The sequence below is a fragment of the Ambystoma mexicanum genome, chromosome 6p, assembly GCF_040938575.1.
Source record: "Ambystoma mexicanum isolate Mex_15411 chromosome 6p, UKY_AmexF1_1, whole genome shotgun sequence".
Taxonomy (NCBI): domain Eukaryota; kingdom Metazoa; phylum Chordata; class Amphibia; order Caudata; family Ambystomatidae; genus Ambystoma; species Ambystoma mexicanum.
Genome location: NC_090935.1, coordinates 864,369,133 through 864,513,311, shown reverse-complemented (window position 1 = coordinate 864,513,311; position 144,179 = coordinate 864,369,133).

The following is a 144,179-nucleotide window of genomic DNA, read 5'->3' as shown; positions in this document are numbered from 1 at the left end:
ATCGCAAGAAGAGATAATTCTTATTGCTAACTCCAGTCTTCCGGAACAAAATGATATTTTAAAAAAACGCCCTATTCCACCCGTGGCGAGTAGACCGCCACCAACGCCTGCTTTACCTCAAATTGGAAACACTATTAAAACATTACAACAGAATAATTTAGACTTAAGCCCTGCGGCCTCTGCGGCTTCGATGCCCGTCGGCAAACACTTAACCTCAATAGGAGACAGCTCAATAGAATCGTCTTCTAAACTGAAATCCCAGTTTCCTTTGTTTGAAACACCTGCGTCGGTGCATCGCAGGAGCAGCCCTAATGACGAAACTGAAGACCTTTCCCAGTCGGCATTAATGTTTCAACGTTCTCCACAGAATCTATCCATGTCACCCATCTCTTATTCCAACCCAACCCCCCCACAGACGGGGGCTTCTGAGAAACTCTTTCGGCAGCAAACCAGCTACGGCACAAATAACGCTGCCATCCCCCTTGTTAGAACTGACTTTAAATCCTATCAACATCACGCTCTCCTCATTATTTAAACTATTCAGGGTGCTAGATGACAAAATAAATCGCCAATCCGACCTGCTGAAAATATTATCCAATCAACAACTCAACAGATTATTAAACTCGGATTCCAAGGTGCACATGCCGGCAGAAGGGACGAAACCGTGTCACTGCACCTTTGAAAATCATTCAGAAGGCAATGAACCCATCCCAAGCTTGAAAGATCGCAGGAGCATGGCTAGCTTTGATGTTCTTCCTACATTTCCTGACATTATCAAACCACAGGAACCACCAGTGCTCCCCCCTCTCTCCTTGCCTCACCATTCAGAGAAGAAACAATTAACAAACCTCAAGCCAAACTCCATTACAAAGAAGGCATATAACATCATTTGACCAGTGTTACCAACAAAACAGCTTACAAAATCGAATAATCTTCCTATTTGGCTGCAAAAGAAACCTAAAAATATTGTTTGAGTTCAAACTGTGAGCTCTTCAGCCACTAAACGTTTTGTAAAAGCTATATCACTAAAAAGCTCTCGGAATGTAGTCACGAATACTGTGAGCCGGAAAGAACAAGCAAAAGCAATAAAACAGAACCCAGAAACTAAAGACTCAGCTTGTCAAAGTGTACTCACCTATGAACCTTTAGACAACCTTGTTGAAGTGGTCAAACAAGATGCCACTTACGGTAAGCCAAACTGCACAGACTAAAGATATCCATAGTGCACCTCGTGCCGTATTAAATGATTCAACAAAACCGTGCCTTCAACCATCAACCTAGACCAATGGCAAATAGAGATTCAAACCTCACTGCAAGAAATTTTTGGCAAACAAAACATGGCGGCAAATGAGCAATCACACGGCACATTTGCATTGTCTATTACTAAAATGCAGACCAGCACCTTCTCCATTATTTGACTTAAACAGAGGCAGCGTTTAAAATATTTTTGACGAAATCCCAAGCTTACAGGATATCTGCTCAGTGGACATAACCCAAGTGGAATTTAAACCCCCAACTGACTTATCTGTTGTCAGATTATTCATGCAATCAGGTGTGGTTTTCAATACCTTCTGGCAAGCTAGAAAAGATGTATAGGACCTTGGCTTTGAACTTTTACAAGATCCTTTGCCTAAGTTCCACAACCTAGAAACTCGATACCCCATTGGGCCGTTACCTCAGATTTCTGCTAATTGACATCACTTGACGCTCTCCAATCGTTTCTCAGTATTGGCTATGAACCTAAGATCATCTAACTCGCCGTCAACAAGAGCTGAGCTGCCTTTTCGGTCGTAACAACTCAACTTAAAAGCACATACTTTGACCACCTTAGCAAGCTGGGACACCAGAGAACATGTGCACTTGATGAACAATTTACAACATGGCCTAAACAATGATCACATTATAGCACATCAAGAAACGTGGCTAGTATGGGATGGGTATCAGATATCCAACATAAATGCCACAGCATCTGGCAAGGGCCATCCGTCTGCTGGATTATTAGTTGCAGTCCAAATTGCATCTGGATACAAGTGTGAAGCCTGGGCTGCTCCAAACAAGTATGTACAGCTAGCTAAAATCACACAGGGGTCCCACACTGTAGCACTTATCAATTTATATTGGAATCACTTAAAAGATTCCTGATGTATGCTTCATGGAGGACCTAAACACTCTGATGACTTTGATAACATCTACAGCAAACATATCAGCAACCATTTTAACTGGTGACCTAAATCTTCACTTATTTGATGACACAGGGATCCAGGACAGTCAAATTATCCTTCAATGGAGGACTTTTGTTAAAGCCCACTCCTTGTACTTAGCAAATGGTACGCTTCCTGGAGATTGCCCGTCACAAAGCACATGGACAAGAGGAAGTCAATCTTCCATAATTGACTTTATATACATAGACAAGTGCACTTTTGCAAATGGTGAACATTTGGAAGTGATCAAAAAGTCTCACAGCGACCACAATATGATAACTCTAACCTGGTGACATGAAGTTCTTGACATGCAAAAATTGAATCACAATATCCTAACCAGCTAAACATTAATCCTGGAAGAAATCGCTTCCACTGGTCCAGCGAAAAACTGGGACAGCTTCAATGCATAATTGATAACCAGCAAGCCCTCAACTTACACCAAGGACAGATCCAAGTAGACCATTATGTCATGGCATTGCAGTTTTTCGTAGCTCATTCTGCCAAAACAATGAGACCAACATATAGACCGAAACATTCCTAGACCAGGACTTAGACATGATGACAAAAGAACATCGTAGAAAGAAACGAGCTACTGAGCATCTCGACCCCATGGACAGGGCTAGGGTGATGAAAGCTCTCAAAACATAGTACCAGAATTGGGTCAGAAGTAGATGAGCATGTTTGTACCAGCAAGACAGATCTTTTATGCTACAAGTGATAGCAGCAAAATCATTAGTAGCAATCTGGACTCTTCTAAATACCGCAATCAACTCACCTCAAATAAATGGTGTCACGTCAAAGGAGTGGTATGAGCATTTTCTTCATCTATATGCAATGCCGAAACCATCTGACTGCCAGCCTTTGTTGGTTGGAATACGAACTACAGAGCCGAACCACTCCAACTATGATCTGATCATTACTAAGGAAGATATTACGTATTACATTCAAAAGTCCAGTCAGTCGCAGGCCCTTGGACCAGACGTCCTTAGTAATAGTATGTTTAAAGAACATCCAATAGAATGGACATCTATATTATATGACATATTCCAACAAGTCATAACTTCGAAAACAGTGCTGAGTTCATGGCTTAAATCAGCTGTGATACCAATATACGAAAAAGGAAATAGACAATTGCCAACAAACTACCGACCGATAGCCCTGTTAGATGCTCCAAGTAAAATATTCACACGTTTTATTCTAGGAAAATTCAATCAGTGGACCTTGAACTCTGGAAATCAAGATATCTACCAAACAGGATTTGTAGCTGGTTTGGGGACATCAATTAATCTGACTCTCATCTCTGCCATTCAAGCACGGGCTCACTCGCAGAAGAAGCACTATACGTCAGCTTCATTTACTTTCGAACCGCCTTTGATTCTGTTGTAAGACACCTTTTGCACAGAAAACTCTAAGAAGCAAATTGTCAACAGTCAGTACTGTTTTGGATCATGCTTTTTCATACAAACACCACTATACAAGTACGACTTTCCTTGGATGGTTTATTAACGCAACAAATTCCCACCTTTAGAGGTCTGAAGCAAGGTTGTATCCTTGCTTCAACCCTATTCAATTTCTTCATATTGGACTTGGCAAAGGATTTGATGCTCGTGTTAATTGATGTACCGAAGCTGGGCCCCCACTGCATACCATGTTTATTTTATGCCGATGATCTGGTGCTGATCTCTAAGATGCTAAAATGTTTACAGAGGATGCTTGATGCTCTGGATACATATGCCACTAAAAATCTGCTCAGTATCAACTTAGAGAAAACCAAGGTTGATATGTTCAGGAAGTAGACAAAAGAAAACCATCACTAGAACTTGGGTCCTTTCTAGAACATCTATTGAAAATGTGCACCAGTATATTTATTTAGGGGTAAATACAAACGACAGCCCCTCGGATTCACCCTGATTCACTTCAATTGCAATTAAAATGCGTGTAGCTATCTTACAAGCTAAGATTATACACGCAAAGTATGGAATGTTCTCATGTCTTCCAATTCGTTCCTTCTATGAACAAAAAGCAGTCCCTCAAGTATTGTATGGAGCAGAAACAAAACAAATTACATTAGAACAATTTTGGACTAGATTGGAGGGCCGTTATTGGAAAGATCTTCTGTGTTTACCAAAAGACACTCCCGTGGCTTTGATTCGATACGAATTAGGTGCCTCTTCCTTGTACTGCTCTTACATATGGAAACTATGCTTACTTTACAGGAATTACGCGTTGTGCACAAACAAAAACGATTTAATATCTGTCATAGCAAACTATTTTAGTGCATCAAAACCTAGTTTCTGTACTGAATGGAAAGAACTGTAACTAAAGCTTTAGGGGCAGCAGACATTACAGAGGAGGTTGTGCTGAATGACCCAACCCGTGCCAAATGCAAACTATTGTTATCTGATTGGATAAAGACATGTAACTCCTATTCAAACTGCAAAGACTTCAATCAGAATCCGTTTTCACCAGAAGCTTTGGGTATGGTTGAGGGATATATGACCAAATGTCCATCCCCCAAGCTTAGAAGTACTTAGTTGCAACTTAAGCTAAAACTATGGCCTACCAGACATGTATTGGCTCGTCGCAACATAATATTGTCCAACCAAAATGAATGTCGATATTGTTATAAAGCAAGTCAGGTTGAGACATTAAAGCATTCAACAGCAGAATGCGCCAAATTGAGTGCACAGCCTATCTTGCACTTTAAACCTCTGTTCTCACATAACAGAGATCTAGATATAGACACTTTTTGGTCTCTAATATTTACAACTGACAAAATATGTGTGAGGATCACTGTAAGGAATTTTTTGGAAGCACTGAATTGGAACTATGAGTTCCAGTTAGTTTGTAATTGGCTCTTATATTGGGAGTACAAATTGGTAGAGGAAAAACAAACTCCTTGACTCCTCTTGCTCACAGTTCGAGGGGTGGCAGATCCGCAAGCTCTTTTAGGGGGAGATAAACATAACAGTCAGCTCTTTCGTTGAGAGATAAACATTACTGAGAGAAAGTAATGAAAGAATCAAATCATGGAAGTGTCTCATTCTATGTGTTTGATTTTTAAATATGTGTACTCAAAATAACTTAGCTGATCTCGACTGAGATTTTTAGTTTAAGTAATAGATTGAGATTTTACCAGATTGAAATAGTAACATTGTAATTAGGCCAAACATACTTAACAGTTGAAACATCTGGTTGCCGACGTGCATTGGTGTGTTGTTAGATAATGTAATTTTGTAATTTTGGTTTTCTTCTTTACTTTCTTTTATGTTTGGGATAAATTACAAATCTTTAATTTGTGTGATTTTGTAAAATGTTTTCAAAAAGTATTGAAAAGTTGATATTCTCAGCTATGTCAATAAAAAAAGAAGTAATGCTGTAAACAGCGATCTGACTGAATCTCGCGTGAAATGGTGAAAGCTGCGTGCTGTTGGGGGGTAACACTCTGTCTCTGTGGAAGACAGAGAGACAGAATGGGGTCTAGCAGAGCCTGGGATAACAACTACTGTTGCCTGTGGTCTATGTTCCCATTCTCTTCTGTCACCTGCAGTAACAAACAGGTCTATCCCTTCATTTTTTGTTAACGGGGGGTGTGTATTGCACAGGGAACAGCAATACCAAAATCAACCAACACACACTACCCACTACTCCTTTTTTGTTATAATTTTAAATAGTTACTTTGTGAACCTTTTAGCTTTTAGAGCCTTTATCACTACACATGGGAATCAACATAGTTGTAAGAAAATATATAAATCAAAATGTTATTATTTTTTCTGGAACATATAAATAGCTTTGTTTTACTTCGAACAATTTATCATGAAACCACAATACATTTAATAAAAATTTCTATTTTTGTGCAAAATGTACATTTGCATTTTCAGCTTGTAGCCACAAGTCAACAGGGAGTCTGATATTTTTCAATTCTTGACAATTCAAAAAATGAAGTGTGCTTATTTGTTTTTAGTCAGACTTTTAAGGACTGCTCTCAAGTTTTAGTTTTTGTTTATATAATATCATCTTTTCCAACTTCCCTAGAGATAGGTTATTTCACCATAACTCTCTGTTTTATTAAAATTGATAAAACATGGATTGGATAAAAAATGATGTCTACACCAAAATGTTTCGGCCCTTTACAGCAAACTCTGTTCATCCACCACGGTCTTATAGTGACTGGTATCTTGGCCTTCGTCAGGACAAAAGTTGATTGTGTGTCTCATGAGCAAATCTTTCAAATGCCCCTCGGTTACTTCATTTGGTCTTATTTTCTCATAAGGAGAACAAAACCTTTTGTTTATAGCAGCATATTCTGTTTAGATTTCAATTGCAGTCTCTTTCTTTTCCTTTTCATTTAGATCAATTGTAGCAGCCATCTGTTTACCAGGGCATCAATCTCACTGTTTCACCTTGTGGCAGAGGATCGCTTGGCTTGGCTGCCACGGTACCGTACTCTCTGCTCTATTTCCTGTGCCTTTTTGCCGGTGAATGGGAGCTGCTATTTTACTCAAAGGCAGAGAATGGAATGGAATGCAAAGCTCCAACTCCAGACAGTCTAAAGTCAGAGGAAAAGGCATTCTAGTTGAACAAGTGCCAAAAGATCCCCGTCAACAAATAGAAAGTCCCCCCCGACATATGTATCCAGGGGCAGAATCGCCTTTTTTTCCTTTTTTCTCATGTTTGTTGCTCCCTTTCAGATCCCTTGTCATTCGGGTCATCTCTCCTGTGTTTCACCCTGCACTAGTGATGAATCCACAAAACAGACACCTGAGAGCCAGGCCTCCTCAAAGATGGGGAAGGACAAGATCATAAACGCACAACAGAACAAAATTGAAAAAATATCGGCCCAGAGAGGAAAAAAACATAGAAACCCTTGACCAGACTACAGCACTTGCTGGAATCACAACAACAGAGGCCTTTCAATGAACCCTACATGGTAACTGTCCTGAAAGCAGAATAGGATTCAAGAACAAATTGGAGGAGAAATTTGGGCAGGTGGGCTCTAAAGTGATCATTTGGTTGGTTACCTCAAGAGTTGTAGAAGCAAGGGACGTATCGAGCAACTGGAAGAGACAGTGCACATCCTGAAAGCATGAGTGAAAGAGTTACTTGTTACTATTCAGCACTAGAGGAATGACCCGAAGATGCAGAGGGTCGCTCCAGGAGATAAAATATCAGAGTAGTGGGCTTACTGAAATGAGAAGAGGGCAAAGTAGCAAATTTGTTTTTTTCGGAGATGGATTCAGGTTTTGCACCCGAAAGGCCTCACTCGTTTTTTTCAATTGAGCAGGCACAGAGAGTCCCTGAGAGCTCACCCACCCCAACTGGAGCACTGCCTAGAGCAATAGTAGCCAAAATGTTTAATTACAAGGATTAGGGTGAAATACTCCAGGTGGGCAGGCCTGCAGTAATAATCAAGCATCGGAGTGTGTCTATCACTATTTTCCGATATTTTACGCTTCAGGTGCATAAGGCCAGGAGATCTTTTGAAGAAGTGAAATGCCATTTAAGATCTAACAATATTAAATACATGCAAAGGTTCTCACCAACGCTGAGAATGATCTATCAGGGTCACTCATGGATATTTAGAGAACTGCAGGAGGCCTGGGATTGGCTGGAATAAAAGGTCATCAGCAATTCTACGGAACTAGGAAGGAAAAATCTAAAAAGAGGGATGACTGAATTGTTGAAGAGGGTCAGGATGGGATGATTACGAGATTGAACAATGCACAATTTAACACGAAAGCTACATGAGGATTATTTGGCTCACAGCTGGGGAAGGACCCCAGGGAACCTGATATTGGAGGTTTGAGCGGGAGGGAACCGGCAGTCGACCCACTGGGTCAACTGCATCATATGGGGAGGGGAGGAGTGAAACGATTGACATTTGCAGGTGGAATGGAACGAGATATGCCTGAAGGGGAAGTGGATGCCTCTACTAGATGCAACTACCTAAGTTGAACAGTTGTTAAGAAGGGGGAGAGATGAAGGCATGTTGCCGAATACCTTGTGAATTTCTGCTAAAGAGGCCAATAAATCTGTGAGGCGAGGGAAGAGCACAAATCGTTGATATACTACAATATAATATTGTAAAGGAATTTGATAAAGCAAAATGGATGGCTGCTTCACAAGGGCAAGATCCCAGATTTGTGCCCTATTGTTAGAGATCACTGGCATTGTTCAATGATGATGGGAACCCCAGAGCATCTCTTGGCTAAAAGGGGAGTAGAGGGTGGGGGAGAGCTATATGTAAAAATAGTTGGTAGAGTGTTATTAAGAAACGGGTGACAGATGCTTCTATATTGAGGGATGTGTAGGGTAAGGGAGTGCGATGGTGGGGAACTGGGATGGGGATTGTATTTATTCAGGTTGGTGTGGGTGCTTTACCCTTGCAGAAGCGAGCAACCTCCCTTCAGCTAACCAATAGCAAGGAAGGTTCAAAGATGTGGCAGGATAGTAAAGGTTTTCTTTCTGGTTAATCACTTAAATGGCAGTAAATAACTTCATTAGATGGTTCTATGTGAAATGTCCCCCGGATGTAAGCAGTTCAATGTGGGAAAATTATGCTAGTAATAAGGTTGCCTAAAAAGCTATTTCAAATAAACAAATGTACAAGGCTGTAACCCTAACAATGACCCACACCTCTGATAAAACCTCCACAATCACCCTAACTCCATTCCTGAACCCTTACCTAATAGTAACCCGTTGGCGCGCTAAAGCTTTTTATATAAATGTGACTCATTACAAAACGCCAACTAAATTGAAAATTAATAGTGAACCTCACTCCAACCCCATCATCAGCTTGCCACAAATTCCATAGCTCTTGCCTTAATCTCAACCCTAATTGCAACTCTAACAGTTACCCTAATGCCTACTCTAAGCTAACCCCTATGTTTATCCTAACACCCATCCTTCACTAACATCACCAGCACTCCCCAACTTCCCTGTCTCTTTCTTTAACACTTACCCAAACCATTCATCTATTATCCATAGCCTTACCATAACCCCTATCCTAACACTAAGGCCCTGATTCATGGAATTATTTGCGTGCAAAACAGGGGTTTTTGTGTGCCATTCTGCCTGCAAATCCCCATTCGTCAAACAGGGATTGGCATGCAGAATGTCACGCAAAGCCCTGTTTTACACACACATAATTCCATGAATCAGGGCCTTAATCTCCCATAACCACTAACCAAACTCCAACATTTCTCCGACTACATTTTTGTTGGCAACATTTTCACTGAATACCGTTTAGATGTATGTCCTGGAATGTTCATTGATTAAACGACAAAGTACAACTAGGTATGGTTATGCAATTCGTGAAGCTACACAAGCCCTCTGTGATTCTCTTTCAAGAGCTGCACCTCATGGGGGTCTCATGTACTTTCTTAGGCAGAGTGCCTTACACATGCATGGGACATGCAGGCTTCACGAGAGACTCACAGGGAATGGGTATTCTGAGTAAAAGATTGTTACCACTAAATACCACAAAAGTGTGCTTAGACCTAAGAGGCAGATTCATTTGTTTATCAGGAACAATTGGCAGAGAATCTTAGACCTTTATTAATGTATATGTTGCCCCTACGTTACTCATGAATACACTGGCTGGGGTGAAGACATTAATGTTGATGGCCCTACAGCCATTGTTAGTGATGACTGGTGATTTCAACACTGTGGTAGATACAAAACTTGACAGGTAAAAAATGGGAGGTCGATAGGTCAACAAGAAAACAGAATTGAATGTGTTCCTGGACTTTTAAGGGAATCATTGAGTGCATCCTATCGGAACAGGGAAGAGTTCTCATTTGTTTCGGTAGCTCATTAATCACTGTTTAGGATAGGCTATGTTTTCCATCACCGATCAGACCTCAATAGGTTTGCTGAGGTGAACTAACTGGCCAGGAGTACTTCAGATCACTATCCATTAATGTTCTTCGCGAGACAAAGGGTTCCGACCAAGAGCGGGATTTGGTGATGTAATGCATTTCATCTGCAAGACAAGAAGGTAGTTGCCGACTTAATGAAAGAGTGAGTGGAATACTTCCTGATTAATCTAACTTCTATAAACTCTAAACAAACACCATGAGAAGCATACAAAGTGGTACTAAGAAGCAAAGCGATAGAGATAATAAGTGAAAGGGAGAGAGAGGAAGATGTCAGAGAGTGAGGCGAAGGCAAGGAGAGTGGAGGAGCAATGGACGGCAAACCCATCAGAGGAATTGCTAATGGAATTGAAGAGGGTTAGGGAAGAAAGTAGTATCTGAGCGCTAGATAAGGCTAGGATCACCTTGTAGCATAAGAGTGAGAGAATCTAGAAGCTACTCACATGTCTGGTGCATAGGGACTAGCAGCGTAAGGTGATCAGCAAAGTAATGGATAATAAAAATGGAAGAGGAGTATGAGAACCTATAGAACATGGACACGTCTTTGCCTCGTTTATAAGGAACTTTATAGGGCACAAAGGGTAAACGCATAGGAGAAATTTCATAGGCGTATGGATGGCTTCTCTCTCAGAAGAATTACAAAGAGTCAATGGAATGTTTGGAGGGGGAACTTTCGGAAGGGAATTTAGAAGTCACATTTGAGCAATTGGGCCGAGGCAAAACCCTGAACCTAATGGCCTGCCATCGGATTTATGGAAAATAATAAAAGAAGAGGCCTTAAAAACAATGAAGGACATGCCAGATCTACAAGAAGCCACAATTGTAGTGATTCCGAAAGAGCGTAAACCATTAGATAGTTGTGAGTCTTCTAGTCCAATCTCCCTTGTTAATACTGAAGCAAAGGTACTGGCCAAGGTACTAGCAGATACACTTCTAAAAATGAGAGAAAAAAAGACTTTGTGAAGACCAATTCGAGTTTATTCCAAAGAGTTCAACTAGAAAAGTATAGAGGGATTCAGATATCTCTCCGTTATGATAGGGTGAAGGTTACCTTCATACATATGGTATGGAACTGTTGCAAGCTGCAAATGTACTGGGGGAAATCATAAAGGAGATGGTTAACATAATCAGCCGTCTGTTGCATTTGGACTCCAAATTGTTGTTGCTGGGATTTGGTTGATCACTGTCATTCCGACAACATTGAAACACTCTTGAATATAGCTTTCTAAGCAGCCAAAAGTGACATGTGATACAAGGAATAAAAGAGGCACCTCCAATAGTGGTGAAACGGAGATCCGAAATACAAAGAGGTGGGGTTGTGTTAGTGGGTTAAGAGGGCGTAGGAAAGTGAGAGTTGGTGTCCTGTTGGCAGCTTCAGTTCGGTTTTCACTGTGCGCTGAACTTGGGTGAGAACATAGGATCTAAGCGAGTCCTTGTGTGCTGTTGTTGCGATCTATGTGTTGATTTTTTGTTGTTGCGGTGTGGTGAAGTGCGTGTGGTTTGCTGTGAGAGAAGTGGTTGTGTGGGTTTTTGTGTGAGTTAAGTATGCAGAAATGTGATGTTTTGGTTAGTGGGTTGTACATCTCTTACTCCTTGTAGTTCTGTTTTGTGTATCCGGTGGTCATGCTAGGTAGGTATATTCTTCCTCTTTCTTTCTAGACTGTCTAGTTTCTAGGGCGATGGCATTGCTGGTTACCAGTGAATTTATTTGAGCTTAGTACACCCAGAAGGGTGAGCATTATCCCCTAGTTCGACATTGGTGTTATACTGTCATACCCCGCTCCTTCCTATCTATCTACTGTTGGTGGTCCATAGTGTAGGTGTATTCTTTCTCTTCCCTTTCCTGGCTGTCTAATTTCTTGGGAAGTTGCAAGGTTGGTCCTTAGCTATGTTATTGAGCTTAGTATACACAGTGGGCGAGCAATATCCCTACTTAGGTAGTGGTGTTATATTATCAGTCCCCGCTCCTTCCTATCTAGTTACAGTCAGTGGTCCATTACTGCCTGTGATTACAAAGTGGGTCAAGATATTGATGCTCGGTCATTCCTTGCCTTACTTTCCGATTCTTCCTCTTTCTTTCTAAACTGTCTAGTTTCCAGGGCTATGGCGTGGCTGGTTCCCAGCTAATTTATTTGAGCTTCGTACACCCGGATGGGAGAGCATTATCCTTTAGTTCTAAATTGTTGTTATATTGTGGTACCACACTCCTTCCTATCTATCTACTGTTGGTGGTCCATAGGGTATGTATTTCTTACTCTCCCCTTTCCTGACTGTCTAGTTTCTAGTGCAATTGCTAGTGTACAAGAGTAGAGGCGGCCCCAGAAAATTTTGAAAAATATGGCCCGGGCAGGATTGACTTACCGACACACTGCTTTAGTTGCGATGCTGGTGGGTAGTGGCGTGATGGATCATCTGAATTCGTTTAAACTGAGCAAGCCTGTTAACTTCTGAGAGGTGGGTCTGTAGGGGCCTGTAGGGGCCGAATGGGGAGGGGAGAATGGGGTCCTGACCACAATGCAAGGTGAAAGTTATTTTCGGTTGCCACTTGTAAATGATACTATGTTTCCTTTGTTGCTTTTCAGAAACACCAATAACTTTAAAAAAAAAAAAAAAAAAAAAGAACACCCCATGCTGGGCAATGCCCCTTAAATCAAGAGTGCCAGCATCACTCATAAACAGTGTTTGTGCGTCGTTGGGTGTCATCGGTGAGGTGAAGATGTGTCTATCTAAGACCAGAGCTCAGGGGGTGCATGTCTGGATTACCCCTAAAACATAGTGAAACCACATGTTTTTCAAAATTAGCCAATAATGTGCGTGCCCCTCTACTGAGGAAGAGCACATTCATACAATGTGCTCTGTGGCATGGTGCCCACCTTGGGTGGGGGGTCTACTATCAAGTTGTAGCCCACTGTGCCTTTCCAAAGGAGAAATAACCATTCACATATCACTCTGTTCCCACCCATAAGGACGAAATACCAGGCAATTCTGCTTTGAACAAGAGCGCCATCAGCAACTCCAGACTTGGACTTCAGCCCTGCTGTTTGTGCGTCATCAGTGAGGGGCAGAATCTCTCTAGGCCTAGAGAGCAAGGGGGCTCCTCTCAGTTACCCATACTAACTAAGCACTATGCCACAGAACAGATTATTTGGTCTTGTGTGCTGTCAGTGGAGGCCCTCTCACCCTTTTTGGCAGGTGTACCGCAGCACGTCTGAACTTCCAAAATATGTTACCAATGCCTACATTAATTACCACAGAGCAGTGTGTACAATGCTTCGGCTCTCGCTGCATGAAGGACAGCCGCTGTTAAGCTGGAAAACGCTCCTACTAGTGGCATCAGTAGAACGAGTTCGCCGTATTTCACCATTCTGCCAACTTCTCTCCGCTTTGTTGACAGTGAAGACGCGAGAGCAATAACCGTCCCTTTATGTTTGAAAGAATTCTCATTACAGATATTATGTCTCGATTGCTGGATGTTGCGTGGAGACATTTTTATGAATATGTCTGCTCTGAGGCGCAGACGAGGCGTCATTACGCGTGTCTAAAAATATGGCCGGGAATAGCTCCATCAACGAGCAGACAGCCAACCTCATCGCGATAAAAGATTTGCTTAGGAAATCGAGCAAGATGCCACTCCTGGGACGCTTACAGCAGGGTACTACTGCAGAGGAGGAAATTGCCTCGCTCGCCTCTGTTCTCACACAAACTCATTACTCCGCTGTTTGGAAACGTACATGTTCTCAAGGTGAATTTAAATTACATGAGGGGGTGGGTGTGCATATTCAAAATGTGAGCAGGAAATGGGGACTAGAGAATTTGGTGGAACATGCTGACAAGAGAAAAATAATTTTTACCACTATGGGTAAATATGCAAGAGTTTAAACGGAAAAGCGGTTATTCACAAATTAAACATGGAGAAGCCCTTTCTGATCAGGCTTTCTATCTTGCTATGACTGCTGGTGTTCAGAAAGGCTTTTAGTCAAAAGCATGGCGAGGAAGGAAGGGTACTCAATGCGCTGTGGCCTAGCACTGTGCATGATTCTCCACACGAATATGACCAGTGCTGTAGGCATGGGCGGCGCCAGGCATGGGCTTGGGAGGGCTAAAGCCCCTCCCACGCCCCCACTTTGAGGCAGAGGCCACCTCTCTGATGTGATGCCCAGCCCAGGCTCAGAGGGCAAGAACCTGTCACATTTCTCACCTAATAGAGCAGTATATTTACTTAAGCAAATACACAGCACTCCCAGGTGAGAAAACAGTCATTGAAGTGAACATTGAGGCAGAGGACAAAAGCCTGCCCAGGGCATATCAGTATATGCCCCGCCTCCCCCCAGGCCCCATGTTGTAGCTAAAGGCTTATCTGCTGGCCCAGCTTTTAATGGCCCATGACTCCAGTAATTATCATTAACTAAAAAAGGCGTGTGTGTGTGTGTGCATGCAGGGATTGTATGCATGCATGCTTGTGTGCATGCCTGCGAGGGACTGTGTAAGTGGGTGTATGTTTATATGTGAGGAGGTGTCTGCAAGTGCCCACATATGAATTAATGCAGTGTGAATGGTATACATGGGTGTGACTGCGCGTGTTAATGAGAGCGCAGTGTCAATGTTCTGCCTGCTCGTGTGAATGACAGATCAGCTGTGTGGGTGCGTGTCTGATGGGTGTGTGTACAAATGTGTCTATGTGTGTGTGTTGTGTTTGCAGGCTGGGGCCTGGGGAGGGGCATTGGAGCATGAACATTTTTTGACAAGAGCATGGCAAGTTTTACTCTCGTTTTGGGCAAAGGAAAGCCAATGTCAGTGTTATTATGTGATGGTGGGGTTGGAGGGTGGTGGAGTACTACAGTGGGGCTAGCCTGGCTGGGTCTTACTGTGGCATGGAATGTTGTTCTCACATTAAGGGCAATGCCAACATGAGTGCTCGTACATGGGGGAGGGCATGTTTCCTTATTTTGACTTTACTTTTTCTTTTAAACAGGTGTTAAGGTCAAAGGCAATACAAATATTCTTACATAGAGGAATATAACATGATGAGTGCAGCATAAGTGTTCTTACATGGGGGATTTGTGTAACGATAGTATGTTATTTATATAGCGCTTTCACCAAAGCACTTTACAGACAACATATTTACATAATATGAACCACCCAAACTAAGTTTGTACTCATTTATCAAGCTTTGAAGAATGAAAGGCTAAATTGGCCTTGCCAGGATTTGAACGTGTGAATCACACTCAGATTGCAACAGCGAGGGCTCAGCCCGCTGAGCTATCTTACCGGCTAGCTAGCAAGAGCTTGCTCACGTTGGCATTGCAATTAAAGGCCAAAGGCAACATAAGTGTTCTTACATTGTGGTGGGGGCATTCGTGCAACCTGCAAGTCAATGCTTTTTTCACTGTGGCATATTTTTTTTACTGCTGTTAGGGACTAAATATAACATGACAAGAGTTCTTATATGGGGAGTGGGGGATTTGTGTAACCAGCAATGATATATTTTCTTACTGTGGCATTTCTTTTTTTTTACTGGCATTAAGGCAAAGCCAACAGGAGTATGTTCTTTCATGGGGATAATGGCAAGTATTGGCAGAGCCAGCATAAACATGTTTTGTCATAGTCTCATTACTGGCATTATGGACAAAGCAAAAGCGTATTTTTTTATGTGGGAATAGTGCCATATATAGGTGCACCAGAATGGACATGTGCGGGCACAATCGATATGAAAATGCTTTTTTCACCTGCAGAGTACTGGCATATAGTGGGCAAAGGCATAATAAAATGTGCATTGTTGGTGACTTGGCATCTATTGGACTTTCTATGTCTTCCCCATAAAACCGATTGTAAACTGTGTGGAATTTTACCTAATTTAGCACAGAAAGTGTACTGTAAAATGCACCATTTTAACCCATTATTTAAAAACATTTCCCAAGGGGATAACCTCCCTTGATGGGTCCTCCTTCCCTCGCTCTGCTTTGTCACTCCTGTGCATTTGGTTGGGGGCAGGACAAGCCCCCTTCCTTATGCAGGCTCTTCTTAGTCTAGGCCCTACTACATGACCTCCAGGCCCCACTGGTTACACAATTGTGGCTATGTCTCGGGTGAGTTGGGATGAAAGATGCATCTAAGGGGCAAAAGGAAAGTGTAATATATACTCAACCTCCTGGGCTTGGGGAGTGGGATAAGGGGGATGCATCAATAGCACAAAAGGTTTAATCTCCCATCTCACTAACAGATGCAAAACATTGCACCGAATAAAGGCTTGCTGCCTTTCACTAAGCAATCTACAGCACAGAGGACCAGCCTATGATTATGAATAAATTAGCTCGTGTTTACACTGGGTTGTGACAACTACACAGGGCCACAGGGTCTCATTGTGGGTTGTGACAACTGCACGGGGCCACAGGGTCTCAGTGTCCCTGGTAGACATACCTGCTGGTGCAAGAAGGTGAGTGGTGTTCGACAGTGGACTCCGCCGCAACCTTTGCGCTAACGTAAAAAGGAATGTGCGTTGGGCAATTGCTAAGCAAACAATGCTCGGCGTCGTCATGAGCTGTAGACAGATCTTTCGGGGAATTCTGAAGAGCGGTCCCTGAGGACTCAGAAGGTCAGACTAAGTTCTATCCATGCTCTGCTATTGGCTTCTTTGCTTGTGTGTATCTAGCCAGCCTAGAGCCAAGTCGTTAATCTTTCCTTAAATGTTAAACTTGGAGGCCCCCAGCACGCGCGAGGGCGGGGTAATATCACCTAGTAGCTGAACACTGGCGCAAGCCTCCGAGCTCTCCTCCCTTAGACTTTGGCACTGTACTTGAGAGCGACATTTGAACAAATCACTCTTTATTTCTTACCTGACACAGCCATGTAATCAACACATATCACCAATAATATGGCTCCAAAATGTTCCCGAGATGCGTCCGATAGAGCGGTGTGGCTCTCTGCCTATTGTTTCCGGGGTCAAATCACTTGCCCATGCACACCCTTTTCACAATGCACACAGGCATTGCATTGCCAGGTGCATAGGCCCTCAGTGGCACCTCATAGACAGAGCACTGGGGCGGGGGGCTGGGGGGATTAACGAGTAGCCACGGGTGCTGGCTTGGATCCTCAATACTAATGCTCTCTTTGAATATTTGTATATTTTTATTTACTTCACCAACTAAGCAAAGTCCATTAGGCAGAGGTCTCCTCTGCAGTCACAGCCATTGGCAGGTGCTCTCTTCATCTTTGCTTTCACCTGTGTGTCGCCAGTCATTTCTGGTGGGGTTATGGGGGAGCATTAAGCATAGCCCTATGCTGAGAGAAGGGAGTTTCTACTGGAAATTCAGCCCCCGCCCCCCCCCGTGCCACACACTGAACTGCAACTGAGGTATTGCACTCGATTAGGCTTCCATTTCTTTATTAAATGTATGACGGGACTCGCAGACTTGGGCCACTTTAAATGAATACTGTAACCAATCAGTTCACTGGTTCAGCTCACAGAAAGCCACCATGAATACACACATTCTTTGAAGCTACTTAAAACCTGCTTCGCATCTTCGCTGGCCTAAGGAAACTGATTGAAGCCGTGGAAGGCATCATTAACATGAATTCAAACATTGTCTTTCATCTCCGCCCCCAGACAACTAAGGCTCATGGGGGACTTGCACTCTAGAAGGACATTGTGAAATGGTATTTGGAGAGACTCCTCAGTTAGAACCCTTCTCATCTGCCAATTTTGTTTTACCAGATATTTATCTCGGGGAAGAGATCAGCTGAAAACAGGATTTCATAGGAGTCAGTTGAGTCCATATAAACAAACGACTTTTCCAAACAGACACAGTCAGCAGATGTTGACTTTATTTTTATGTTTCACTCAACTGCAATTTTTTCTATCATTAACTCGCTCCATAAGTGGAATTCATTCTTGTTCACCTACACAAACTACTCACCCGAAATAGTATTTGTTCTCGCACAAGTCTACAAATGACTATTGCACACCTGGTACATTACAGAGTCTTTGGCAGTGTCATGGTGCGCCTAGCCACTGATCATTAGCCCCTCCTCCAAGTGTGGGCAAGTATTAACAGCAGCCTACGCAGCCTCAGTTAACATTCCCTCTCATCAGCCATGAAGGTCTCTTTGGATTTCTGGTGAAGAGTTTGAGTAGGATATTTGGTTGCCAATTTCAAGTGGTGACTTCTTTCGATTGGTCCTGTGGGCGAGACAGAAAATCAAATCAGCTAACGCAAAGCTTGCAAGAAACATATTTTCATTGACTAAACCAGCGGATTACACCAGTTGTTTCTCAAGATATTGACGTTGCAGAGGCAGAACCGCTTCTTGTAACAGTGATAATAGGCAATATATGACGATGGCTCTGAAGCCACTGAAGAGTCTTTAAGGAGCAGATGGTGTAGGGCCTCTGCTCAGATTAAGAAGATCTGAGAGGAACCTGGCATGCTGGAGGTTAAGAAGGGTGTAGGTTCCTTTGATCATCTCTGTCCCAGGTGGGCCTTACAGAGGTAAAATTAGGCAACTTTAGTTTCTGCATGTGTAAGAACCCACCATTTTTGGTCAGAGGTCTCAGCAGTCCAACACTGAGATTTTTCTTCAAACACTTCAGTCATTTGCCAAAAGACCCCAGACCAATGCTTGGCCAGTGCCATCCGGGTGTTACCAAGACTGTAGAGACATTTCTAAGGACTCCAGTTCGTGCCAATCAAGATATTCTGGGATATTTGATCAATGTATAGATTGATAGATAAAACAGTGCATTCAAACTGGTATACTCATAAAGATCCTTGCTGAAATGATAAAGTGAAAGGGTCCTTGTTGACACATGCTTTCCACCAGACTATGTGCCTTTTCAAGGCTTCCTGTCAATCAGTTTTGTATCAATTCATATTAATTTTATCATTTGATACTAATAACGACTAGCCTGATGCCCGGGAGAGTGTCAGCATATCCTGGGACACCGTGACCATGATTTCAAACATTATAAATATTCATACTCTACGGTTAACTGGGGCACGGGTATATTACCCTCTTTCTAATTAGCGGGCTCAGTATCCTATTTATTTCAAAACAAACACATTTCTTTTACGACTTATCATCACACCAGTGTGGAAAGACAGATCTAGCTCCCAGTATCCATTCAAGATTTTGCCAATATAACATTCTCAAGACCTACAAGGCACATCACTTTACTGCTGCAACAGTTCACCAGTGGAAGGAAATCGACACAACTAAATAGTGGAGGGCAACCGTCAAGATTAGCAACAAGCCAATCTATGCCTTATGACCAAAATCTTTTTGACACAGAGAAAAAAGAAACATTTATATGAAGGGAAACTCACTATTAACAAAAAAGAGATTTTTGGAAAGAAATTAAAGAGGGTAACATACGTGCCATGATCAAATATGCTTGAATATTGTTGGTCAAAGAGACGGTCCTAATAAGACGATTCCTGTAAAACAAAATTTACATTGAAAGGATACCAACAGAGAATTGGTTCTAATTTGTAACAATTGGGAGTCATGAACTTGGGAGAAACACCAAATATTAAGAGAAAATCAGTATTCGTCCCTGAGGAAGCACACGTGTTAGACTTTATGGTACACCCTAAGAAATGTGAAACATGTTGTGGGAGTTTGGCAGACCATTTCCTTCATTGAACAAAGTATTTCATTAAAACCCTGTGATTGAATAATCCCCAGAAGTAGATGAAAACATCTTGTGTGTATAGGCACACTGTAAAAACAATTATTTGGGCAACAATGTAGAGATTCAATAATTGCATTCTGTTTCCTTGTTGGGGCAACAATGGGTGTGTTCTAATGACTGCCTTGTGATTTGAATTTGGAACAAATCTACGTGGAATATTCAGTGGTGTAGTGCAAGGGGTACTTGAATGCATTAGTGCAGATGTAACCAACATTCAGTTTGTTTTGAACCCGCTGGCCACAGACTTTTAATTCACATTGGTAGGCTCCAAGGAGATGCCCTGATGGTCTGGCACAGAAATTAATGTTTGTTCTAGATGTCTCTATCTGTCCCCTGGATTAATCAACATGGGTGAGTTGATGCTTGAGCAATGCACACGATGATGCACATCGCACGCCAACCATCAATGGTAAGAATGTGCAAATTGAAAATAACAAAATCAAACACAATATGGACCTGCTCTGAAGGCCAGACTCTAGACTGAATGTGTATTGATCAGATATGGTTGAATTATGGTTGCGTGAAAAGATCCCCATTAGGAGTCAAGCAAGGTAACTTGGATTGACGGGAGATGCTCTCAATGTACATTCATCTGTAACCCATTTGACTATTTTGATAATAACCTGAAGGCAGAAAGTGAAATACTGTAATCTAAACCATCGTATTCTTAACCTTGAAATAACCTTGATATAAAGGGGCATGTCTTCAGGGTAGCTCTCAGGAAATGTGTGGGGACTGTGAAGAATCCTACGGATCCCTTATTAAACCCCTGCCTGAAGTCTCCTTCCCGGTGGCCAGGAAAAGGCAGATGATTCCGGACCTTGGGTGTTGTGTACTGTAGAGGAGCAGCTGCATGCCTCTGCAGGAAATCTTGCCCCCTACTTCCTATATGTTCGAAGCCTGAGATTGTGCCGTGTTTGACACCAGCAGTTGTGCCAATACCGCAGTGTATATTTGAAAGAAGATACCTATTGAGACAGCCCTATCAATTGTGTCCCTGAAGAGATGGCAATCTGAGGGAGGAACTCCGTGAAGGAACATAAAAAGAGCAAGGACTGAAGTCTATGGGCCTCATTACAACTGTGCTGGTCTGCAAACACTGTTGCTGGTAGGCCTACCGGCACCAGTGTTTCTGGACCGGCACAGTATGACTCTGCGGGCGAGTGCCGTACTGCCTGCCAGGGTCAGACCTGGCGGGCAGAACAGCACCCGTCTGCAGAGTTTCACGGAAGCACTGGCACGTTGTTAACGGTGCCAGTGCTTCCGTGGTCCCCAATCCCATGGAATCCTATGGGACTCCATGGGAATGGGGATTTACAAAATTACCGGCGCCTGACATCCCGGCAGCCAGGGTCGGAATACCCCGGTGTTACCAGGAAGTCAGGCCTGGCAATTCAATACCGGTCTGGCGGCAACCTGCCAGTTTTACCGACACGGTTACCGCCAGACCCGTAATGAGGCCCTATGATATCATAAGAGAGTATGAACAACGTTTCAGAATATTGGCTGAAGAGGATGTATGAATCTTACAGAAACTAATGACATAGTAAAGAATCAAGTGAACTCTTCAATATGAAAAAAAAGACTGCACGTGCACAAAGTGTTGCAGAGAATCAACCGTTCAATAATTGTACAGACGCCGAAACGTAAGGTAGAGTAAGTCATCATAGAACCTGGCTATATGTAGTGAATAAAATTCAGGTGAAGCCGCCACTGTATAGGAGCTGGCCATCGGTATCATGAATTTAGTAAGCCAAGACCAATGAAGAGGAAAGGCAGAAATATGTTGCAGCAAGAATAGGCTGAAATGTTGGGGCTTTATGGCGAGGTTGTCTGGCCTGGAGTCAAGACTGAAGCAGCCATGGTTGTCTATCTATTCTGGAAAGGAGCGAACGTGCAAAGGATGAATCATCCCTTGTTAAGGTGCATGGAAAGAACACAAAGAGTGCCAAGTTTTATTCATTGCAGACAGTTAAAAACCTGCACAATTGACCAAATTGTGGTCTCCCGTCACGTGAACCTAGGATGAAAATAGAGTCGAACTTGGAGTCCTAGAACACGATAGTGAGTGCCCGCACTCCCATGTATTTCTAGATACAAGTATACTTTGCAACGCCAAGTTCGAAGACAATCTTCATGGCAGAAGGCCTGGGTGATGAGATATGCTGGGCTAATTGGGTGGGGAGGTAAAGTCAGGCCCATCTCCTTGCACCTGAGTCTGGGCTTGCGTGCTGCTAAATGAACCAAATGTTCCAGACATGGCACACGTATGCCAACCAATTGTAGTGGTCCATATAACGAAGGACCTTATAGTTTTAAGACCAATCAGAAGCCATGTACCAGACAGTGGGCAGCCAATCACAATCCTAGTTCCTATACAATGTGCACTTAGATGTTCCTCTTAAACCTATCCCGATCCCCAGTAAGTTTTTTATTATTTGCCATGTAGAATGACATCACCTCTGACGTGTTTTTAGTATAAAGTCTATGTTGTGTGAAAAAGTTGTTGAGAGAAATCGAGCGCATGTACACTGATGTTCATTGTAACTTCCTGTTTTAGATAATTGTTAATAAAACAGTACTTTGCCATCTTCCTGAGTTGGTTCAGTTATTTTGTGAACCCACCCATTGAATGCACGTTCCTAAATGGCCATAAGCTCAGTACTGCAGGAACATCACCTGGGCGGAGACAGGGCCCAGGGTGGGGAGGATATGATATAATATTTTATTTGTATCGCGCTCATAGACAAGTGTTTCAGAGCACGACTAGGCAAGGGAGGGGAACAGGGGAGAACGCAACACAACAACAGCGATCTTACTAGGCCCAGCGACATTGAGAACGTGCAAGTGCATGGGAAAGTGAAAAGGGAAAAAGTGCATGGAAGGGGGAGAGTGGAAAGTGCGGAGCAGAGGAGAGTAGATAAATAATAATAAATACAAATAAGTAGAAAATGGAGGCAATAAACAGTGGTAGTGCAGCCAGCAAGTGGCAAGTGCTGTGTTTAAGGCAGCAGACTGTGTAAGTCTGATAAGTGCAGAAAAAGAAGAAAAATGGGGTGGGGGCTGTATGGGTACAAATACAGTCCCCAGTGCAAGGAGTGGTCAGGAGGCAGTGCAGGAGGGTGGCAGGGTGAGCAGGTACCTGGGCCCAGGGGACAGAGAGTGGCAAGGTGCACAGTGCCAAGAGAGAGCAGATCAGCAGGGGAGAGTGGGAGCGAAGGCAGAAGCAAAGAGGAGTTCTTGAGGTTCTTCCAGAACCAGAGATGGTTTTCCTCAAGTTTTAGATTGGCAGGGAGGCTGTTCCAGAAAGAGAACCCAGCCGAAGATAGAGATCTACCTCCAGCTCGTTTCTTTGAAAAATGATTGACCCGGAGGGAGTTAGAGGTAGAGGAGCAAAGAGCTTGAGAGGGGAGGGATAGCTGAAGGTATTTTGGACCCAGGCCCCAGAAAGCCTTGTGGACAATGCCGAGGGTTTTGAATTTAATCCTTGCATTCACTGCGAGCGAATGGAGAGATTTCAGGGCTGGAGAAATATGATCCCAGGGCTTGAGGCTAAGGACCAGCCTCGCAGTCCTGTTCTGGATAAGTTGCAGAGGGCGGAGAGTAGAGGCAGGTAGATTTAGAAAGAGGCTGTTACAATAGTCCAACCTAGAGAGAACCAGAGCTTGGGAGACAGTGAGCTTCTGAGGGAAGGAGAGGAAAGGCAGAGTACCTCTGAGGAGGTGCAGTAGGAGGTTTGACTTTTTAGAGCCCTCAGAGATATGGGCGGAGAAGGAAAATGTGGAGTCAAAGATTTTTTATAATTGACAGCAGGGCCATCAAGGATATTCAGGCAGCAACAGGTGAGAAACGCCCCAATTTAGGAGAAAGCCTAGAGAGTTTGCCACAGCGAATCACCCGTGACAATAGTGTACATTATGACTCGGTAGGCACTGACAGGGAAGTGAAGGTCACAGAGGAGGGGTGGGTGATGGATGAGGAGCAGCAGGAAGATCAAGGGGCTGGACAGAGGTCTGGCACACAATGTAGCCCAAGTCATAGAATGTGTCAGGGCAGAACGGCGATAGCAAAAGGCAAGAGGGAAGGGAAAATGACAAAGACTGCGAAGAAGGGGCCACAGTTCCCATTGTTCCAGCAGGGATTCTGAAGAGTACACTATGTGCCCTGGCTGCATATGGATAGGAACATCTTGATGAAGGTCCTACCCTCACTCACGGTGGGGGTGGGAAATGGGTTTTATGCACTCAAAAAGCAGACAGCAGGGATCAAATTAGCTGCCAGGGGACATGAAGAGCTTATTTGCCGCACTGTTGGGGGAACAGGCGGAGGAAATATGGAGGAAGGCGGGGTATCCAGGGGTACAGATGAACAGTGATGATCATGATGACACTCGGTTAAACAACTGTCAAACACATGTGAGGAAAGCTTTAAGGATAGCATACCCAGACACACCTGACAGAAATTTAATTATGACCCATGCCATGAAAGCAGATGAGGACCCTGCACTGTACATTTGATTCAGGAGATGTGGTGAGTGGAGACAGGGGAAGCGTGGGGCAAGTATATATCTATATTATATACCATTTTACATAATGGTCTCCCTGAGGAAGTGCAAAATGATTTAGATAAAATGGTTGGCATCGAGGTGAAAGGATGGGCTGAAAATTCAGGCACATATAGTACACCACTGTAGATGAAGACAAGAGAAGAAGATAGCAAAAAACAAGCGCAAAAAAGTAAAAGTGGTGCAGAAGAAGTTAGCCAAATTGAGCGTGGCAGGAGCTATGATTACCAGCATTGAAAGGCATAGATATGGGTTGAGGGGTATACAAACTACCGATAGGAAATTTGAAGTTTCCAGAGGGGAAGATGAGAGTTTCAAAGAGGCAGAGGGGCTGTCTTTGGAGGGATGAGGCCCAAAGTTGGAGGACCATGCTGGTCCTTTGGGAAGAAGGGACATTTTGTGCAAGAAGGCAGAATATACCCCCCTATTCTTATGATCCCCACTTCTACCCTGGTGGACTGGCATTTGTGCTCGCATATCACCTGCCATTGAAGATGCTTCTCCCACTTCCCCCATATGCCTCACGCCTGCCCCAACCCCACTGAAGCAGTTCCAGTAACAAATGCCCACACAGCCAATTCAGTAGCAGCACCAAATGTCAAACAATCGTACTTGCAACAACCACCCCTACAGATCCCCACACAAATGCCTGCACAGACCCCTGCACAGCCATGGGATAAAAATACCCTGCCACAAGGTACAGTGACGCAATACACAGGAGCAAGCATTTTAGGGGGCATCCCTTTCCCGCCTCCTGGAACAAACACCTATCCCTAATAGGACAGCTCACAGAGAGCTCTGACTTGCCCAGTTCTATCAGTCACTGCCGAACCGGAAGATTAACAGCAGGTAGGCGTGAGGACGGGAAACAAAACATTCACATTTATGGTTGACGCAGGAGCTACAAAATACTGTATTAGGGAAGGGAAGGTTCCCTTGTCATGTAAGTTAATGGACATGCAGGGATTCTCTGTGACAATCATGTTGGTTCCATTTACTGAAGAGTTACCCATTACCATAGGTGCACAGGAGGTGTCAGCTCCCTTATTGTATTCCAAGGACCCCCCAGTAAACCTATAAGGCAGGGACCTCCTGAGTAAATTAAACATGACCATTGTGTTTACTGAGGAAGGTGTGGTGTGCTCCACACCAGGCATATACCATGCTAGGGCTGTGGCAATAATAAGACCACTCTATATCGACAGCTCCACAAGCGGAGTGCCCTTACATCCAGATTTGTTTCTTTATGGGGTGATAGTGTTATTAGGATAGGTGCCTGGAATAAAGGGTAGGACTTTACGTGTGCCCGTAGAGTTTTTATTCACACCAGTTATCCCCCAGGAACATACCCCAGGCGTAATAATTACATTAGATTTGTAAGTGGTAATGCTAAAAAAAGAACAATGTCATTTTGATGGGAACAGACGAGGAAGGGGACGAATGGCGCATAGTTTTGTGCATTGGCCTGACGCAGCCACTAAGAGAGGTGTCTGACGAACAACTGTACAAGGATTCCAAAGGGTTGGGAGAAATTATTTTTGAGATCTGGATACCCTGCCAAATTATGATGCAACACAGGCAGGTGCCACACACTATGCTCATTGCTTAAACATTGTCATCACCTTTTAAGGAGGATATGGAGAAAGTACCCAGCACCTTCTAGACTAGCAACCCCTATGAAGTTGGACTATTGAAGGGCATAGGGGCAGTTCGCATTAAACTTATGCAAGGCGCAGTGTTACCCAGAGTAAGGCAAAAGAAGCAGATAAAGGGATCAATGACACAATTGTAGCATTTTGTCAGCAGGGCATAATACGGCCATCAGAGTCCCCATGCAAAATGGCCCTATACCTTGTGAAGAAAGTGAAGGGTTCCCCATGGAGGATAATGCAGGGTTTACACTGGTTGAACAATATTGTAGAGGCAGAATTCCCAGTGGTACCGAATCCCGCAACGATTCTTTGTAGCATACCTACTGAGGCAATACATTTTACTGTGATAGGCTTTAAGAATGCATTGTTAGGGAGAATTCTCAGAAATGTCCTAATTCCTCTCTACCTTAGAGAACCCCAGCTCTTTTGCTGGACTCTAGGATTTTAATTCTTTACCTGGAGAGAGTGAGACCCCTTTTTCCCACTCTATCATGTATTTTCATGTGATTTTGAACTCTGTTTCTTTGGGTTATGGAGTCTGACAAACTCCATAGGCATCATCGTTTACACTGTGGCACACAGCACCTACAGTGCAGTGGCACAGGGAAGTCTTTCAGATTTCCCAGAGGTTTAAATACCTTCTCTTGGATAAACTACTGTTTCCAAGAGCAGTAAAGTGAAATTGACTTTACTTACATTTGTAACTTTCTAGACCCAGCACACACGATCTTACAATAGGGTGCTGGAGGGGTTACTTAGTATCCCCTTTGTCTACCTTCTCATGTAACATTTTTATATTACCCTTTCCTCACCGAATGGCTGGTGGCAGTGGTATACTTTTTACTACCATTATGGGATTTTACCACTGGCTGCATTCGTAGTCACAGTAAAGCACCCCTAGGTGCCATTTTTGTCAAAATGGCCCGGTCTTCTTTTTTCACCATTTCTTTGTGGAAAGGTCCTTCTTGAGATTTTTCTCTGCATGCCAAACCAGGTTTGGTCTCTTTGTTCCCTTTGCCTTTGGCGGGATTCACAAGTGAAGCCCGCCTCTGGCTCCAGGGTGTCTGGTGGGGGCAGGAAGTGAGGGAGTGAGGGAGGTGCCCATAACTCCCTGTGCTTAGTCTTGTATGAGACCTAAATGCACTCCGTGGTGACTGGCTGACTGACTGTCCGGCAAGGACAGCCACCCTGCTTGGTGACTGACAGCTAGGCTGGAATGAATGGGAGAAACCTGCCTAAAAGGTGAGTCTTTTTGGCTTGGAAGGCAGAGCCAAGCACTGGACAAAGGAACCGAAGAAGAACTTGAAGAGGACACCTGCTGCAACTCCAGGAGCATTGGTTTGCCCGATGAAGCCCTGCTGCTGTGCTGAAACTCTAAATTCGTATTGACAGAGAAGCTCCTGCAAGGACGACTTCTCCCTTTGAGTTGGTGGGACAAATGAATGCCAAAGTAAGCCACCTGGACATCCTCTTGGAGCTGGTTGAATTTCCACAGAGTTGCTGCTGGAAACCGAAGCACCAAGGAGAGGAACACCAGATTGTGTGTGTTGCTTTTAAGTGGGCCAAGAGCGCCAGGAAGATGCTCCGGACTCCCAGGAAGCAGGATTGACCAAGTCTGGGCCACCTCAACAGAGTGATAGACCCCAGACATAAGGAAAATCCATCTCAACAGCCAGAAACCGCAGTGTTGCTATTTGCGGTAGATGCGAGGAGCTGAAACACTAAAGTGCCACTTGTTTGATGATTTCCGGTTGCGGTCGGTGGCCGTCTCATTGCAGTGCAGGAGTCCCCAGAAGTCCATCCTCTTGTCCCCATGACTGAGGCCCAGGAACACCAGGATCTGCAGAGCTGCACAGGAACAGGAGTCATTTGCTGAACATTTCTTCAACTTAAAGGTACTGTAAATCTAAGAGAATTTACCTCTTGTCGTGTAACTGTACTTGTCCTCTGTTGGTGAGACTTTTTGTGGCTGCTTTGTAGAGTTGCTTATAGCTTCTTTACCTCACCAGCCTAAACAGCTTGTGACCCTACTTTGAATTCTTCTATTCTACAAAGACTTCTAAAACATTATGCAAGACTTTTATCTACCTCTGAGGAGTGTTTCAGCTTCACCTAGACTTTTGCTCAATTTACTTTGGCTTAGCCTGGCTCCCTGAATGACTCTTCTTCCTCTGTGTATGTGTTTGGTCTTCCTTCCAGAAAAGGGTTAACTAACTTTACTTACCTGCTTTGAGAATATTTGTGAGATCTCTTGTTTTGTCATCATAACCTTTCCCTTTGACAAACTCTAAAGTGTGATTGTAAATGCCAACAGTAGTGCATTAATGTCCACGGCGTCCTAGTTATTCAAGTCACCTGAGGGTGTAGGAAGTGTCTGTGTGCCATCCGAAAAGGGTACTTACTGGTTTAGAAATATTAAGAGTGTGTATTTTGAAGTGTATTTGTGTGTTGCTATTATATTGCCCCCTTCTGAAGAAGGCTTACTCTAACTGACTGATAAATACATTAATAATTGTTTATTCAAGACACCTTGTGTGTAAGAGTTTATTTGGATACTTGTCACTATGAATCTCTGTGTAACTCCCCTACAGCTCACATTGACCCACCTTGAGATAAGCCCGCTGTTCAAGACGCTACCAACCTGTGTAGTACAGACTTATACCAAAGGTTGGGTTCCTATTGCCAGGATGTCAGGGTTGTTGTAGTGCGCCCAAAGGGTACTGCATACAATCTTGCCTAACATGCATTCTTCTCAATTCCATTGCACCCAAAGTCCCAATATCTCATGGCATTTAACATGGGCAAAGAAATCAGCACACATGATTACCCCAGGTAAGGCTGGACAATACGGATCAAAAGTCATATGTCAATATTTTTGGGCTAAATGACAGTGGGCCTCATTACGACCCTGGCGGAAATCGCGGTGCTAAATGCACCGCGGAGCACGGCGGAAAGCTGCCGATAGCGCCATGGAGGTTGGCGGATTTTCCGCCCCATGCCGACCTTGGCGGGGCGGTAAATCCCCATTCCCCATTTTACCCTTCCCCATTCCCATTTTTGCCCCATAGGGTATAATGGGAGTGGGGAAGGCGTTAATTGCGCCACCGTAAAATACGGTGGCGTAATTAACATCAAGGTCCCGTAGCGCCATGGATTTCTCCGCCCGGAAAAACCAGGCGGAAAACGTTCCATGGCGCTACGGGAACTCGTAGTAGGGCGGACGGGTCCGCCGCGAATAACGCTGGCGTAAACCCACTCCGCCAGGGTCGTAATGAGGCCCAGTATATGTTATATATCTCGATACTGTTTATGTGGGTTAAATGCTCAGTTGTAAAACAACTACATGTGAAATGCCAATTGTACTAATACTGAACAACAAATGCAAACACATCTCTAAGATTAATTGTAAGTTAACCTCATCCCCAAATTACAATTGATTCAAAAGTACATCATCTCTACGATGATGGGAATACTAACATAAAAATGCAAGTAGGAAACACATCGCTATACACACTGAAGTAGGCATTAAGTGACATTTTGTCATATTGATTTGTCATCATTTTAATTTTATGGGTGACAGATATATATATATATCTCTGGATGTTAACAATATTGTCTAATCCTATAATGCTTTTAAAATATATCAATATATCTCCAAAACTCGATAGATCGCCCAGCCCTAACCACAGAGAGTCTCTGAGTCTTTTTCACAGAGTACGACAAATGGATTTGGGTAACATTCAAGTACAGAGTACAATCATTCAACATGTACATGATCTTTTCACCTGTAGCCCTACAGAAGAACAATGCAGGAAAGATTCAGTGACACTTTTGACATTACATGCAGAAAAAGGATATAAAGTAGTAAATGAATATTGCAGTGTTGACAAATGAGGTAGTATACCTAGGGCAAATAATGTCCTCAGCAGGATGGAGAGTAACACCACAGAGAGTGGCAGCAGTGCAGAATACACCACATCCAAGCACTGTCAAACAAATGCAACAGTTTCTAGGGCTATGTCATTATTGTAGGTCATGGATTTTTGATTACTCCAGTTACACCAAGCCTTTGTTACAAGGGCTGAAAGAAGCACGGAAGATTAAGGGTATGATCACCTTGACAGGGGACATGATCACATGCTTACAGGAACTCATAAATGCAATAAGCCATGCACCAGTATTAGCAACACCAGATTATGCAAAGAAATTATTCTTGTTCTCAGATTCTAATGTTAAAGTGATGACAGCTATCCTCACGTGCAAAACACATCCTTGGGACACAAGGCTCCGGCCTACTACAGTGGACTTTTAGAATCAGTAATACAAGGTCATTCCCCTTATGAGCAGGCTCTTTCAGCATTAGCTATTGCAATAGAAAAAAGTTCCACAGTTACCATGGGATGCCCAAAGACACTTTATGTATCACTTGCATTTGAGCTATTCTGGTGAGATCAAAATCAACCATCACCACACAGAGAGCGTCTGCCTATGAGGTCATTTTGTCCAAATCTTCCATTCACATTGTCAGGTGTCCCGCAGTGTATACAGCAAAATGTATTGCAGAAACTCTACAGCCAGGTGAGGAAGTGCACGATTTCGTAGCATATGAAGGTCCTGACAATGACATAACAAAGGCCAGGGAAGTTGCACTTGAGGAGGGAGAAGTGCTATTTGTTGATGGTTTATCGACGATCGATCAGGAGACTAGACAGAGAAATACTGGCGCAGTGGTGGTGAGCTATGTAGATGGTGAGTACGTGGTTGGGAGAAGAGAGTGCCTGCTGTGAAGAATCCTGCAGATCCCTCACTGAAACCCTGACTAAAGTCTCCTCCCAGGTGGCATGGGGATGACAGACGCTTCCTGATCCCAACTCTGGGGGTGGTGTACTGCGGGAGGATCACCTTGGGTGGAGGCGAGGCCCAGGGTAGTGAGGAGATTCCGTAGGGAGAGACCTGGTATACTTCCTCTGAAAGGGATATTCTTACCACTGTGCCAGAAGAGGTTAGGGCATATTGCCATTTTAATATCTCTCAACCTCCTGTACAATCTAAGGTGGTAACATCTAAACCTAGTGTACTAAAATAAATACATCTTTTGGTCCCTAAAGAAAATATCTTCCTCAATACTAAGGGTACACTACATGGAATAGCAAAAGTGTTTCCTTCTTTACACCATATTTCTCTAATAAGGTTGAAACATCTACCCTTAGAAATATACAAGAAGTAGAAAGGTCTAACTTAAACAAAAGTAAACTACATGTCCGAGAATCCCATAGGGACTGAGACGAAGAAGAGGGCTGAAGAAGCATGTAGAAGTGGAGGACAGTCAATCAGGCCTAACAGCCTTTGAAAGGGTCAGGCAATTGACATTAAAAGCCTGCACCTGAAACTAATTGCCCGACCTGGGAAGTATAAAAGGCTGAAGCAGGAGAAGGAAGAAGGAGGGAGCTGGAGAAGGAGCTGGAAGGCTGAAGTAGTAGTAGAAGCAGAAGAGCACAAGGCTGGCAGTTCATTAGGAAGTGTCATCACTTAAGGGATGCCGGGACGTGGAGACAGCATATTTCACCTGCCAACTTTGAGAGAGTCCTGTGCTCACAAACCCTGACTCTCCATGGCTGCACCTAGAGAGACATCTGAGAGTGAAGTTTTTCTCTAGTGCGCCTAGTGGTTGTAATTGCAGAGCTGTGACCATGCTGGAACAACCCGATGCCCGTAGCTGGAAGCAAACTGAGGGACAAAGGAGTAAAGAAGACTCCCTGTTGGCATGGCTGGACCTGATACACCCGTGCTGCAGAGGGGTGTGGGTCCCAAGTGTGCTCAAGGTCATAGTAGATGTGCAAGAACTTGGGAAGGTAAAGCAGCCCGGAACCGCTGTGTACCTGAAGCTGGTGAGTGAAACTTGGCATTCAGGTTCGCTGTGAAAACCTTGCTGGTAACTCTGGTTACCGACTCTGAAGTGGCTCACATAAGAGTGGAAGAGAGTATAAGCTGTTTGTCATTGTGAAAGGTATTACAAACAATAGAAATGTATCGTGCGTGCATCTAGTAAAAATCAGAAGTGCTCACATGAGAATGAAAGCTTTTCATTTCCCATTGTTGAACTCTCAATGTTACCGGAGAGCGTCACACGCCCCTAATTAAAGAGGCAATGTTTATTAAAATATTCCAAAAACCATAACATTAACTTTTAAAATTGATACAAGTACTTATTACATCAAAGGAAGGTCGTATGTGACCAATTGTGATTCCCAAAAGGAGTTAGAAAGCATCTTCGTGATAGGACGTCGGAATACAAGCACTTACATTTATTTAAAGTTAAAGAACTACCTTAAAGAGTGGTCAAGTATTTCCTTTGAAGAATGTACCTTGTAACATAAAGAACAAATATTCTTCACACTTAGAAGTTGTTGTACTAAAAAGAAGAACAAGCATAACCCAAGTAAAGACACAAACCCTTTCCATAACAAAGCAACCCCTGTTCAAATCTATTCACCTGATTTACAAAGTTGTTAGAAGTCCAGTGTCCTCTGATACAAGTGTGACATTGTTACCTGAATTTGGAAGTGTGGCAATACAGCTTCAAGGTAGCTACTGGAACCAAGAAGGTTTAAACAAAGCTGGGGAAGGGAGCAGGGTGCTTGTAAGAATATTCAACAAATAATCTGTATTGCTGAGACTGCTGAAGTCTTGAAGCAGAGGCAGGTTATACTTGTGGCAGTAAGGCAGACGGAAGAGGCAAAGAGGCTGCCCTTTTCTTGGAGTATAGGAAAGAAGAGTGCCTTGCCTACATGTAGAGGTCGAAGTGTCTTATCTTTAAAATGCTAAAATATCCTGAAGTATAAAGCTGAAGCAGAGGTACCAGAACTGTGGTTCAGTATAACACGATCAGTGGATGTTACATTGAAGTTGGTTGAAGTAGAGGCCTACTGTGGAACCAAAGAGTCTGTTCCCACAGTAACAGTAATAGAAGGGTGGTTTCCAAGAAGCATCCTGACAAGTGTACAAATGTACTGCAAAGGCCATAAACATGTGTGAAGCTGTAGAAGGAGAATTTGTTAATCTCTTCTTTGTACTGTGACAAAACAATCCTGGAAAGAGGATATCCAGGATTACCATTGATGCTCTTTTCTTGAATGGAATTGGAAGGGGATCTTTTCAACTGAAAGCTGAAGAACTGTTACCAGTGGATTTTTGTATGCTGACCTTCTTGGAACTTACAAGAACTGGTTAAAGACTTTCCTTTTCCTTTTGAATATTTGGGAAAATTGACTTAGAAAAATTCTGGGGAAGGGATTTAACCAGGACAAGTGAAGGTCATCCAAAATACTGGTTATTTGTTGTTCACTCTTTAATGTTGTCTATGTTTCGCTTTTAAATGTTTTATTATTTAGTATGAGGGCCAGTTTGCGTATGGTAGGAGTTATTCCCTTAGGCTTCAGACTAGGTAGGGAATTCCCTGATAGAGTAGGCTTGGGGAGGATTTATTTGAAACTAATGATACTGAAGAAGAGATGTGTCCATGGGCTCCTTCCTGGTTGGACCTAGCCATAGAAGTGCTAGTACTCATCATTCTCCTCTTACTTGTTATATTTTGCTCCTGTCTGCTTGTCCTACCATGCTGCTCCAAGATGTTGCCTAGAGGAGTTATGATGATTTCTAACTACTCCCCTCTTAAAACAGGTGCACAATCAGACAGAAAAATGGAATGGTGAAATTGAGCATAGGATGGTAAAGGTATCACAGCCAGTTGGTCCTCTGGGCACTCTTCCTTACCCCCACATGATCCAGAGAACTATGTAGAGCACTGGGTAGATCTTACAGGGGATGGAGTATGTTGTTTTATGACCTGTACCCCAGAAGAATATGTTCAACACAGAGAAAGCTTACGTCATGTGTGTAAGGTGTAGGTACCCAAGGATGATTCCTATAGGGAGATGGAAGGAAGATTAGTTAATGAATTAACTAAAGGGGGAGTATTGGGATGCAAGCGCAATTCCCCAAACGTGGAAAGAGGTTTAGGCTGCATAAATTGTATTAGCAAAAAATGCTGGTTATTTAGTTTCTGTATTTCGTTGTTAGGTGTGAGAGGTCTGCCCAGTGTTATTTGCAGTTAATGTTGACACACTTTAAAGAGTCTCACAAGCCTTACAAAATGGAAGATGGAGCAACAACGTAATTACTTTGTTTATTATATTTAAAGGTTAGAGCCATGGCGTGTTTAATACGTTTTTTAGTTAGTAGTAGTGAGTGATGTTGTGTTTTGGTTGCATTAAGGAGATTTTAGAAGATGTTTTATTTTATATCCAGGAAATCTTTTGGTAGCAGGTGCAAAGATAACTGAAGTGTCCAGCAGTGAGATAGTGTAAGGGTTGTGCTGTAGTAACCTGAGGGTTCTGTGCTGCGTGAGCCGATGTTCTGCCATTTCGGATTAGGCCTTGTTAGAGATTGTAGCTTTCGATAGCTAGAAGATTAGGCTACCGTTTAGAGCTTTCTGCTCTTTTCATTTAATGAGAGTTTAAGCATCCTTCCCCCAGCCGCTGTGCAGACAACCAAGGTTATAAAAGGAGGAAGACAGGCAGCGCATATAGCAGCTAGTTGTGCCAGGGTGAGATGCTCACAGGAGCGGACAAGCCAAGGTGTTGAGCTAGGTTTGGTGTAATACTGCCCCCATTCCGTAGCGGTCCATTTGAACTGCAGGTGTCTGCGCAAATAAACATGAGAAATTCATCCCCAAGAGCTGTGCCTTGACTGTGGTTTTTATAAAGAACCTGGGTCCCAAGAGAGATAGGCCCTCATTACAACTGAGGTGCTAAGTGCACCAACTTTACCACCATGGTGTAAACTACGTTTACACCATGGTGGATGGCGGATTTACCGCCCCATTACAAGGTGAGTGGGGCGGTAAATCCCCATTTCCCATTTTCCCTTCCCCATTCCCATTTTTGCCCCATAGGGCAAAATGGGAGTGGGGAAGGCGCTAATTACGGCACCGTAAATTACGGTGCCGTAATTAGCACCAAGGTGCCTTAGCACCATGGAACTTAACGCCTGCAAAAAGCAGGCGTTAAGGTGGGAATCAGGCGTTAAGGGTTAACGGTGGCGTTAACCCTTAACGCCTGAGTTGTAATGAGGGCCATAGAGTAGGAGGCATGCTGGGGGTGCAATGTGTTCTCAGACAGGAGTTGCAAGAGGTGATGCCAAAGAGTACAGCTGCAAGGTCGAAGGAGCTATTGCCAAAGTGTCTGGTTTTATGAGGAAGCCATTGTATTGCCACCTGGGGATGAGCTCATCATTCAAATGAGCTCCAGAATAGGGTCCTCTCGGGGGGTATGCATATCACAAGTTGCCCAAAGTTTCCATGACCAATAAGGAGAGTACATTATTACAACATTTACCTGGGTACAATGAACCAATCACATCACAGTTTTTTCTGATTATAGGTGGTTGCATTTGGATATGTTTGACCAATGGTGTATTGAACTATAGGGGATGGTTAGACTTTTTTTATAGGAGTTGGGGAACGTGGAATTATGTTACATCTGTTATTTCAGCTGTAAAAGATGTAACTCAACATGGGCATGTCGAGCTTGGGTTCAGTTCGCATTGTTAAGGAACTTACTGACACTCCCTGCCAGATTTGCCTATAATTAACCTTTGTTTTCCTTCAAACTGTGCACTCATTTTGACCCCTTGTGGAGTGATTTTTTTTAGAGATCAGTGTTTGGGTTTACTTCACACCATCTATCATATTAAAATTTTGGGATAGCAAAAAGACACGCAGAGCACTCTAGCAGAGTGGTAATGTTCAAGTTTGTTGCTTAGAAAAGGCAGGGCAGAGTTATAAAAGACTTTGTGCGTAATGCCAAGAGCATTGAAATGTATCCATTGTTCAACTTGGAGCCAATGCAAGGAGTGAAGAAATGAAGAAATGTGGGCCCCTCTCCCCAGCCGCAGCAGGAGTCTTGCAGCTGCATTTGGACTGTATTTTATGTATAGACTGCTTTGGTAAACCTAAATAGGCAACATTGAAAAAATCCAATCTGCTAGATATGAACGCATTCAGTAATTAGCTACTAGCCTGAAATGTGAAATAGTCCAGAAATCTTTTTAAAGAGTACAAATGAATAAAGCAAGCACTGGGCATCAGAGATATCTCATCATCAAGTGATAGAGATTCATCCGGCCAAACTCCAGGATTCCTGACCGTTGAGGCAGTATATACTCACATGCTTGTGTTCTGCTGTCAGCACAACTACTCAAACCTTGCTTACATTGCCAAAAGTATACTGTTGCGTGCTCAAGAGATGCAATATATTCAAGAGAGGCAGCTTAAAGTGAATGATGATAAGAGAAGTGTGAGTGTTAAATGTATTAAGGTCACGTATTTGTGCTGATTATCTCTGGACAACCGATGATTGACCGTGCAAGGCCAGGTTTGCCTGACCCCTCAAAGAAGACCATTGAGCTATTTTGGAGGAGTGAAATCCCCCTCACTGAAGTCATAGAATCTCCCACTCATATTGAAGTCAATGTACTGAAACCCTTTAAAGGTTGCTGATAAAGAGGCAGGGTAACACATTGTTGGGGTTCCTTGGGGATTGTGTGCTCTCTGTTCCTGTGCTCACCCTGCAGTGATGCTATTTTAAAATGTACCAAACTAACCTCATCTGAGGTTCGATTCCCACATCCGATTTTTTATGGTATTGCAAGTTCTCTTGCCTTATTCTTTCTTGTTGCACCTGAATTAATCTCATCCAGAGCAATCAAGGTCATGCAAAGTAAGCAATGTGGGCAAACACCCATACTTTCCTTGTCAATTTGGTAATGTGGCCTCTTTTCTGCGAGACACATCACACAAGCATAGCAACCTAGCAACACAAATCACCACCACAATGCCTACCAACACTATACAAACTATCACAAACTCACATTTAAATTACACTCCAAGCTCACTTCCACCCCTGATTTGCAAAAAACACTCCACATCCATTGACATTATCACAGCACCCACTTACACAACTGGCACCACTATCACAAACATCAAAGCACACATCAAAGCACACTTACCTACAAGTGACACTAGTCCTGTAACTATGGGGAACCTGTGTGCCTCAGCATGGAAATACTTTAAAGTCCTGCACTGCCAAGATGTAAGTATGTCCACAGCTGTTATTTGTCCCATACGCCTGACTCTTTTACAATGAGGCAATCCTCATAAAACATGGTTGGGTAATCCTCTATGAGTGTCCACATTTGCCAAAACCGCTACAACATGTAGGCCTCACATACGCAGACTCCAGAACAAACATGACTACACTAATTGCTAAATTTTTGTTCTACCCACACTTCCAACACCTATATAATAGCCAGTAAGCAATCCACTAAAACAAGACATCTCACACCACATACTCAACCCCATACACTAACCGAAACACACCAGCACACAAAACTGTTCCACCCCATTTTGGTGAGCCAAATATCTTAGCAAGGCCACAATACCAAACCAACAAGGAATATATTGATGTTGACCTATGTTGCTTAAATTATATATCTACACTTGCTGTGGTTGAGATTAATGCAGGAGCAACACAAAGAATGCGGCTAGAGAACTTGCAAAACCATAAAAACAGAAATAAATGTACATCCTATATATCACTGTATATAGGTATTGCAAATAATCATGGACAAAACATAGTATGACAAAAAAGAATCTCTATTATTGAAAATATGCCTAACAGTCACAAGAGAAATGCTTCCTATATATTTAATTACAAAATGTCCATCATGAAATGCCCCACAAATATCCAATGCCACGTCCTCTCCTACCTCTTTTGAATTCACCATCTCTCCTATTGCTCTACCTCACTCGGTTCACATAATCTCCAACTATCACCCTCCTGGTCCCACTGGACCATTCTTTGATGATCTCGGGCAGCTGCTTGGTTCTCTTGCCACTAAACATCCCCTTATTCTCTTAGGTGACTTTAACCTTTCCTCTTCCACCACTTCTCGGAGATGTGAACTTTAGTCTTTTCTACGTGACCATGCCCTCGACTCTATTCATAACCCACCTACCCACACAGCGGGTTACTCTTTGGATCTCTTTTTCATCTCCACCTCTCTCTTAGCCACTGATACTACTGTCACATCATCCATATCTGATCCCTCAATTGTTTCATCACCATCTCCTTTCCACTCACGACCTTTCCTCAACACTTGCTTTATCTATTACTGAAGTGAAATGTAAACCTTTCTCATTCGCCTCTCACTTCCCACTGCTTACTTTCACCCCTAAGTCTCAGCGATTTAGAGGAGCAGATGATGCCATCTCTAATGCCTGCCCCCTCACCTCTGTCATACTGGAACCAAAGCAGGAAGACTCTGTGCATGTCACCAGGTATTGTCCCAATACCACACCTGAAGAGATGAGAGACGTTATGCACATTCACACAACCGTATCGAATGTACCCTCACACTTAAGTGGTGGAAGGATGTCGGCATACACCATTAGACATAGAAGAGCTGTAAGTGCAAACAGATGAGAGTAAAGTGACATCATAAAGGGGAGACACAATGACACACAGAAACGATATACGAAAACTTAACGAATGAAGGTGTAATCCCAGTAACAGTAATCAAGTATAAAGAGGTGAAGAAATCCTCTATGCTGATAAGACAAGTGAGATGAAGCTCAACAAATGTATATATGGAGAAACGCAAGGTAGATGAGTTGCATAGAAGCTTACTGCAGTAGAAACTATAACATGAGTAAAGCAGCCCTGATGGAACGTTGGAAGTCAGATCGTGTCAAAACTACCTCAAAGACAAACCAGGGCCGCAAATCAGAAATGCTGCAGAATACAGCTTCCTGCGAGGAATAAAGAATATCTGTTCTACTAAGACTAAGGATGGCCCAGCAAGACATAATTGGAAAGTACAAAGGGAGTTAACCAGGATAAGCTATGAAAAAAGGGCACATTTCTCTTAGATTAGGCAGAAGCGAAAACATCTGCAAGTTCCAAGCAATGGATAATCAAGAGTGCAGAAAGCACAAGTAAGACAGAGCAACCAAGTCTCCAAAGGACAAGAGGAGTAATTGCACACAGCGTAATTAACTCAAATAGCAGTAAATAACAGGTAGAAAAATGGACAAATTCATGGTCTATTGACACATGGTGCAAAACTCGAAAACCAGGTCTATTTATTAAGCTTCAGATGAAGATAGTGATATGCTCTGACTCCCTTAAAAATACCAGAGAAGAAAACAGCCAGCAAGGTGAACTACAAAGGAGAAGCCTGGGCTCATGGTCCAGCTGATGAAAGAGGGTAGGCTAATTGACCAATGTTGGCAGTGGTCCGATGTTTTTCTCTGCACCGGGGTGTCATTCTGTTCACATGCTGCTAGCGAGCCGAATGCCCAAGGTTGGGAGGGTATGCCAACCAATCATGAGTGGCTATGTAGCGACATGCTATACAATGTTGCAGAAGCCAATCCACTGTTATTATTTTTATAATCAGTAGTATACGTATTTCGAGGCATGCGTACTAGATAATGGGCAGATACTCATATTATTAACACTTATACATACTATAGGTATATATGTTTCCCTAACCAATCCCTCCCCTCGATAGGTTTTACTATTTGCCATGTAGGATGTCATAGCTGACGTACATCGAAGTATAACATCTTTGTGTTAGAGAAAAGTAACCAAGAGCGTGTGAGCTGCATTTTTATGGTCACTAGATTTCCCTACTTTATTTGAGCTAACAATAAAGTAGTACTTTGCATTATTCTTTGAGTCTGTCTTGTTATTTGAGTCCAAGGTAATTTACTATGGTAATTCCATTCTCCGCATGAGATACGTTCCAAGGTGCTACTGCACAGCATCCTCAACCATGGAACACCCCATTCATACGCTCTCTCCACACAGATATGCGTCGACTGCTACCCAAATGGAGGCGTAACCACTCACATGAGGACCTGCAATTCTACCTCTCTGCCCTGGACTTTCTCAAGTTCACTCTTATTTATTTAATTCTTTTTTTTATAATGCACCTAATACCATACCTGAATTTGATTTCTAAGCACGGATCCAGGATTCAAACCTCTGTTGCGCTGCGTAGTCTTGCTTCCAACACCAGCGCGCTGCCCCAGTGCTATCCTCCGACGTCTTGATAGAGGTAAAAGAAAATTCTACCGAACCCTCATTGACTCTCACTCCAACCATCCTAGTTGGCTACATTGCACCCTAAACTCACTCCTCACTCCTCCTAAGTCTATGACTATCACCTTCACTCCCACAGCTAATGACCTAGCAAAATACTTTGCCGCAAAGATTTCCAAAATTAAAAACTCTCTCCTGACCATCCTCCCACTCTCTCCTCCTCTGCCAGTATACATGTGACTAAAGTGGGAGATAGAGGAAGAGAATGATGGTAGAGTAGGCAAAGTGCTATCTCTATTGATGGAGGATAAGCCCTCTTGTGCCCATCAGACCCTCTTAGTCCATAGCTAATCAAGCTTATTGCCCCTTTAGTGGCCGCTGACGTCGCTGAACTCTTCAACCTATCCTTCGACTCCACTTGCTTTTCCTCTTTATTCAAAACAGCCAAGGTCATCCCTCTCCTAAAAACGCAAAGGGCTGACCCGAACATACCCGCCGACTTTTGCCCTGTATCTCTCCTTCTGCAGTACTGTAAAGTGCTCGAAAGGGTTGTGTTCTACTAAATTACCAATCTCTTAGAAATCCACAACCTTCAAGACCCCCAACAAGTAGGTTTCTGCTCCTGTCACTCCACGGAAACTGCTCTCAGGAATGTTGCCAACTTCAATGCCTCTTCTAAGCACTCAAACCTATCTTCTATCCTAATCAATTCTCCTTGACCTGTCTGCTGTCTTTGACACTGTAGATCGCTCTGATTTCCTTAATACTCTCTTTCTTCTTGGTATGTACGATCAAGCCCTTGCATGGACTGAATCCTACCTTGCACCTCACCATTTCTCTGTCTCCTGGAGCAACAACACCTCTCAACTAACTCCTCTAACTGTTGGTGTTCCACAAGGCTCTGTCTTGGGCCTGCTCCTATTTACACTTTACAATTCCGCTCTTGGGACACTAATCTCACCCTTTGGGTTCTCGTACCAACTCTTCCCGGACAACACCCAAATCTTCTTCTTGTTTCCTGAACTCTCCTTCGATCTCTCTATCAGAATTTCCAACTCTTGCTGTGCCATTAAATATTGGATGGCTTTGCACTCTTTGATGTTAAACTCTACCAAACCAGAGTGTAAAACCTGATAGTATGGAGAAGCCTGGTTTTTTATCATTATGGAATCATTACCCATTGTTAGAGAATCATTACCCATTTAGGGATCCAGTTGTCCATCATACATTCTGATTAGTACTGATTTGTAGTGACATTAAGTACATCATTAGACTATCCAAATATATGTAGCCATTTGTATTTGTTATGGAATGAGGCCTGTTATATTTGAAGTGCCATTTAGAGACACATGTTAACATGTTATATTTGTAGAGATACATGTAGAGATATGTTGTTATGTATTATGTATGCATTGTAGAGAGGCATAGTGATTCAGCTTCGTGAATATATTATGTTGAAAGGGGAGTCTGTGACTAGAAGACATGAAAATGAAACAGGAAGCAATGCTTTTGCAGGACATGGAGTGCAATTGAATGAGAGGAATGCAGTTGTGCAGCATTTGAATGTGCAATTTTTGAGTTATTTAAAGTGGGCTGTCCTGTTTTGTTTTGAGAAAGACAGGGATGGAGTAATGCATCATGAGGCATGATTAGACAGATGCACTGTTAGACTGATACACTAGAACTGATATTGTAGACACTGAGAATTAGCACTGATGTCTTTTGAGAGACATGGGGAGTTTAGAACTAGCTATGTGCACTGAAATATAGATTGAGAATGCTGTTTTGTTTTTGGCTTTGAACACATCTGAAACTGAGGGAAAACTGATACTTGCACTTTTGTTTTCTTTGCATGACATCTAGAGAGACACCTTGACCAGACCGAGATTTGCAGACAGTGAGACCTTGCAGATCGCATTGATGACTGACTAGATTGCATCGCATTAATTGACCAGACCATGATTGGCAGCAGCATGACCAGAATGATAGACTGACCAAACCATATTGACCAGACCTTGATGAAACCATGTGACTTTGCATCATGTCTGTTTGCAGCAGCATTGATGAGACATTGGTACATTACACCTACATTTTGCAGCAGCACATCTGGGGAATGCCGACCGATTGATTTGAGGCCTAAGGGTGTAGCTTTGTCTATGGCTGTGCTCTGAGAAGGTATCCAGAAGACGTGCTTCCTGTCTGATTTCCTGGTATGACAACTAAAGCCATGGAAAGTGAAGATTGTGACTGACTTGAAATCGACACCTTGCAGCATTCTGTGCCAAGAGAGTGAAAGATGTTCAGCAAAAAGAGGAGAAATCATTTTGTGGGCTGTTTTGTAATCTGCAGCGAGAAGACAATCCATTAGGAATGCCTTACCTTGTGAACCAGAACCAGACACAAGTTTGGGCCTGAGGAAAAGAGAGAAGTGGGAATGAGCAGGAAGACGCGCTCTGAAAGCATTTGAATTCCTGGTGCTAACCACGTTTGAAAAGCAGTGAAGCTTTGTCTCTTGTGAGAGAGAGTATTGATCTGACACCATGGTGCTTTGAAATCTGCACTTGCATCCAATGTTGGCTGGTACCTCGTGAGAAGAGCAGGGACTAGCATGGCATGAACTGGAATAGTGGCATGGCATGACATGGCAACAACTGGCATGGCATTGCAACAGCATGACTTGGCAAGGAAGGAGAGAATTTGAATCTGGAGTTTGGCCTATTTGAAGGGCCTATGTGAAAGTGCATGGAATTGCGACTGGAGAGTTGCCATCTGCATTGTTTTGCAACACTCTGAATGAGTGCCAGGTGAATGATACATCAGTATCAAAAGAGGATAGACTAGGGAAAGCTTTGGAATAGGTAAAGTTGAGACATCATCAATGAAGGAAACTTGCAGCAGTGAGCAGGGATTGCTCTGAAGAAAAGATCTGTCGCCTGTTGTGAGAAGAGCTTGCAGCAGTGAGGCTCTGGAATCTGTCACTGAAATTGTCTGTTTGCAGGACACACACTTGAGTTCCGTTTGCAGCTGGAACTACATTTTGCTTTGGGCTATGCTTTAATGCCCATACACATGTTTTGCTGAACATACATATATATGTATGCTGAACACATTTGTGACCCATTCGTGAACACTCGCTTTGTTGACATGCTTTGTAAACATTCCTTGGCTGAGATATTTTCATTAGAACTGGATTAGTACTGACTTGAAATGTTGCACAGATGTGAGGACACACATACGTTCTGTTGGCCAACAACTGATTTGATCACAGACTGACATGAGTGAACCTGGAAGTAACCTGGACTGGAAATGTAACTGAATTAGCCTGTATGACCAATACACTGATACACCTTGACAACTGTGAAAGTGATATTGTCATGTTTTGCTTGACACACTGAAATTTGAATACATACACCTGAATCCACAGTACACATGCATTGATTCTATGCATTGCATTTTCGTTTTGAATAATCTGCTTGTTGACACACTTTCACACTTTTGGGTTTACACTTTTGAATTGACTTTTTGCTATGAGAAACTTGAATATGCTATTCTAAATCCTGACACATTTGCAGCTATGCATTTGAATTTTAGCCTGCCACTGATAGAGTGAAATGCTTGCATTTTAAGGTTTTTTGCATTATGAAATAGAATGTTTTTTTCCCTTTTTAGCATGCCACATTGAGACATGTTTTGACAAATCGTTACTAATGATTATATAATGATAAGAGGAGAGATTGTAAAGCCTGATAGTTTGGAGACGCCTGGTTTGTTATCATTATGGAATCATTCCCCATTGTTAGAGAATCATTACCCATTTAGGGATCTAGTTATCCATCATACATTCTGATTAGTAGTGACATGAAGTACATCATTAGACTATCCACATATATGTAGCCATTTGTATTTGTTATAGAATGAGGCCTGTTCTATTTGAAGTGCCATTTAGAGACACATGTTATATTTGTAGAGATGTATGTAGAGATATGTTGTTATGTATTATGTATGCATTGTAGAGAGACACGCATTGAGTGTGCACTTAGAATATGCAATGAGTCCACATTATATAGTACTTGGTATGAATGAATGTGGTAGGCACTACATTAGAGAATAGAGAAAGCATGTAGCTGACTCCTATGGCATTATGAAGCCACTCCATTGAGACACACAGAAGCGCTGCAGAGTGTGAAGATTGTTATGAGTTACAGTGTACAAGTATTTGTAAACAGTCTGCTTGGCAGACAGAGATAACATGACCTTTGTCCAAGAGGAGAGGGATGCTGGCCTTATCAGCATGGCTGGTGCTTCGCAGAGAAGAGAAGGTGGGGGTAGGCAGCGCCATGGAGAGGAAGAGCTTGTGTAGGCAGAGACATGCAGAAGGAGGATAGAGGGATTTGAAAGGAGAAATATGAGGATGGCAGGCAGACAGAAGGAGATATGGTATAGATATGTAGAAAATGTCACGATGATCAGAACACGCAGTGATTGAAAAGTACATGCATCACAGACATTTAGGCACTGCTCATATTTAGAAGTGCTGACAGATAGAAAGAGAGGCATTTTAGCTTAGAGAGAACGAGTGTAACCATGGATATGTGTACGTCATTGAATAGACGAGAGGTGAGGAGACTGTAGTTGACTTGGAGAGAGACGTTTGGTTGGCATGAGATCAAGAGGCGATTGAAAGGAAGTTGCCATTGAGGGAGACATGTTTTTGGTGTAGCAGAATCCAATGGCTTTGGGAGTTCAGAAGATTGGAGAAACATTCTGAGCCAAGCTGATGAGATCTGGCAGAGAGAGGCCTGGCTCTGACTGACTGACTGGTTGCAGAGGTAGCGGGAGAGGAGAGACAGAGCAAAACAAGAAAAGCGGAGTATTGCTGAATAAGACACGTGCATGGGGAATTAGAACAGACACTCACTCAGAGCTATAGATGGGGTAATCAGGGTTTGTCTTAGAGAGAGAGTGTGAAGTATGGTGTGGAATGGAGAGGAATGGTGTGGTTATTAGATAGTTTGCATTAGAAGCCTGTAAGGCTTAAAGTTATTGCATTGCTGGTAGATTTGCACCAAAAGCATAAAAGGTGCAAATTCGGGATTTGCATTATAGTAGTGTTTGCATCATACATTTCTATGTATGAATAAAAGTGTTTCTATTTTTGAATTGATTCATGTGTTTTCTTTGTGTCTTATGTTAATGTGTCCATTGGAGTAAGATAGGAGTAATCTAGGAGTAACACAGTGCACAAAGGCCCTGAGATACAAGAGCAGGGGGGCATAGTGATCCACACCCCCCTAGGAGATTGTCTAAAACTGATGCATGGTCGCCCACTAGTGGTAGGCCTATGGGACATCTTGGTTGATTTGTTGCACGTTCTCCACAAGAGGTACTCTTCTTCCCTGTCAAAAGCTCTTTCTCATCTCTTCCTCTTCCTATCCAGTTCCCACCTGCCACTCTTCCCTACTCTTCTTCCGCTAAAAACCTCTGCGTCATTTAGGACCCTCCTCACACCTTCTCTACTTTTATCTCCAAAACTGGAACAGCATCTCACCTCAAACTCCTAAATATTAGAAAAATCAGGCACCTCCTTCCTTTCAACACCGCTAAGCATCTCTTGACCACTCTTGTCTCCTCTAAAACTGGACTATTGTTTCAGCATCCTCTTTGGTCTCCCCAACTATGCTTTCTCTCCTCTCGACAAGCTCATTAACTTCGCTATAAGGACTCTCTTTGAACTCCCTCACTTCACACCTACTTCGTCATACTGTCAGTAGGCTGGATGGCTGATGATACAAAACAGGGCTACATTTAAATGTCTTCTCCCGGTTCACAAATCTATCCACGGTAAGGCACCACTGTTTCTATCCTCCTCTATCCAACTCTATAAGTCTTCTCGTAAACTCTGCCATGCATCCTTGACTACCCTTATGGCTCCTCGCCCTTCTGCTCTTTCTCTCTTCTTGCTCCACTTGCTTGGAATTCGCTTCCCCCAGACATCTGAGAAACAGTCCACACAGATTTGCTCAAAACTATACTAAAAGCTTACCTCCTCACCTCTGAGTTACCCTCTTAAACTACCTCTCATCTGTCTACTAGTTAATATTTCTACCTCACCTCTAATCTGCCTCTGTCCCTCACTTCCTCTGCATCCATTCTAGCACTTCCCCCATCATGGTCACATCCCGAGTACAGCTGACTGTATTGCCTACAATGCACTTAAACATTTCCAATGTTGGTTGTCCTTAATCTATGTATGTCCACTTATGTATTGTCCTGAGTGACTGTTCCATTTACTCCCCTCCACAACCTGGTCAGAATGTCCCTCAAACTCGCCCCATTGTAAGAAGCTCACTGCTTCCTGTCAAATCGGATTTCCTATCTATTGTTTGTTCTTTTCAGATCAAAAGAGCATTGTTCCTCCTGTATATAAAAAATAAATGAAAGGAAGAAAGAGACAGAAACAGCAAGTATATTTTTAGTCTATGTAAGTTCTTGCAAGTGAGCAACACATTTATATAGCAAAGGCAATATCAAATAGACACATTTCTCAAATGCAGAGGGAGAACCATACATTGCAGGTGCAAGAACTCAACCTCAGCAAAAGAGTCATCAGGTGACAAGAGAAAACCTAGCGCTGCTCCAGGACTGCATCTGACCTGGCGGTTCTCAAGGAACCAGCTGCCAACTAATTAACACAGCCAAGGCCTCATACTATCAGAATACCATAGCACAAGCCAACAACCTAAGCAGAGACCTCTTCAAAGTGGTCAAGCAGTGCGTCAACCTACTACCCAACCCTGCCATACCACACTCCATCAAAAAGTCCACTGCCATCAACATCTTCTTCACCGACAAAATCAGCAAGATTGGCCAGCACATAGATGCCACCTCTGCATCCACAGACCCACCTCACGTCCCTTCCTCGCAGACTCTGCACACACTGGACAACATTCAAGACACTCTCGATAGAGGACCTGGTAGAAACCCTGACAACACTCAAAGCCACATTGTATACAGTTAGCATCCTCCAAGCATCCATCCTCAAGACCGTCCCTGCAGAAGCTCTCCTTCCCTACCTGGAAATCATCAAAAGCTCCCTAACTCAAGGCACCTTCCCATACACCCAAAAAACAGGACAAATCCACTATCTACTAAAGAAACCCACTCTGGATTTCAACAACCTAGTTAACTATTGCCCCATCACCCCTAGCTAAGATCATGAGAAAGTAGTAGCCGCACAACTGCAGCAACACATCAACACCAACAATCTCCTCCAAACCTACAAATCCGGCTTCAGACCCAGATTCATCACAGAGACAGCAACCATACAGGTGGTCGACAATGCTCTCAACATCCTTGATTATGGCCACCCCTACCTCCTGGTTCTACTCGACCTCTGGGCCAGTTTCAACAGAGTAGACCACCAGGCCCTTATTGTCCTATGCTGGTTCAAATCCTACCCCGCCAACCGCAAGCAATTTGTTCAGATAGACTCCTCTAGATTGCCAATGCTACCCGTCACATGTGGAGTCCCGCAGGGTTCCATCCTCTCCCCAGTGATCTTCAATCATTACGTGGCACCGCTGGGAGCCCTCCCAGCCACACACAACATCCACATTCACCAATATGCCGACGACGCATGGCTATACCACAAGATTGACTCATTATTGTAATGAGGGCCCCCGTAGCCCCTGTGGTGTATGGGGCCCCACACCCACATATCCTGGGAAGGGGTCCCCCTTGATTTTAATTTGATTTTTGTAGTCACTCTGCCTTCATAAAGAATTTATTTCCATTATGGTTCAGTCCATAACGGAATAAATGTCTTTAGGAAGTAAGAGTGACTTAAAAAAGAAACCATTTCTTTTTTAAGTAATAGGGCTCCTCTGAACCCCATGAAATGTGCGTGTGTGAATGTATGGTGAAAGGGTGCACACTTAAATGTATAGGTGGCTGCCTGTGTGAGTTTATGGTGAAAGGGTGCACACTTAAATGCATAAGTTTCTGCCTGTGTGAGTGTATGGTGAAAGGGTGGACACTTAAATGTTTGGGTGGTTGCCTGGGAGTGCCTGAATTATGTAAGGGTGCACACTTAAATGTATAGGTGGCTGTCTGTGTGAGTGTATGGTGAAAGGGTGCACAATTAAATGTATGGGCTGTGGGGTGTGGGTGTCGAGTGTATGGTGAAAGGGTGCACAAAATTTTATAGGTGGCTGCCTGTGTGAGTGTATGATGAAATGGTGAACACTTAAATGTATGGGTGCCTGCCTGGGTGTGCATGTATGGTGAAAGGGTACACAGTTAAATGTACTGGTGGCTGCCTCGGTTTGTGTGCCTGTATGGTGAAAGGGTGCACACTTAAACATGTGGGTGGGTGTCTGGGAGTGCCTGTATGGTAAAATAGTGCACACTTAAATGTATGGGTGGCTGCCTGGGTGTGCATGTATGGTGAAAGGGTACACACTTAAATGTATGGGTAGCTGGGTGTGCGTTTGTGTTTATGGTGAATGGTCTGTGTGCTCTGGGGCACAATGAAACCTAAATTTCAGGAAGGCGTGAGGGGGCTTCTAACACTTCAAATGTTGGGAGAGGTGCTAACTTCATGGCAACGGGGGAGGGGCAAACCTTTTTGTGTGGGGGCATCTAACTTCTTTATGCATTCTTATAAGACTATTCTAGTGCAGCTTCGATATTACAAGCAATTAACTCTCACATTTAAGTCTGAAAGCAACCACTTATGGACTGTTGTGAGAATAAGTGGTCTCCTGTCCCCTCTCTGCCCTTCCAATCACTTCCCTGGCATGCAAGTACTAAACTCACATCAAGATGTCAATTGCCTAAGGAATTATGCGTTTGAATGCATGTACTACTACTGAAATGCTTTCCATTAATAATTGCTGGGGCTTTGTTAACAGCGAAACCCAGGTGCCGTTTAACATATGTGTCCTGTTCTGTCCGGCAAAGGCTCTGTAGGTCAGCCAAGTCAAGTCAACATAGTTCAACATTTTAAGCGGGGTGTGGGGGTGGGGGGGCTAAAACCCAGTCAGCTCAATGGTGTTCGCCACTACTTGTGTTTAATCCCTTGGTTACTTATTGGTAATAAGGGTGCCGTTTAACATCTGTGTCCTGTTCTGTCCGGCAACCTCTGTAGGCCAGCGAGGTCAAGGAAACATATTTAAAAATGTTAAGTAGGGTGAACGGGAGGGCTGAAGCCCAGTCAGCCTTCTTCCTCCCAGTACTTGTGTATGAGACAATTTGCCTCATACACAAGTACTGGGGTGTGGTAGAGGTGCGTGGAGGTAATGCCTGGCTTAGATACCTGTAATTTTCATTACTTCTAGTCCCCCTCTTCCTCATCCCAGTACTTACCTATGAGGCAAGGAACCTCAAACGTAAGCATTGGACAAGGTAAAGTGACGTGGAGGTAATTCTGGGCCAGGAAGCTGATTTTGGGGGTTGGGGCAGGGGGTGGGAAGGAGAGGGGATGTGTGGGGGCGGGGGTGTGGCTGGATGGGGATTGTGCGATAAATTGTAATGGTCATCCATGTCCAGGCTAAACAGGCATGATATGTGGTATTAGTGGATAGAGAGGCATTTTGGTGCAAACAACCTCCAACTGAAAGTCAACAACAGACAGAATTTTTGGAAATGAAACCTAAAAGTACATTTGACCCCCCCATTCAAAACACGACTCTCAAAATCTTTGAAAACCACATGTTAAACCAACTAAAAAACTTGATTACAACAAAGTGAGAAAATACAACATCCGCAAACACCAAAGCAAAATAATTAAGGAATTGGCTGATGATACCACGATTACACTGAAACCAGCTGACAAAGGAGGTGCCATAGTCATTATGGATACCTCATTCTACAATTCCCAATGCTTAAGATTACTTGAAGACAGAGACACCTATATCCCCATTGAGACTAATCCAACAGCCAGAATCGCAACAATGATTGATGAAATTCTAGAGAAAGCAATAGAGAATGGATGGATAACAGAAAAAACTAGACGCTTTCTACATAAAACAGATCCTATAATACCTGTGTTTTATGGGCTTCCCAAAATCCACAAACAACTTCCTGAACCACCTCTAAGACCAATTTTTGCAGGAAACGATAGCCTATTACATCCATTGGCCATCTATGTAGATCAAGTACTTCAACCCATAGTACAGAAGACCAGTACTTACTTACATGATACAACTCATTTTCTGAACAGCATACAGAATCTACAGGACTTACAACAGGGAGACCTATTAGTAACATTCGATGTACAAAGTCTCTATACTTCAATTCCCCATGACAAAGGGCTAGAAGCACTAGAATGGGCACTGCTACAAGAACAATACTGTAAAGCAGAAAAAATGTTCATACTGGAACTGGCGACCATCATCTTGCAGAACAACTTTTTTAGATTCAATCAACAATTTTACCTACAGGCTTCCGGCACCTAAATGGGCTCAGCAATGGCGCCAGCATACACCAATCTATTTATGCATCACCTGGAAACTCAGAAAATAATATCCCATTCAGTTTGGGAAGCCAAACTGATTTGTTGGCTGAGCTATATAGACAATGTTTTCGGCATTTGGAGAGGCAACAAAGAGTCACTTGACACATTCCTAACATACATCAACACAGTGAACGACAGAATCAAGCTAACAATGGAGATAGGAAATCCAAGAATTCACTATCTGAATGTAGAACTGGAACTGAAAGATGGAGACATCATTACAAACCTATTCACAAATCAACTGATGTGAACAATAGTATACATTACCTGAGTCACCACCCTAGACACTTAAAAAATAATTTACCGTATAGCCAGTTCCTCAGGGCTAAGAGAATCACTTCTGTTGAATCTACATTTACAATCGAAATGGACAAAATGACCAACAAATATCTAGAGAGAGGCTACCCAGAAGATATTATCAGTGCAGCAAAGGAAAGATCGGACCTGAAATCAAGAGAAGAACGCCTTAAGAAAAAACCAGGACACAAGGAGATACCGTTCCTATATACTCTGAAATACTTAAGTCAAAGTCATCATATCACTCGCCTGATAAGGAAAAACTGGAGGATCATCCAGATGGACCCCCATCTACAGGAACTCTTTCCAGAACCACCACTTATCGCTTACAAAAGAGAGAGACATTTTCAGTACAACAACAACAAACATTACACACCAGAAAACTAGGAACTTTTGCATGTCTACATTGTGGAAATTGTAACAATATCACCAAAGGTGACTACATAAGATACCCAAGAACAGGCGCAAAGATCAAACTAAAACATTTTGCCATCTGCGACTCCAAGTCGGTCATCTATGCCCTGAGTTGCCCCTGTGGGATTTACTACGTGGGTCAGACAAGAAGAAAAATGAAAGAAAGGTGTAATGAATACAAAAGTAACATCAGGACTAAGAATGTACGATCACCTGTGGCGCGACATTTCACCGAAAACAGACACACAGTCGCACAATTACGTTTTCAGATACTAGAAGTTGTCACTAAAGCACCAAGAGGGGGTAACCATTCCAAAAGATTGGACCAACGTGAACTGTACTGGATCGACAAACTGGAAAGTATGAACCCTTATGGTATGAACGAAGATTTCCATTTAGGGGCCTTCTTATGAATGACCACTACAACATATAGCATCAGTGAACACCCTGAACAAGATAGCCTTTATACAGACCCGATTCTACACCGGATTTGGTTACTTAACATTATCAGTACACATCTTGAATATGATAAACCCAGTATAGTTTTGTAGTAGAGTGCAGTCCACAATTGATAAGGTTAGCCAACCCCTATTAGACTGTCTAAAGTGATGTATTTCATGAGAAATGCTTGTCACTAAAGGTACAACAGAGGTACTAATAATTTTCTAAACTGATGATCGCAAGGAAACCCATATGTTGACCCAAACTCATTGGACTAGATTGTGAGCAAAAGTGCCCTAAGGTTGAGCCAAGAACATATATTCAAATGAAGAGTATGTGTTTAACTTTTTGTCCAACTGCACATCTACATTTTATGTACTATCACTTATTCATTGGCAGTATATTCTAGCCAGATTCCCTTTCCTATAGGCTATACTTCCATCTAGCCACATAAATTGCTGCTAGATCCCTCCAATCTGATCTTCAAACCTATAGATATGACACATTGTCCTAGGTTCTGTCCATGTTGTTCTATTGGAACACCATTTTGACATACCTTTAAGTGTTTTTGGGATATACTCCCAACCTTATTAGAGTTTAACGTTATACCCCCGTACATGATCACCAACTGTACGTACTGCCCACTTTTCAAGCCACTGTTCCTATGGGACACAATCAGATATTTATTTAGATTCCCGCGTTTTGGACCTTTTTTCTTCCCTTTTTTTTCTTTAATCTTTTCTTTAATTATACTGTTTGGGCTTGCTCCAAACCAGTATTAACATCCTTACCCTCTTTTAGACATTACTGTGTAGTCACACTGCACCCGTAATGGATGGATCCGCTCACAATCTCTGTGTCAGTCGATGCGCGGTGCCGTGGCGTCGCGCCGTCACGTTGCGCATGACACTGTTGCGACGTGCGTGACGTCATCAAGCTGACGACGCCTGACGCCTTTTTAACGCTCGCCATTCGAGCCCTTGACATAACAGCACTTCCCTTCAAGTTGGTGCTCTGAGAGGATCTCCCAGGCTCCAGTATTTCCCACAGAGATCTTTAAAAGGTGAGACTTTATGGCTAGTCCATTACATATCTGACTATGGGCTATTTGATAGCCCGTGACTAAAGAATACTTATCTCCTACCACATTCTGCTTTCTCCTCTGAGAGGAGATCTACCTGAGCAATTATTCACCCTGCTAAGGGTACCCTGTACTGTCATCTATGGGACCTATTTGATTGGCAGGTAACTGCCAGTCTCTTACTTAAAATACAAAATGTACCTATTTGCACCTATTACCCAGAGACACTAATACTTCCCTGATGTGTCATTTAACCACCCACAGTTAATGGAAGTTCCATCTGGCTTAACTGGACACCCGGGCTAGACAAGCCTTCTTTTGCAAGAATCTTTTACAGACTCATGATCAAGGTACTTTTCTCTGCTCTTTTTCTACCACCTCTTATTTCCATCCATATGATATATTATACACTACTTAGATCCATTACCTTGGTACTAAGGAGATTAATTTTTTGGGATTTTAGGCGATTTATTGACCTATATAAACTACTGGAATTGATCGTGAATTACTGCTGCCATCACAGCATTAGAGACAACCTCGGGCCACCTATGCAAGGTATGATAAAGTATGATATGTAATAGACCCAGCAATACACTAACAGCAAAATGTGAGCAAGACAGATTCTGAGTATTATGATCTCTCTTATAGATACCCTGAAAAACTCGCCACTGAAGTTTAGAATATGATGAAGGTTTATGAAGCTGAATATACTTTGAAGAACTATAATAATCACTCCTGATGAAGGGAATCTTTCCCAAAACGCGTTGAGAATGCTATGTACCATTTTTCTGTGAAAAATAACAGACTGTTACACATTTGTACATTTTTGTATTATATATATTTACTATGTTTTTGATTAAATTTGATGCACGTTAATATATGTAATATCTATAATAACCAACAGATTAATATTTGTGAATAAACAAATATTGATCTTCCTGAAATTATTGTAAAGATCATTTGTTATGAACATTACTATATAATATCAGGTTGTAGTAATACCCCTTTTAAATCTTTGCTGCAGACATACTAAAAATTGTATTAAGAAAACAACTACAGTTAAAACTAATTGTAAGAAATTTTTCCTAAAATACATAGATATACATCTTCCCCTAGAAAACTATACCTACTGACTGTCTAGTTACAGTACCTTGAGTGTGCAGGGGACGCGAGGGGTCCACGATCTGTGGTTACCCTCTCTTCCTTTGTTTTCTATAACTCACAACCTAGTGTCAGGGTTGTGTCTCACTCCTCTCCACCTCTTTACTAATCAAAAAACCATTTAACAGGTCACTCCCTGAATTATTCAGGTGTGCATATGTGTTCATTTCTTTTCTACTTTTCTATATTGTATCATGATGTCACAAGGAATACAAATCTCCAGTATTATCTCTCCATCGTCGTGGCCGTCCTCAAACAGTTCCTCATCTGTTAATTCTCTCAATGGTATATTGGGGTCAATACATAACACTGTACGCCATTGATACCCATGAATCTCTGTTCCCAGTGCTAAAATTCGTTTTGCAGACACCTCCAACCCCTCCAAGTCCAAAGACAAGATAGTACCAGCAACTACCTCAGGCATTGCTACAGTCGGAAAACTAAATCTGCATATACCCTCCACTCTTTTTGGGCAATCTGGGGAACTTCTCGGGCAAGCACTCTAATGCCATAGATGAACATACCTGGGTTCACAAGCATGCCTCTCACTACCATCTTATTGGTCACCGCGTGTATCACTAGCATGGCCCGGAGAAGGCACATGCCGGGTGTGGCGCAGACAATTCCTCTATCTGTGAACGATGTTGTCATGTTCAATTTGCTGAGAAAATCTCGACCCATTAAGTTGACAGGGGAGCTGTCGTAGTAGAGGAGTGGTGCCCCAACAATGTTCCCTCCAATTTTGACATCTAAATCTTCTGTATAAGGAACCATCACTAGAGCTCCAGAGACTACAGCCCCAGAGAATCCCTGTGTGTCGAATGTTTTTCCTGATAACGGGAAGTCACTTTCGGTTATGCATGACTTTTTTCCACCCCTGAGTCCACCATGAAGATGAATTCCTTATTTCCTATCTTTGCCTCCACCATTGGTTCCTCTTCGGGATGTAAGGTCATTGATAGTACTGGACACGCAAGTGCTCCCTGTGCGCTGTCCTAGTCAGGGTAGGTGTCTGTACCCAGTAATGAGAATGGTTCCCAACTGTCGCTCCTTGGTAGGGGGCCGCAGCACTGTTGGGTGCAGTGGTGAAAGGGTACCGGCTATCCTCCGCCTGTGCATTAGGGCAGCGCTGAGTTTGTTGCATGGCTTGTGGTTGTTGTGGTGGATGGCGGTATGGGCATTGGATCGGGGGAGGTAACTGAGTGTATGCTTGGTGTATTTCATATGGAATCATTGTTGACCCCGGGATAGGCCCATGTGGGCTCTCGGGGTGGCGGCCCCCTGTAGGGTGGTTGACTATAGCTGTAGGTCCCTCCTGGCCTACTGCGACATTCTCTGGCAAAATGACCCCACTTATCACATGACCAGAACTGTCCCTGGCTGCCCCGTAGCTGTCCTTGTCCCCCGTAAACCCCTCCCCTTTGCCCTCGGAACCCACCTCATCCTCTGGGTTGCCCTCCTTGCCTTTGTGATCCCGCGTATTGTTGATTTCCTCTCCACTGTCCTTGCCCATTGTCTGCCCACACCGCTGCCATCCTCGACTGAATGGCCACTGAGGCGCATCCCTCATCTCCCGTCTGTTCTGGGGCGGTGCTACTGACACTACAGCTACTTTCACTAGTTTATTCTGAACTAGTTTTGCTTCTTCTTTCTGTCATCTTTGAATAGTTTCCTTTTCCTTCTCTTTGATCCTTCTACAATGGTGTACTATGATGCTTTGAATCTAAGGCCAGCCCTTTGCTTCCACCCGCGCTTTCTTATCCAGTGCCTTTTGCACTTCCTTTGGAAGCCCACGTTTCATGATCAAATAAAACAAAGACGTTGATTGGTCCCAATCGGTTCCTGTCTATGTCCTCCACATCTCCTGAACCCGAAGAATGTACTGTGCAGCATCTTCATCATCTCCCATTGCGCATTGCATTATTGATTGTAAATCAGGGTATCTGGGAAGGTCCTCTGCAGTGTATCCCAAACACGTGCCTTAATATTGTTGAATGATGCCCCATCATGGGCGTCATTGCTTAGTGTTACTCATGGGTACCCCGCCTTTACCCACACTGATTTTACTTGAGCTCCTACTGCTGATACCAACAGGCTTTTGATATCTCCAATTGCTAAGGGCAACCCTGCAGTGTGTTTTTCAAATGTGTATATCCATGCCCGCCATGAGTCGGGGGAGGGACTTAAGATGGTTATTTTTGTCCATCTGCATCCAGAGGATATAATGCAGTCAGCCTGCTCCTTTGTGGATTAGGGGCATTTGCATTTTTTTCTTTACTTTCCCACTTTTCAGGCCACCACCCTTTTTCTTCGGCAATGCTATTCTCCCAAACGGCTCTCTTAACCTTCAACCCCACAAGCTTTCCACTCTAGGTGTTGTTAAAGGTACCTGTTCTACTCTTCCCACTGCCCCTTCTTCTGCATCCTCAAAATCGCTCGAATACTCCACATCCCCTCTTCTCGATCCTTCATTCTCATATACCAGGCCATCTGTTTCCCCTTCCCTTTCCACACGCACAGCCCGTATGGGTGCACTATCAATCCTGAACAAGAAGTCCCCTGATTTCCATTCCTCCTAAGGTGGCAAGGGTGGTGTGTCTGGGGGAAGCATCTGCACTCCCGTCACCCCAGTGTTCTCACATGCGGCTCGTAGTCTCGCTAATTCTGTGCGTGTGGTGGACCATGCCACCTCAAGATCTCCTATGCTTACTCCTATGTGGATGGACACTGTGGGTGGTGCAACGTATGTAGGGGGCGGGGCTGTGTCAGTTTCGGTTACCATCGTTCCACCAGTGACATAGGTTGGGTTTGTGTATCCTTCCGCTGGTCTAGTCAGTAAATGATATGATATCATAGGTTATTTATAACACGCATAATACCCAGAGGTTTCTAAGCGCGGACCCGGGGATTGAACCTGTTTTGCTCAGCGTCGTCTTGCTTCCAAGGGAAGCATGTTGCCCCTGAGCTATCATCCTGAGACTAAGCTTCTTTGGTGGTTCTCCCCCCTTCAAACCCTCCCCCGTGTCCGTCTCCTTGTTTATCGTTACGCCTCCTACCTCTGGGTTCTCAGTTTCCTCAAACATCCTCCACAAATCCAATATCTCCCATCGGTTCTGTAATGGTCTCCCCTTGTATTCGGCAATCAGTATGTTGAGATATGGTCTAACGCACACTTATCGAAAGATCCCTCCTCTGGCCAGCAGTGAGGCATTCCCTGCCCTTTAGTCTCTGTCACCCACTGGCTGTGGTATTTTTTGATTGTGTCAATGTATAGGGGTAAGGCTTTACATACGTGGGCTAGAGGTGTGTCTGTCCCCATAGTTGTCGTCTGTCTAGAATGCATGTCACCTCGATGTTTTGCTCAGTGTTTTACCCCGTCAACCCACACCTTTAAGTCATGTAGTTTCAATTAAAAAAAACTACATGCACGTCACAATGATCTCTGTACTGTCAACCAATATTGTCACAATATAGTTATATCAAAGAATGTATACGTTAAAACGTTTAACTTTTTGTTCTCCCTTAGAGCATCCCCATTCACTCCCTCCACACTTTCACTACGCACCTCACTTCTTATTCACACCATACACTCCCCTCCAGGGCCTCCTCCACACATGGGAAAAAAGTATACTGAAAACAACTAACTAAAATAACAAGCTAAAACAACAACTGCTACCTTTTCCCGAGCCCTCTGTAAAGACTGGAGGGGGGTATCTGTATTCCTGCTCTCTATATGGTAGAAGAGAGGCACAGAGGACCCCAGCCAATTTTCTCTATTTGGTAAACGTGGGTGAGCAATCAATGACTAGCTTCTCAGGAGGTGATGCATGCTGGTTCTTAAGTACAGTGTAGTCCCCAAGCACCCACAAAGCAATGTCCACACACTGTATTAGTTAAAACACAGTCTTTATATAATTAAGGTTCAAGGTGATATACACAATCACAATAACTCACTTAGTGCTCAGTAAATCTACAATGGCAAATATATACAGTTCTAAGTGGTACCACAATTATTATCAGATCTCATTAAAGTGCATGAGCTATACTCTGGTCAAATGTCACACAAATCACTTAATAAAGGTCACCAACAATAGACATAGGAGGAAAGCAGTGGGTTAGAACAATTGGCAGAATACTGGCCATTACCACTAGACAAAGTTCTGTGTGGAGTGCCCCCCACCTGGGCAACCTGTAAAATAAAGATATATCACAAGCCTAGTCCATATATTGTTCAATTAGTCTTATTTCCTTCTACAATGTTTCTACCACCCCAATGTACCTAGAATAGCAGAGTTCGACGATGAGTCGTCAACGGATCCTTCTTGAGCGGCTCCCTTTAAAGCAGGAGACATGGATCGTCGAGATCCCTCAAAGAAAGTGAACTCGGCATCGAGGCGGCAGCTTCGGTCCCAGTTGTGCTCCTTGATGACAGAGCAAAGACGTCCTGCAAGGAAGAGGCGTGTGGGGCACCTCGATGTTGATAGTTCAGGACCACAAAGAGTTTGTGAAGAACTGTGGCCCAGCAAGGGAGTCAAGTCGTCCGGCGTCTCTACAGTCTTTGGGTGGTGGGAAACCCACTGGCAGATGCTCCTCAGCGTGCCATTGGCCTGGCCTTCTCCGGCGGTATAAGGCGGGCGGCATCGCGGACGAGCGCATCCATGAATAAAAAGTCTTAGGCTAAGGAGCGTTGCGGCTCCAGTCGTCGATGGCACGGCATCAAGCGGTCCCCACTTCTGAGCAATACAGCTTCGACGGGCCTCCAGCAGTTACTTTATAGCAAACCTGCAAACTCTGGTCGGCGACGGTGGACAGAATGTCTGGTGCTTATCTTCGTTCTCCTCGGCGGTCCCCATCTCTGGTCGGCAGCCTGTCGAGGGTCTGACTTCCATGGAGCTTCAGCGAAGGTTAGCACTGCTTGATGGTCCCTCGGAGCACGGGAAGAGGGCGCCTAACCAGGTCCTCTCTTGGATCAGTCTCGACGGCTCGGCGGCAGGGAGACAACAGTCAACCTTGTTCTTCAGGCTCGGTTGTCGAGATCAAGTGTCAGTCTCAACTTCAGCTACTTAACGAATTCTAATAGTGAGAGGCCCCCAGATATACTAGTTGATCTCCCATTTATTCTGCTGGGTCACACTCAGGCAACCAATCACTCAGAAGGGCATTCAGCAGTCAGTCAGCCAATCAGGCATACAGTGCATTCAGGCCATTCTCCTCCCTCTCAGACACTTACAACAAGGAATGTGTATTGGGACAAGTACCCAGCCATTCAACACTACACACTGCATTCAAACCAGTTTCGGGCAAGGCTGTCTCAGTCATTGTGTTTCATACTGGAAACCAGACATCTACAACAAGAAGTGCATATTGGTCACACACTCCATTCACCCAGGTCCCACCCACAGGGTGTACCAACAACATACAGTCACTGGGAAGGCTCCAGCCAGTCTGGCCTGGACTTCACAACAATACCATATATGGAACTTCCACCCAACAGCCAATCAGGGGGAAGGGACACAGTCAGGGCTTCCCAGGACTTTGGGAAAACAAGTTAACAAGCAAAAGAAGGCAAGAGGCCACAGGGCCATCTTGTCTCCTATCAGGAATCAACTGATTCCAATGGCAGGGCCTGGGTATCCCAAAATGGAGGATACTCAGAGCACCTGTCAACTTCAGCATGGAGCTGCCACCAGCCCATACCCTGCTCTGTAGGTGCCCAAAAACATACATTAGGGGCATAGGATTGTACCCACACCCATGGGTGCCATAAGGGTATCCCATGGGTCTGTACACCAAACCAAAAATAGGAAGAGCTGCACTGCCAGGAGTCCCACATGGACTCAATAATTCAGAACACAAATGAAAAAGGACTACAGGACAAGGACAGGGAGGTCCTGTCCCTCCAATGCATTTCCAGCATCACACCCTCTAACTTTATCTGTATTCTTATTTTCCTGTACTGGTCAGGACAGTGCACTGTGGCTGCCACCTTCTATACCCACTCGGAAAGTATCCCTTTCCTTCCTCCTTTATTTTCACCAAATAAAAAAAAATGAGTAGATGAATATAAAATGTCCATATGTAGAAAACATCAACATTCCAAAAATCCACTTTATTCGTCCACTTTCATTCCTCGCGTGTTCCCCTCCAGCATACTGCTCTATCCCCTTCCCCAGACATTGTTATTCCTTGCGATCTATACTCACATGTCCTTGTTCTTCCCACAGCCTCCATTTGAGGGTCTTCCACAACAGGTCTGGACACCTCCCTGGGGCCGTACCTGGCTCCAACAAGAAGGCAGGTTTCTGCAAAGATGGCACCCGCAAGGACCACTTCCGCTGCGTATGTGTTTTGGGGGACCGGTCACTGTAGGTGGGCATGGCCCTTCCGTAGAGCCTTCCTGGATATTGCCACAAGTACCGGGGCTGGAGAATCATGTTGTGGTCACCAAATGAAGGCAAGTCCCACGATATGCACACACCAGACTAAATACAACTCGCTAGGGAAATAAGCAACAAGATAGCTTTGCAAGGAGGATAACAAGGTTTACTCGTACAAAATACCCATATCAGCAAAGAACTCTGTTGCTCGGGAAAGCTCTGGTCTTAGATCAGAAAACATGGGGCTCAAAGCACAAACCATGTCATAGCTATATGAGACATTTTGGTGCTCCCTATTCGAGGCACCCTACACATGGGCTTGCTCCACAGGGGATGCAAAGTACTAATTGGCTGGTTCTTCTCCGTCGATCTGGCTCCACATGGGTCAGCTGGGCTCATCTTCACTGTGCAGGTCATGTCACTCATGAAATACACTGTTTCTTATCTAAACTAAACGACTATAACATACTATTCATTCATTATGCAGGTACCTGGGCGGCACAGGAAAGGGGTGCCAGGGAGAGGGGAGGATAAGATACAGTACTCCTGACCCATTCATTCAGGGTTCCATTGATCCCACAGTCCTGCAGCTAAGGTCTCCCCTCTGGGGATTGATCCTTGATTTACCTTTCTCTACATCTCATCTTGCTTGGACGTGTGTCGTTGCTAGGGAGAATTACAGTCAGGTGGTCTTTGGATCTTTGGTGGGCGCTTTATGGAGGTTAGGACCTGGGGGCTGGGTCGTTATCAGAGAGCCAGGGAGTGGGGGTCAGGTTAGTGATGTCCGGCCATCACTGGGCTAGCTGGGTGGGGGTCAGAGGCTCGAGGGCAGTTTAGTGGAGATGAATAGACACATCCCGGGGCCTGGTACTGTCTCACGCTCTGTGTCGGGCACATTCCTGAAGGCGATACTGATTACTCGCAATACTACAGGTACAAGAGGGAAATGGACTTCCGTGGGAACAAGACTCAAGCGGAGCCAGCATGCTATGTACAAATTGGGATCTGTGAGTGTGGAACGCGAGAAGCATGGGTATGCGACCTGTCTCTTTTAGGGCCTATTTATAAATGGCGTTGCAGATTGTGGGCATTTCTAGTGTTAGCATTCACTTCTATGCGCTACAAGGTTTCTATATGGTGCCCAGGAGCGTAGGTTTCTCCCCCCTTGTGCATTAGATTGCTTTGTATGGTTTTCATCTCATGTGTAAGTCCATAGGGGGTTGGGATAGGCTCATTTGCATCCCAACATTTTCCAAGGAACAATTTTGTAAATAAGAAGAGCACCATGGCAGTGCAGTGTGGGAAATACCCAATGAAGACCAAGAAAGCAGAAGCGTTAGATAATCCACAGTATTGAATGCAGCAGAAAAAGCCAAAAATACCAAAATACTATTTGTACCCGCACTGTTGTGTTATCTGCACTGAATTCGGAATTAATTCTTTGCAACCGAACCCAATTCATGACTCGGTTTTCAATTACCAAACCGTTCGGAAGATGAATCGAGAAGGGGCATCGGCCAATTGCACCTAGGAATCGATATAACCTCTTTCTCGAAAATTTGAATAATAACTTATTTCTACCCAAATCGGTTAGGGGCTAACGTGTGAATGCCACTGTCTAAAAAAATGTTAGTAGAAATGTGCAACCAAATTTCAAATTCAATTTTAAACCTGTCCATGAGGACTATAGCTGACAGACTGGCTGAATCTCTTTGCAAGTAAAGACTAGGGTCAGGAACGTTCTTCCGTGACTCACTGTCCAATGGTGCCAGAACGACTGGCCGAAGGATTATCTAAAGAGGTCATCGACCTGTGTCTATCACATTCATATCTAACATACTCTAAATGATGTATTTTTTCTATTAACTATATTTTATGAAATGTTCACTGATGGGCACTGAAGGTTAAAAATGTCACGGAAGATAACACAGCTTGGAAGATGCTCAAATTCCCACCACTTTTGTGTTTTTCTTTCCTGGGATTTTGGTTCACATGTTGCCCTGCGCAGTTTCCTTCTTAAAAACAAAAAAAGAATTGCAAAAAAGGCCAACATAGAAATACACTGCCATTGCAAAGCAGTGTGTCACAACTTGAAAAGTATTACTTGGGTAAATTCAAGATTTCTTCCGAGTAATTAGAAAAGCTTTGGCTTGCGCATTTCGTCTCCAAGGACAAGCTAAGTGATTACAATAAGACAATAAATGGCAGTCTACAGTTCCATTTTAATTAAAAGCATTTCACTCTGTGCAGGAAATTAATTAAATATAAATTAGTATGTAGGTGCTTAAAGACAAATGGTTTGGGGTTTATGTTCTATGTGAGTCCGTTAGCTTGAATGCTGCTTTTGATGGGAGGGGGTCCCTTGACTTTATTTGACCTTCACGTGAGCCATTGTCCTCTCAGCTGACAGCCAGCAGCCCCCTTTACTCCCCCCGCGCCGCACAGCTCCTCGTTAGTTTGTTGAGGTCCCTCCTCCTACTGACCCAATCATCTCAGTCGGCTGTGCACCAAGGTTATGCCGGATTCCTCTCAATTACCTTCAATGACTAATCAGACACTGTATTGCCTATGGCACAATGGCCGGTTTCCAGTGCCTGATTGGGAGGGCGGAAAACAGGCGGAGGTTAGACATGGTTAGAGGTTGGCAACGTTTCCATGTTCCCAGAATGTCACGTCGTTTGTAATGTGCGCATGGAAGATGCGAGGTTACAGCAATTCAAAATGCAAAGCGGTTGTTTTTCCGAGATCAGAGCTAGCGGAATGCCAATTTCCTGACGACGTTTTTTTAATTTTTATTTCTACTGCAGCCCAGGAAGCTGGGCTGACTTGAGATTTTAGTTGGCCTGTCAGGTGTCAGACCCCGGAAGAGCTCTCTGGAGCTGTCTCGTTTTTGATGGGGATGCGGAAACCAGGGAGGGTGAGAGAAAAAAGAAGCTTCCAGGCTTCAAATAAGCCCTCTTCCCCTGCCGTCTGTGTGCCCTTGTCATTTGGTGTTAGCCTCTGTGGACTGACTCCAGATATAGAACTCCCAGGAAGCAGAAAATCGAACAGTCAAAGCTATTTGCTGCACCCTGGCAGACAACTCAGCCTCGAAACAAATACTCGGCTCTTCTGAGCTGTATCTCAATATAAATGAAGCAATGTGGGTTTGGCTGATACATTTTCAACCATTTTATAAATAAAAAGATCTATGTAAAATTTAAATATTTTCCCTGACAAACAATTTGTGTCATCTCACTTGCCATATGAATTATTTTGTCCAACATTAATTCAATTTTCCTACAGGTATTCTTCACTAAGTACTCCTATTGTAAACTCAGAGAGAATCCAATTCATTGTTATCCCACCCATCTTCCTCGTCACGCTCTATAACCCAAGAGCGGTGGCCAGGGGTGTTGCTAGGGTTGGAAAAGATCAGAGGCTACGCTAATGTCGGGACTGCCGGCACTCAGGGATAACTAGCCTTTTGGTTGTAGCCTCTGAGCTTCTATCCAGGGCTACAAACAAAAGACGCTGGGCTGTAGCCCCCCCCCAGCATTCTCCTTGCAACGCCTCTGGCTGTGGCCACACCTACGAGGCAGACCCTTGCTTGTCTTCTCACTGGTGCATTAAGTGGGATGAAAAAAATTGGGGCGCCCTAAAGCTTCATGAAAGAAGGCTTTTTTGGGTGCATGTTCTAAGAAGCATAACTAGGGTGTGGCCAATGCAACTAGGAGAGCGGGCAGCATAGCAAACGTTGACAAGACGGAAAGGTCTCTGGTTCCAATGCCATACACTAGATAACCAATGAGGTACATGCATGTGATATTTCTCCGTGACCTACAGGCTCCAATCTCAGTAACATTTATCAGGAGTTAATTCATTTGTTATAGCGATACCAGTGATTTCAAGGAAGGAGAAACACGTGGGCCCATTCTTGGAGCAGGTGAAGCGGGCAGCTGCCTGGGAGTAAGCTACTTTGAGGGCGCAGCATCAGTTGTTCTCAGCAAATACTCAGAGACTAGCCAACAAGCTCTGTTCCTGTCCCCCACAGTCCTCCCTGCTTTTTATTTCGAGTACAGAGAAAGAGGTGGCTGTTCTGAACATGTCTTTGGAATCAGTAGAGCATTTTAAACAGAAAACAATTAGTGGTAGCTGCAGCAGACACACCAGTGACTGGGCAATTGGTAGTGACTATAGTTAATGCGATGCCCCGTAAGAATAAGAAGTGCAAATGTTGAGTGATTAGAAACGCGAGTGGTGCCTAACAAGGTGCATGCTGTCTGAAACAATAACTGCAGGCGGTTGACCTTTTCATGCGTCTTATTTCACTGAGTGTCGTTCAGTCTAGCATTAAGGAGATTCTTTTCTTGGCACCTGTTACTTTGTTTGCTGGTAATTTTAATCTTCCAATCAGTATGGGACGGATAAAGCTCTAGAACTAATTCTGTTTGGAGTGTAGGGTTTTAAAAGCCTCGCATTTGGTCTACTAAACTATAGAGTTGCATTGACAAAGGCAACAATAATGGAGGTGACGACATGGAGGAACTGGAGGAGGCGCCCAGAAAACTGTGCAGCATCCGCCTCCCTCTCCCATGGGGCATGGGGGAGGACTTTGTGGGGCAAGTCCGGGAAACACAAGAGGCGGGAAACCCGCCAAACGGGCTTGAATGCCCGCGAAATTCAACAAAGAAAAGGGGCGTGCTAGGTGGCTTATAAGCCGCCGGGCTGTCTAGTCATTGCAGCCTGAGGATGCCGGACAACCTTGGAAAGGAGGCAGCAGTTTTTCCTCCCACCCACCTTACATGAGGACAGCGGAAGTGTAAGGCTTTGCCGCTGCTGTCGCAGAGCGGCGAGGCAGTGTTTTTTGCGACCAGTGGCACTATCCAGACTACTAACGAGCCGTGGGAAACCGGGAAGGGTTTTTGCTCTTCTCAAGAGCAGCGCCCCTTTGAGGCCTAAGCGGCAAAGGCTCGGCTTCCCCCGACAAAACGGCACTCCTCCAGCCCAGGAACACCTGCAAGGGCAGGTGGGGTTCAGACAAGAATGGTTGGGGGAGCTTTGGCCTACAGTGGACTTGGTTGGGTAAGTGGGAAGCAAGGTTTGGACACGGAACAGTCAGCTGGTCGCCGCACCTTCAGAACTATTTTCACAAAGTTTAGTTTGCAGTATTTTGAACCATGTAGTTTTTAGCAATATTGTGAAAATAAATCAGCGGTCTATTATGCCAACAAAGAAACAAGGTCTCATTCTGCACCTTTTTCCACCATAGTAGGGTGGCGAATAGAATAAGCAAATATGTTGGTATAAGTATGGACAAATGCCCATGTTTTGACTTCTGCACAGTGATAATGTTTCTTTTTTGCAAAGAAGCCAGCCTAAGTTAATTATTGATTGTTTCAAAATGTGTGGGATGCCCTGAGGATCTTGGTTACAGTTGATGGTGCTGATTGTTGAGAGGAGTTGCTTGAGAAACTGGAATTCAAACATGCCACCTGCATGTTGGACTGAGATCTCAGCAGCCAGTTTTTGATTAAGCGTGGTAGTATACGTGTGGGTGCAAACTATACACAAATCAGCAGCTGTTTTACGGCTCCACTTGTTGGCAAATGAAATGTGTTCCATTTCAGAGACACGCATCCACCTGCTTCACTGTCCTGTGAGAAGGGCAAAGACAGATGTCTCAGACCCTCTATGATGTCTGTCTTTTTTTTGTACGATCAGTTCCAGTGTCTCTTGAGTCCACGGTGGTTGGTACCATTATCATGCAGTGCTTGTGCTTGGGTACAATGTTTTCAGCCCTTAGGGCAGAAGCTGCAGGTGGCTTCAGTGAGTTTATTATCTCTTGGCAATTTACTTTGCTAAAATTACTGTATGGCTTTTCTTTTTTATCTTTTAATGTGGGGGGCTCATACCCCCTATTTACTGCACCATACTCTTCCCCCATACCCTCTACCACTTTACATATGCAAACCTGTTTTTACCACCACAATGTAATTTCGGCAAAATAAATTACAGTGTTGTGATTTACTTCAAAGAAACAACAGTGTACGGCAGCACTGGGGAGAGGATGGGGACTAGTAGATGTGGGCATTACTTACCGGAAATATTCATTACGCCTAGTCCAACTCTTTCTTGTCCCAGTACACATTATGAGGTGTCCCACCTCCCCCAGTAACCCTTTTCTATGTCCTAATTTTTTCTTGTGTCCCACCCATCTCCTGCTGACATAAGCTCCCTACAACCAACATGACCTCAGTTACACGTAACCAAGCAATAGCCCACTCAGCCAAGTGCAGCGGGGGAGGCAGGACAGGGTACTGGGATGAGAAAGAGTTGGTCTAGGAGACATGAGGATTACCTGTAAGTAATCCATACATTACCTCCACATACCTCTTCCTCGTCCCGGTACACATCATGAGGTATACAAACTGGCAGTGCTGAATGGGAGCAAGGAACACAAAACGAGAGTATGTGGACACCACCCAGCACCACTTTATTAGAAGTCACAATGTGCCAATAAAATAGGTCCATCTGGTACCAAACTCCAGCACCAAAGGCACCAGCACCAACCCAGTGAAGGTTCAAGCAATAGTGACATACAAAGGTACATGAGTTGGCCCAATTGGCCGTCCAGCAAATATCAATAATCAACACCACCTCTCCCCAGGATGCCACTATTACCCTTGTAGACCTGCCCTGGAACCTCAGAGGAGAAGGAACACTCGAGGACTGATAGGCCAAGGATATGGTGTCACCCACCCATCTACTCATAGTGGGGACAGAAGTCTGAGAACCAGGCCTATTTATCCCAAAGTGACGGCTTGCCGTACGTCAAGATGACGCCAGCCAATTTCCACTTGAGAAACAGGATGAGGCAAGAAGGCAGGTAGTATCACCTCCTGCGACATGCGAACCTTTGGCACAACCTTGGAAGATAGGATCATAGCAAATACGCAAGGCATGCTCTTGAATCAGCAAATAAGGGGGCATGCAAGTAAGAGCATATGTCTCCCAATCTCCTGGCTGAAGTAATCGCCACCAGGAGAGCAGTCTTAATGGGTAGAATTGTTAGGGAAACATCCTCCAGAGGCTCAAAAGGAGCCGCCTGTAGAGCCTTCAAGACAAGGGGGAGATCCTACAGGGGCAACCCTGGAGCCAGAATAGGATGTTCCATGGAGAAATACCTCGCTATTCTAGCCGCTTGCAAGGAATCTTGCGGCGAAAACCCTGATGGGTCTCTAAAGGCTCTACTGGCTGCTCATTGAGCCCTTAACATGGAAACAGACAATCCCAGATGAAACCCATCCTGTAAGAATTGCAGAGCGGCACAGCTGGCACCAAGAAACTCATGTTGCAAGCACCAGTCCTGAAAAACACCACAGTGTCTGGAATAGGATTTCAGGGTGGATGGACATATACCCCTCTGGATAGCCATTGAAATCTGTGGGTGAGCCCCTCCCTTGAAGGGGAGAAGAGGGGAGGTATGCAGGAAGCCCTTCGCCCAGGGGATAACAATTGCCACTGGGAACAGAACCTGAGAGTCTTCTTGGTGTGGGGGAGGTGGGTAGTTACAGCCATGGAATCCCACACCAGTGGCATATCCAGGGAGTCACCTGGGGCAGCACGTGCTACCCTTGGAATCTGATTGGCCACCCCATTATCCTAAAGAGAGAGAGAGAGAGAGAGAGAGAGAGAGAGAGAGAGAGAGAGAGAGAGAGAGAGAGTGTGTGTGTGTGTGTGTGTGTTAGTGTTAGTTACTATGTGGGGACCTGTGTTTATTTTGGTGTGTTGATTTTTTACTCAGCTCTGCCCCCGCAGGCTGGGTGTGGTATTGCAGTCATCAACACACGGCCAGGAATTTAAACACACTTGATAAATCAGATGCCCTACATGCTTAGACAGCAGACAGCAGATTCATGGGAACCATTTATACACAAATTAAATTGTGTTTTAAATGGCCTGAACTCTGCGTTTAAATGTAAAAGAATGGAATTAAGCTGTTTTTTGTGTATTTTGTATGTTTACAGAATTTAATATAATTGATACGCAATATAAGTCTTCCCTCATTGCACAACACACTTCCAGATTCATTTTAAGCATTGGCTACTTTGTAACAAACCAATCACAATGTGACTTACTTTAGTTCCTTATTTTTCTGTGATTTTGTTGAAGTCCCCATAGGGGTGGTGTGTGATGATATTGAATTCCACACTGTGAAGACAAGACATTATGTGCACTGATGTCATCTTGTCCACACTGTGAAGACAACACATTATGTGCACTGATGTCATCTTGTCTATAGTCTAATATGTGAATTAATTGAATGTTGGCATCACATTTTGTCTGATTACACAAACATATTCACAGGATTAATGTTTAATTGATACTAATTTGGTTTCATTACAAGTTCATCTGTAAGGGTCAAAGTGGCTGCAGTGGAATTGCTGCCACTTTGATCAGTCTGCTGATATACGGGTTATTGAAAATGGACGCTAATTCCTCTGGTGGAATTAACCCTGAAGAAATTAGCACTGGAGGAATAAGCAATGAAAACCAGTGATAATTCCCCCGGGGATACATCCTCCAGTGGAATTAGAGCTGGAAATAAAAATGCTAATTCCATCCTATCTTCAGGTTAAAATACTGAACGAAACACAGCCAAAAATAGTGGCCGATTTTAACCAAAAATACCCAAAAGGCGAAGGAAAATGCATTCAGGTGATGCAAATGAAGCCACAGATGCACCCAATTGGCCATACAAGGGTATGTGAATACGAATAGTATGGCATGATGCTGAAGTCCCCATAGAGCTGATATGATGGTACTGAGTCCACCAAAAGGATGGTGCGTGGTCATGTTCAGGTCCCCACTGGGATGTTGTTTGATGACAAAGAAGTCCTCACAGGGATGGTGTGTCATGGCATATTAGGCCCCATAAGAATAGTTTGAAATTATGCTCAAGGTCCCATAGAGATGGAATGCAATGATATTGAATCCTCCAACTGGATGGTGTGAGCTGATGTTGAGGTCCCCACAGGGTTGATATGTGATCATATTTAAGTCCTCAAATGGATGGTGTGTGCTAATGTTGAGGTTCCCACAGGGTTGATATGTGATGATATTGAAGTCCTCACATGGATGGTGTGTGCTGATGGTGAGGTCCCCACAGGGTTGATATGTGATGATATTTAAGTCCTCACATGGATGGTGTTTGCTGATGGTGAGGTCCCCACAGGGATGATATGTGATGATATTTAAGTCCTCACATGGATGGTGTGTGCTGATGGTGAGGTTCCCACAGGGTTGATATGTGATGATATTTAAGTCCTCACATGGATGGTGTGTGCTGATGGTGAGGTCCCCACAGGGATGATATGTGATGATATTTAAGTCCTCACATGGATGGTGTGTGCTGATGGTGAGGTCCCCACAGGGATGATATGTGATGATATTGAAGTCCTCACGTGGATGGTGTGTGCTGATGTTGAGGTCCCCACAGGGATGATATTGAAGTCCTCACGTGGATGGTGTGTGCTGATGTTGAGGTCCCCACAGGGTTGATATGTGATGATATTGAAGTCCTCACATGGATAGTGTGTGATGATGTTGAAGTCTCCTTAATGAAGATGTATAATGATATTAAAGTTTTCATACGTGGGCTCTTTGACATTACATGCCTTACAGATATATTATGCTTCAAGGAAGAAAAAAAGAGATTTTGTGAAGATGTTGAATAATTTAAGAAAGTATTTATAGGCCCGAGTGTGTTTTATGTTAATTTGAACTCATGTAATGGTAACGTTAGATCAAGCTCTGCTTAGTACATGACCAAATCAGCAATCAAACGAAATCTCACCTGACAATGGGGGTCATTACGAGTTGGGCGGTATTCTGTCTGTAAATCCACTGGAATTTCGGTTACTTCCACTTGGTCTGGCAGATTTACCGCTGGATTACACGTGGTGGTGGCGGAGTATGTTTCCATTTTTTCACATTGGACTCTATGGGGCATTTTTGGCAGAATTACTGCAGAAGTAATTCTGCCGCAGTAATTTCACTGAAAATGGGTAGAAAGTCAGCAGAGTTAGCTCCAGTTCATAGCTGGAGGTGAATCCTTTACATTTCTGCCAAACTTCTGCCACATTTCACCTACTTCACTGTGCCCATTTATTTAACATGAAATTCACGACTGTCCTTTACCGGCGAAGGAAAAGGCATTCAGGTGATGCAAATGAAGCCACAGATGCACCCAATTGGCCATACAAGGGTATGTGAATACGAATAGTATGGCATGAAGCTGAAGTCCCCATAGAGCTGATATGATGGTACTGAGTCCACCAAAAGGATGGTGCGTGGTCATGTTCAGGTCCCCACTGGGATGTTGTTTGATGACATAGAGGTCCTCACAGGGATAGTGTGTCATGGCAAAGAAGGCCCCATAAAAATTGAATAAGAATTTGCATGGCATGGCAAAGAAGAATTGGCATATTCATAAGAATTGAATAAGAATTTGTATTGTCATGGCAAAGAAGGCCCCATAAGAATCTTTGCAGAGCTGAGCGGGTGTGAGCGGTCGCCGCTAGCCCAGACTGCCGTTTCCAGCCCAGCACGGGCCCCGGGCCTCCAGTGAGTGTTTTTTGACTATTTATTTATTTTTATATATTTTTTCAAGGCCCGCGCTATGAGCGCGCTGTCTCTCCACCCCCCCAACCCCCTGCACCCACTTCCTGGTCCTCCCTCCCTCCCGCCTACCTGCCCGCCCACCCCCATCCCCTCCCTCCCCTCCTATTGGGTGCTTCTCTGGTTTAAACTGTCCCTCCTGGGCAGCCCTTCTGCCTGACAGCCCCCTCGACTAAGGGCCCCTTAGGCAAAGGGCAGCTCCCTGACAGGCGGCCCCTGGTGGTGTCTGCAGGTGTCCGCAGGGGACGCCTGTTGCCTGTTGTCACCCTGCTCATTGGTCTGGTGCCCCCTGTCCACTGTGTCCACCTGGTTTGACCAACTAACTCAGCTGTGCTCTCACTGTTTCAACTATGCACTGTCACCGTATTTAAAGTTGCTCTGTGAAACCTAGTCCATTTTCTCCCTCTTTAGGATTCTCAAATTTAGGTCTGTCTTCTTTCCTGTCTTAGAATGTCCTGTGCCTCTCTTGCGCTCGCCGCGTAAGTACCGTCGTCCTGTGCCACTCTCCTGCTCACTTGCCTCTCGCTGTCTTGTCTGCCTACCCCTTGGACCCCCTTCTCTCCCACCTACTCTATGGTGCTCTCTGTCTCCCCCATCTTTTCAAACTGTTTCACTATTGACTATCCTGCTCTTTTCACTAAGTCTGGTAGGAAAAAGTTTAAAAAGGACATCCTGGTCTCCAACCCAGGCCTCCCTATCGCTGACACCTACATCAGTGCCTCCTCCAAGGAAACTCTCACTGACATCCTCTTTGTCGTTCCTTCTCCAGATCTATGGACCCCACATATGGTCTCTGTTCTCTCGCCTTTCTCCTCTTCTCCCATTAATGGTGGTACCCGTTGGGATGCCCTCCTGGCCTCCTTCCTTTCCTCTAAGGTCATCATTAATGTCTACCCTAATGGAACCATCTTGGTCCAAGGCCCTCAGGCCAACCTTCATCTCTTTGATAGACGCTTTCCGCGCCTCATCAACTTCCTTTCTTCTCCTGCTGTCCCCTCCCCCCTTTCCTTGGCTACCTTGCCTTCCCCCTCTCTCTCTGCCCCCTCTCGGGAGCTTTCTACACCTCCGCACGGCATACCTCTGATCTGTACCCCTCCCCGGAAGTCCTTCAAGGAGGGCAACCTTCTCCACATTGCCACTCTTAACTCCTGCTCCGCTGTCAAACACTCCTCTGATATCTGCCGCCTTCTTGTAGAACTTGACCTCGATGTCCTCGGTCTCATTGAGACATGGTTTACGGCCAGCTCTGTCACCAGCTTTGACACGCTCCTACCTGATGGCTACAAGATCCTCTCCGCGCCCAGGCCCAACCAATCTGGTGGGGGCGTAGCCCTTATCTTCCCTGAGTGGATTCCTGCCTCTATCATTCCTACGCAGGCCTACTCCTCTTTTGAATGCCTCGTCTGTAGGCTCTCTCTCTCGCCTAGCCATTCCCTTACTGTGGCTACTATCTATCGGCCATCTGGTCAGGTTTCTTCCTTCCTCTCTGAGTGGGCAGACCTCTCCTCCTCACTCCTGGCCTCAACCACTCAACTCCTCCTTCTCGGAGACTTCAACATCCACCTGGATGCCTCCTGTCCCCCTTCTGAACTCTTTCGTGACCTCTGCGACTCTCTCTCACTCACTATTCTCCCCTCTGGCCCGACTCACTCTGCAGGGCACACTCTCGATGTTCTGATCTCTTCAGACCTTCCCCTCTCCATCCCTCTCTCCACTCCTCTCTCCTGGAGTGACCACTTTCTCCTATCCTCCCACCTCACCCTCCCTACCCCGCAGGCCAAGCCACCTCCGTCACTGCCACCCACCTTCTCGGTCACCCGACCCATGAATCGCGTGTCAGTTGAGGCTTTCGCTGCCACCTTCTCACCTCCTCCTCCCCCCCTGGCTGACTCTCACCCTGACACAGCCCTCTCCACTCTCCACTCTGCTATATCTGATACTCTTGACATCCTTGCCCCTGTCATGAGAATCCGCCTGAAGCCCAAAGCCAAGTGCAACTCCTGGTATGACTCAGACCTCATCAGCCTAAAACGCAAGTGCAGGGTTGCTGAGAGGAAATGCCGTGCTTCAAGTTCATCCTCTGACAAACTGGCCTGCCGCCTGCTGCAAAGGCAATACCGGCTCTCCGTCCTCACCAAGAAGAGAGCTCATATCCAAGCCTGCGTCTCTGCGGCATCTAACAACTCGCCTGAACTCTTTAAAATCTGCAAGGAACTGGCCAATCCTGCCGCAGTCTCTACCTCTCCTGTCCCTTCCCAGGCCCCCTGCACGGCATTGGCCTCTCACTTCATTTCTAAAACTCAGGACATCCTGTCCTCACTCTCCTCCTCTCATCCCCCTCCCGCTATTCCCTGCTCTTCCTCTGGCCCTTCTGCTGCCACCCTCTTCCCTCCTTCTCTACCTTTCCCCTTTTCTCTCCAGACAAGGTTTCTAGACAAGTCCGATCTATGAAAGTCTCGTCGAAACAGGTTCACCCCTGTTCCTCCAAAACTATCAAGGATAACATTGACTCCCTGGCTCCTGCCCTGGCGGATTTCTGCAATCACTCCTCCGCCACTGGAGTCTTCCCTTCCCCCCTGAAGCACTCCCTTGTGCACCCTCTTCTTAAGAAACCCTCTGCCGACCCCTCCTGCCCGGCTAACTATCGCCCAATCTCCATAACTCCCTTCCTGGGCAAGCTTCTGGAGAAACTGGTCATCTCCCAACTGAATCTCCACACTGAATCTGTTGGTTGTCTTCATGACCATCAGTCTGGCCTCAGAGCTGCCAGAAGCACAGAAACTGCTCTCCTGAACATCCGTGAAGACCGGCTCTCCAACCTCGACTCACTCTAACACCCCTTTCGTTCTTATCCTGCTTGATCTCTCTTCTGCCTTTGACACTGTCAACCATGCCATCCTGCTCAACCGTCTCCGTGACAACCTGGGTATCACTGGTCAGGCTCTGGCGTGGCTGACTTCTTTCCTCTCCGACCGACCCTGCCCGGTCAAACTTGGGTCCTTCCTCTCCGACATCTTTTTCTCTACCTGTGATGTCCCCCAGGGATCTAACCTCTCTCCCTGGCTGTTCAACCAATACCTGGCACTCCTTGCATACCGCATCACCGCTCTCTGTCCCAACTTTCAGTGCTATGCGGATGATACCCAGCTCATTTTCAGGCTACCCTCGGCCTCCTCCTCTCCTTCCCTCATCTCTGACTGTCTGTCTGCCATCCAGGATTGGTGTGCCGCCAACGACCTCTGCCTTAATGCCAGTAAGACTGAGATTCTACTCATCGGCACACCCACTCCCTCCTTCCCTGCAGCTCTCTGGCTGGCCTCTCTTGGCCCTCCTCCCTCTCCCACCTGCAAGGCAAAAAACCTTGGGGTCATCTTCGACTCTGCACTCTCCTTCTCCCCTCACATCTCTGACGTTTCTAAGAGGTCACACTACCAGCTGCACCTCCTTAGAGGTATTCTTCCTTTGCTATCCTGCCCCCAGAAGCTCACTGTCTCCAGAGCCCTGGTCCTCTCCAAGCTGGACTACTGTAACAGCCTCTATCTAAATCTTCCTGCCTCCACTCTCCGCCCTCTGCAACTTATCCAGAACAGGACTGCGAGACTTGTCCTTGGCCTCAAGCCCAGGGATCGTATCTCTCCAGGACTGAAATCTCTGCACTGGCTCCCAGTGGCTGCGAGGATTAAATTCAAAACCCTCTGCATTGTACACAAGGCCTTCTGGGGTCTGGGGCCGCAATACCTTCAACTCTCTCTTCCTAAATATCTTCCTTCTCAAACTCTTCGCTCATCTGCCTCCAACTCCTTCAGGGTCAGTCGCTTCTCCAAGCAACGAGTTGGTGGCAGATCACTCTCTTCGGCAGGGGCCTCTCTGGAACAGCCTTCCTGCCTCCCTGAAACTCGAGGAGAACCACCTCCGGTTCCGGAAACACCTCAAAACCTTCCTCTTTGCTTCTGCTTTCTCTCCTCCCCTCCCTTGCTGAATTCCTGACTGAAATTGCACTGGTTACCTGGCCACCCTTTCTGATCTCTGGCCCAGGCCCTGTGAACTGCCCACCTGAACTGCCTCCCTGGCAACCTCTGCACGTGGGGACCGTTTTCTGTATCCCTTCAGTCCCCTTTCCAGCACTTTGTCCGCACTTCCTTGCACTTGCCTGTTTTATGTGTTTTATTTATTTATCTTATTTATTCCACTTCCCATGTACTGCACTTTCCCCTCTCCCTTCCTCGCACTTTTCCTTTCCCCCCTTCCCATGCACTTGCGCGATCTGAATGACACCTGGCCTAGTAGGATCGTTGTCTGTCCTCCCTTTGTTCCCCCCCCCTTGCCTCGTCGCGCCTTGAAACACTTGTGTATAGGCGCGTTATGAATGCCATATCATATCATATCAATAGTATGTAATTATGCTCAAGGTCCCATAGAGAAGGTATGCAATGATATTGAATCCTCCAACTGGATGGCGTGTGCTGATGTTGAGGTCTCCACAGGGTTGATATGTGATGATATTGAAGTCCTCACATGGATGGTGTGTGCTGATGGTGAGGTCCCCACAGGGATCATATGTGATGATATTGAAGTCCTCACATGGATGGTGTGTTCTGATGGTGAGGACCCCACAGGGATGATATGTGATGATATTGAAGTCCTCACATGGATGGTGTGTGCTGATGGTGAGGTACCCACAGGGATGATATGTGATGATATTGAAGTCCTCACATGGATGGTGTGTGCTGATGTTGAGGTCCCCACAGGGATGATATGTGATGATATTGAAGTCCTCACATGGATGGTGTGTGCTGATGGTGAGGTCCCCACAGGGATGATATGTGATGATATTGAAGTCCTCAACTGGATGGTGTATGCTGATGGTGAGGTCCCCACAGGGATGATATGTGATGATATTGAAGTCCTCACATGGGTGGAGTGTGCTGATGGTGAGGTCCCCAGGGGGATGATATGTGATGATATTGAAGTCCTCACATGGATGGTGTATGCTGATGGTGAGGTCCCTAATGGGATGATATGGGATGATATTGAAGTCCTCACATGGATAGTGTGTATTGATGTTGAAGTCTCCTTAATGAAGATGTATAATGATATTAACATTTTCATATGTGGGCTCTTTGACATTACATGTCTTACAGATATATAATGCTTCAAGGAAGTAAAAGAGAATTTTTGTGAAGATGTTGAAATAATTTAAGAAAGTATTTATAGGCCCGAGTGTGTTTTATGTTAACTTGAACTCATGTAATGGTAACGTTACATCAAGCTCTGCTTAGTACATGACCAAATCAGAAATCGAACGAAATCTCACCTGACAATGGGGGTCATTACGAGTTGGGTGGTATTCTGTCTGTAAATCCATTGGACTTACTATTACTGCCACTTGGTCTGACAGATTTACCGCTGGATTACACGTGGTGGTGGCAGAGTATGTTCCCATTTTTTCAGAGTTCATTGGAATCTATGGGGCATTTTTGGCAGAATTACTGCAGCAGTAATTCTGCTGCAGTAGTTTTGTGGAAAATGGGTAGAAAGTCAGCAGATTTTCCTCCAGTTCATAGCTGGAGGTGAATCCTTTACATTTCTGCCCAACGTCTGTCACATTTCACCTACTTCACCGTGCCCATTTATTTGGCATGAAATTAACAACTGTCCTTCTTTACCCGCATGTTGAAGCTGTCCCTTACCTCTCCATTTAGGAGATTTGTTGTTGCTTCAGAGACCACAGCCCAAAATTCAAAAGATAACTTGGCCAAGGTGCAGGATGCATTTAGTGCTTTCAGAGGAAGGATGCCCGTAGTTAATATCTTGTTCCCGTAAGCATCCAGTCCCTTGCTCCCCCTGTCAGGAGACAAAAGGGGGAAAATTTGGTTTGGAAGCTAGCCATCATGACCTTCACCACCAAACATTATGGGGATGCATGGGTGGAGCGCGGCAAGACCAACCCACTTACATTTCTTGGAGGCACTGCTGAGCTCACCTCTGGTGTGCCTATACCTATCCTACCCTACCTACTGACCTAGCCATGCATACCCTTTCTCTTCTCGGCGTTAGTGTACATATTTCTAGTGTAAGTCCTCACATGGATGGTGTGTGCTGATGGTGAGGTCCGCACAGGGATGATATGTGATGATATTGAATTCCTCACATGGATAGTGTGTGATGATGTTGAAGTCTCCTTAATGAAGATGTATAATTATATTAAAGTTTTCATATGTGGACTCTTTGACATTACATGCCTTACAAATATATAATGCTTCAAGGAAGTAAAAGAGAGGTTTTGTGAAGTTGTTGAAATAATTTTAAAAAATATTTATATGCCCGAGTGTGTTTTATGTTAACTTGAACTCATGTAATGGTAACGTTACATCAAAAAAAAGTCAAACTTCCTACTGCACCTCCTCAGAGGTACTTTGCCTTTCCTCTCCTTCCCTCAGAAGCTCACTGTCTCTCAAGCTCTGGTTCTCTCTTAGTTGGACTTTTGTAACAGTCTCTTTCTAAATCTACCTGCCTCTACTCTCCGCCCTCTGCAACTTATCCAGAACAGGACTGCGAGACTTGTCCTTGGCCTCAAGCCCTGGTATTGTATCTCTCCAGCTCTGAAATCTCTCCATTGGCTCCCGGTGGATGCAAGGATTAAATTCAAAACCCTCTGCATTGTCCACAATGCTTTCGGGGGCCTGGGTCTAAAATATCTTCAGCTATCCCTCCGAAAAAATACCTCCCCTCTCAAGCTCTTTGCTCCTCTACCTCTAACTCCCTCCGGGTTAATCGTTTTTCACAGAAACAAGCTGGGGGTAGATCTCTATCTTCGGCTTGGGCCTCCCTCTATAAAAGCCTCCCTGCCACTCTAAAACTTGAGGAGAACCATCTCCGGTTCCGGAAGCACCTAAAGACCTACCTCTTTGTTTCTGCCTTCTCTCCCCCTCTCCCCTGCTGACCCGCTCTCTCTTGGCACTGTGCACCTGGCCATCCTCTTTCCTCTGGGTCCAGGTACCACCCTCCTGCACTGCCTCCCGGCCACCCCTTGCACTGGATGGACTGTATCTGTACCCATACAGCCCCCCCACCCCATTTTCTTCTTTTCTGCACTTATCAGACTTACCCAGTCTTTCGCCATAAACACAGCACTTGCCACATGCTGGCTCACTGTTTATTGCCTCCTTTCTATTTTTGTTTAAATTATTTATTTATCTACTCTCCTCTGCTGTGCACTTTCTACTCCCCCCCTTCCATGCACTTTCTCCCTTTTCCCCATCCCATGCACTTGCGCGTTCTCAATGTCACTGGGCCTCGTAAGATCGTTGTTGTTTTTGTGTTCTCCCTTGTTTCCCGTCCCTTGCCTAGTCGCGCTCTGAAACACCTGTGTAAGAGCGCGATACAAATAAAATATATCATATCATATCAAGCTCTGCTTAGTACATGACCAAATCAGAAATCGAACGAAATCTCACCTGACAATGGGGGTCATTACGAGTTGGGCGGTATTCTGTCTGTAAATCCACTGGACTTACCGTTACTGCCACTTGGTCTGGCAGATTTACCACTGGATTACAAGTGGAGGTGGCGGAGTATGTTCCCATTTTTTCAGAGTCCATTGGACTCTATGGGGCATTTTTGGCAGAATTACTGCATCAGTAATTCCGCCGCAGTAATTTCACTGAAAATGGGTAGAAAGTCAGCAGATTTACCTCCAGTTGTTAGCTAGAAGTGAATCCTTTACATTTCTGCCAAACTTCTGCCACATTTCACCTACTTCTTGTGCCCATATATTTAGCATGAAATTCACGACTGTCCTTTACCGGCTGTTGAAGCTGTCCTTCAACTCTCCATTTAGGAGATTTGTTGTTGCTTCAGAGACTACAGCCTAAAATTCAAAATATAACTTGGCCAAGGTGCAGGAAGCATTTAGTGCTTTCAGGGCAAGGATGCCCGTAGTTAATATCTTGTGCCCCTAAGCATCCAGTCCCTTGCTCCCCCTATCAGGAGACAAAGGGGGAAAATTTGGTTTGGAAGCTAGCCATTATGACCTTCACCACCAAACCTTATGGGGATACATGGGTGGAGCGCGGCAAGATCACCCCCCTTACATTTCTTGGAGGCACTGCTGAGGTCACCTCTTAGTGTACATATTTCTAGTGTACGTTTCCATTTTTCTTTCGTGCATATAGTTTTTTTGTGCACATTTGTGGATAGGGGTTTGTTTATATTGTTGTAATAATTGTGATTCGCCACCACAGCAGGTAGACAGGCACTATCTTCAGAAATCAGGTTCCACTAGCCAGCTGGGCTGAGCGTGAGGGGTTTAAGACTGACCATTAATTCATTATAGGTGATGTCGCATGCAGCACACCCCTACAACAGGTGCTCAAAATGACGGTGTCCCTAGAGTCCCTTGAGTCCCTCACAGGCTAGGTCAAGTGCTTGGGTAAAGACCTTGGCCTAGCAGGGACCAGCATCCTGGTCTGCCATGGCCCTAAGAAAGTTGACCCTGAGACATTGCCCCTTACCATCCACAGGTGTGACTCAATAGTGTCCTATCCTCTTTGGGCATTAAACATCTGGCCAGTGTTAAAGGCTAGCCTATCATCCACACCAGCTATGCCTAGCTCAAGCCCTGCCCTGCCCTGACCAACACTGCATGCATTCACCCTGCAGTGACCACTGTAGGTGCCATCATAGCTGCACCCACAAGCAACCCTAGAACACCTGGGTGTAGCATGCACCAGTTTTACACCAGAGGAAAGAGGCACTATACTGAACGCTTCCTCCATGGCGAATGTTTTCAAGCATATGTTGAATGAGGTTATCATGATACCAGCAGAACATGGACACTATATCTGCCTGAGACCCTTCTCAGGTGAGAAACCGACCCCGAGATGTGAAGAGGAATATCGGTTAAGGGTGAACCAGATCAACCAGATAATCCATGACTGGTGAGCTCCTGACAGGGAGACAAGGCATTGCGCTCTTGAGAGTCTCTGATGTCCTGCCACACACCCAAACCCCACATCAAAGGACATTTTACATGCTGGATGGAGTCTTTGGAGCCACTGAGTCCGATGCAGAGCTGACATTTAAGTATTATACCAACCACCTCCAACACAGTGAGAGTCTTTCAGAATATCTGTCCAGAACTGAATCGATTCTGCTGCTGGCTTTCAAGCAGAAGGAGGTTGAGCCAAACAACCTGAAACTGGTCAGGCTGCAACACGTAATGTGTGTAGCAAGATCAGTGCTGCTGCTGCTTCTGCAGCTACGACTCTGAGAACGGATCCCGAAACCACCTTTCTTTGATGAACTGGCCCGGAAGGAGAGATCAAGGACACAGTGTATAGTCTACCTAGTCAACTAGTGTCTCCTTACACAGCCCCAGGATATGACCGGAGACATCAAGTGGTGAAATTGCATCAGACCCTCTTGGTGATGCAGCTGCAGAGGGCACCAGCCAGGATACTGCCTTTAGGGTCACCCATGCTACCAGAGCTTGGAAGAGACTCTACACTATCCTCCCAGGAGAGGAAATGCCAGCTCTTCAAGCTTAAGAGCCACGACTGCCCCAAAAGTACCAACAGTGAACAGCACCGCTGCAGTCCGGGCAGTTCTGCCAAAGGTGTGGACAGCAGAGCAGCACTTTCTGTATGTGCACAAACCCACCAGATCACATCCTATTTACAGAGAATTTCCAGGCCTTGACATTCCAACATGTGCAATGGTGGGAAACACCAGTGAAGACCAGAAGGGGGAGCAACTGAATCCTCACAATTATTATGCACTGACAGTGTAAAGACAGATAACTGCAAGTCTGTGCCACCAGACAGGTCCAAAGCTGCAGTGGCACCACTGGTGGGCAGGTCATCTGAGAACCAGCATCCACCCAGACTGGCTAGCCCACCTGAGAGGTAGATCACCTGTAATCTAACTACCATCAAAAGCAGCACTGGAACACTTTGGGGAGTACCTAAAGGGCTCACATGACCACCAGCCACTGTGACAGTTACCATTGATGGCTAGCAGGCACAAACGCTACTGCAAAGTGGCTCACATACGACCATTGTGTATGAATGGTTCTATAGAAAACCCCTAACTGATATCCCATTGGATCCCTTGACTGGACTGATCCTCCTCTGCAAGAGAGACCACCCCTGCAAATATCTGGCGAACCTCTGATGCAGGCTGAAATGTCCATGCAATGTAGCTGGAGTCAGCACCTCCATCATCTCCATGGTTTTGTTGTACAGCAACCAGAGTGAGGAACCCACTCACTGGTGCTGATTAGAACCAATTCCTCGATGTTCAATGCATTGGCCGGGAGATGGCTGAACCACGACATGTCAGCACATTGTCCATGCACCCTATGTGCCAGTAGGCATGCTTGCAGATAGATATTCAGTCTAGAACTCTACCTGATGGACCCGTTGGAGATGTTGGCAACAACTGGTTCGGGTAGATCACAATCCTGGCACACATCACAGTGTGGGGTTCCTGCCAGAGTGTGACTCAGCGGGAAGAAACGCCCAAGATGTCGGCTGATGGAGGCACTGGAATGTGGGGAGATCCCAGTGGGTTTACTAGTACAGGAGACCCTGGTGACAATGGATAGCATGGAACTGTAGACCATCAAGGTATTGGTCATTAATGTGGCCAATAGGACCATTTGATTACCAGGGTGCACCATCATCATACAGTTACACCTGACCCCTTCCGTAGCCCCAGCAGGTGTTGCTACCAGCCCATCTGACACGGTACTGGATTTGAATACCTTGGACTTTAGATACTCCCTGATCTCAGAAAAGGACCAGAACCACCTGAGAGAACAGCTTGCCATGAGCTTCAAGGCTTTCTCCACCAGGGACATCGGCAAGGTCCAAACAGTGGAACACCGGATGAGTGTGAGCGACGAGACACCGTTCAGGGAGCGATCGTGATGCCTGGCACCAGGAGATGTGGAGGATGTACCTCATCACCTGGACGATCGTCTGAAGGCAGGGATCATCCCACAAGTAGAGCACAGTATTATAATACAAAAGACAAGAGTCTAGATACAGAGCATGGAGATAGCATTTCAATTGGGGTTTTGCCGGTTCTGGGTCTGAGTCAGGTTTGGAAATATTTAGCCTTTTGGCTACAATCCTTTTTTGGAGGGTGTCTATTTTGTTTGACAGAGCATTTTGAATGTCGGTGCACCATATTTTATCTTTGGTACAAGGATCTTCAGTGGCTATGGGGTATTCCAGTTCCCTTAGGTTCGTGAAAAGGTCCTTGGTGTTGAAACTGGCTTTGCTGGTCCGGTTGTTGTTAGTTTCTCTTTTAGTTTGAAAGATTTCAGTTTTGTATTTACTTGCTGATTCGTTTAAATTGAGTTTATTTTCTTTGGATGGGAGATTTCTCCATAAAACTTCGAGTTTTCTTTTTTCTGTGTGTATGATTTTTAACTGGGGGGTGGACCAGGTGTTGAGATGGGGTTTGGGTTTGCTTTTTCGCAGTTTGAGACGCGCAATGGCATCTAGCACAGAGGTCATGGTGGCGTTGTACATTTCAATTAGTTCGGCTGGATCTGCTGATTCTGAAGTATCCTTCACTACTTTTATTTTATTTATTTAATTTATTGCATTTGTTGTATGCCCAAACCCTAGGGTATCATGGCGTATTTACAGACATCTTTCAGTTGATTCGGAGGCATTCGCAGTACATGCATAAACAAGGTAATGAAGCAGAAGATTACATAATGTTGAATATTGGTATTAGTTACTTAAGTCATATCTACTTATTTACATGGTTATCGTTAAAACAGGACATATTTACTTATTTATATCGAAGGGTAATGGTCTTCATTACGTTGGCATCTATATAGAGGGGAGGCTGGAGGAATTGTGTTGGCTACGTATCCGCAGGCTAATATTGGTTAAATAGCCACGTTTTTAGTGACTTTTTGAAACACTGCAAGTAATCTTCATTTTTAATGTATGACGGGAGTGTGTTCGAGTGTTTAGGGGCCATAACTGGGAAGCTGCTTCCCACTGCTCTGGAGCTTTTGAAACACGGGACCTGAAGGAGCAAGTTTTGGTTGGATCTAAGCGTTCTATTAGATTCTTTAACTGTTGAATTATTGATGTATATGGGTGCTTTGTTTGCAAGGCATTTATGTGTAACACACAGTGCTTTGAAAATGATTCTAGCCTTGATGGGTAGCCAGTGGTTCTCTCTCCTGATGTTGGAGATGTGGTCTGACTTGTTTAGTCCTAAAGCTGCACGGAATGTTTTGTTTTGCATTAGTTGCAGTTTGGCCAGATTGGAGTTGGAGGTACATAGTAAAGGCACATTACAGTAATCTAGCTTGGAAAATATCAGTGCCCTGGCTAAGGTAGTGCAGTTTGTGGGCGTGAGGAACTGGAGACTTAGTGCAATTAGTTTGGAGGTGTATGAGGTCGCTGAGGATAAGGCACTTACATGTTTCATCATAGTTAGACTGGTGTCTAAACACCTGGGGTTTTTACCTGTTTAAGTACTGGAATAGAAGTACCATCAATGTTGATTGATGTGTAATCCGAGTGGAGGGTGTTCATTTTGGTTGGGGAGCCCACGATGAGGATCTCAGTTTTCCCATCGCTGAGGCATAGGCTGTTTATAGCCATCCAATTTTGTATTATTGCATACATTTTATTGATGAATAAGGTGTCCTGGTCGTAGTTCCCTGAGATCGGGATGAGGCTCTGGGTGCCAACCGCAAAGTTAGTGTAGATGACACCCATGCCATCTAGTGCTGCAAATAGGAGCTTGGTATAAGCATTGTAGAGGGTAGGCGAGAGACCAGACCGGTGAGGTACCCCTGTAGGGACTGAAATGGGGTCTGCGGTCTCCTTACCAATGGATACTCTGGAGGGGCGCTCAGCTAAGAAGGATTTCACCGAGAGGGTGGCTTCCCTTGAGAATCTGAAATCATTCACTAGTGTAGCACAGAGTTTGTCATGATCCACTAAATCGAATGTGGCAAATAGATCAAGTCAAGGAGTGCTGTTTCGGTACTGTGGTTGGGCCAAAAACCTGATTGTCTAGCTCCCAGGAGCTGGTTTTGTTTGAGATGGTACTGAATTTGGGTGTAGGCTATTTTGTCTATAATCTTCAGTAAGAATGGGACCGTTGTTATAGGTCGGTAGTTTGTAGGTACTGTCGCGTCCAGGGATGTTTTTTTTTAGAAGTGGGGTCACCCAAGCTTCTTTTATACTGACTGGGACCTTATTTGTGTTGAATGAGACATTAACAAAGTAAGTAAAGTTAGTAATGATGTGAGTGAGTGTGGGGGCACATCATTTAACTAGGTGTGCTGGGAAATTGTCACCTTTGCAATTAGAGGCAATTAGAGGCTTTTAGTTTTGCTATGGTGGCTAACACTAGATCTTGGGTCACCGGAGTAAAATGGAATAGCACTTTGGTAATGTCTTTGGTTGTGTTGAAGGTGGAGGATGGAGTGTTTTTGTCAGCTAATATCTTTCTTTTTGTGATAATCATTTTTTGTAATAGTTCAATTTTGGAGGCTAGCGTGTTTTGGATGGTGGAACACCATGCTTTAATAGAATTAGTCGGAGTGGATGCTGGGATTGGATTTTCCAATTCTCTAAGAATGGTAAAGAGCTCCTTGGAGTTCGAAGCGGCGTTGCTAATGCGAGAGTCAAATGCTTTTGCTTATTGAGGTATGATGGCTGCTTTGTAACTTTTGTTGGCAGCTATGAATGCATTGGCTAAGTCTATTGTAAGGGTTTTCTTGTGGATATTTTTAAGGGATCTTTTAGTACGTCTGAGTGATACTAATTCTTCGCTGTAACCAGAAACTTGTACGTTGGTCAGCATGTCATGTTTTATTTATGATGGGTACAACAGAGTCAATAGAAGTTGTGAGACACTTATGGTAGAGATCTGCGAGGTAACTGGGGTTGTCACTTGTTAAAGTGTTGGTTGAGAGGGCTTCACTTAGGATGGGGGAGAGGTTGTCTGCTGTTAGCTTCCAGATGTTTCTTGCTTCATATGTGTCCACTATCTTAGACATAGGAGGGCATTTCTCATTGCTGATTAGTGTAAAATTGACAACGTGGTGATCAAATATTCTACACTTATTGTGGGTGGGGGCATTCCCTAGTTGTGTGAAGTTCATATCTTTAAGTGCAGCATGGAGGGCGTCTGTTTTATGATATAGTTTATCATTGAATCCTAAATTAATGTCACCAATGATAATGAATCTGGTGTTAGGTTTGATGTAGGGGGTTAGTAGGAGAGGGATATCTAGATCCGGGTGGGTGTTATTATTGGGTGACCAAAATATTGGTGGTAGTTTTTAGGTTGGATGAGATTTTGGCTATAAGAAGTTTGAATCCTTCTATTTCTTCGAGGAGGCAAGACCTAATTTGCACGTTGATTTTGGCTATTATGGCCACGCCACCTCCCTGTGCATTAGATCTATCAGTCCTGAGGATATTAAAACCTGGTGGGATGGCAAGAGCTAGTAGTGGGCCAGATGCTTGGTGCAGCCAAGTTTCTGTGAGGACTAAAAGGTCCAGTTGTCGGTCAATGATGAGATCATGTATCTTGATGGCATGGGCTCCAAGTGACTGTGCATTAATGAGCGTGCCTTTAAAGTTAGGTAAGAGTTCTGGCGGAGGCAGGAGAGGTAGGGTTGTGGTCTGTGCTACTTTAGTACTGAAGGGTTGTTTGGCCGCAGCTGGAGGTGGTAACTTATTTTGTTGGGTGTCAATGAGAGGGTTGGGTCTGTACTGTTTTTGCATGGCCGGAGGAAGGTTAGACCTTAGATGGAGGTATTCGGTACGTGACCTTAATCTACTCCATCTAACATTCCCCTGAATGGGATTAGTGGCACAGGTGTCCATGTTGGTAGGTTTCTGTTCTCGTGTCGTCATCATAGTAGTGGTGATTGGCTCTAGATTATTGATGATCTCTATAGATTTTGAATGCTTTTAAGGTCCTGGATGGGCGGGAAGGGTGGGGTAGAGGGTAGGAATGGGGGGGAAACAAGGGATGGGATGGTGGCAGTAACAGCCCATTCTGGCGAGGCTGTTTGCTTGGGTAATAAAGGAGCTACCTGTGCAGAGTAAGGAGTCTGTTACTATGCAGAATGGAAACATGATGGCAATAAGAAAACTTAGCATGATAATATAGTAGGAAGGAGTGGAGGTGTACCAAGGTGGGTCTCATAAATCAGAGAGGGCCTCTGGTTAAGGTGTACAATACACATGCATCATTATATTAGGCTAACACTGGGAATTTGATGTTGAGGAATAGGATGAGAAATTAGTACAGTACATAGCAAGTTGAAAATAAAATCAGGCTAGCACAATGCTTTCACTATTGATGAGTAGAATAAAATTATTTTTTAATTTTCTATGACTTGGCCTATTTCCTCCCTGGTGCTGATGATTTAAGTCATGTACATTTCTTTTTAAGTTTGGTTTCTAGTTCTGTGTGACCCTTCCCTTCCTGGGTTGTTCTTTTTGACTGTTTTCTTCCCCGGGTCCACGTTGTAGGGGTTGCCCATTCTTGGTTACTTAAAATTATCACAACACATTTCTCGTTAGTATAAAGATCAGATTGATGTTGGATGATATGTGTCCACAGCTTGGGTCTGTATATTGATCCAGTGGTCTGTACACCACAATGTTTCAGCTTAGAATAAATCACATTGATTGATTAGAGTTTGAAATAATCGTCTAGGATGGGTTGATTGAGTCTGCAAATATCGGAGAAATAAGAACATTTAGCTGAAAGCAGAACTCCATCATACAGTTCATGATAGCAAGAATCAGACAAGGGATCCCCTGCTGACCTGGACTTGTGCTAGTGCCTTTTGAGGTCCCTCAAATGAAATCCCAGGGATCCTTGGAGCCACCACCTACTGAGGGCCCATGGAGCTGGAGCAAGGCAGGCCTGCAACGAGGTGAGTACCAGGCCTCCAACAGGCCTCCACCAGTTACACCAGAAGAGGATCAGCGTTCCGAAGGTGAGACTCTGCCAATGGCAGGAAATGTTGAAACTCAGGTTGGTTGCAGGGGGCTTATATCCTGTGGGGAGGAGCGGGACACAAGAAAAAAAGAGGAAATAGAAAAGGATTCCTGGGGCAGTGGGGCACCTGATGATGTGTACTGGGATGAGATAGAGAGGCATGGAGGTCATTACAGTCAGAAAGGATCTTCCAGTGAGGTGCACCCTCTGCCAAAAGGTCAAGTAAGAAAGTTTCCAGGTTCACTGTTCTTTTCAGTGCTGTGGACCGAGCAGGGTCTTTTGGAATGATGCTGGCATATGACTGGTCCTACAAAAAAGAAGAAATTGACAGTTTCCATCTCAGGATGAGCTCTCTCACACTCCCCTATTCGGGTTTCCAACTGTGTTCGAAGTAGTATAAAATTGTATTCAGTTATATTTCAATGTGGGTCAGGTTCATTGACGACATTTTCGGGATCTGGATTGGTACAGAGGAATCTTTCAACGATTTTTTTATATATCTGAACAGCATAGACCAGCGAATTCAGTTTACACAAGAAACTTCAAAAACTCAAATACACTTTTTGGATGTATCGATACAAATTCAGAACAACAGTTTTCAAACCAACATTTACAGGAAAGAGACGGACCGCAACAACCTTCTCCATCGACTAAGATTCCATCAACCGAGTCTTATCAGGAATCTACCTTTTAGTCAGATGAAGCAAGTGAAGAGGATTGTGAACGATCCAATGGCTTGTGAAATACAGATTGAAAAAATGGGAGAAAGATTTGAAGCTAGAGGATATAAATCTTTAGAAATAAAGGTGGCAAAAGAGCGTTTGCAGAAACCCACAAACACTGATACTAGGAAAGAGAAGAAAGAACCAAATATGGTTTATGTTTCGTGTTATTCAACACAGAGCAATAAGATCAAGGGTGTGATTAAGAAAAACTGGAGTACATTGACAAGCGACATGAGAGTTGAACATCTGTTCAGAGAATTGCCTACTTTCGCATACAGAAGAAGCGCGAATCTAAGAGACAGATTGGTGAAAACGAGACCGGGGAAGAAAAGGATCGAGACCATAAGGAAAGGGACATATCCATGCTTACACTGCAGTAACTGCAATTTCATAACAATGGGAGATGTAGTAGACCATCCCCGCACGGGTGAGAAGATCAAATTAAGAGGATACGCAACATGTGATACACCAAATATAATTTATGCGATTAAATGCCCATGCGGCATTTACTATGTAGGGCAATCGAAAAGAGCTGGAAAGCTACGATGGAATGAACACAGATCATGCATTCGGAACAATAATGTGAACTCAGCAGTGGCAAGGCATTGGAATTCGATGAAGCACAATATTAGCCAGATGAGGATACAGATTCTCGAGGCTATTCAACAACGTAACACACATGAAGATGTAGGAAAAAGGCTGAACCAACGAGAAACATTTTGGATCGATCGGCTAGATTCCCTGAGACCGGGGGGTATAAATGAGGAAGTGAACTTTATGTGCTTTTTGTGAATTCTTTTATAGAACATTGGATAACACGAGAGGGTACACGTCGCGTCCCGCAGGGTGCTCCCTGTGGGACGTAAGGCAGTGATTTCACTGCCATATGTGAAGACCCTCCAGTGGACATCATAATACGAATGGACAAAAATGTACACAGTGACATAGAATATTAATTGGTTCTTACTGGTAAGAAATGGTTCTACAACTGAGCACACGTAAGTTAAGGAAATATATGTAAACTCCAGTAGACGTGAAATTGAATATGATGAACAAGCTAGAAAATGGTATCAATATAGATACATATGGATCCAGTGGATATCATAATATGAATGTGAATGGACAAAAATGTATACAGTGTCACAGAGTATGAATTGGTTCTCACTGATAAGAAATGGTTTTACGACTGAGCACATGTAAGTTAAGGAAATATATGTAAACTCTAGTAGACGTGAAATTGAATATGATGACTAAGTTAGAAAATGGTATCAATATGGATACACTCCAACAACAACTGGCAATTTTTGAATAACCTACTCTTAGATTGGAAGAGGGGGTTCGAGAAATGGCACATTATTTTTCCAATAAATATAATTCCGTTCAGGTCCATAGGACAAGAAAGATCAGAGTATGACACTTGATTATAGGGATTTGCGACCACACGGACGCTGAAAGAACACTACCCACGCGGTCCAGGCGCATGCGCGGGACCCCGCGGTATAGTGGCCAAAACGCGCGCAGGCGCGACAGAGCAGTACACGTTTGAGACATATAAATTCATATCTTTCTGAAAAGAATGTTTTTTTAAATTAAACAATGGTCACGGTGACACGGTGAAGCCAGGGAGAAAGTTGTTTTGTTAAAGATTAATGAATGGAGAGGAGAACGAAATTCCGAGTGGAACATTGCGCGCATGCGCGCAAGAGATTAGTACAAAAGTACGCCACAACGGACAGCGGCGGCTCTTTGTGAGCAGCCGGCTTGTCAATACAGCGGCACCTGAGAAAGGTAAGAATACCGAACGAGAGTGACGTTATACTAAAACCTTGGGAGAGAGATCAGATTCGAAGGATTATAACATAGGGTTCTATATGTATTTATTGAATAGGAACTGCGTACGAGTGCTGTCAGACATCTACAGAGCAGAGATCTTTTAAAAGCAGAAGACCCACAGGTAGTGACCCCTACAATTATGCAATTTAAATTTTCATGAATAATGATAACAATGTTCCATAATGTAGATTTGGTTTTATTTCTCCATTCTTTCTGCATCCTTTCGTGGCATTCCATTTTGGATGACAACTACAATTTGGTATGTGATGATACTATTTTGTTACGGATTTCACTATATGGTGGACGATTGGGAATGTGTTAGAACAATGGGATTGACACTGATTTCATGATTATTAATAGTGTTTAAAGCCCTGATGATGGACGGAAGTCCGAAATGCATAGGCTATAATTTTGAAACACTGAGTGGTCAGGAATAAATAAGGAGACTGAAAATCATAATTGGAAATGTGGATCAATGATTTCAATGATTTCATGTATAATCATAAAAGAAACAACTGAATACAATTTTATACTACTTCGAACACAGTTGGAAACCCGAATAGGGGAGTGTGAGAGAGCTCATCCTGAGATGGAAACTGTCCATTTCTTCTTTTTTGTAGATGTTCTGATTACCCAGTGCCTAGGGTAAAGGACGAGCTCCCAGACATAAATAAAGAAAAAAACGAACGACACTATTGAATTATTATAAAAATAAAGCGGTGCCCACCCTACCTCACAATTTCTATATGACTGGTCCTAAACATGGGTTATATCTTCCTTGCATTCCTCACCTGGTAAGCAAGTGGCGTCCCTTGTTTTTAACTGGAGCTGTGGAGTGAGTATACATTATTTTTCTGCGCTATGCCACCCGTGAGTAGGCAAGATATATTGGCTAAGGGTCTTCCTCGTAATCCTCAATGCACCAGTGAATATTCATTGGCATTAGGTAGAAAGGGCTTCATGGTCACAGGAATGCAGTTGGTGTAACAGCTCCTTAAGTAGAAAATTCTTGTGGTGTGCCCATCTAGATTTCTAATGGCAGTGATGCCACAGCGACCAAGTCATTCTTTTTGAGCTATCACTGATTCTACACCACAGATCCAAGGGGTGTTATTCTATAGTCTGAGGTAGTGTGGTAGTCCAACATTAAAAATGGTAATGGCTTGCCCTTGGCTGGTGTGAAAGGTCGTTGGTATGATAGTTTTTGCACTGTTCACATTTGTTTTGACTTTGGGAGTGAGGGCCCCCTGACTCACAGTATACGCCTGGACAGATGCTGTATTGCTCTTAATGGAACAGGCATTTCCACTATAGCACTGTTTCACTGATACATATAATGATCATTACATAATTACCAACCAGCAGTTACCCTGTGCTTGCCCGGAAGTCCAGAGGTGGTTTAGATAACTGAATATGAAGAGGCACAGAAAGTCTACTTACAGTGTTCTCACTAATGTACCAGATATTCTGCCGAGGGTGGCCCTTATTTAAAAAATCTTTATTAAAAATGAAATTGAAAAGATATCATATTTTCCTTCTGCCACCAGTGTGGGCACTTCCTGCAGGTGGCACCACAATGTCCTGCACGTTCTTGCACCTTAAGACAGTATCAATCACATTATGCAGGTGATCAGTTGTGCCCTCAGTAGCACGGCTTGGGCGGCTTGTAGATCACCCTTCGCTATTACTTAGTTAAAACGTGCCAGCAGCATGCATTTTCTCAGACATACTCTAGCCACGCCTGTGAATACCAGCATCCATGATGATGGGTGTTTCAACATTCAGTCATGTACAGTAGTTAACCGTGTCATTTTGGCGATACTGTGTATATCAATCTGTGAGCTGGGGTAGAGACTCCAAGGTCTACTTCAGGTGCCGGACCATGAAGAAATTGGATTGAGCGCACACCACCAAAATGTTTTTTAAAATATAAATCATGTATAATGAATATCGGTTTTGGTGCATGCCAGAAACTACATTGCATGATGTAGAAATAACTAGCTGGACAAGACTGTGTGGAAACCTTCCAGTACTGGCTGCTCCGAAGCAGTGTTGACTGCTACTGATTAATCAAACACGCATGTCCCACTTAAATAAAGATAGTTGCTCAACAAAATATGTATTGGTGACTCCACCGTCATCAAAGCTTGCAAGAAAGAGACTATTAGCCAATGCATTTCAGACCCTTTGGTCCTTTTAAATATACAAGCATTTACCCTTCTTGATAGAGTTAAATCAAACCCCAAAACATATGTGTCAGGTCCTGCCTACAGAAAACCCATACCTGGCTTGAAGTAGTGACAAAACTTGAAACTGCATTTGAAGACTCTTAGGACCTCAGCAGGTATGATGGAGTCCACATAATCAGGCGTTTCTCCAAAAATCGATTGCAGGTACGCCCATGCTGGCCTCACATCGTAAAACAATGTCATGACGCCATCACAGAGTAGGTTATGTTCTTATGTTCAGTGCAGTGTTGCAAAGCAAACCAGTTTAACCTATAAAGAAGATTGAACAAATACAAAAAATGAAAACAATGAGGCACTGATATTTGATCAAAGAATAATGCTATCACAGTTAGAAAAATGGCACACATAACAATGCAAAACATGGTGGGTACATGGTAAGTGAGAATCCATATCCAAAGGATACCAAACAACATACAATAATATTAATTGGAGCTCCTGATTATGGACTAAGGAACACAGAGTAAACATAGGAAACCCTGTCTGATAAACAGCAGCTAAAAACTCTCAATGGATTGCACCAAGATATACAGTGTCTATATATCTCATCATGTACACCGTGGTGTTATCTCATCATGTACACCGTGGTGTTTCCAAATTCATTCCCATGGAATATCAGCATGTAATAATGAAGCACGGCAGCATGTAATAGAAACACCACTCGTGGAGTTTAATGCAAAGTAAGACAAACAAAGGAACATCTAATGGGGTTAAAGCCCTGGCCCTGACTCACAAATGTCTCCATGACCTTGCTCCTCCCTACCTAAGTCATAGGATCACCAAACCCGTCTCTCAAAAACCATCCAGATCACAGTACTCTAACCTCTTGTCTGTCCCTAGGACTCACAAAGTGCGTTACGGGTTGCTCAAGCTTTTCTTCAGTTGCCCCCACCCTTTGAAAGCGCTCCCTCCCCACCTCAGAGCCATTGAATCCCACACTGTATTCCGCAAAGCCATCAACACCAACCTCTTTGTTTGAGTTCTCAAAACCTCCCTGCAATGCACCGTAACATGCAAGTACCGAAATGTATTCAAGTTTTTCTCTGGGGCGGCTTCACTGTAACCCTCAAGCAAGCATTCTTAAGCTCTGTTTCAGCGCCTCGATGTCTGCGGGCTGTTTGTGCGCTTTACAAATTCAAATAAATAAATAAACTGTAACATACTTTTCGCAACTTGAATATTATCAGTTTCAGTTTGTGAAAGGAAGTTCTCTTAATCTTATCTGTATTGTCACTATGATATAAAGGTAACAATACAGATTAAGTTCCTCATTCAGTCCCCCACCCCTCTGGGGAAACTGTTAAATCTGTCGATGCAGTAGGCCTCGCTCTTCAATCTTTTTTTTGAGATATCTCACTGCACGTGCTGTGTCTCTGCAAGAAGCACGTGCAGTGGCTGGGGCTGGAAGTGGACATGATGAACTAGCAGCTGATCTATACATAGGAATACTCAAATCTTGAGTGGCGTGTACACCATAGCCAGGTCTTCGGTATTGCCATGCTTGATGTGCACAGAGTTGTCTGCCTGTGCACACACACCCATGTGGGCCCGGGTTGTGTGCATCTCAATGACCTTACACTCATCTACTAAGTTGGTGCGGACAGACAGCAGCTCCAGACCCGCCATGTTGTGCTGGACTGTAAGAGTCTGTGTGGGTCACTTACCATTACACAAGAGTGCAGAGAAGGAATACAACTGGTCATCACAGACTTGTTTTCGTGTACATATCTTGCAGAAGGTGGGAGATTGCACACCCTCTCTTCCCCGTTCATGGTCATTGCCCAAGTCACTGCAAATATTCAAATATTCAACAAGTTAAGGCACATTCCACTAATAATATTCTTATTTTTTTGTTTTCGATTAACTTTTACTTAACACAATTCTTTAAGAACAGCACTGTGGCCCATGGTACTGTATGCTTATCTCTTCTACAGAGCAGCTCACAGCACGAACGCTGCACACACGTGTGGGCGGCCGCCTGAATTGAATGAAGCGCCCGCTTAACAAGCAAGGTAAGTGACTTGACAATAACTGTCTCCAGGCCAGCGGAGTGAAAAATCAACCCTACCGCACATGGATAAAGGGCTCAATCGAGTGTCTCGTCATGACAAATGCACAGGAAACACTGAGAGAATTTAGCCATTTGTGCAATCCGATTCCGAAACACTTAAGTTGAAATCAGAGCTTGCAGTAAAACTGTGAAAGTACCAAGATCATGAGAGAAACAGGACCACATCACCCTTCCTTTCTTTCCCATCCTGATGAAGGCCATCCACTCTTCAGCTACACAGAACAGCTCTTGAATGGCCGAAACACGGTTGTGTCGACTCCCTCCAATGTTAAAATTCAACACTGCAAATGTTGTAATGTGGTTTACGTTGTGAATATGTATTTTGTTCACCATGATCCCTGAATGATGCTAGGGACAATTCATGTTATTCTATATTCACGCCCACACAACATCACTGGGTAAACATTGATGTATCATTCTTAGATATTGTATTGTCAATAATTTATATCCTGTTACAATTTTTTCTGCAAAACTCATGCATGCATTAAAGCATCTGGTAAGAACCAACATTTACTCTCCATAATTTTAAAAATGCCTTTGGCAAGATGAATGAGCAACTTTTGGAGTGTGTACACCACGTTCAGTCATCCTGATTGTTTGTTTTTTCAAGACATGCTGTGTCTGTGCAAGAAGCGCTTGCAGTGTCTGGGGCTGGACGGCGTGTACACCATTGCCCAGTCTTTGGTATTGCTGTGCTTGCTGTGCACGGAGTTGTCTGCCTGTGCAAACACACCCATGTGGGCCCAGGTTGTGTGCAGCTCAATGACCTTACGCTCATCTAATGAGTTGCTGTGGACAGACAGCAGCTTTAGACCCGCAATGTTGTGCAGGACTGTAAGCGTATGTGTGGGTCACTTACCATTACACAAGAATGCAGAGAAGGACTACAACTGGTCATCACAGACTTGTTTTGGGACACACAGCTTGCAGAAGGTGGGAGATTGCACACCCTCTCTTCCCCGTTGAGGGTCATTGCCCAAGTCACTGCAAATATTCAACAAGTTAAGGCACATTCCACTTATAATATTCTTATTTTTGGTCTTCGATTAACTTTTACTTAACACAATTCTTTAAGAACAGCACTGTGGCCCACACTACTGTACGCTGACCTGATGTTCCTACTCTTCTTGCCAGGCAATCAACTTCTAACAGTTGCACCGAGGGAACTCTGACATCATACTGAGAGGCTGGTCCACTTGAACATTCCAGTGAAAAGAGGTAGGATGCATGCATGTTTGGAGCACCCAAAAGTGACATTAAATATTCATGTTGAATTAGCAGACTTTTCTGATTCTTCAAAAAGGGAGTATTATTAGTATTTAGCCTTTGCCATGACATCACTTATGGAAGCAGTCTTTGCCAGTCTCCTATATCTTACAAATATGGGGTGAACAAGTAGACTGAGTCCCTCTGTTTGGTTTTGTCAGAATCTTCCCACGCTCTGTATACATTTTAGGGTCTGTTAACCTCCTGGATGCATGACCAGGAGTGACGCTGTTCTCTATTCTCTTCTTCCTCTTTGTTGTATTACCTACTCCAGCTCATTGTTTCATGTCATGACACCTTTGCGACATGCGTGTGATTGCCGGCTCTGTTTTCAGCCCTTATATGCTGTCCTCATTGTACTCACAGGCGTTCCTTGGAGATGGTTTTTGTAATTTGCCAGCGGTCTTGCCATTCCTATCTGGTTCTCTTTGCTCCCATGCTGAATGGTTTTGTACTGGTTTAGGTGTTTATTGTTTGGGGAGAAGAAAGGGTCTTTTTCTTCAGTAGTGTCATCGTTCGCAGGTATGCAAATAGGTGATAACTCGGGCATGGTCTTTGACATCCCCTTGTCACCTCTTGTCTTTTCTTCTCATCCAGGCCTTGTCTTCTCTATCTATCTGTTTGTAGACTGACAGAATGGAACCTTGGTGGAGGGAGCTTGCATAGGGGTCCTAGATTTGCAATATTATATGCATTATCCATTGATTCCATAGGTGCATGTCCATGGTTGGTTCTGAAGGTATGTTTTTCTCCTGATGGTTTTCACTCACTGGAATCACTTTCATTTGAAATGGATAATTTCACCTGGATCTCCCCAAAACATCTCACCGGGTTTAATGGGTGATGATTCAGATGTTTTGGAGATTGCCAGATGGCTCTGTATGTTGACTATTGGTCCACATATTTTGGGCTGTTCGGTATTCCCATTGGTCTCCTTCCCCTCTAGGGGTATGCCATTGAACTCTTCTGGTGGGGTCAGTTTCTCTTTGCGCTTATCTGAGGTTTGTCAGTATTTGAAGTATGCCCAGAGACAGACATCAACACCTTCATTGGAAGTCGCTGAGTTAAGCTCTTCATCAGCGCGGATCAAAATAATGATGGGGTTTAGAATATGTTGTGACGAATCACGGGAATATGTCCCTTCTACGAAGGGGAGAGGCCTGTGAGGCTAGGGAGGTGAGGCTGCTCCGCAATACCCTCCCTAGGGTTAGAAGCAAGTGGGGCTTCACTGAGAGAGACTCCCCTTTTGGGGACACAGACTCCTGTACCCAGGAGGAAATCTCTAGAGGACCATACAAATAAGCTTTAAACCTTTATGAGGATATGAAGAGAAGACCAATATGTGTTATTGCCATCACAAATTGGAAGACCTCCTTTCTAACTCATTCCACTGGGATGAAGAAGTGGAAGTATGGTAGAAGTGTAAGTATAGAGAAAAGAACCCACCAGCAAAAGAGAAAAAGGAACAAACCTTTGGGCAGCGGAAGCCTCACGGCTATGTCAATCCAAGAGGAGGAGGAGCCTGGGGAAATGATGGAAGAGCCCGCGAGTTTCAGAAGGGCAGATACGCTGGCTTGAGAGCGAAGCCGAGGCAAGATGTGCAGCATCCTGCAGACACAAGAGGTTGTAAGGGGTCAGGTGTGCTACCGTCAGTAATCAGGAAGCCCGAAGAACCAAAACTGGATGCGTGGCGTCCCAAAGCAAAAAGAGAGAAAGAAGCAGGCAGTAGTGGCATGACCACAGGAAGACTCTGGTGGGCCAGAGATCCAAGTAAGAAGGCTGAAACCACCCTGGCCTGGCCAGCTTGGGAAAAGCTACTGCCCGAGATACCGGATTGTCATCCAAAATGAGTGAAGGGAAGAGAGGATGGTGAAAGAACAAGTGACATCAGATTAGGAAGAGGGGAAGCTGTTCCTCAAGGAATGAAAACCCTGGTGACGTTAGCCCAAAGAACCAGAGGTAATAGGGATAATGGGAGACTTGGGGGAGTGAAAGACAACCAGTGACAACCTGTGTTATTGGAACAGTCATAGTCGTCACAGTTGCAAGAGAGATATGGTCATAAGACCAGAAATAGAAGTGGGTGAGAGACATCCTTAAGACACTTGTATTTGTCACAGTTGCAAGAGAAATAAGGTCATAAAACAAGAAGGAGGAGTGGATGAGGGACATTCTTGGGACATTCTTGGGACACTCATACTCGTTATAGTTTCGAGAGAGATACAGTCATAAGACCGGGCAGAGGCATGGATGAGAGACATTCTTAGAACATTCATAGTCATCACAGTTACCAGAGAGATATGGTCATGAGACCTGGAAGAGGGGTGGTTGAGAAATATTCTTGTAACACTCATACTCATCACATCTATGAGAGAAATAAGGCCATAAGACCCGAACGAGGAGTGAGTGAGAAATATTCTTGGAATCCTCATACTCATCATAGTCAAGGGAGAGAAAACCTAACAAGAATGAATGCACTATTGGAATGTTCATACTCGTCACAGTCAAGAGAGAGAGAACAGAATGAGAGTGAATGGGAATCACATTTTGGAATGTTCAGACTTGTCACAGTCAAGAGAGAGATAGAGAACATGACGAGAGTGAATGAAAATCACTATTGGAATGCTCATACTCGACAAAGTCAAGAGAGAGAAAATATAATGGCGTGATTGACAATCATTATTGGAATGCTCATACTCGTCCCCGTCAGAGAGAGAACAACATAACAAGAGTGAATGAGAATCATTATTGGAATGCTCATACTTGTCACAGTCAAGAAAGAGAAATAATAACAAGAGTTAATGTGAATCATTGTTGGACTGCTCATACTCTTCATACTCTAGAAGCAAGTGTTGTACAGTCAGTACAAAAAGAAGAGAAAGAGAAATATTCTGGGCCACTCTAAATAATTCATACCAAGAAGGTCTAAGTGAGGTAAAATAACTGGTTATTGATCAGGAAACATGAGAACAAGCTGGAACTTGTAAAACTACATCCAAATAAAGAGCACCAGAAAGACTATGAACTATTCAAGAAAATAGAAAATAGCCCAGAATGAAAAGATAATTCTGGCATAGGTTTGCCAGTGGAGGAGAAAAGGATCAATCCCTACAGAAGACGACCAGAGAAGAATCAAAAGTCCTAAACAATAATCAATTAATTGCTAAAAATTAATCACTAGAGACTTTCTGAAGATCATCTACTGAGAAGTGGCTGAAAGAGGAGTCAACAAACCTTAGGAGAAGGGAAACATTCTCCTGATATTAAGTACTACAAATAGTGGAAGGGTCAGATAGGTTAGAGTCGGACAGCAGACGGTTTCATTTATAGACATTCAATGATGAGCACCTTAGTTAGTTTTCTTAGCTAGTGACGTCTTGTAGAATAGGGAAAGAAAGACTTTATTCCATTCCTTAAAAAAAAACTCAAGTGAAATCTCTAATCAGAGTCTGTGTCCTTCTTCCTAAATAGCACATATTGTGTCAGGGGTGGGATTGTGCCAACCTGATACTCAGTTGGCCCATGTCATAGTGTCCGCAGACCTCACAAACCAGACAACATCTGAGAAATACTCATTAAATTCTCCAGTGGATGTAGGACTTCAACATCTGAATTGACTTGAACCCAATAATCACCCTAAATGAACTATAAGTAGGCTGGGCCTCAGCTTTCACATCTTGAGTCCCAAAAGGGAAGATAGTAGAGGGGCATGACTATAAAATCTTCAATCCGAAACATATAGAAATTCTCTTGACTGGTAGGCCTCTATGACATTCAGATTCAAGTATGGACTTAATCCATCGTCTCAAATTTATTTGATTATTTACTTGTATAAAATACATTATTACTAAAATCACTTTTTTCAAAGAATTATTGGAGATCATTTTTAACAAAGTAATAGTTAGCAAGAACACAACCACATATTCAACATCCAATGATTTTGAGCTATGCATAACTTCCTACTAATCCATAATTGCAAAACAATCACCTTCATCACACCCAGTGACAATGTGTAAAACACAATCTATGCCTCAAAACACCCAATTAAAAACATCCATAGGTTGCTATAGGTGTTTCTTTTCCACAGCCCCGCTTGGTCCCAAATGTTTCTGTTCCCTATGATTTGGAACTTTCAAAAAAACAAGTTTTTCCTCTCCACCTAATGGATGTGTTCATAAATGTAGCATCAGACTTGAATGTGGCATGATACATATGTTGCCCTGCAAAAAGTTATTCAACATTCAAGTACAATGAAAGATGGAATCAACCGAGAAGGGGAATCCACTGAATTAAGAGGGAGGGTATGTGATGAATCCCAGGAATTTTTGACTTCTCCCCAAGGGGAGCCCCCCCTTTGAGGCTAGGGAGGTGACCCGCTTTGCACTACACTCCCTAAGGGTAGAGGCAATTGTAACCTCAGCGAGAGAGACTACACCTTTAGGGACAAGGAACTCCCTAGAGGACCTTACAAAATAACACTTTCAATCCTTTCTGAGGATATGATTTGTGAAGAGGAGGCCAATATGTGTTGTTGCCATCATGAAATGGAAGACCTCCTTTTTAACTCCCATTCTACTGGGATGAAGAAGGGGATGTATGGAGGAGAAGGTAAAATAACTAGTTATAGACAGGAAACTTGAGAACAAGCTGGAACTTGTAAAAACTCACCCAGACAAAGAGCAAAAGAAAGACTATGGGAGTCATTATAAGGTGGGCGGTAAGGGATACCGGGCACCGGTAAGGAGACCGGTGCCGGTAATCCCTTACCGCCCTACTACAAGGTCCCTTAGCGGGACCCTGCCGGGACCCTGCAAGCCCGTTATTTGCGCCCTCCCCATTCCCATTGAGCCCTATGGGGGCTCAAATGGGAATGGGGAATGGCATTCTCAATGGGGACTTACTGGTCCTGCAAAGGTTGGACTACACCGGTAAGTCCCCATTGAACTAGACCGGTGCCGGACCCGTTATTAGTAGCAGTCATGGCGCAAATAGCGCCATGACTACCACCAATCTCGGAATGAGGCCCTATGAAATATTCAAGAAAATAGGAAATAGCCTAGGAGGAAAATACAATTCTGGAAAGTTGTGAAACACACGAGAGGACTTAAGGTAACTCAATACAAGGAGACCAAAGAGGATACCATCAATCATACTCAAAAGGACACAGTCACCAATAATAGCAGTAAAACATCTGCTTAAATTGAACAAAGATAACCCTAACTGGGTCAACTTTCACATTTTATATCACTGGACCAACTGGGGAAAGACACCCCTACAGGGAGCAATTTCAATATTTAAAGAAGGTAACAAACTGAGTTGGTGAATGAATCTAATTCAGCCCAACTCAAGCACAATATGTATTACTAACTTGTAATTAAACCTTTCAGCACTATACTAAATTACAGTCACAAAGTGTTTCTTTTTACCGTTCTTAGCAAATTTAGCCACATAACCCACAATGATACCTGAGAGTGCTGGCGCAGGATGTGAGCTTATGTATACCTTTTCTTGGATCATTGAACATTGGGCAGATACAATTTAAGGCTCAACCAGCTACTGCATCAACAGCCTACTTTAAATGTAGAGGTTCACCACAGAATCAGTTCTATGTCTGTAAACTACTAACTGTAATTTGAAGATAAGTTTGCCTGGGGAGGAAAAAATCCCTATAGAAGAAGACCACAGAATCAAAAGTCCAAAACAATAATCATTGAACTGTATGAAATGATACAAGCCATCACTAGAGATTATCGGAAGATCATCTATTGAGAAGTGGCTGAAAGAGAAGTCAGAAAACCTCAGGAGAGGTACAAATAGTGGTAGGGTCATATATATTAGAATTGTACAGTGGACATATTCATTATAGACATTCACTGATGAATGACAAGCACCTTAGCTAGTTTTGTTAGGTAGGCACGTCTTGTAGAATAAGGAAATACAGGTTTTACTAATTTCCTTTAATAAAACCCACCAAACAAATGTATAATCAGAGTCTGTGTCCTTCATCTGACCTACCACAGTGTGTGGACAGACACTGCTCTGAGCTGTAAAATTAAACACACAAAAAAGTAGGAAATAGGTACAAATAGAAAAGGATAGAGATAGAATGTTGATATAACAAAGAGTGCTTGAAAGCAGTGTAGGAGGAGAAAGAAAAGAAGACTGACCCCCAGAGAGATGATCAGCAGAACACAAAAAGCAAAGCTATGCCTAAAACACAATAGTTTAAGGGTTCAAGCACAGCAGTCCAATGAATAGGAGGTGAAGAAGGGCACAACGGACCGGCTTGGGATGCAGAAACAGACCATTCCAAAAGCTTCATCCATAAACACTGTCTTAAAAGTGCTTCCTGAAGAACAGGTCAATCCAGGAAGACATTCAAGCTAGGGCTTTGAATTCCAGACAAAATTATCATGTACTCATACAGTCTCATATTATGCATGTATAACATTGCATGCCTAGGCACTCACACTAGTTATAGTCTTATATGCCATGTACATTCATCATGTGCTGAGTGCAACCTCACATGCCAAGGTACTACCAACAGTGCTCCTATGTGAGCATTTGCAGTTGGGTGTTTCTGATATTCCAACTGCTCCTAGTTTGATCTGGTCATTTAAGGTGCTTCTATGAATATTCAGTAAATGCACCTAGTCCTCCTGGAAGTTTTTATATGTCTTTATTTGAATTTGCATATGTTGCTGTTGTAACTTTGGATTGCTTTGTTTTGTAGGATTTCAAATCAACCAGGGAGGGATTTTTAATCAAACAGGGTTGGTAGGATAAAAGTCCTGTAAAGCGCTCCAAACTACAAATACAGTAGCCTCCTCCCCCCCAGTTTCCCACTACATAGTACATCTGTATACACCTGACATGGGTTTAGAATTCTGTGTAATTTACAAACTGTGCAGTCCTGCGCCTGGGTGCATCTAATACAGCGGTTAAGTGTTTTGTGTAATTTACACACACACTGTGCAATTCTGGACCTTAAAATCTGGCACTGGTGATTAGAGTTCTTCAGAACTCCATAATGGGGCACCTCCTCAAGTCACCTGAACACTCCAAGTGCAGTTGCTGCCTCTTCAACTTGGCATGAACAACCATGCATTTTCTAAGATGGCAGCCAACACCCTCTAGTCCCTCACACAGGTACAGCCTACAACCGCTACTCTCACTAAGGTCCTAACTCTTATCACATCCTTCCTGTCCAGACACCCCTTGTGCATGGTTGCCGGCAGGATAAACTAATCTTGCTCCTCCCAGGTGCTTAATACTTTTTACCTATGAACTGACATGTCCTAGGTCGCTGGGAAGCGACTGGTAGTTCACTTGCTGCATGTAACTACTTCTCCAGCTTCGTTAAGAAGAGTTGTCCCCCAGACAGTGCCTGAGCAATTGTATAGTTAAAATCTGGAAAACAAAACAAAAAGAAACAGGAGTCTTGCTGCTGTCTTCACCAAAGACAGACTGAGACAGAGAGGTAAAGGGAATACAAAGGCAGCACAGGTGGCATGGCGGTAAGAGGCACAACAGATAAAAATGCCATGTTACCTTTCCCGGCAACATCAGGTCTCCTTAATACGTCGGCAGCGTGTTTCTGCTGGCGCATTTCGAGAGGCCGGTAGTCGCAGGTTCTCTTCCAGGCTCGGCGGGTGAGGGTTCACTCTAGTAAGGGCTCCCTTTCTTCTTATACTAATTTCTCTTCTATTGTGCTACACGGAGACTGTTTTGTTGTGTGCCACTATTATGAAGCCGGAAAGCCCTGCTCAGCATATTACTGGCACACATAACATGGCTCCTGGAAGCTTTCCTGTATTAGCTGCTAACGGTTCACCAACCAATGCTGTATTATACAGCAAAAACAATCTTGATGCAGATGTGGCTGCTCGAACTAAGCCTGTGCGCTTTGCATTATTGAACATCAGATCTCTTATTAAACATTACATGGAAATCTGCGACCTTATTCAAGATAATGGCATAGACGTCCGTGCCATTACTGAAACCTGGCTTCATTCAGCGGCAGGTCTAGCTTTTATGATGGCAATACCGCTGATTATAAAGTTCTTAGATCTGATCGACTGCCTGGGAAAGGGGGGGATTGCTCTCATTTTTCGCGCCTCTCTTAATATTCGACAGCTGAATGTTGAGAATATCTCTGATTGTACACTCCTGTATATAAAGTGGGCCATTGATCCCAATAACACCTGCAATATATTCTTAATATATCACCCCTCCAACAACATCCCAGAGATGTGTTCACAGTTGTGTGAGTGGTTGTCCCTAGATCTGAAGCCAAGTACTAAGACTAATCTGTTAGGTGACATACACTTAGGTTTTGATGATCTATTTGTCCTACAGGCTAGAACTCGTCAAAACTCATTGCATCGCTCGGGTTTTCAAGCAGAACATTTGCATGCCCACACATAATGCAGGCAGGATTCTGGACTGGGTAGTCACCAAGGGGTGTAGGCGAATAATGTGGTGGTCATACCATGCCCATGGTCAGACCCTCTAGCTTTACATTTTCAAATAGCTCCACCTGTGCATAAGCTGAAAAGTAGAGATGCCCCTAAGAAAGCTAAAGGCTGTAACTTGCGCAAGCTTACAGAAGCCTCTCTGCTTCCCTTTTTATAACCTATTCTTAATATCCTTGATAGCTTTGAGTCATATACTGAGTTGGCATCAGCCTATGATTACACTATGACGCTGGCAGTTAACTCACTAGCCCTCGTAAAACAAAGATTGGTTAAATCCCAGCCCTTGAAACTGTGGTATACTGCAGAAATCCAAACACTAAAGTGCAAGAAAAAACATGCGCTCAAGAGCTGGAGAAAGTCATCATGTGCGGAGGATAAATATAGATACTCTGCAGCAGTTAAAATCTACAAATCCACAATTCAGGAGGCTTAAAAATTATCCTATAAACAAAGAATCAAGGACGTAGCGTCAAGCTCCAAAGAGTTATTTTAAATTCTCAGTGAGCTTGAAGAACCATGCCCTGTCAATTCACCAGTGATAAAACACACTACCTGGTGTACTGATTTCCAGAACTCCATGAGGCAAAAGATTGCTAATATCAAGGAAGGACATTGTGTCAAGTCTTGTATCACCCTAGACCCATCTACTTCAGCCAAATCAGAGCAATCATTATCATCTTGGCCCCTCTTTAGATTCTGTGAAATATCGGAACCCAATATGCATGAATTACTGGTGAGAATCAAACCAACCAGCTGCAAGGGTGATATATGTCCAACCTCCATGTCAAATCATGTGCAGTGATGTTGGCTTCTCTCATCACCAAATTTGGCAATCTCTCTTTTGGGGAAAACACTGTCCCGAGCTCTCTTAAACAGGCCTGGATATCGCCTCTCCTAAAATAAAACTCATTGGATACCTAGTAACTATCGGCCAACTACTTACTCACCCTTTCTTTTGAAAATTCTTGATAAGGTGGCGTACATCTACAAATTCAAAAATTCTTAGAATTACATAACATTCTTGGCTCGAAGCAATCTGGTCTCTGAAGCAATCACAGCACAGAAACCACTCTTCTAGACCTCAAAACATCTATTTTCAGCATGCAGACAAAGGAAAAGCATCAGTCTTGATGCTATTAGATCTTACTGCGGCCTTTGACCTTGTTGATCATGCCATTCTAGCTATCAGGCTTCAAGACAGTGCCCATTTCTCTAGCGAGGCGGCTAGCTGGGTCCTGTCCTTTCTCTCCAATCGGACTGCGAGAGTCTTTTACAAAGACTTTGTGGCAGAGGGCTATGTCCTGGAGTGTGGGGTGCCCTACGGTTCCTGTGTGTCGCCAACGCTGTTTAACATTTTTACTATCCTGCTCTTCAGTTGTCTGGATGCGGAAGGCATTGGGTACGCACACTATGCGGATGACACACAATGGGCCTCATTACAAGGAATGCGGCCACGGAATGAACGGTGCCGGTAAGGCACCGGCACCGTTCATTCCGGGCCGCCTCATTACAAGGTCTGCAGCGGGTCCCGCTAAGGACGTCTGGTAAGACCAGGCGTCCTTAGCGGGGCCCGCCATTAACAGGCTCGATTTTAGCATCATCCCTATTCCCATTGAGCCCTGTGGGGGCTCAAATGCGAATGGGGATGTACCGGGTCCAGGTCCCAGGAAAGGGAGTTACCAGGCCCTGGAACCCGGACCTGGTACCCGGTATGGGGGTAGCCATGCCGCTAAAAGCGGAATGGTTACCTCCATACTCGTAATGAGGCCAATGTCTCTTTCCTCTTTCTGGTGACCATGAGCTTGACTCACAATCCATTAATGAAACCTACAATCGTATGCATCAATGTATGCCTCTTACTGGCCTGGTACTGAACAATGGAAAGACACAGATTATGTTGGTAGGCACAGCCTCCAAATTGCGCAAAATTGATCCCGCGTATGCCACCTTTCAAATCTCTGACTGCCTTCTTACAACACTTCCGAAAGTCAAAACACTGGGTATGATACTGGATTCCGAGCTTAAAATGAAAGCACATCTCAGAAGCCTCGTGTCTCACACCTCCTATCATGTCAAGTTATTGGTACAGGCAAGACCCTTGCTTGATATGGCGGGTAATGATATGTGAGCCCTTTCATCAACTGAAAGGCCGAAGTCCTGTCCCACCAGAAATTCCACCCTTCCGGACGTCCCACCCCAGAAGTGACATCATGTGGGGTCACCCGGAAGACCCTCGCTATCAGAAGTCCCACCCTGGAAGTGACATCATGGGAGTTGCCCGGAAGTCTCACCCCGGAAGTGACAACATGGGGGTTGCCAGGAGTCCCATCCCGGAAGTGCTATCATGCGGGATCAACCAAAAATCCTGCCCTACCGGACGTGGGACCCCAGAAGTGTCATGGCCCTAGCTGTAGTGTTACATGGCATGTGATGTCATGTCAGTGCACCAGAAGTCCCCTCCACCCCAACTTATATTCTGGAAGTGACCTCACGGGGGTCCCACTGATGTTTTGCATGGTTGGAAGGCCTATCCCGGATGTGGCAAGATGTGTTGCATCCGGAAGGCCCACCCTGTCTGTTGTGGGTAAATGGTGTGACTATTTTGACCCAGTAGTAATTTGTGTGAAGCCCTGTTTGTGTATTGTTTGCACCGGTTTATGGGGTGTCAATAGAAGTCGGCAACGGTGTAGATGATGTGTTTGACCCTCCCCAGGTATGTCCCTAAGACCCTGGAAGTGGGGTATGGCATTTACAGGGCACTGAGAGATGATGCAGGTATTAACCTGTGATGTTAGGGGGCGGTGTGGGGTAGGCTGGGCGCTTTGATCAGAAATGTGTCATGGTGCGCCAGGGGCGTTGTAGAGATGATGTAGTCATACGATCTCCCCATAGGGGTGGAGTGAAGTGTATATATACAGAAGTAGCTACAGAGAGAGGTAGACAGTGCTTCTGAAGACTGGCTGTACTATTTGCCTAAACCTAGCAATACCCTGAATCATGAAGCGTTACAGCTACTACTCTAAGAATACCTTAGGGAATGATGACTGTTATAACATTGAAAAGTATGATCGCCCCAGAAGCCCAACAACAACAATTCCTGTAGTTGGTGAGGAATCGTGACGGCCCGCCGGTAGTGGTTTGGAGTATGAGGATGATTTGAGCCAGGCCTTTTTTTTATGAATCTTGGTGATATGTACCTGCCTGATTCCCACCCTTTCAAAGCTGCTGTTGAATGCTGTGATGGTGTAGATTCGGTTATAACGGACTCAGACTGCACAGAGGCAGACGACAAGGCTATGGATGAGTCTATGAAGACTCCTAAAGCGCCCTTGTATGAGGACCTGGGTGCCCTGGATGAGCTGTTTCCAGAGGCGGCAATGACACCCGAGTTGGAAGCAAGTCCTGGTAAAGATAGGCTGTTTATGGATGCCGCTGATGCTATGGAGGCGAAAAATGAGGGGCCTGCCCTGTGCAATCTGCTCTGTAGGAAAACTGTGTGTTTGTGTGAACTATGTGTAAAAATACGCATTCAGGAGTTAAACTTCTTTCTTTTTTGAATTGCAGAAAACGGCAGATAAAGTTTACGGCGCTGAGTCAGTGGTCTTCATTCAATACCGTCAATTTTTACTGTGTGTGCTGTTAAAAATGATTGAAAGTACAGCAACCCAAAGCAATAATAAGTGTAAGAAATTTGTTTGCTTATAACACTTTGAAAGTTCTGATGGAGAAGAAGAGGAAGCCCAGGCCCCACCAGTTGCACACCTGCACTGCCTCCCTGGCAACCCCCACTCCTGTGGACTGTTTTCTGTATCCCTACAGTCCCCTACCAGCACTTTTGTCTGCAATTACCTTGCACTTGCCACCAGCTGGCTGTATTTTTTATTTATCTTATTTATTCTATTATCCCATGTTCTGTACTTTCCCCTCCCCCTTCCCCCATGCACTTTTCTGATTCCCCCTTCCCATGCACTTGCACGATCTGAATGACACCTGGCCTAGTAAGATCTTTGTCTGTCTTCCCTCTGTTCCCCCTTCCTTGTCTCGTCGCACCTTGTTACACTTGTGTATAGGCGCGTTATGAATGCCATATCATACCATATCATATCATATCATATGATATGATATGACCTTTTTGGAGTCCTTAACTGTTCAGGTTTTTGTGGCCTCTGTAGTGAAAATGTGCTTTAAGCATGATTATTACCAATGGTGCTATGTGCATAAATGCGATGACTCACAACAGGATGCTCATGAATGTTTATGTTCAAATTATCATGCTAGAGCAATACGGCGGATATGTTTTATGTTGAATTCATATAAAGCTTTTCAGCTGGCATGGGCATGCGTACATAGTGGAGAGTGTTTTATCAAAAACATTCATAGAAATATAACAATGCCGCAATCCAGAGAAAAAAATGAGATCTTAACAAATGGCTGGTCCTGTGGTTTTAGAAACAAGGTAGCCCGATTAATGCAAATAGATATTTGTGACCTATACACTTTTGGGAAGACCCGTAAGCCTTGTCCAGCATGCCAGAAGCTGTACTAAAGAGAAAAGAAATACCAAGAGTTTACTCCTTATATGTGTACATTTTTTTTCTAGGAAAAAACTTCTAAAGGTCAAGCAATGTGTGTGGATCGTAAACTGAAGCCTGGGCGTGTTTGTGTGGAAAAACTGTTATTCGCTATGCTGAAAGAGAGACTATCTGAAATCGTCCCAAATACCCTGAAATATCTACAGGTACCTAAGATCCGATCAGTTTTTGTAATAGTGTGCTGTGTATAGGTAACTTATGTACCAACACCTGGCTACCGGTATTGGATGAATACTGGCATCTGTACATATACAACATGCACTCTCTATACCTACACCCTAGAGCGGTATTGCAACAGCTTCTGGAGCAATTGTATGAACATTACTATAGCATCAAAGGATACGTTTTACAGGACCGCGAATTGTATGAACTTTTAAATGCTTGGAGTCTTTTATGCTTACAGAGTTATATATGGGGGGAGCGGGAGGTTTTGTATAATGCCATTTATAATGCTGCAGAAAAAATATCACAAATAGTAACACTGTGTCAGACCCTATATGTATAATAGCTGTAATAAAAATGTCTTTCACCCGTTATGCCTTTCACCCGTTATGCCTCTGTTTATTTATTTCGAGTGCTTCAGCGGTTAACAGCTCTTATTTAAGCATGCACAAAAGCTATTATGATAAAAGCGGAATTGGTAGTTATGGTGGCATTGATGCTCTTTAGAAAAAACTACAACATGACAAGCAACCCATCACATGTGGAGCTGTTAAGGAATGGTTATCTGGTCAAGAGGCATATGCCCTTCATAAAAATGATAGAAAACCTTTCAAAAGAAGAAGGACCGTGGTAGCTGACCTTGACAAGCAATGGCAGGCAGACTTAGTGGATATGAGCCCTTTTTAAAAGCAGAACGATGGTGCGTGTTACACCCTGACAGTGATTGATATTTTAACAAAATATGCTTTTGCCAAGGTTTTGAGGATAAGACCATATCAAGAGTGACAGCCGCTTTCTAACCTGTCTTCAGCAAAGGACGGGTACCTGTAAAATTACAAACAGATGTCGGCAAGGAGCTTTTAAATAGGCCCGTCCAAAATCTTCTAAAGCAACACAACATGCATCATTTTATAACGTACAATGAGATTAAGGCTGCTATTGTTGAACGCTTTAATAGAACCTTAAATCTAAAATAAGGAGATTTTTTCAGCAAACAATACACATCGTTATGTGGACATATTACAATGTTTTATAGAGGTGTATAACTTTATTTATTTATTTATTTAATGTGTTACAGTTTAGCTAATAAACTTTACACATACATGGCAACAAAAATACAATAATAAGATTAAGATTACACAATTAAATAAAATGGCAATGCTAATAACAATAAATAAATAAATCTAGCCTAGACACAATCATACATTCTAAGACCTAAAACAACCTAAATCATCCTAAATCAAGCCCTGTGGGAATCACATCAGAACTCACCAGGATACGAAATACTGACAATATTTGGAAGAAACGGTTAGGAGTTAGAATTCATAATTACAGGATTCACAATTACAGAGTCACGCATAGCCCAAGAAGGGTTCTAGTAAAGGTGTATCCCATCACTACTCCTGAGTGTATATAATGCTACCTATTCAGATCCTAATGCCCAATTTTCCCTCTATGACCAACCAGATGTTGTATAAAGCAGTAAAAATGTGGATATTTTCGGAATTTAAGCAGTGATGCCAAAATAATGCCTTAGAGGTTGTTACAGAGTCATGCGTATACTTTCCCATATGTTGATGTATTATGTTTGTCATACTACTACATTGAGTCAGGACATGTCTTGCTGTCTCAAGAACATTTATTGATTTTACACAATCTGCAGATCCTTAGTGTCGACAGCAATCGATCTCTCCGGCCCGTGACCCATAGGGTCGGGAGTTGGTCCAGTCTTAATAGGAGTACAAAGCGTCGCAGTCTTTTGCAAGGGAATAAGTTAAGGTAATCCTGCGGTCTCATATATGTATACAACCTGAATTTCACAAATTCATAACTTTTCAATGCACTGAGGTGGCCAAATTTTCCAACCAATCCCACATATCTATTCGCTTATCTAGGGCTCTCTGAACTTGCCAGGTGTAGTCCCCTTCGCGATACGTCCATCCTATATCAGCGAGTTATCTTAACATTATAGCAGCGGGTGAGAGGGAATTTTGTTTTTTACATATTTCTTTATCCACAGCAATCAATACTGGATTTGTTGTACCACTACGCATTTTAATAAAAAACCCTAGTCTCTTTTTCATCACTATAGCTTTCAATGACGGTATACCCAGCTCTAGGCGTAAAATGGCCATTGGAATTCCTGGGGGCAGCCCCAAGACCCGCCGCCAGAATTTCCCTTCTATTACTTGTAGCCAGCTAAGATCTAGGTCGAACAGGGCCTCTAGTCCATAGGTCACCATGGGTGTAAAAACCTGCACATATAGTTGGCGAGTGCCCCATAACGTGAAACCTCCTTGCTTGTTGGTGAAGTTCGCAACCAGCGATGTAACCTGCGCTGCTCGCGTCATCCGAGAATGTTTGCATATGCTATAGTCACCACTAGGCTCAAAGTCAATACCCATATACCGATAATGTGGGGCGTAAGGGATTATGTTCTTACCCACCATAAGATTTATGCGTGACACTCTTTTATTGGTAAATCGCAATACCTTAGTCTTGTCAAGATTGATAGTAAGGCCATTATGATTCGCATAATCCCACAAAGCAGTGGCCGATCTGCGTAGGCCACTGATTGTGTGATCAAAAATGACCAAGTCATCTGCGTAAGCCAGGACAGTGCATACCAGCTCCCCAATCTTAGGTGGGCAATTTGAGACGGCCGTTATGGCCAATGGTATGTCATGGACATACAGGTTATATACCAGAGGTGTATAACGATAGCTATCACTGGTCTATAAAAATGACTCCAAATTATGTAACGCCCGAAAATTCACTAACAGTGTGGAGAAACATGTATACTGATATGTTATCGAAGAAGGTCAAGAAAACACCCTTTCGAGTAGGGACCGCGTCTGAGTTTCCAAGTTAAAAGGTGTCTTTACAAAGGGGTATCACCAATCATTTACCAATGGCATTTTTATAGTGTTCAAAGTGTCTGCAAAAGAGAAGGTATACACCTATCAGCTGGTTGATTATGATGGCGATGGTGTGAGCGGTGGTTTTTACACCAAAGAGTTACAGAAGGTCACAAATGATCCCTAGTGTTTTTATAGGGTTGAGAAAATTCTTCAGAGTAAAGGTAAAGGAATTAAGAAACAAAGCCTGGCAAAATGAGTAGAGTGGCCTGAGAAATTTGACAGTTGGGGCAGCGCTGTATCTCTAAAGGATCTAGAAAGCGAAGGTGCTCCCTGGGAATATGAAAAACAGCGGCTTTTATATTGCATTACCCAGTAACGCTTCTTTAGATACATTTCCTAAGAACGAAATATCAAATTATTGAGTTTAGATGGCCAAACCTGTTGATTTACATGGATTGTGGGAAGCTGGTCTAATGGAGATTCAATACCCCCATACTTGGCACTTAGTGGATAGAAGAGAGGCCAAATTTATCATCTAGCATGAAGGTGCTTTTGAACTGTTACATGCCAGCTTTCCTCTGTTTTTTCACGCAGGTATACGAACGTTGCTAGATGCTATCAACAAGGCTCTCGCAAACACTAAGCGCTATTCGGATATACAGCTGTTTCTGTATAAGTTGCACAGAAACGTATTTCTAAAATTGACTGATCTTACCACACAGTTTATATGTACTGGGAAACTATCTAGGGTGTTGGGAACCGTTCAACATGTAAAAAGTACTAAAGCTTTGGACAGAACAAGTGCTGATATTGATGGGAGATTTTACAGCCTCATGATCTACAGTGATATAGTTGAATAGCAAAGGGTTGATAACTCATATGCCCCCCTAATAAGAACAGCCCAGGAGAAAGGGGAAAATAATGGCATTGTTAATATACAAAATATTAAGCCCGATTATATCCCTGTTTCTAAGAGTCATTTTGACACCATCAATATTCAGATATGGGATGATCAGGCGGAACTGGTCTCATTTAAATATGCAAAGGTCCTAGTGAAACTACACATGCATCCTAGGAGGGAAAGAGACTATTTAAACATGGTATTCATGAAGAACGATGGGGATCCATACGTTTATAGGGATTATTAATGTCGGCAAGCCGGTTACGGCGATCAACCTTATTGTATGGATCCAGTTATGTATGGAGAGGGTTTAGGAAGTATTTTTAGAAGTCTCTTTCGAAGGTCTATGCCATTTTTATGAAAAGGGTTTGATTTAGCCAAACCACATGTGCAAACTGCAGCTGCAAATATCGCTAAATAGGTGGTGTCTACGGCAACAACCTCCACTGACAATCGTTTTAACCAACCACTGCAAGAGGGTTCTGGTCTGGTATATGTGAAAAAAAACTCCAACCAAAAGAAAAAGGAGAGCATCGCACAAGTGGGGGCCTCCAAGGCTGCATAAAAAACCAAGATCAGCAACGAAAACCGTTCAGAAGAAAAGACGAATTCGCAAGAACAGACTGACCAAGAGAAATAAAACCAGCCCCAGCATCAATATTTTCTAAAAGATGTCCTTTATCCATTGTGCCTCGGGGGAATGTGTCAAATCTGAACTAGATCTGTTTACCATACCCCCAACACAAACAAGCATCACATTTTATTTTCATGGAAGTGGGTCCCCTCGCGGCACTATCTCCGCTTGCGCCCATTGAATTTTACATATCAGGCTCAACTGTGATGTATCTGGATCTAAATAACAGGTTACTTTACCTGACCTGTAAAATAACAAATGCTGATGGATCGGCTATACCGGCAGTGGCTAAAGTAGCCACGATTGCTTATCCCGTGGCCACCCTCTTTAATCAGGTTGACATCACTCTAAGGGACCGCCTGATCACGCAGAGTGACAACATGTACCCCTATAAAGCAGACATAGAAAGCATTTTAAACTACAGCAATGACACTTTGGACACCCAATTTACAGCAGGGCTTTTCTATAAGGACTCAGCCGGACATAGGGAGGATTATGCTCTAGATGGGTCTAACACAAGATTTATAAAAAGAGTGACACATGCGAGAGGTAGCAGAAATGTTGATATACTAGGCCGTCTACACTAATGGTGAATGGCGTTGATCTGAAAATTAAACTCTCTAGAAATAAAGATGCCTTTTGGCTTAACAACAATGATGCTGAAGCCTACAAGCTGATAATCGTATCAGGAAGTTTATTTATTAAAAGGGTCATTGGGTCCCCAATGGTCAGATTAGCTCACGCTGATGCTGTACAACTATCTAACTTAAAACATCCTGTGGAGAAGACATCCTTGAAAATGTTCTGTGTTCCAGTGGGTAGCCGTGCCGCCAGTCAAGATCACTTATTCCTGGGACAGTAACCGAAAATAATTATCATTGGTTTTGTGGACGCCACTGCTTTTTTGGGGGCTTACACCAGCAACCCTTTTAATTTTAAACATTACAACATCAACTACATATCTCTTTTTAAAGATGGGGTTGTTTTACCGTCCAAAGCCTACAGCCCCAGTTTTGAACAGAAAAAAACAATTAGGGAGTATTTGGGCCTAATCTCCATCAGTGGTAAACAATTGCGTGATAAAGGCTTTGTGAAACCCTGTGACGATTATGATGGGGATCACACATTGCTGGCTTTTGATTTGAGACCTGATAATGCATCAACAGGCCATTATAATCTGATTAGGAATGGTAATCTGCGCATCGAGGTACGTTTTGCTGCAACTTTACCAAACATTGTGAATCTAATTATTATGGCTCTATTTGACTCGGTCATGGAACTAAAAAATCAACGCCCAGTATTGTACGACATGAAATGGATACCTACCAGATCAAACATTTCCTGAGTACAGAAAAACACGCTAAGAGATCATTCAGGGGTGTGTATTCATGTGATAACCTTCCAAGAGGTATACCTAATGAGCGACCTCCCAGCCTTGTGGCAAACACTGATCCCCAGGATCAGGAAGGCATCCTTTGGATAGCTATGTTTATAGATAAGGGTACAATAACCGTCTTTGATAGCCTGGGGTATTTCCCAAGCCACTCAATATACAGAGGCACAATACTGGACTATGTTAAGCATATTGCACCCGTAATACATTATAATAGAACACCGGTGCAACATCCTGAATCCATCACGTGTGGACATCACTCTTGCTACTTAGTATCTAACATGCCTGAGAAACACTCTCTGTTGGGGGTTATGCAGACCTATTCACTGGACCTCCATCGAAATGATATCATGGTAACTGCTTTTGTGAACAAGAACAGATATCGCAGACCCCCTGTAAAGGCCTTTGATTGTTGCCAAAAATGTGACCTTGTTACTAAACCTTAAAAACACATTTTATGAATTTAAACAAAAAGTATTTTTTGTCTTATTTTTTATTTATTTAATATTCTAAAAGCATGCGCAGCTAGACATATTTGAAATGATTAGACGTAACATGTTTGTAAGTATATATAATAATGTATTTATTGTAATCACAACACTTTCTTTTACAGAATGGAAAGCTATTCTTATAAAAAACATATAAATGCACATACATATTTTAAAATGGTTGAAGGTTTTCTTAAACTAAAAATAAAACTGGCTACGCACTAAACCATTAGGAGCATTTGTGGGTTTTATTTGTTGTTTCTTTTTTTAATTGACATTTCTAGAAATTCAACATCAATTGTCAGGGGTTTAACTTCAGAGTCTTTTAAGGTTTCGAGCAGTTCACAATGACCCATATTTCCACCTAAGGTGGCAGGCATGTTTAAATTGGCTGCTGCTTGCATAAAAAACTCCCAACCTCTAGGTTTTGTGTGTCTTCCAAAGGCCAGAGGGTTGGTAATGCTGCAAACTAAATTGTGAACATTTGAACCTTTGACAACCGTTCCTGTATAAACAAACTCCCCCTTGTTGTTCACTGATGCCACATTCTTTTCACTCCCCCCCATTTTTTTCAGCAAGAGTTCAAAATATTTCCGATAACGGGGGTTAATGGTGTCCAATACTTCATCACAATAGGATCTGGAGCAGGGGTAGATATGGGGGGTTTGGCGCTACTTGCAGGGTCTTCGGGGGCATGTACAACATTAGTTTATTCTTCTAATTTTCAGCCTGTCTAAAGTCTTCTAAAGCAACACAACAAGAATCATTTTATAACATACTATGAGATTAAGGCTGCTATTGTTGAACGCTTTCATAGAACCTTAAAATCTAAAATCTGGAGATTTTTTCAGCAAACAATACACATCGTTATGTGGACATATTACAACGTTTTATAGAGGTGTATAACGAAAGCTATCACCGGTCTATAAAAATGACTCCAAATTCTGTAACGCCCAAAAATTCACTAACAGTGTGGAGAAAAGTATATACTGATATGTTATCGAAGAAGGTCAAGAAAACACCCTTTCAATTAGGGGACCACGTCCGGGTTTCCACGTTAAAAGGTATCTTTACAAAGGGGTATCACCAATCATTTACCAATGACATTTTTATAGTGTCCAAGGTGTCTGCAAAAGAGGAGGTATACACCTACCAGCTGGTTGATTATGATGGCAATGGTGTGAGCAGTGGTTTTTGCACCGAAGAGTTACAGAAGGTCACAAATGATGCCTAGTGTTTTTATAGGGTTGAGAACATTCTTCAGAGTAAAGGTAAAGGAATTAAGAAACAAAGCCTGGCAAAATGAGTAGGGTGGCCTGAGAAATTTAACACTTGGGTCAGCGCTGTATCTCAAAAGGATCTAGAAAGCAAAGGTGCCCCCTGGGAGGATGGAAAACAGCGGCTTTTATATCACATTACCCAGTAACGCTTCTTTAGATACATTCCCTAAGAACGAAATATCAAATTATTGTGTTCAGATGGCCAAACCCGTTGATTTACATGGATTGTGGGAAGCTGGTCTAATGGAGATTCAATACCCCCTTACATGGCATTTTGTGGATAGAAGAGAGGCCAAATTTACCATCAAGCATGAAGATGCTTTTGAACTGTTACATGCCAGCTTTCCTCCGGGTTTTTATGCAAGTATACAAACGTTGCTAGATGCTATCAACAAGGCTCTCGCAAACACTGAGCACTATTCGGATATACAGCTGTTTCTGGATAAGTCGCATAGAAACGTATTTCTAAAATTGACTGATCTTACCAAACAGTTTATATGTACTGGGAAACTCTCTAGGGTGTTGGGAACCATTCAACATGAAAAAAGTACTAAAGCTTTGGGCAGAACAAGTGCTGATATTGATGGGGGGTTTTACAGCCTCATGGTCTACAGTGATATAGTGGAATAGCAAAGGGTTGATGACTCATATGCCCCCCCTAATAAGAACAGCTCAGGTGAAAGGGGAAAATAATGGCATTGTTAATATACAAAATATTAAGCCCGATTATATCTCTGTTTCTAAGAGTCATTTTGAAACCATCAATATACAGATAGGGGATGATCAGTCGGAACTGGTCCTATTTAAATATGCATAGGTCCTAGTGGAACTACACATGCGTCCTAGGAGGGAAAAAGACTATTTAAACATGGTATTCATGAAGAATGATGGGGATCCATACGTTTATAGGGATTATTACTGTCGGCAAGCCGGTTACGGCAATCAACCTTACTTTCAAGGGGCGCCCGTTATGTATGGAGAGGGTTTAGGAAGTATTTTTAGAAGTCTCTTTCGAAGGGCTATGCCATTTTTATGAAAAGGGTTTGATTGAGCCAAACCACATGTGCAAACTGCAGCTGCAAATATCGCTAAATATGTGGTGTCTACGGCAAAAACCTCCATTGCCAATCGTTTTAACCAACCACCGCAAGAGGGTTCTGGTCTGGTTTATGTGAAAAAAACTCCAAACAAAAGAAAAAGGAGAGCATCGCACAAGTGGGGGCCTCCAAAGCTGCATAAAAAACCAAGATCAGCAACGAAAACCGTTCAGAAGAGAAGACAAATTCGCAATAACAGACCGACCAAGAGAAATAAAACCAGCCCCAGCATCAATATTTTCTAAAAGGTGGCCTTTATCCATTGTGCTTCAGGGGAATGTGTCAAATCTGAACTAGATCTGTTTGCCATACCCCCAACACAAACAAGCATCGAATTTTATTTTCATGGAAGTGGCTCCCCTCGCGGCAGTATCTCCGCTAGCGCCCATTGAGTTTTACATATCAGGCACGACTGAGATGTATCTGGATCTAAATGACAGGTTACTTTACCTGACCTGTAAAATAACAAATGCTATACCTGCAGTGGCTAAAGTAGCCATGATTGCTTACCCCGTGGACACCCTCTTTAGTCAGGTTGACATCACTCTAGGTGACCGCATATCACGCAGTGTGACAACATGTACCCCTATAAACCATACATAGAAAGCATTTTAAACTACAGCAATGACGCTTTGGACACCCAATTTACAGCAGGGCTTTTCTATAAGGATTCAGCCAGACATATGGAGGATTATGCTGTAGATGGGTCTAACACCAGATTTATAAAAAGAGTGACACATGCGAGAGGTAGCAGAACTGTTGATTTACTAGGCCGTCTACACTAATGGTGAATGGCGTTGATCTAAAAATTAAACTCTCTAGAAATAAAGATGCCTTTTGGCTTAACAGCAATGATGCTGAAGCCTACAAGCTGATAATCATATCAGCGAGTTTTATTTATTAAAAGGGTCAATGGGTCCCCCATGGTCAGATTAGCTCACGCTGATGCTCTACAACAATCTAACTTAAAATATCCTGTGGAGAAGACATCCTTGAATATGTTCTGTGTTCCAGTGGGTAGCCGTGTCGCCAGTCAAGATAACTTATTCCTGGGACAGTTACCGAAAATAATTATCATTGGTTTTGTGGACAGCACTGCTTTTTCTGGGGCTTACACCAGCAACCCTTTTCATTTTAAACATTACAACATCAACTACGTAGCTCTTTTTAAAGATGGAGTTGTTATACCGTCCAAAGCCTACAGCCCCAGTTTTGAACAGAAAAAAACAATTAGGGAGTATTTGGGCCTAATCTCCATAATTGGTAAACACTTGCGTGATAAAGGCTTTGTGATACCTGTGACGATTATGATGGGGATCACACATTGCTGGCTTTTGATTTGAGACCTGATAATGCATCAACATGTCATTATAATCTGATTAGGAATGGTAATCTGCGCATCACTCTTGCTACTTTGTATCTAACATGTTGTAAAAACACTCTCTGTTGGGGATTATGCAGACCTATTCACTGGACCTCCATCAAAATGATATGATGGTAACTGCTTTTGTGAACAAGAACAGATATTGCAGACCCCCTGTAAAAGCCTTCGATTGTTGCCAAAAATGTGCCCTTGTTACTAAACCTTAAAAACACATTTTATGAATTTGAACAGAAAGTATTTTTGTCTCATTTTTTATTTATTTAATATTTTAAAAGCATGCACAGCTAGACATGTTTGAAATGATTAGACGTAACATGTGTGTAAGTATAAATAATAATGTATTTATTGTAATCACAACCCTTTCTTTTACAGAATGGAAAGCTATTCTAATAAAATACTTATACATGCACATACATATTTTGCAATGGTTGAAGATTTTCTCAAACTAAAAATAAAACTGGCTACACACTAAACCATTAGGAGCATTTGTGGGTTTTCTTTGTTGTTTCTTTCTTTAATTGACATTTCTAGAAATTCAACATCAATTGTCAGGGGTTTAACCTCAGAGTCTTTTAAGGTTTCGAGCAGTTCACAATGCCCCATATTTCCAACTAAGGTGGCGGGCATGTTTAAATTGACTGCTGCTTGCATAAACAACTCCCACCGTCTAGATTTTGTGTGTCTTCCAACGGCCTGAGGGTTGGTAATGCTGCAAACTAAATTGTGAACATTTGAACCTTTTACAACCATTCCTTTATAAACAAACTCCCCCTTGTTGTTCACTGTTGCCACAATCTTTTCACAACCCCCCCCATTTTTTTCAGCAGGAGTTCAACATTTTTCCGATAACGGGGGTTAATGGTGTCCAATACTTCCATCACAATAGGATCTGGAGCAGGGGTAGATATGGGGCATTTGGCGCTACTTGCAGGGTCTTCGGGGGGCATGTACAACATTAGTTTATTCTTCTCATTTTCGACCTGTCTAAAGTATGTTAAGTATTTTTGGAGAATAGTTGAATAGCGGGTCACTTTGTTTTAGTCAGATAAGTCATGGCGTTTTAGGACCTCTTGCATTTCAGAGTCAAGCCTTAAAGTGGCTGATGTTCAGATATCGGGTTCTTCACAGTTGGGTATTTAAACCCGCCAGCTGGCGTTTGTCAACCAAATACATCCATTGGCTGTACTCCATTAACCACCCCCTAAAAGTCTAGTGATCAGAGGCAATGCAAAACCCTAGTAGCACACCTATGAAGCCCCCAGATTGTTTTAAAAGTTTTCTTTTGGTTTATACGAACACCTTCTTGTTACCCAGTTTCTTAAGGAGGCGTTTTTTTTTCTTTTTGAAGGCTCCTAACTGACGGGTGGATAACAAAACGTTCCCCTTTATGGTGTTAAAGGAAATCTCTACTATAGCCGATACTAGATCATAAGAGGCTGAGCACAGAATGGCCTTTTGTTGTTGGGGTGGCGCTGTTACTAGCATTTTAAGGAGAGCAAAGTTCCTACATATATGGGCCGTCATGCTAGCTGGTCGTCGACACTAATAAGGAATGATTGTTTTTCACCTGAGTTTTCTAGAAGTCTTTTGTACGTAAGCCACTGGTAGATCAGGGGAGAAAAGACCAGCACTCAATCTGTAGTTCTCTAAAGTGTTTGTTTTTAAATCCACCCGAAAGTAACCGTAAAGTTTCAAGGTAGCGTCTTCAAAAGCCTCCATGAAAAATCAGGTGTTACCTGGGTACATCAGTCTCGCTAGGACTGTGAGCTGATGTTTATCTCTAGGGTTATTAAACAGAACTATATAACTGGCATTTAATGTTATTGAGATGTCCTTTCCTCAGTAGAATACTTATTAAACAAAGTAACAAATGCTGAGGTTTAGCTGGTGGGAATGCTCTGTGAATGCCTTTTCCAGTTCTGAACTATGCCCATCCTCCATCATCAAATCATCTACAATGATCATATTTACAAGGTTCGGAGATAGCAAAGGATCTTCATTCAGAGAATCAGGCAAACCTTCCACAAATTTCAAATGAGGTAGTTTAGCAGCCGAATCCTTATACAGGGGTTGCCAGGAAGAGTAAAACCAGACAAGATTTTCGGCATTGCTCTCATAACCACGGGTGCATTTTTTAAAAGCTGTTTGATAAAATAGCTTTTACTGCAGCTAGAAGGGCCCGCTAACACGCATAAAAAAGGGTGTTGTGACCGGGTGTCCATCGTACACGATGCTCCCTGTTCAATAACCGTATGGTAATGTCTTGTAATCATCGGTGAGCACACGCTTATCAAATACTATCCTCAAGGTTTTTTGCAGCGTTTGGGTACTAATCTCCCATTGTTTTTTCTCGCGCACTATTGAAGGTTGCTGGACCGTGATATTTCTGGTTGTGTTATTTAAAGAGTACTCCTGCACTAGCTCCTTTAAACTATCAAAATTGATTTTCATACTGTTACTAATATTCAGAGTGATACCCTTTACTTTCATTCAGACAGCACATTTGGTTGTCCAATATGAATAGGTTTTGGGCCCTGCAGAAACAAATTCTACAATGTATTCACCCGGAGCTAGTTTGCTTGTTAAATCACCCAGATAAACCCCCAGGTGCGGGTTCTCCTGACCAGGAGAGTTGACAAAAATAACAGAGTCAGTTTCATAAAACAAACAAAGTTCTTGGAGGGTGTCCATCACTTTATACAGCTCCAAACGGGCATGGGCAGTTGTAAAACATGCGATAAAAATGTTGTTGGAGCATGATGCATACTCTTCAGCGTACTCCCAACAAAGACACGCTGTTTCCTCATCTATGAACTGTAAGCTTAAAATGTCATAGACCATGTCAAAAAGGTAATCGGTCAGCTCATCGGGATTGGTTATAATTGTTGTGTTTAGAAGGTTGGTTCTTTGCGCAAATTTACCCCACAAGGAATTTAAACACAGTTTAGCTAACTGGCATCTGGAGGGGTTGTTTTCAATTAAATCTGGTCTTAACCGTATCCCCTGCTGTTTGTAATATTCTTCTATATAACGTTGCCAGGATGCAGCATCCTTGCAACTCTCTGGGTATCCCGATGCTACTGGCTTGCCACACATAACAGGCTGATGTAATGGCAGAACAATTGCACCGTAGCCTACCCAAAGTGCCATATTTCATGAATCATGCCCAGCCGGTATGCTTTCTGCAAAGCCACATCTAGCTCAACCGTGCACCAGGTACCAATATTAGATAACTCCTCATCACTGCCAGGGGTGCCAGCAATGGGTGGCCGGGGGGAGGGGGCGTGGCCACCCTTATAAAAATGCTGGCCACCCCACCAAAAAACGAAAAAGCAAAAAAAAAAAGCTTTTTTTTTCTCGCACTGAACTGTGCATGGACAATGATAACATGCCCAGTTCAATGCAAAAACAAAAAGTATTTTTATTTTTGTTTGCTGCCCAGCGAGGACTCGGACTGGAGTCAGAGAGCCCCGATAGTGGAGCTGCCCCCCACTGATTGCATATGCTCAGTGGAGTTGACCCAGAAATAAAGTCTGCCTGAGCGCGTCATTTCTGCTTTTGCTCGCGCTTCCAGGCTGTGTTCACTACCAGGCACTGAAGGAGACCTGGACTGCAGAGATGGGGTATCGAGTGATTCCCAGGCAAGCACCTCAGAGCTGAGGTATGTGGCACCAGGCATGGGCATGGGTGTGCTAAAGCCCCCCGCTGACACTTTAATGCCGTTCTTCCAATGTGCAAACAAAAAGACGGCACAGAGACGAAACAGCCAATGGCATTCTAGATTGTGTGGCTGCACAATGGGCCGGCTTATGCAAGCAGTCTTTATTTCAACTGTTACATGTTGTTGATACCAACACATTGCTTTGCAGTAATTGATGTTGCATTAAGAGAATAGTTTGCAGACGGTGTGCAAAGTCCATGCGTTCTCACTCAAGGGCCCCTAGTAGGATAATGCAGTGTTGTTTTGTTCAGGTGTTGCTTCTTTACAGATGAATCCATTTCATTGTGGGTGGAAGCGGATTTCTTCTTTATGCAAACAGTCAACCAAGCCCTCAAAAGGCATTGTCGCTGCCCGGCTTTTAGCCCCGTTGACCGCCTGATTGCTGAGTGTCTTGGATGCCACATAACTGCGGGTCTCTGTAGAGCTGCTTGGCCTGTGGAATCTTGACAAACGTGGTGTGCACGTGCTTGGCTGTCTCCACGTTTCCTGACTTTGCTTCAGATCAGAGAGGAGGCTAATTGAATCCATCCCAGCTTTGTTGGGGGTCCATGCTGGCTACATGGTTTGATCGGTTGCAAGAAGCAGTCAGGAGAAACATTCTCACTCCATCATTCATAATTTAAAGTGGGGCATCGGCTACGATTTATTTACAACACTCACTGTACTTATAACCCCCTTTCAACCTAAAGCGTCCCTGTATTTTGAAACCTGCTCTGTTTCCTTTTAAAACAAATAGGCTGTCCTTTTTTCTCTCCACACGCTGCATGTAAAGTCTAGCTCGCGATTTCCCGTTCATTAACGTTGTGCCTCACAAAGGTACTATAATGCACGTTATTGAGATGGCCAACAACCTCACTCCTCCTCATGACGCCTCTTGTTTTCTTTCTCTACCTGCTTGTAAAACAGTTTTAAGCTCTTGACAAGTACAATTAATAGGCAACATCGCCCAGTTTAAAGTGCACTGGCCGACACTGAGGCGAGGCCGGCTACACTGGCTGTCGGCCTGCTATGACGGTTGACGTAAGGCGTTCACAATGGCCACTGACCACAGACCTCTGCAGGCCCAACCATTTGTCCATGCTGCAAGCCAATCTGACGATCAACCTGTGTTCCAGCCACTTCAACCAATGCATTTCTATATGTATTCAAGAATAGAGCACTAACCAAAAACCCTTGCCTGATCACTCTACTTCAGCTGGCCCATGGCTTGTGTTGGCACTGAAATGGAACAGCTATTCAGTTGTTGCAGTTAAGTTTGGGTCCATGTTTGGTGTTTTATCAGGGCAGTAGTTTTCTATCCCAGGGCGCAAGGTTTCTACAGTCATACTGTGAGTTTTCCCCAAAGCTCTCTTTTCTTGGCACTGATCAGGGTTGGCATTGCAAAACACCAAAGCCTAATGGAGTTTGCACTAAACCTTACTTAGCTGTTGCTAACATGTTTTACTGAGAATGCATTAAACAATCAATTTGACAGATGCCGTCTTTACTCAAACATGCCAATCGAAAACCTACCTATTAGTAAAATTGACGTTGGCATCTGTCAGCTGTGCCACATCATTCCAATGTTCTCAAAATTAAATTTCATTGTCAGCTTTTAGGTATGCTTATGGAAAGGGTGTGTTCTGTGTTTATTATCTTGCAGGGGTAGGAGGCCGATACCTGTCCGTTCTCCAGAGCATGCACCCATAGCTAGTTGGAGGACCCATCATGTGTGCTTTAAAAGTAGGGCTGTTGTTAGTTGGTTTGACTCTTCACCACGTGTCTTGATCTTTCACACAGGTTAAGGTTTATGGAATCTTAACATTGGCATTAACCCCATATTTCCGGTTGTTGCATTAGATTTTGCCAAGTTTGTCGAGGGAGTGCTATTGCTTGCTGCCAATGCCATTTTTTTGTTTACATAGTTCTGGCCTATTTAGACGAGGACGTTTATGCTGCCGATCGACAGAGTGGCCTGGTGCCGGGCACGTGGAGGAATTTGTTCTCCAGGCAGGAGCTCTGCCTTCAGAGATATCTTGCAGTACTTGCATTCTCACAATGCTAATACATTCCTTGGACGAAACAGAGAGGATACACATTTTAGCATGGCTTTTTTTTTGCAAATCTTGTGTGCATTTCTTTGTGTTTTTATTTGTGTGTTCTTTTTTGAGATTTCTGCCACACAGGTCTGCTTGGCGACTTCCTGTGAGCATTTTTGCTTTAATTAGCCCAACATCGAAAACCCTCAGAATCACTATCCTTATGAGCACACACTTTACATAAGTCATTACCAGTTAATTACAGAAACATGCAATTTAGAAATTAATCAGGATTTGAAGAAATATTGACACGAATGCCTTAAAATGCGTCCAAATAAACCACAAAGTTTCACATGGTAGAATAATTTGAAGCCTGACTGCTCATCTCATTAGCACACACAGATCGTTACTGACCTTAGTTCAGCCAATCAGAATGTGAGTGCTGTCAATAACTACTGGTATGGACTGTATTCTAAACATTATGTCTTCAAAAGCATAAAGGGAAACAACAATGCAATTCCTATGCACTATTTCTTTCAACAGGACACTTCCTCTCATGAGAGGACCTTTTTTCTTCTTTTCTGCAACATGCTATTTAAAGAGATAGCTAGCACAAACATGGGAAAACACTTTCACTGTTACACAACACCTAATGTATGCCCATGTTAAACCTATTACAGTTCAAGCAACTGTGCAATTAAAGTGCTTAACTTGTGAAGACGACCTTGTTATTCAAGCATTATAAAATAATTGAATTTACTAACTTAGTTTGTTTACTTTATTCACTTAAAGTAAAAATGTGTACTTCACCTTCAAAACTCTAAAAATATAATTTGTTACTACCGTTATGTACTAATAGTCTTATAGACCTTGGGAGGAGTCTTTATCGCTTTGGATGATGACCATTCTGGGGAATTAGTTGGGACTCATGACTTGGGCTATGCCTGGTGACCAGTATTTGTCCAGCCACAATGACCCCTCCCGCGGTCTAGAAGTCTATACTGGTTTCCCCACATCTTTGGTATAGGTCTTACGAACATGTAATTGGCTAGTGCTTCCAGGCTACTCTTGGTGTACTCCATGTGGCAAAATATACAAACAATATGTCATCTACTCTATTACACTGTACGGAACCATTAGATGGTATTGTATACATGCACATTATAGTTTTATCCCACAGGAATGTATTGATCCTTTCAGTAAAAGCTGATTTAAAAAAAAAAATGAATGTGATCCATTACTTGAAACTCTGCAAGCGTTGCTGCTTTTCAGAGTAGTTTGGCAAATTGAGTGCATATATGCCCAGAAGGTTATTCACCTGTGTTATGATTCTCTAAATAGAACACCCTTTGATAGTTCGATTTCCACACCATGTGTTGTCATTAACCATTTAGGAATTGATGTGTGAAATCTGAATAAAAGAAGTCCAATAGAAGGCGTACTTGCCATGTTCTGTAGTGCCAACATTATAGAATATCGCCTGTGACCCCCCTCTGTGTTTGGAATTCCATCTCTAATCACACCATCCAGCAGTGGATTGGTTATGCTTGCTCTCAGAGTAAAATGTTCTTTTTAAATCTGCTTCCAGTTGGTTGGGTTTTGTCAGTCAAAATTTTGGATGAAGCTGCCTCCCAGATATGATGCTTAAAGTGCTGAAGTTTTGAGTTCCATTTTTAAAGGTCACGTTTTCCTTTCGAATGTTGAACTCCCATTGCATTTTATGGCTCATGTTAAGAATGGTGGTATAGTGTGTGGATGCCTGCTTAGTAATGTTCCTAGCTTGCCAGCAGCATGAGTTTACCACTCACAATGCTGACTCATTTTGACTGGTTTTCAGCTTCACCCGTGTAATGCAATGCTGTCTCTTCGCAGTAGTTCACCCTGTGATTTGATTGCTCTGACCGTCGTGCCTTTTGAGTGTGGTGAGACATTTGGGGACGTTTTCAGAAAGGATCATGGTCCACTCTATCCAGTAGCATGTTTCAAGTAAGGATTCCTAGCTATTGGCCAAGGAAGCGCTCTGGTCTCCTTCCTGCTCAGGTTGCTCGTAGTCCCCTGCTTATCCCATTCTTTCCGGGTCGCAGCGAGAGGCGCCACCAAGGGGTGGCCAAGGCCAGCGCTGGCCGGCCTGCCTCTTAGGTATTTGTTTTGGTGTGCCACCCCAAGATTTCCAGTGACCTCTTCAGGCCACCCCTATGAAAAATGTCTGCGGGCGCCACTGATCACTGTGTGTGCATTCTTCAGTTTGTTTTGTTCTGGCACAGGTCATACATAGTGGGAACATTAGTTTTCCAGAAACTCTCTGAGGGAACACTGGAAAATATAGTTTCTTAGGTGGGTACACCTGACATTTGATCAGACCAATGTATTGTTTAACATCCCCAAAATCTTCATAGATGAGGCGCGGATGCCCTAATGGGTATGGTTTTGAATTGTTAACAAAGGGGTAAAGACTGTTAAAGTCATAGTAATGTATGTTTTCACTGGGGTTGTCTCGTGGTAGAGCCTAACAGCATTAGTCCTCCCCCCAAAAAGAGCATCACGTGGTTATAGGGGTTCTGGTAGATTTTTCTGTTTGAGAAAACTGTTTAGACGTCATCATTTATTAGCATATCTGTCCATTCAGCTCCCAAAGCATAATAACACACAAACCGCGGGTTTCAAGAACATTCTTTTCTAGAAGTGTTCTTCTATGTAGATGATCAAAAGTACAATCCATCAGGGTATTGTAGTCATCTTTATTATAGTAGTGTGGGCACCCATGAAACAAACAGCCATTAAATTTGCTGGCCAGTTCTTCCCCATTCAAACAAACATAACCATCTAGAAAATAGGGGCCAATCTTGTTCTCCCCTCCACGCAGGGCATGTTGTATAGGTACACTGTCCTGATTAGACACATAAATCAACCACTGTATGGAAGGTGTGGAGAAGCATTTTTGTTTCTCATGGTACAGGTCTGGTGGCACGAGGGCTACTGTTTCAAGCTCTAGAAACAGTTGCTTGTATATATGCATACACATGCTAGCTAACGTGATAAAAGTAAATGGATCTACCTAGGTAACATATTCTAACACCTCTGGAGTACCAGGATTCAAAATGTGCTCCTTTCGGGTTGTTCTCGGCGAGAGGAAATTACTGACGGGCCCATTGGTCAGTACTCGACCTCCAAAAACTTGTAATACAAGATAGCTGCACCGTGTGAGGACAGGGTGCAGGACTTACATACTCCAGCACAAATCAATACTAGGGACTCAGTAAGTTGGCAAAGGGAAGTCCGTTTAATACATACATCAGTTTATGGATATCAGCATCATCGCGAACACCTGTCTCGCCCCGACTTCCCCGAACTTCAGTCAAACAGCCTTTTTTATTGGCAAATTCCGTCATCAATGGCGTACACTTCTATAAAAAATCATCATGCAATATAATTGGTTGGGAAAGGTAACTTAAGTATAGATGTTATATCTGTATATGAAAATAAGGCATACGGATTGGATAACTCTTATCGGGTGGGCGTCTATGCCCATCCCTCTACATCACACGTGATTGACGTCACTACAAGTACGACGTCTCATTGGTTACAATGTCTATAGGACCCTAGATTACATGGTCCCTTGTGATTGGGCGAGTTACACCCCTAAACATAAATCTCCACTTTTAATTATCAGCATGCAGAATAGACACCCTGGTGCCTGGTGTCCCAAGATTCACCCTGCCTCCCTTCCATCAATCAGTGGTTTAGGGCTATGTGTCAATTAGTTGGCTGGGTATGGCCTCGGATCTGTAGTCTCTTATCAGGAAAAGTTATGTCACCCTCTGGTTCGGGGTGACATCAGGCGGTGATACATCTTCGCGCCTGTCTGGCCACGTATTGGTCCAACATGAATCTGCTTTAGTTTCCAACCTTTTGTGCATTTAATTCTGTATGCGCTTGGCCACCTGCATGGGCCTCTCTTATCTTGACCTTCACGAGCGGGCTGGCATGCTCTGAAGTTGGAGCCTCGTGAGCTCATGCTCACCTCCCCTTCTCTGGTTGACCTCGATTTCCCCGGCATGAGCCATCCTTTGTTAAGTTTCGATCCCGCTCTTTTCCTCCGCTTGGGCCTGGATATGAAACTTGGCCAGTCAGGCCTTGGCCGCCTGGGAGTACTTCTTATTATACAAAATGGAGTCACACGTGTACATTACGCTGTATTGAGGTAGATGTATACAGTCGGCGCTTGCCGCTCTAACTTTTACTAAGCATTGCAAGCAGACTCGATTACTTAGCATCTTGCGTTTCAAGCTTATTTACACACGTTCAATAAGGCAGTTGCTTCCATCTTGTCTCATGGCACCATTCTCATACGTTTTCACAGTGTCTTTCCCCTTCGTCCATTACAATTATCCTGGCAGTTGTCGGTACTGGCATGCATAGCTTTCAGTAGCCACTTCTGGTTGTTCTCTGGGCTGCCCAGGCCCTTAGTCTATTTCCATTGGCCTTCCGTTAAGGCCTTTGGGGTTTCCTCATGGACAGTCTGTAAATACTCGTTGTTTCGTACCAAAGTCAGGTACCGTTGTCTGATTGGGTACCGTGCTGCCAAGGGTTGCCTGGTTATGGGCATTTCAACAGGTATTGATATTCTAATGTACACAGGGCAGGGGCCCATTGCAGCCCTTTGTTGGTTCAGCTGCTCCTCGTACGTCACATACCTTGGCGAGTACCTTACTGGCAACTCGCAATGGGGGGCAGGGGTGCAGGTCGTATCTGGGACCTCCTCTACACTCCCCCCTCTGGTCTGTACATCGACCACTCCTACTTCCTCCTTTATATTCAATTTCTTTGATTCCTCAGCTTCTTGCTCATCGTCTCCTGCGTTTACACAAGATGGTGTGAAAGTATGCAATTTTGGTGTCCATATCTTTTTCACCCCTTTCAAGCTTCCTGCTATTTTCACATGCTCATCTTTGTTCTAGGTCATCAATCGGCATTGTCCATTTGGACTGCAGTAAATCCATTTGCCTTCATACCTTCTTCGTTTCTTGGGATAAGTGAATTTCGTTCCCTCAGTTGCAAATTTGCTGGCCTTCACAAAATTCCTTATCTCCTCATCTGTTAGGTCTCTGGGCTTCCACCCTGGCTCGACATCGATCATTACTTTCATCCCAATGGCCTTCTTTGCAGTTTTCTGGCACTGTGTGATAATTATCTTGATAACACAGAATCCTAGCAGCACCATTGCTAGCAATGCAGCCATCCATCTCGGGACCCATGAGAATAGGTTCCCAAACCAGCTGTCATCATCTACTTCATCTGTTTCCTCAGTCATCTGGTTTTTCAGGGACGTTAACATGCTTATGGCCTCTGTGAGGGTTCAATTTTCTTCATCGTGTGATGGTATAAAAGTGCAACATGATTCTCTGATTTTTGTACAAACACCACCATCCATTGCTGTGATCATGTCAAACACATATCTGTTCTGGAGGGTCATCAGTCTAACCGCTCTCAGCTCTTCTTTGATCGCATTGAATCCTTTTATTGTGGTGTTGATGGTCTGCAGTAACTCTCATCTGGTTATCTGCAACCATTTAGCATTCACTCCAATTTGGATGTGTGGCAGGAGCATTGTGGTGAATACTGTTGAAGTGAGGCTGAACAGCCTGTGTTCGTATGGAATCGCCTAGAATGCTTCTTCTGATTTGGCAGAAAAGTAGTTTTCTCTCTTCATTCTGGATATCAGTTCTGCGGATCTCCTCCTTCTCAGATGAGCATCTGCTTTCGGGAAGCTGTCCAGATTCAGATCATTTTTTGGAATCACCAGTGCGGGAACATGGACAGTGACCAATGTACATATGCCCCCCCAATTTCTTGGCAGTCTTATGTATGCTTTGGATCGACACGCCCAATAGTGGTCCATGTGGACTGTGGTTCCTTGTGCCATTCCTGGTGCCTCATATATTCGTCCACAGTTTTGAGTTTCCCCCATTTTCCTTGTACCATTACTTCTGAAGCACAGTTTCGGTTTCTCCAACGGCACTATTTGCAGGGGCCCTCCCCTGTCTTCGACCCATGTTAACAGCTTCACCAACTTCGGCCATAGAGGTTTACATAACCTCTGTGAGCTTTCTACTGCTTCCTTGCAGGCTCCAAGGACCATTCAAGCTCGGCAGATTACGACTCCATCCTCCCATTCGTTAGGGGAAACTACTGATCCCCAGATCTGCATTTGTCCCCGGTTCCTCCATATTTGAGCTTCTTCTGCCGTTTTTCCTTGGACGTTCAGTCTTGAGTTTATTTCCCACCTTATTCCTGATCCTTTGACACCAGGGTTTTCATATCTAATAACGTGATTCTTGGTGTGCGCCCCGTTTCTTGTTTTGATGTACTGGACAAACCCGTCTTCATCAGGGTAGTCCTTTTTGTTGGCCCATATCAATGAGGCATCTCTTCCCATGAATTTTCCTCTTATGTTGCACATAGCTACGTGTGACATACAGTGTGCTGTGGGGACATCTTCTTCTACAGCCACAAAGATCTTGGACTTTCCCATGCTGTATGGCAGGAGTGCACAGACAAAACATTCTCCTTCTGATTGTCTTCGTCCAACTTCCTTCATGTGCTGGTACCATATGTTGTTTCCAAGATGGGCTGTGCTGTCCAAGTAGTCGTTTAGTTCATTGTCCGTTTCATTTGGCCTTCTCTTGATTCTTAACGTTTTTCTGTAGTTGGCCAACACTATGTCTCTGAATGCGTCTGTACTGCTCTTTCGTTCAGGTAGTTTCTTAGGCGTTATCCTTGGTGGGGCAGGTCTCATTTCCTGCCCTGCAGTACTATGGGGAGGTCTTGTGTTTCTTCTCCTTCCCTCGTGCATTCTCTCATAGACCTCCTTCCACATGTGGCTCATCATCCTTCCAACATGTGGCGGTGTCATAAACTCGGTCGTTATCTCTGGTGTTGGAGCAGGTGTGCTCGTTATCACAGTTGCTGCAGTTTTCTTGCTCAGCTCCTCGTGTAGTTTCTTCGCTCTTAGTATGAGTGGAAACACATACTTGACTACCGCATGTGTCTTCCCCATGAGTTCTTTTGTGGCTTCCTCTGTTCTCTTGAGGGATTTTGTCATGCCATCTCTGTCTTGTTGCTCGCTTGGTTCTCTGTTCTCTGGAGCTGTTTGTTTCACAGGTATATTTTTGTTTTCTGTCGGTTCGGCCTGGGGTCACAGCCATTGACACTTGCCCTTGCTCGTGTGCACTCAGTGTGTGGGTGCGTGCTGTGGACAGTGCTATGTTGTCATTCATTCCGTGCTGACCCTGTCTCCAGCTTTTCTCGTCATTCATAATTTCAGGTGCATCCATATCACTGCTAATTAAATTCAACTGTAAATCATTTGCTTTATCATCAGGTTTTCTTGGAACAGGGATGACAATATAAGGTCTGGGTGCCTTTGTGGGGCCCAGACGCTCATTACCTGGTGGATGCACGGACATTGGGATGCTTCGTGCACCAATATAAAATGCAGTTCTGATCGTTAACGACAAAAATACTACAATAATCACTATACATATACATATGATTGCCTTGAAGGACAGTTTGCAGCACCTCCTTCCAGGAAAGCGGGGGCGCCCATCCACTGGTGGCACAACTAAATTACTGGTTTAAGCCCCCATCTCAAACAAGTCCATAGTCAATAGTTTATTTCTTTTCTTATCTTGATTTTCATTACTTAAAAAGTTCAGCAAACACTATAGTGGCGGGTGCAGTTTTAATGTCCCCCCCTCTTGCGAGTGATGACGGACGTCTCTAGTTATGGAGTACAGATCCTTTGCTAGACTATGGAAAAAGGTTAGACTGCCGTTTTTAGCACATCACATTCTTCCTGCATTTGTGTATACAACGCATTCCCAGGGCACCTTCCCAATTTGTCTTGTCCCTGAGGACATGCAGGAATTTGTTTGCAGTGACACCATAAAAAGATGGCTTCGCTGCACATCACGCATAGATAAACCATTGAAAAAATAAAAACAAAAATAAAAATAAAAGTGAACATATGAGAAGGTAGGAAAAAATAAGAAAAAGGTTGAAAAAAGTAAACACGGCAGTGAAGTTTGTTGCTCTGCTCCTTACGCTTGGTTCTTCGAGGTCGAGTTGCTGCAAAGTCTCTCTCCCCCCCATTTACTCCACTGCGGGATGATGATGAAAAACAGAGAAAAATAAGAAAAATAGGAAAAGAAGTTCAGGATGTAGCTATCCCCTTTCAATTTGTTCTACGTTGGAAGCATGAAGAACTGTGTCTTTGTTTCCTTGCTCTGCCCCCGGCTGGGGCTTCTAAAGGGTTTTATCTTGGATCTCTCCTTTCTAAGGCTCGCCTCAGCAGTAGATGTCCATAATTGCTTCTTAATTGTGATGCAATAGCTCCTAGGAGCCTGTTAAGTTGGGCATTCTTCGCTGGATCACAGAGAAACGGGGCACGTCGACAGTGATGGGTCTACCCACTAGCTCTGGAAAGTTCTCGATGAGGTGAAAGAAGACTGTGAAGGCAACTCTGCTATCTTCAGGTGATAATGACATTTGCTCTGGTTCTCTGTCTCTTAGGTCACCGGTCTTTTTAGCAGTGTGATCAGTCCTTGCCTTCTCGATCTATCCCTCGCCGAATAATTTCACTGGAATTCTCTCAGAAACTCCCTCTGAAAGCTGGACAGTTCCATTTGTAGCTGTATGCTATAGAAGAGTGTTCCTATCTTTCTCGCGTTGGCAGGGTCTCTGAGGAAGGTGAGGGCGTCAACCTCAGCAGGTCTCCCTACCATTTCCGGAAAGTCATTTACTAAGCCAAAGAGGATATTGTGGCTAGTAGGCTGTCCTCAGGGGACAGTGGCATTTGCTTCGCCTTGCTGGGTCCCAATCACCCGCCTCGCTTTTGCTTTGAGCAGTCTTTGCACTTGCCTGCTGTGTGGATGGCTACCACATGGTTTATTTTATTCCATATTTGGGTCAGGAACGGATTATTTCGGGGCGTAAGTAATCTCATCAATGACTGCTTGTGGTGGTAGCATCAGTCTTTTGCTCCTCATGCTCGGGCAATTCAGCAAGGACCTCTGTGATGACAGTAAATAGTTGCCTGATTACCTTCTTGGATGAATTCTGTGGCACTTGTTTCTCTCCCTATGATTGATGGATAAGTCAATGTCACTAATTGGAAGTAGGTGAGTACATCCCACTTAAGGCTTCTGATGGGGTGTACCATAGGTTCGTGAACAAAGTCTAGATACTGGATGCTTTCAGGATAACAGTTTTAGCTTATGAGAGTGTCCTGCCTTTACTGCTTATCAGAGTCTTAGAGTTCTTTGTTCACTACTCTGTGGCTCCACGTGTTTATGTTACCAGCGTCACTGCAGATTCAAAGTATGTGACTTTTTCCTTTGCTCTGCGATTTCTCACATTGCATTTGTTTGAAAAGTCTTGCATCTCGTTCAGTGCTTAGAGAAAAAGTTCAATGTATAGCCACAATTTTCACAGCAAGTTCTTCAGTTTGTCTTTTCTGCTTGTGCGTCCTTCTTCCTCACCATAGACCTTGTCTGCACGTGCTGTGGTTCTTTCCCATTGTCTGTAGATTCCACGGTAGAAGCGCCTTCTCCTATAAAGGGCTTGACGTCATTCAGGAAGATCCAGGTTCTTCTTCCTTGGAGCTTGACAGCGGACGGGGTGCAGTCCTCTACGATGAAGGGGCCATTAAATCGGGGTTCGTCCCATTTCATCCTCGTAAAGTTCCTCACCAAAACACTGTCACCAGGGAAGATGAGTGGCGCACAAAGACTGTGTGCTGCGCCTGTCTCAGCACTGTCTGTTGTGGTTTGTGATGTGCTGTTCCCTTTACGCCGTCGCTGCAGCTGGCCTGAAATGACAGATGTACTAGAGGTAAGGCAGTCAAGGTAATTCTTCATTTCTTCTCCCAGAACCTCCCTAGCAGGCTGGGCATCACATCTAGCCCTATCTTGGGGAGTAAGAGGGATTCTCATTCTTCTACCAGTGATAGTTTCGTGCGGCGTGAGGTGATGGTCGGAGCCTGGCTGGTTCCGAAGCGCATATAATGCCAATGGTAGGCAGTGCAGCCATCCCTTCTTTAATGTGAGCTTCAATTTGGCTATCCTTTCTTTCAACAGGCCGTTGAGCCGTTCACATATGCCATTTCCTTCTGGGTGATACGCCGACAAGAACTTGTGCTTTATACCAAGCAACATGCTAATCTGCTAAAATACTGAGTTTACAAAATGGGGCCCGTTGTCTGACCTCATAACCTCACACACCCCCCACCTGGGGAAAACCTCCCTCACCAGGAATTTTGCAGCACAGACAGCGTCAGGGTGTGTATAGGGCCCTGCTTCTATCCATCTGGAGAATGGATGCACCACGACAATTAAATACCTGTACCCATTACAAACCGGAATCATATCGACATAGTCGATATGCAGGTGCTGGAAAGGCCCTTCATGTCTGGGAATGATTCCTCTCATCACCTTCAATGTGTGCCCAGAGGTGAATTGCTGGCAAATTATGCAATTGACCATAAAGAATGCAATATGCTCCGCTAGATTCGGCGTGAACCACTCTTCTGAGAGCGTTGCCGCAAGATTTTCTTTTGACATATGGAAAGGGTAGTGGAGCTGTTCTAACGCTACTTTTAGAATGCTGACAGGCATTACTGGTTTACCAGTGCTGTCCTGCCTCCATAACCCATCAGAGAGGATTAAAGAACACCCTCGACGCTTTCATAAATTCTTTTCATCCTGAGGTGCCTCCCCCTGGAGTTTCATTAACTGTGTCTGCCCCATATTGCAATAGGCTTCTGGGGTGGCTCGGGCTATCCTCACTCGTTCATGGGTACATGCCACCTCCACATCCATGATTGTCTCACCCTTGGATGCCATGCGCTTGGCTTCCGTGTCCGCTTCATGGTTTCCACGGGACACAAAATCTGTTCCCTTGGTGTGAGCAGCGCACTTAACGACCGCTATGCACGCTGGGAGCTGTAGTGCTTTTATCAGCCTGTCCAACAAGGCTGCATGTTGCACTGGTGTGCCGTCCGCTCGGAGGTAGCCCCTCCTTTTCCATCGTGCCAGGCCTGCGTGCACGGTGGACGTCACATAGGCGGAGTCACTGTACACTGTTACTTCCTGGTCTGCGTGATTCTCAATGGCGAGTATCAATGCCACTAGTTCTGCAGCCTGTGCCGAATAGTGGATGGTATTCGTGCACTGACAAGTACTTGGAACTCTCCATTTGCCATGTGTTTGATCACGGCCACGCCTGTATACCATTGCCCATCTTCTTTGTCAATTCTCTATGACCCGTCAATGAATACGACTTCTCCGCTTGGCAGAGCATTCTCTCTTACTCTGGGGATTTCATCATAAAACTCTTCATAATTGGTGCAGTCATGCACAGGTTCTCCCTCTGTGACTGGCTCAGCAATAAACATAGCAGGGTTCACAGTTTTGCATCACACTATTTTGATCGATGGATTTGAGATAATCAACTCATATAAGAATGCTCTCTGTGAAGTCAAGGTGCCTTTTGGCTTCTCCAATATGGCAAATAATGAGCGCTCAACATATAATGTTATGGAGCATCCCATCACAATGGATGATGCTTTCTCGATGGCAAACACGGCGGCTGCTAAATTTTGCTCGCATGGGAAGTGGCCCCTCATGACCGGGTCCAAGCTCCAACTGTAGTACGCTAGGGGCTTGTACCCCAGCGATGTTCGCTGAGCGAGCACTGCCGTCATAAAATTGCCATCGGTATGAAAGAAGAGATAGAATTCCTCTGAATAATTGGGGATCCCGAGAACTGGGGCCTTACAAATTGCCCCCTTTAGCTCTGCAAACCCCTTTTCCATTTCTTCAGTCCATTCAATTTTTCCCTCTGTTGCCTGGGCTTTCTTTAAGGCCTGGAGCAAGGGCTTGGTGTACGAGCTGTAATCGAAGACCCATGCTCAGACATAATTGCATAGGCCTAAGAAGCTCTGCATTTGTTTTACCGTGGGCGGCTTAGCCGTGTTCATGATAGCTTCAGCCTTCTCTGGTGTTACCTTTTTCCCTTCATGTGAGATTAGTTGCCCTATTTATAACACCTCCTGTTGGCAGTATTGCAACTTGTCCTTGTCCACCTTGTATTCCTTCTCAGCTAATATGGTCAATAACTGAACAGAGTCGTGTCGGCATTGCTTTCAGTGGTACTGCAGATCAGAATGTCATCTACATACTGCAATACAACACTGTCCACCGCAATGTTGCTTAGGTCCACTTGCAGGACTCTGTTAAAAATGGACGGAGATTCACAATACCCCTGTGGCAGCCTTGTACTTTTCAGGCGCATTTGTCTGAAAGTTAATGACGTCAGGTCTTGTGAGTCACGCTGCAATGGAATCTAGAAAAATGCATTCTTCAAATCGATTACCGTGAAATATTTTGCCTCCGTGGGTATGTTGCACAAAATGGTGGATGGATTAGGGACTAGAGGGAACTCGGCTTCAACTATGTCGTTCAATGCTCGTAAATCCTGGATTAAACGCCAAGATCCTCCCTTCGATTTCTTGACAGGATAGATCACCGTGTTACAAGGTGATTCTGACGTTACCAGAATGCCCTGTTCCATCATGGCAGAGATTGTCTTTGCAATCCCCTCATCCGCTTCTCTGGACATGGGGTATTGTCGCACTTTTGGTAGGATCGCTCCAGGCTTGAGTTTAATCTTCACCTCTCCTGCCCCCTTCAGGAGTCCTACGTCATAAGGCCCTTTTGTCCATACTGTGACTGGCACCTGGGCCATGTCCTCATCAAAGTATTCTGGTGGTACAATCACTAGCATCATTCGCTGTGGCACTTCTTGTTTGATCATTTTGATCCAGAATATGAGACTTACTTCCACCCGTGTCTCCTCTAAGTCAGGGTGCTCTTCGAACAGATCATCATCTGTGACGTCAGTGACTCGATACCCTTCTTCAATGGCGATAACAGCGCACCATTGCCTTCCTTCGTCATCATATCCTTCTACTAAAACCACCTTCCCCTTTACTGCAGCACACTGTATCTCCAAAGCAAATCTTTGCCCCTCTTCTTCATGCATGGGTATCCTTGGTCTAAAAAGAAACTCGTCAGGGGTCCTCATAGTTTTGCCTGCGAGGCCCGGCAATCCCGCCATAAGCACTCGCATGCCATATTCGAAGACCTTTGGCTCCAGCGGTAAAGCTCTCATAGCTGCACGTCCCGAGTATGCTCTGATCATTTCGCATACGTTGTAATAATGCATTCCTGGCGTGGAGTACACTATGCCATCCTCAGTAAATGAGATTGACATATTCAGCTTTGTCATTAGATCTAGGCCCATGATGTTTACTGGGGACTGACAGGAGTACAGTAAAGGCACATTCATTTCATGCTCTCCCACTGAGACCGGCAGAGTGTCTGTAAAGGGAACTCTACTATGAGCTCCAGTGAAACTCTGCATGTCTATTGCCTCGCCGGACAAGGAAAACTTGCCTTCTCTTATGCACGAACGTGTCACGCCTGTGTCAACTAAGAAGGAATACTCTTTTCCACCTATGGTGACATTTACCCTTGGTTCCCTATTAGGGTCTGGTGTCACCGATAGGATAGAGCACATCAGAGATCCCTGTGAGCCGTCCTATTTCATGTATAGGTTCGGTCCACTATATACCTGTGGGTTTCCCCCACTAGTGTTAGTGCTCTAAGCCACTTGCGTCAGTGTCTGCTGGGGTTGTCCCTGTGGTACATTCCCCATGTTCAGTGGTTGGACCACTTGCTGTGCACCTTGCTGCAAGCCAGCTGCCTGCTGATGCACGGTATAGTTTTGTGCATTGCCCTGTTGTGGGGTAGCCGGTTGATTCACCGTGCCTGCCCCCATCCCTTGATTGTTCTGCCACATGCCTTGGCTTCTGCACATGCGTGCCACATGTCCTGTCACTCCACACAGCCAACACATTGGTGGTGGTCGGGCCATCTGTCCATCTGGCATAGCTGGACTGCCCATTGGTGCACTCTGGATACCACCTTGAACATTTTGAAAACCTCCTTGGTTACCTCTAAAGCCTCCCTGATTACCCTGCCATCCTCTTCCTCCAAATACCCTTCCTCTCGGATAATATCCCACGTTACCCTGATTGTTCTGCGGCGGGTTAGTGGCACATTGCGCACTCGAATCGGCTGGGCTTGTTAGCATGGCTCCCTCGAGCGCATACTTCGAGAGCTTCCTTTGCACTTGCTTCGCCTCTTCTCCCTTACGCGTTGCCTCTTTCTTTCGATTCTTTTCTTGCAATTGTCAACTGGATTTCGGCCCACGGTTTAGCTTCTATTCCTACCAATTTTTTGAGTTGTTTTTGCACCGGATCTGGTAACCCTTGGCACAATACATGATAGAATACAGGGATAGATTTTGTCCAAGACTCATGCGTTTCAAGCACCCACGCGCCTTGAAAATTCTAGATATAAAGCAACAGATCCTCCGACTCCTTCATTTTTCGAGTCATTATAGCTCCCATATCAGATGTGTCTGGATATAGTGTACGTAGTGCTTTCCATACTGCTGCTCTACAGTTATTAAACGGTACTCCGTCATGAGAGGTGTTAGTTATGGTTACCCTAGGGTATCCTGCCCTTTTCCACACATCGTCTGCTCTTTCTCCTAATATAGCAATTAGGAGACCCTTGATGTCCCCTATGGCTAGGGTGACACCCCGTGTCATTTTCTCTAACCCATGTATCCACTTCCCAGCCCCCGACGCCAGAATGGGAAGTTTATTTTTAAGATTCTCACGGTCCATATGCGGCCAAGGAATATAATGCGGTCTTGCTCCCCCTTTCTCTAATAGCGGGAATTGGAATGCGCAGTCCTCTCTATCTTTCTGGTCTTTTGCCAGGGTGGCGTTTCCGCCTTGCCGCCTGCCTGGTAATGCTCTTAGCCTGTCCGCATAGGCAGGGGCTGATGCCCCCCTCTGACCGTGGGGTGTCTCTTTGTGTCAACTGGACTGTCCAGCGGACTTCGGTGTCTTACTTGTGGACCCTCTAGCATCTGACCATCGTACCTCTTAGTTCCCTGGGTGCTGCTTTTCGCATCGTCTCCCTTCGTCATACACAGTTTCTTCCGTTTCCCCTTCAGAGTCAGACTCTGAATACTCCCAGTTCACACAGCTTCTTGTATCATCTTCGTTCTGCTCGACTTCGAGTCTATCTAGGGAATGTCCCCTACTCCTACTACTTTGGGTGACATCCTCAGTGTCATATAACTGAGTGCTCTCTAAGCACTCATCTTCCCTTCCCTCTGCGGAGATTCGTTCCAGACCCATTTCATCATATATTTTATCAATTGCTTCCCCGATGCTTCTGGTGTCGAAGTCATCATCAATAATTGTCCCGCTTGTACCTGGTACTGCATCACTTTCTGGAAAGAACTCTTCTATGTCTTCCCAGTCTACAACAGGATTGGGTTTTTTCACTTCCCGCTACAAATATTCTAAATCTCGCGCCCTTTGCCTACGCTTACAATCTGCTTCCTGATCCATTTCTCTTCGCTTCTTCGCCTCCTGTCTAGCCTTATCTACTTCCCTCATCCGTTCGTTTCTACGTTCTTTTGCCCTTCTACTTTCCTCATCTTCTCTCTTCTTCACTTTCCTTTCGTGCACCCTCCTTTCTTCCTCCAACTTTAGCATGTTCTGCCTGCACTTTTCATAGGCTGCATATTGCGTGCGACTGAGCGTTATACCCTGCTCTTCGCGATATAGTTGGTCTCGCCTCAACCTATCCTTTTTTCTTGCCCTCTCGTCTCTCATAGCCATTTCTTTCTTCTTTTCCTTACTTCGCGCCTCAACAGACCATTCACTCGGCCTTGCGTCATCACTTCCTTTTCCATCTAATTTCAATAGTATTTGCCCTCCCATCCATTTGTCCTTTGCAAATGTTACCTCATTGGTTCCTTTCCGCTTCTTTCCCTCTCTCTCTCTATCGAGAGGTGCACTCGTTTGTGCCTGGTCCTTCCTTTCCTCATCTCGCCTCTCTTTGTCCCACGGGATCGTGGAGGCCGAGTCAATTTCCTGTTCCTTCTCTTTCGTCTCATCACTGCTACACGCAGGGTTGCTATAACCTGTGGCTGCCTTAAGTTCTCGTAGTGGGTAAAGGCCTTCCGACTTACTTCCCTCAACAACTGGTTCCGGCAGGGCAGGTGGCGCGGTAGGTGTCTCACCCCCCTCCGTACATACATTTAATATCCAGTCTGCGGGAGGTTCTTCTTCCTTTACTTGTTCAAACATTTTCCAAAGCTCGAGAACGGCAAGGCGTTTCTCGAGTTTCTTCCCGCTATATGTGGCATGTAGGAACGTGGTCATGTGCTGTAAGACAGCCTTAGACAATGACCCATTCTGGGGCCATGGCATAAACATTTTATTTGTTGTGCCCTTAACCCACTCCTGCCTGTATTTCTTCAGCTTTGCTGCATGTTTTGGCAATTGCTTGCACAAGTGTGCAAGTGGGGTAACTTCTTCCATTCTTAATTTTTTCACCAACAATGATCACACAGTGTTTCAATTTTTACACTACTATGAGCGAGCACCACATACGCAAGCTCCAATCCAACTTTTCCGCAAACTTTTTACACCAACAGTTTTACTCGAGACACATCAATTCAGTGGCGATTCCCTCTCATTTAAAGAATCGCGAAAACCAAAATGCATTGCCATCATTTAATATCACAATAATTCCACGTTCAGCATACACAGAACATGTAGGACAGACGCTTGACAGACTAGACAGACACAAGCTGGTCAATGTATACCTGCCTTCTAATTATTACCCCGTCATGGGATTTGAACTACCCCTTTATGACGTCTTTAAACGTCATCGTAGCCTAGCGTCCCCCTCTCTGTGGGCTCTGGGTTCAAGTTCCTTCTGACCACTCTTTAAAGCGCAGGAAGAAGGCGAATTTACAGTTTTCTCTCGGGTGCCCCTCGGGTATTCCTTTCAGTTTTTAGTCTCGGGTGCCCCCCCGGTATTCCTTACAGTTTTTAATCTCGGGTGCCCCCCGGTGTTCCTTACAGTTTTTAATCTCGGGTGCCCCCGCAGTAATCCTTACAGTTTTTAATCTTGGGTGCCCCCCCGGTATTCCTTACAGTTTTTAATCTCGGGTGCACCCCCTGGTATTCCGCTATATCTGTCTTCCTTTTATACTCGAGTCATTAACCCACTATATATATACCGTCTTCTCTACCTCTAACTATTTTATCTTTCTCCGCCACCTTCCATTACCTTTCCCCCACGTGCTCTAATGCCTATAAGTCATTTGCCAAGGTAACGAGTTTCGTTGTTTCACTCACTGATCGTCTCTTTTCCTCTCTGGATCTCCAGGATCCCCGCCCCTTCCTCTTCTCGCTTTATGGTTTTCATCCGATCCGCTTCCCGTGGGAAAAGCGGGTTCCTTCAGACCTACTGCAGATTTTTGGGAGTAAATACACTATCACTGTCCACGGGAAGCTTCTCGGCCTAATCTGCCGGAATAACGAAAGGAATCGCGATATAACTGAAGATCCAGAGTTACTTTGCGCCGTCGGTCTAAGGGTGTCTTATGACTATATTAATCGATTATCAATAATCGATGGCCGAAACCATCCTCACGCTACCAAGTGTTCTCGGGGAGAGGAAATTACTGACGGGCCCATTGGTCAGTACTCGACCCCCAAAAACTTGTAATACAAGATAGCTGCACCGTGTGAGGACAGGGTGCAGGACTTACATACTCCAGCACAAATCAATACTAGGGACTCAGTAAGTTGGCAAAGGGAAGTCCGTTTAATACAGACATCAGTTTATGGATATCAGCAGCATCGCGAACACCTGTCTCGCCCCGACTTCCCTGAACTTCAGTCAAACAGCCTTTTTTATTGGCAAATTCCGTCATCAATGGCGTACACTTCTATAAAAAATCATCATGCAATATAATTGGTTGGGAAAGGTAACTTAAGTATAGATGTTATATCTGTATATGAAAATAAGGCATACGGATAGGATAACTCTTATCGGGTGGGTGTCTATGCCCATTCCTCTACACCACACGTGAGTGACGTCACTACAAGTACGACGTCTCATTGGTTACAATGTCTATAGGACCCTAGATTACATGGTCCCTTGTGATTGGGCGAGTTACACCCCTAAACATAAATCTCCACTTTTAATTAGCGGCATGCAGAATAGACACCCTGGTGCCTGGTTTCCCAAGATTCACCCTGCCTCCCTTCCATCAATCAGTGGTTTAGGGCTATGTGTCAATTAGTTGGCTGGGTATGGCCTCGGATCTGTAGTCTCTTATCAGGAAAAGTTATGGCACCCTCTGGTTCTGGATGACATCAGGCGGTGGTACATCTTCGCTCCTGTCTGGTCACGTGTTGGTCCACCATGAATCTGTTTCAGTTTCCAACCTTTTGCGCATTTAATTCTGTATGCGCTTGGCCACCTGCATGGGCCTCTCTTATCTTGACCTTCACGGGCGGGCTGGCATGCTTTGAAATTGGAGCCTCGTGAGCTCATGCTCACGTCCCCTTCTCTGGTTGACCTTGATTTCCCCGGCATGAGCCATCCTTTGTTAAGTTTCGATCCAGCTCTTTTCCTCCGCTTGGGCCTGGATATGAAACTTGGCCAGTCAGGCCTTGGCCGCCTGGGAGTAGTTCTGATTATACAAAATTGAGTCGCACGTGTACATTGTGCTGTATTGTTGTAGATGTATACAGTTGGCGCTTGCCGCTCTAACTTCTGCTAAGCATTGCAAGCAGACTCGATTACTTAGCATCTTGCGTTTCAAGCTTATTTACACACGTTCAATAAGGCGGTTGCTTCCATCTTGTCTGATGGCACCATTCTCATAGTTTTTCACAGTGTCTTTCCCCTTCGTCCATTACAATTATCCTGGCAGTTGTCGGTACTGGCATGCATAGCTTTCAGTAGCCACTTCTGGTTGTTCTTGGGGCTGCCCAGGCCCTTAGGTTATTTCCATTGGCCTTCCATTATGGCCTTCGGGGTTTCCTTGTGGACAGTCTGTAAATACTCGTCGTTTCATACCAATGGCAGGTACGGTTGTCTGATTGGGTACCGTGCTGCCCAGGGTTGCCTGGTTATGGGCATTTCAACAGGTATTGATCTTCTAATGTACACAGGGCAGGGGCCCATTGCAGCCCTTTGTTGGTTCAGCTGCTCCTCGTACATCACATACCTTGGCGAGTACCTTACTGGCAACTCGCAATGGGGGGCAGGGGTGCAGGTCGTATCTGGGACCTCCTCTACAGGGTCAGCTCAATGATACAGTTTCTAAAAATGTTGCAGGCTGTTCTCAAAATATTTACATCTTCACAACAATAACTTTTTAGCTTATTTTTCAAATCAAAAACATCTTTACGGGCCTCTGAATACCATTTAAGAAATGCATCCTTTTCATCAGACATCATGAATTCCGAATCATAACACTCCACTGGGGGAATGGGTCCTATATAATTTTGATTCTGCTGCGTATTAACGAAATGTGGAAAATAACCTTTCAACCCTGGGAATCCAAAAGCTTTAGGCAGCTTACTTAACTTCATAGGCAGAATATTCAAGCTGTCAATAAAGTAGATTTTAAAGTCTGTTACCTCTAGAAGCTTTAATTTTGCACTCTGCATTATCAGCCTGACAGGTACTCATTCTTTAATCATTTCATGTATGAGGAAGAAAGAATCATATCCTTGACTGTTGTGTGCCAGAAAGTTATACCCACTCAATTGCGAATACAAAAAGTTTGTAATAAAAAGGTTAATGCATTCTGGGCCCTCAAAGTCCCAAGTCTTATCCCCAATCAGATGTCGGGCATAAACATTGTGTGGAATATAGATGCCTTGAATATCTCTTGCATACACTC